Consider the following 126,668-nt stretch of genomic DNA (forward strand, 5'->3'; position numbering starts at 1 on the left):
ACCCCCGCTGCCGCTCAGTGGGGAGTCTGCTTCTTTCCCTCTGCCTCTGCCCTTCCCCTCCACTCGTGTTCTCTCTCTCTCTCAAATAAATAAATAAAATATTTTCAAAAAATTGTTAAAGTGGCTCTTTTTATGTTATGTGTATTTTTAAAATATCACCTAAGCCCAAGTTTCAGTAATTACCATTAACAAACCAACCAACCTTGTCATGTGTCAGGTGGAAAGGAAAAAGAAGAAGAAGTGGAAGGGTAGGATTTCAGGACATGAGCTTCACCTACCCCGTACCTAACATACATGGACGCTCCTACCATAGGGTTGGGATGCTAATACTGAAATAACTGCTATTTTTGGAGATGTCCATTTTTAGAGTTGTTTGACGGTTCACGTCCACTAATTCATTCTTATCCCAGAAGTATAATTTTGCAAACTAGATTGTCATCACAGAGGTATATGTAAAGTCCAGAAACACGAGAGTGGCCTTCTGACTCTCCAGTGTTGGTGGTATCACTTTCGAGGAATAGTAGAACCTCTCTGTCTCTGATTTAATCAAACTGGGAAAACCAACGGTGTGGAGGGATCATTTTAGAGGTAGGGGGCATTTTTGTTTCTGTTCATGAAATGTGTCTCCTTTTATAAGAGTTTTAAAATTGGGGTGCGTGGGTGGCTCAGTTGGTTAAGCAGCTGTATTTGGCTCAGGTCATGATCTCAGGGTCCTGGGATTGAGTCCCATGTTGGGTTCCCTGCTCAGTGGGAGCCTGCTTCTCCCTCTGCCCCTCCCCCCGCTTGTGCGCTCTCTCTCTCTCTCTCATGCTCTCTCTCAAATAAATTAAATTTAATTAAAAAAAAGAGTTTTAAAATTAATAATATCCCCTTTTTGCCTTGGCTACCAGTAGCACAGAGCTAAACTGGGGCTGATTCCAATGACCATCCCATAGCTTAGACTTTGTAATTCAGTGTTTTCCCATCCAGACCCTCGTCCTCTCATTTTTGTTTTGATGGGTCAGTTGGATTTTTGGCTTTTGTCATAAACCTCCTCGTTTTTGTTTAATAGATGAGGAATAAAAGATCGGTAAATGGAAGGAGACAGGAACGACTTGCCAGGCAGGCTGGAACAGAACGGTTATAGAAAACTCCTTCCTCGGTCACCTATCCAGTGTAGATACCTGCCTGGCTGCATTTGGCCCAAGTCATCTGCTTTTCCGGCTATCCACATGCAAGGTGTACATTCTCTCATCTAGGACTCGCTTGGTCCTGGCCAGCCAAAAGAAGCCAGTTGGCCATCACTTTGGCTTCTGTGGTTAATATTTTTATGCAGGGCTTGGAGAACCTCTCTTGGAGGGAAGTGCTGTGTGCACACGTCTGCTCTTCACGTAGTGTTGAAGAGAACCTACTGGAGCCTGGGTGGACAGGATTACTGAACTACTCCTATTGGAGACCCGAAGCCCCAGGACTTGAAGACTATAGCAGGGGCAAGAAGGGGAGGGGGGCACAGAGCTTGACCTGGAGGGTGAACCCGAGTCAGTGTGGTGTTCCTCTGAGACGCCACCTTCCAGGGGCGATGGTAGGTCTGCATATCCCTCTGTGCTTGAGTGCCATGTGAAATTTCTGCAGGTGTCCTTGTCCCTGAGCATCTGCCTTGTGTTTTAGGGCTGGTTGTCAGGAAGGGTTTTCTGTGTGAGATTTTGAAATGTGATGCTTGAGGAGAATGGAGGAGATTCTCTGACAATGTTGAAAGGAAGAGAAATGAGCTCCTTGGCTGGAGGCTGAGTGAGTGCAAGGTCTGTCTTTAGGGTGAGCTCATTCCCATAGTCTCTCTAACCCATCACCTACCCCTGTAGCTTCTGTCCTCCCCACGCCCCTGCCACTGGCCGCAATGGCAATAATCACAAGATCTAGAAGCTCACCAGGGGGTCTCCTGTGAGCACACATTTTGATTTGATGGAGTTAAAGTCTCTACAGAACCCTAGGCAGTTTGTATGGGGATTAAAGGAGCAGAGAAATCATGTTAAAATGACTTCTTAGCATTTTCTCCCTCTCTCATTTACTAGTCATTCTGGAACATCAAATATCAGGTCAAACATAATGAAAGTTCAAAATCTTGTTTCTATGATTAATTTTAATACCTCCTGAAGCAAAGCTGATTCTTCTCCTTCCGCAAAGTAGACAGCTCTGCTTCCCAGACGTTTCCTTTGCACGTGGCTGTTCTCTCTTTGCTTTCAGGGGCCACACAAATATGGCGACAATATTGGGGGCAGAGACTCATTTTTCACAACAAGGAGGAGGTTTCAGGGGAGTCAAAAAGATGGAGAGTCAGCAAGGAGCAGTGAAGCCAAATATTATAGTCCAAGTTCAGGCACTTTTTCATCCGATACTGTTTTTAGGGACTTAGGGCCGTATCATTCTAATTCCTTGTTACTCAAAGTGTAGTATGCAGACCAGAAGATTTGGCATCACTTGGGAATTTTTCAGGGAAGTCTTGGATGCTCTAGATTGATGCTCACAAAAAAAGAGATTGTGTGACCTGTTAAGTTTGTATCACGAGCACCCACTTTTCCTCTGCTTCATCAGCTGAATGGTCCCTGTGAGCTCTCCTTACCGGGAATAATTCAAGCTCACTAGCTCGGATTTCCCTGGCAGCGCCTAAGCCGGGATCTCAGTTCATCTTCAAAGTACGTTTAAGCTTTTCTTAGAATCCTCAGAAGGTCACCCATGGGCTACTCGGGGATCAGATTTTCTCCCCCACTGTTGCCTGTTGCTTACTGTCTGCTGGGGTGTTTCGTGGCAACCCCTGGTCCCCTCCAAGGGGCAGACGTATTCAAGGGCCATATTTCCTTCAGTATTCACCACATCGAGACTCCACTAGGGGGCGGGGGGACGGGCCAAATGGGTGAAGGGGAGTGGGAGACACAGACTTCCAGTTATGGCATGAATGAGTCATGGGAATACAAGGCACAGCATAGGGAACATAGTCAATGGTTTTATGATAATGTTGTATGGGGACGAGTGGTGACGACACTCGTGGTGAGCACAGCGTATATAAACTTGTCGAATCACTATGTTGTACACCTGAAACTAATGTAATATCGTGTGTCACCTATACCCCCCAAAAAAATTTAGACCCATTTTATTAAAAAAAATAATAAAGACTCTGCTAGGTCATGAGCAGAGATGGGGCGGTGCGACCTCCCCCAGTTGCTAACATAGTCTTGCCTGTACCCTAATATCATTCCCAGCCCTACTCTCCCCAGATCTATGACATCTCAAAGGCCACAGTTTTGGTAGACACCTGTCTTCACTTCCCATTTCCATCCCCAGGTGCTCTGGCACCAAGCCCTCCCTACAGGCTACTTCCTCCATGAAACTCACCTTTATGCAGAATGACCAATGCTGTGGGTCATTAGTAACCATCAGTACCAGTTTATCATCTACTCTCAGAGTCTGAATCCTGATTTAGGCTCAGCTGGAACCACAGCCATGAAAAGCAACAGTGTGATGTAGATGATTTAGTTTTTTATTATTTTTTTAAAGATTTATTTATTTATTTATTTGGGAGAGAAAGAGCAAGAGGGAGAGGGTGAGGGAGAAGCAGGCTCTCCGTGGAGCAGGGAGCCCGATGCGGGTCTGGATCCCAGGACCTTGGGATCATGACCTGAGCTGAAGGCAGACGCTTAACCGACTGAGCCACCCAGGCGCCCCCCCGCACAGATGCTTTAAACAAATAAAAAAAACAACCAGATCAACAGCCAGTGCTTGCTTTTATTTCATTACCAATAAAACCAAACTACTCGGAGAAGTATTTTTCCTAGATCACTGGAGACATGCTTTGAGCTCTGCTGAGATCACAGATAAGATATACAATTTAATTTGGGACACTACATTTTAAGATAGATGTTGGTAAAATGGAGAGGGGCCAGCCCTCAGCAAGGCGGATGTTAAGGTGTCTGGAAAGCATTTAAACAGAGTGAAAGGAAATGCAGAGGTTTCTCTTGGAAGACGGAGGCCGGGATAAGGTCTTCAAATTTTAAACCGCAGTCATGTGAGCAGATAAGGTCTGTTATTCTGGATTTTTCTGGTGCACAGACTAAGGTCGATGAGAGGAAATTACAGAGAGGCATGTTTTAAGACTGCAAATCGACTAACAAGGTGTGAATACCTTGGGAAGCGGAGTTCCCTATCACTCATGCGTCCCAGCTAAGAAGAGTCTATTTCCATTAGAGCACTTTAGGAGAAATTATTGAATTAAGGAGGGGGTGGACTAACCCTGATTGCCTACTATCTTGAAAAAGAAAAGCGAGAAGGAATCTTAGAGATTATTACCAAAGTTTAGGAGACTAAGATCCAGAGTGGGGATTTGACTTACCCCACTTCACACTCGCTATTGGAGGAGAGGGAAGGAGAGTCCAGATTTCTAATCCCTGTCTTAGTATATTTCTGGCTACATGCCATTCTTCCCTCTAAGATTCCATACACCTTCTCAACTTCTTTGAAGCTGTGTCTACCCCAAGGGGATCAGGTGAATGAATGGGAAAATGGAGAACCATCTGGTAGGACTTGAATGACTTACTCTCTGGAAACTACTGTGAAGTAAATTAATACTGTCGAGGGTAAATTAGCTACTTACTCTTTGACTTAGCCAGTTGAATTCTTTCATCTACAAATAGGTATATCTTTTTCAGAATATATTAATAGAGTTCTAAGCTATTCTCCACTTAAACTTTGACTTCATTTGAAAGCCATTCCAACTAAATATTCCCTAGTACATAGGTTAGAAATTCATTAATTCTTTGGGTCAAATGGAATGACACAATGACCCTTGAGACATCATATTTAATTGATAGAAAGAGCAGAGCCGTTTGTGAAAGAAAAAAAAGTTCTTTCAGACATATCCTGGGAACACACTGATCTAAAGAACACACTTTGACCCAGAGATGGTGAGGTTTCTGAATTGATTAGAGATCTCTGAGACCCGTGGGAGATAGTTCTGGTTCATGGTTCAAGTTGAGCTTGCTGCCGCTTCACTCTCTGGTGCCAACCAGCCAACCCTTGCAGAGCCAGTGTCCCCATCTGTGAAACGGGTTCTACCATCACTGTCACCCTTCAATCCCTCAGGTCTGTTAGGAGGATCATCAGCAGGAGGTTCAAGACTTAAAATATGAAATACCACTCTTAGAGCCATCAACTTTTAGCAAAAAGCCTGGGCTGTACCAGTAACCAAATGCAACTATGGCAAGAGAAGAGGTAAAGAAAAAAATGTAAACTATTTATGAAAACTGGGACTTCACATGCATTCCATTCATCATAAGGTTGCCCCATCCCTCTTTATTCCCCTTTCATTCCTCCTTTCCCTTTTCTTCTTCCTTCTCCCTTCCCATCACCCTCCACCCCCCATTTCTTTCTTTCTGGCCCCATCCCACTATCTTTTGCTCACTGGGAATTTGAAGATTAATTTAACAATATAGGTTCAGGAAAAGGTAAGATGTCAACCATCTAAGCTTGTCTTAAACCTTCATTAAAAATGCAAGGCATGTGCTAGACATTACAGGGGCTGCAAAGAGGTGAACAAATATGCCCTACAGGTGTGTATAGTCTAATGGGGGGGGAGGAAAAATATAGCCAAAACTTGGGAGAAACTGGTTAGTGCCTTAGGAGAAGGAACATGACTTGGGCAGGAGAAGGGAATGTCCACCTAATGGAGTTTGTCGATGTAGGTTCTTGGAGCAATGAGTATACAGCAGCTCATTTATTCATTATTCATTCAACAAACGTTTGTAGTGTGTTTCTGTGTGCCAGGTATTATGCTTGGAACTGGGGATATGATAATGAACAAAAGCAATATGGTCTCAGCCTTCACGGTGCTTCTACTCTGGTGTGAGAGACAGACTTTAAACAAATAAGCATACATATTCATATGTAAGTAACAAACAGATGGAAAGCATAGGGTCCCCAGAGACAGGGAACTTAATTTATATCAAGAAGGAGGCATTAACAAAGTACTGTGAAGTCTTATCAGTGAACAGGGTCAGTGTGGGGGAGAGCAGGGACAGTTTTCCAGGAAGTGGTAACAGCATGAGTTAAGGTCCTGGGGCAGTTTCCTGGTACCTCTAGAAACTGAAAGTAAACCTTGGTGGCCTATGCTCTGTAAGAGAGAGAGTGATTAGGTATCAGGTTGAGGAGTTGGCAGAGGCTAGATGATATGGGGCTTTTGAGGTCATGACCAGGATTTTGGGTTTTATTCTAATTGTACTTGGAAATTGTCATTTAAGCAAGGGGGTGACATGACTCAGTTCATGTCTTCAGAAGTACCCCCTGGCTGTCATTAGAAGGACTGAAGGAGGTAGAGCAAGAGTGAGCATGGTGAGTCTGGGGGATGGTGGCTGGGAGGAATGGGGGTGGCAGTGACATGGGGTCTGTGTTGGGATTAGAGAACAAGATGATTCTCTAATTAGTAATAATCTTATCTGGCCAAACTGCATCTTTGGTTCTTCTCTTGCCACTTGCTGAGTTTTGAAGAATCTGTGATTTGCTCTTCAGTAATTGTCTCTGATCCCATTTTCATGTTCGATCCCTATCAACATTAGCTGACTCCAAAGTGTCTTGTCCTGATTCTCACTTCTCAACTCCTGAGTGTCCCTGGGTTCTGTCTTCTGTCATGTCCTTCCTATCCCTGCCCCTTTCTGTGTTGCTTCCAGCGAGGGGGTTAGAAAGGAGGAAGTCATTGGAAACCTGTCAAAGGGGAAGGGAAAGGCTGTGGGATGGGAGCCAAAATGGAAGGCTTTGCTGACTTCTTCCAGTTTTTGCCACAACTTTTTCTGACTTCTGTCATCTGTGCTTAGAAAAAGAGAGGCTGTGGGCCGATGTCTTTTTACATCCTACCTCTCATGCCGTGGGAGTGGGAATGACCATGATGAGAAGGCCCATGTGAATGGGAATGACCCACTCTGACCAGCCCATGCTCCAGCTTCCCTTGGGGCCACCAGGAGAAGACCAGCCTCAGTCTGAGCTTTCAGCCTAACCGGAAACAGACTCTCTATTTATTGTGGTGATTCTCCTTCTAGGCAAAATTACCCTTTTTCATAAGGGGGGAAGTAAACTTCCCTCCAGCTCAGCCCCTTCCTGCTAGAAAGAGCCAACGTGCTCTGTAAGCCCTAGTGAGCCATTCTGAAATAACCCCTCTGCTCTGGCTCACTGCCTCCCCGCCCCCAACAGCCACTCTCACCATCGCCAACCCCACCCCCCACCCCGCTCCGCGCGCATGGCCTGGCTTCGGGGTCCAGCGAGGGGTCCAGCGAGCCCTGGAACCCCCCAGAGTCCTCCTCTGCCTTCCCTCTCTCAGTGCGATCTGGGACAAGGCCAGGGGTTTCAGCAGACGTCTCTATGTATGGTTTTAGTTGGGTTAATAAATTAACCAGGCGCATCAGATCCGCTACCCGCTATGTCTTCAACTCTGATCTCAGCCCACTTCGGCGCGATCATTATTCCTGCTATTTTCCTATGCTTTTCTTAATCCCCAGCGCTTTGCATCTCGTTCTAGAGCTCATTTAAATTTTCACAAAGATAGACAAGGCAAGCGTCATTCAGCTTTCACAGATGGAGAACCTGGGAGGCCGTGCAAACTCACATTTATTGAGCTCCTACTGTATGCCATCATGCGCTGCATGTTTTCACGTACCCCGTACCACTCAGAACCCACAACCTCCTCGTGAGACGCTTATGGCATGGGTGCCACCGTACCGCTTTTGCAAATGGGGAAACTGAGGCCCAGAGAATAGTTGTTGAGGTCTAACAACCAGCAGGCAACTGACACCGGAAGCGAGGTCCCACAGAATGTCAGAGCAGAAGGGGGGAGGTCGGTGGCTTCCTAGCCCCACCTCTCTACTTGCCAGTGGAGGGGACCAAGGCCCCCGGAGTGGATGTGAGCTCCTTAGAAGAAAAACTTAGAATTAGAACTCAGGTCTACATTTTCTGCCTCAATTTAGAAACCGAGACACTCCATATAGACACATATGGGGAAGCTGGAGTGTCTCACGCCCACGGGGTAGCTGGTGCCACGCGAGGCTGGCCTCGCAGTTTGTAAATCTGGCAGGAGCTGAATGCCGGCTTGTCTTGAACACTTAGCCACTTGCAGCCTGCCAGGCACTCGGGCAGCCCAGACAGAATCGGTGTTCCCTGTGCAATAATCATCTCACGTGCCGGGAGGCTCTGAAAGCAGGCGCAGAATCAATAACTGCATTGAAATGGAAAAAAACCCACGTCAAATAGAGCCCAGAGCGGCTGGGCTCCTGGGCCAGCTTATACAGCCCCCACCGTTAACATCCTGATTCCGTCTGATTGGGTTTGAGGGTGACGGGATTGGGGGGCTTGGCGGGGGGGCGGGGTCCAAAAGCCCAATTTCTTCACTGATCTGACATGTATCCCCTCCATGCAGGTAGCCTAAGCTTGCTGATCAGATAGCCTTTGGATAAGGCCGTGCGCGCCCCGGTGTTAAGACAGAGGGATTCCTACTTCTGAGCTGGCATTTATACTCCCTTCCCAATAAAGCTGGTAGCTAGGTCAGAGGTTCGTTCGCATGTTTAGTTGTTTGCATATATTCTAAAGTTGCTCAGTCCTCTAACACACGGGGCTCCTGTCATCGAAGGGGAACCATGCTGGATGAACTGTCCTGTGGGCGCCTGGCTTGTACCCTGGTGTGAATGGCATGGAACAAGCCCACTCTTGAACTTCATTTGGACTGCTAATTAGCCGAGGATGTGCCTCCCACTGAAGAGGGACAGTATTGATCTAGCCACAGTGCACCCTGGATTGGACTGCCGAGGTCCCACACATGATCTCAAGACAGAACGAGCCAGACTTTGGTAGAAGTACTGCTTTCAGACAATTGGAGGCTAAGTATTGTTGGGTCCTCTGGGGCCGGGGGTGGGATTTGCACAGAAGGAATGGATATTCTCACTGTCAGTCCTAGAGCAGGTTATTTATTCCCAGGCGAGGTGACCATGGAACTGAACATCCCAAACGAGGTCTGTTTGGGGACTGGAAGGGGGGACCTATTAATAATTACACCGGCGCATCAGGTGTGAACCAGGACTGATGGCCGTTCCTCTCTTAGGGTACTTGAGCAAAATAAGCGAAGACACTGCCTCCCGAGCTCTGAGTCAGGAGAGGCTTGGATCACTTCCCTGCCTCGATGGCAGCAGGCGCGGCATCAGGAGGGGAGGGACGGAAGCGACCCTGCGGGCGGATCTGGGTCCCGGCACTTCCTGGACTCTGTTCTCTGGATTGTACTTCCAGACCGTCACCTCTGAATGTTAGGTGCAGATTCCTGAAACGCTCCTGCCTGGACATCTGTGTGCGGAGAACGAAGGGAAGGGACGGTGAGCATAGAAAAGACGGGCGGGAAAGAAGTGTCCCCTCCCTTGAGGGCTGAGGGGTAGGAGCAGTGGGGGGGCGGCATGCGGGGTGTCTCCGGCAGAGCTCAGCTGCGCACACTGCTACAGCAGCGTCCCGAAGGCGGTGGCAGGACGCGCGACAGTAGGATGTAGTAATCACCAGGCAGGGCCGGAGAGCGGGGGCCGGGGGCGGGGAGGAGCCGGGGCGGGGGCGGAGCCGGGGCGGGGGCGGAGCCGGGGCGGGGGCGGATCCCAGCCGGCCTGCTAAAGCCCTCCTGCGGTCTGTGAATCCCGGGGCTTGACCCACCTCCGCAAGCCCACCTGCGCTCTTTGCTGCCTCAGTGATCTTAATGCGGTATTCACTTTGCAAGTCAAGATGCTTTTAGATTCTGCTGCTCTTCTGCGCCCTGTGTGGCTGCTCACGCCTGGGGCGACTCCGGATGGCTTTGGGACGCAGCCTGAGCTCCGGGCTCCCAGCGGGCATGTGGAGTTCTGAATTGGAATTGCCCGCCGCTTACCCGTCTCTCCCACTCCCTCTGCTAACAGCGACTTGACGTTGTCACATCCTCGGTGCCCAACACCGTGCCTGGCGTAAAGCAGGCCTCCAGGATGTCTTGGAATAAATGGTGGCAAGAGATGGCAGGGATCTGAGGTGCGAAACAGAGGTCAAGATAGAGCCTCCGTGTTCCTCAAGGTCTCAGATGTTCATGCCGGTTGTCCAAGATGATATAAAGCCTCTATTCTTGTTTGGGTGTTGTTTTTCTATTGCTTTCAACTCGATTTTATTGATCTGCTGCCTGGGTTACACGGAGAGAAAAAACGACCTTTACTATTGCGGCTTAAAGAAACGACTAGGGCGGGGCGCCTGGGTGGCTCAGTCGTCGAGCGTCTGCCTTCGGCTCAGGTCATGATCCCAGGGTCCTGGGATCGAGCCCCGCATCGGGCTCTCTGCTCGGCTGGGAGCCTGCTTCTCCCTCTCCCACTCCCCCTGCTTGTGTTCCCTCTCTAGCTGTCTCCCTCTCTCTCTGTCAAATAAATAAAATAAAATCGTTAAAAAAAAAAAAAAAAAGAAAGAAAGAAAGAAACGACTAGGGCAAACGGGATTTATTTTTAATAAATGCTTCCAGAAAAATTTCTGCCAGTGCATCTTTTTTCTTTGCAGTTCTTACAACTGATAGGATATAGGGGTGCTATTTGTGCCATCTCAGTATTTTCAGTTTCTCCACAGTACAGGAATCCACTGAAAAAAATTGCCATTATTGCTTTGGAGTTCTGAAGTTATTTCCTAGCAAGATCTAGAAGGAGAATTTCCCTCTTTTAATTTGGCTTGCAGTTTTACTCAGAAAACTTCCACTGTGTTAGGAGAAATTACATGATATATGTAGTCCTATGTCCGGCAAGTTATAATCATTCAAGAAATTTTGCTTAAAGGGAACATTTCCTATTTACAAAGGAAATTTATTTTTTTTAAAAAAGATTTTTATTTATTTATTTGACAGAGAGAGAGAGAGAACAAGTAGGCAGAGAGGCAGGCAGAGGGAGAGGGAGAAGCAGGCTCCCCGCTGAGCAGGGAGCCCCATGCGGGGCTTGATCCCAGGACGCTGGGATCATGACCTGAGCGGAAGGCAGACCCTAACTGAGCCACCCAGGCGCCCCCAAAGGAAATTTATTTTTAAAAAAAGATTAAAGTAGTTGTAGCAGATGTACGCACTTCGTCTTCTAGCCTTTACATATGAGCACAGTTTTTACAAATACCCTGGTAAGTAATAGACAGAGAGATTCAAAGGTTAGGATGAAAACTTTTAAATATTTTAAATTTTTTTCTTTTCACATTTTTTATTGGAAAAATGATAAGAGGCAAAAATGAAAGTAATAATCATTCCAACTTTGCCACATTTTTGAGAACTATAAACTCCCCCATTATCACCACCACCAAAATCTAGTCACTGTTATTAACACACTCACACACCCACACACTCACACACATTGTCACTCATACTCATATACTCATATACTCTCATCTGTACACACACATACAAACACACATGCACACTCACACACACACACTCCTTCACATCCACATTCACACAAGTGCACACATAGACATTCACATGCACGCACAAACTCACTCACATGTGTATCTACTTAAAAAAAAAACAAACCCAGAATTGGGGCACCTGGGTGGCTCAGTGGGTTGGGCCACTGACTCTTGATTTCGGCTCAGGTCATGGTCTCAGGGTTGTGAGATTGAGCCCCAACTCTGGTTTCCATGCTGGGTGTGGAGCCTGCTTAAGATTCTCTCTCTCCCTCTCCCTCTGCCACTCCCCCACCTCCTTCTCTAAAAAGAAAACAAAAAACAAAAAACCATAACCATCCTAATTATACTGTACTACCATTTTCCTTTTTCATGTAAAAATATTGTATAGACCTGTTTCATGCTCAGAATGAGAAGATATCTCATTCTCTTTTTATAATTTTGTTTTTGGCATTTAACCTTTTAATCCAAGATTTATTTCTTTGTATGCTATGAGACAGGGGTCTAACATTGATTTTCTTTTTCTTTTTTAAATTTTATTTATTTATTTATTTGAGAGAGAGAGAGAGCGAGAGAGAGAGAGCACGAGTTGGGGGGAGACAAAGGGAGAGGGAGAAGCAGGCTCCCCGCTGAGCAAGGAGCCTGATGCTGGGACTGGATACGGGCACTCTGGGATCATGACCTGAGCCAAAGGCAGAGGCTTAACCGACTGAGCCACCCAGGCGCCCCTAACATTGATTTTCTAAATGAATTGACAGGTGTCTCACCCAGTCATCAAAAACTATACTTCCCTACTGATTTAAAATGCTGCTTTTATCATGAACTGAATTCCCATATGAATGTGAATCCGTGTGGACTTTTCTTCTGTTTCATTGATCTATTTGTTTATTTCCATGCCAATTAATTATTATTTAACTTATATGATTTATGATGTAGTCAGCTGTTTGCCTATTCCTGCATAAAATAATTTATAATTTTAATTTCCATTTTAATTTTTATATCTGGTAGAAAAAGGTCCCTTTCATGGCTTCTATTTTCTGGTTTTATTTTTAACTTTTAATTTTAAATTTAAACAAAAGAATACATGCATATAATTTAAAAACTAAACAAACAAGGAGGCTTATAATTATAAACAACAGTTGTCCTGATGCTCTTCATCTCTTCATTTCTCCTCAGAGGTCATCACTTTTGCTTCTTTTAGCTGATAGTTCTGGCATTAACCTTTATATTTCTAAATAATGTGATTATACTGCTAATCACTTGATTTATCACGTTTACACATCATTTACTGACTTCTATTAATAAGTATTTCTTTCTCTTACATCTCATTCCACTCCCTCTTCCACAGAGTATATCCCAAATTTTGGCTAAATACATAATTCGTGTTTACATTAAGATGGGGCAAATACTTTTTAATTTCCTTATGTCTGATGTACATTCTCTAGGATATCCTTTAGTGCAAATCTATAGAAGGCAAACTTTCCATGCTTTTACTTGTCCAATAATTTCTTTATGTTGCCTTCATTTTTGAAGTATAATTTTGCTGAGTTTAGACTTCTAGGTAGGTGGTTATTTTCTTTCAGTATATTGAAAATAACATTCCCCTGTCTTCTGGCTTTTTATTTTATTTTCTGATACTGAGAAGTCAGCTGTCACTGTCACTCCCTTGAAAGCAATCTTTTTCTCTAGCTCCTTTTAAGACGTTCTCTTTCTCTTTGCTTTTCTTGCAAACCAAAGAAGTGTGAATTCCTTTCTATTTGTCCTAGGGATTTATTGGACTCCCAAATTTGTGAGTTGATTAACACCACGAGTTCTCACTCATTGAGAACTTACACTTGACCTTGTCTTTCATCAATTCCTGGACATTCTTAGTAATTTTTTTCTTCAGTTATTGCTTTTACCCTATTCCTCGATACTGTCCTCTAGGGTCTAATTGGAGACATATGTCTCCAAGATCTAACATACATATGTTAGATCTTTTTTATGCTATGACAAACCGTGGCCTCTGGGTATTTTTGTATTATTTTTGTAAACAAAGTTTTGAATATAGTCATGCTTATTTATTTGCTTCTTGTCTCTGGCTTTTTTTCTTTTTAAAGCTACAATGGCAGGTGCGAGGAGTTGCAACTGACACAGTGTGGCTTGCACGGCCTAAAGCATTTACCATCTGACCTTTCAAGCAAGTTTACCAAAGCTTACTTGATGTTTTTATCCTCTCTTCTGTTTTCTCTTTCATCCCTTTGGCCTTTCTCTAATGCATTCTGTATATTTTCTTCTGATTTATATTCCAAGTTTCCTGGTCAAATCTTTGGCTATCTCCACTCGACTGTTAAACTGTGCATTGGATTCTTCATCATGGTCATTATATTTTTTTTAGTTCCAGAATTTCTACTTCCTTCTCTTTCAAATCAAAGTCACTTTTTTTTGGTTTCCACTTCCCAGCTGGAATTTCCAAGCTCTACATTTTTTTTCTTTCAAGACAGGAAACATGGTTATGGAGTCTGTGCCCAATACTTTCACTATCTGAAGTCAGTATGTCTTTGTGGTTCTGTTTTCGTTATCATTTTCCGCCACCAGTCCTCACTCATAGAGAACTTACACTTGACATTGCATTTAAACATTTTTGGGGGGATATAAATAATTTGAGACCTAGGATGAAAATATATGCCTCCACAGAGAATGTTCACTCGTTTCTGACACTCTGGGACCACATGAACTGAAGTTGCAGAGTTGCGATTCCCAGAGTCACCCGTGTGAGAACAGTGTCTGATATGCTGTCTCACACACCGCTGGTTCCCAAACTCACCTGCACATTGGCATCACCTGGGGACCTTTCCAGTAGACTGACGCCCGTGTCCCACCCCCAGGTCCTGTGACTTCATTAGTCCATGGTGCAGCCTGCCCTTCGGAATTTTTAAAAGCTCCCCCGAGATTCTAATGTGCAGACTGCGCTAAGAGCAAAGCCCTTCAGGACCTCAACTTAATGTGCGGGTGTTTATCAGACTCTCTACTCGGCTGGCCCTTTTATCTCTTTCGTCCAGGGAGGCTGCCAAATACCACAGCCCCAGACTGCAGCTGTTTCTTCCCGAGCAGAACAAAAGCAGCTTTGAGAGCTTGCTTCTCGGATTCTCCAAAATGTTGGCGTAGTAATCCAGCGCTATCTGATCTTTTAAGAAGAATTAAAAAATAAATATGTATCATTTGTATTTACGAAATGCATTTAATTATATGTTTTAATATCGTATAGTAAAATAATGAAATAATATATTTAATATTTATAAATTAAAATATATTGACTATAAAATAATTACAGATATATATTTAAATAATTAAATTTACATATAAACATTATTGTATTGTATATATAAATTGTGTATATATAGTATATAATTAAATACATTTTGTAAATATAAATGATACATATTTATTTTTTAATTCTTCTTAAAAGCACCCAAAACATATATATATATATATATATATATATATATATATATATATATATATAGTTTCCATACAACTGTTTTAGTTGACCTCAATGGGAAGTTTGGTTGTAAATATAAATAATACATATTTATTTTTTAATTCTTCTTAAAAGCACCCAAAACATATATATGTGTGTACATATATGTGTGTACATGTGTACATATGTGTGTGCATGTGTGTACATGTGTCCACGTGTGTTTGCATATGTGTACGTGTGTGCATATATGTGTGCGCATATGTGTACGTGTGTGCGTGTGCATATATGTGTGCACATATATGTGCATATGTGCACGTGTGTGCATATATGTTTGTGCATGTGTGTGCATTGTGGGTGTACGTGTGTGCATGTGCATGTACATATATGTGTGCATGTGTGTGCATATGTGTGTGCGCGTATGTGTGTACGTGTGTGTGTACATATGTGTGTGTACATATGTGTGTGTGTGTACATATATATATATATAGTTTCCATACAACTGTTTTAGTTGACCTCATTGGGAAGGTTGGTTTAGCCTGCAATTAAGAGAACTGAAAGTCCTCCAGTTCCTTTTAGAAGGAACAAGGGGAGTATTTCACCATTCTGAAAATGTCTCTTTCATTTACTCCCTGAAGTTATAATTTGGCTAGGATTTGAAATCTAAGTTAAAACTTAATTTTCCTTTAAATATTTGAAGGCGCCGCCTTATTGATCTGTAACATTCACTGTAGCTGTGGATAATCCTATTTCTACCTCATATCTGTTTTCCTGGGAAATGACTTTTTTTTTTTTTTTTTTTTTTTTTGCTTTTTTGGGAACCGTTAGGATCTTCTGTTTTCCCCCAGAAATCTGGCATCTCGTAACTTATGCATTTTGGTATGGGTCTTATTTTATCCATTTTCTTGGGCATAGAAGAGACACTTGCAATCTGGAGATTTTTATTTTCAGTGCTAGAAATTGTATTGCCACAAAACTTTCATATTTCCCACCTTTGTATTTTCTCTTTTCTTTTTTTAAGAAATCATTTGGTTGAATGGTGAGCCTGTTGGATTCATCCTCTACATCACTTATCTTTTCTTTTTTTTTTTTTAAAGATTTTATTTATTTATTTGAGAGAGAGCACATGAGAAGGGGGAGGGGCAGAGGGAGAAGCAGACTCCCTGCTGAGCAGGGAGTCCAATGTGGGACTCGATCCCGGGACTCCAGGATCATGACCTGAACCGAAGGCAGACGCTTAACTAACTGAGCCACCCAGGTGCCCTTTCACTTATCTTTTCTTTCCTAATTTTTCATGTTATGTCTTTTTGTGCTCATTCTTGGAAGATTTCCTTAACTTTATTGTCTAACCTTCCTACTGAATATTGTATTTCAATTAAATTTTTATTTCTAGGAGAGATTTTTATTTCTTGTTCTTTGAGTTAGTTATCCTTTTGTATAACCTCTATTTCTGGGTATAAGGATACAATTTCTTCACTTTTTTCCCTAGTGTTATAGATTTTTAAATCTTACATCCTCTTCCATTTGTTTCCTCAAGATTTTTTTTTCCTTCATTCTCACGTTGGTCTTTCTCTTTCATGCTAGAGGTTCTCGTCCATTGTCTGGGAGAGTTGGCACCTGATCATATCTAAGAGTGAGCCTCTAAAATATTGTTTGGAGGCCCTGAGTGCATGGGCAGGACCTGTTGACCTGTGGCTCCATTTAGGGGTGATTGAGCAGAGAGTTCATAAGAAGAAGGAAAGTAAGAAAGAAAAGAAAGAAAGAAGAAAGAAGGAAGGAAGAAAGGAAGTGAGGGAGGGAGGAAACAGAAAACCAGAAGCTTTGTCTTTAGAGCCATTTAGTTTGTGAAAGAAAGAATCTTCTGAGATTCTTTATGCACCTGTCAGCATATGGAGGGCCATTTGGGGGAAGGTAACTGTGTAGTGCAACCATTTCTTTTGCAGAATTCCATGTGTCTCCCCTCTGCTGCCTCCATCTGGGTAAGCCTAAGTCTCAACCTTTTCCATTAAATTAAACAGAAAATAACTCTTGAATCACCAGTCTGGGAGATCAGTAGCCTGACTGCATGAGGTGAGGGAAAGATATGGCTACTCCATAGACAAGCTTCCAACAATGCCCGATTTTAGCTCCTGATGTCAACCCAGCCCTTCACTGAACTTGCTGTTGCCAAAGCTGAACATCTCAGGCTTTCCTTTGTGGTGACTTGGCTCACTAATTATTGGTCGTTCCTTTCCAGGTGACTTGGCTCACTGCTTCCTCCGCCGTGCTAAAATCACTCACCTCCCCTCATCTGGTTCTATCTTCCAAAGTTGCATGGAATTCTCTGGTCTGCTTCCATCTTTGTCTTTTACAGGTTCTACCTTCTTTTTGTCATTGTAGACAACTTGTAGACAGCTTGTTTATTAAAAACAGTAAAGACTTGTAGTAAAGACTTGTAGACTTTTTTTTATTAAAACCAGTAAAAACTTGTAGACGGCTTGTTTATTAAAAACAGTGTTCTTAAGGTTTTACCAGGATTGCTTTAGATTTCTAGGTGGAGAATTGTCAATTCTATGTTACTATTTCTTCCTATTCAAGAACATGGTGAGGCTGTCCATTTGTTTTGATTATTATGAGCTTCTGCAAGGTTTCACCGTTTTCTTCATGTTAGGTTTGTCACTAAAAGTATTCCTCTGAAGAAGATCACTAGTTACACAAAGGAAAAGCAAATTTGTGAGCTTGCATATTGACCTGAAAAATCGACCCAGAAAATAACACAAAAGGACAAAGGGAAAAAACATGAGGGGAAGGGCAAGGAGACGTGGAAAGCAGATCCAGCAATCCCAACAGCCTTCCTAGGAAGAGTTTCACAAAAAAAGAAGAGAGAGAATCGAGGGAAGAAGTCAAAGAGAGGAAAGCATACAATTTCCTACAGTTGCAGAGTGAAGAAAACACAAAGACACAAACCCTACCCCACATTGTGGACAACATTTCAGAAAGATAAAGAGGAAATTCTAAAGGATTCAAGAGAGCAAAGATGAGCCACATCAATTTATACCCCGAGGGCTTTCTCCGCTCAGCATAGACAAATTAGAATCACTGGCTACAGAGCCAGCAGATAAAAGCTGCAAGTATTTGTCTCTTGGGAGCAAGCATCATCTGTCCCCAGTACCCAGAGGCCCTTGGAAGTTGTACCAGCATTGCATTCCTACCTCTGTCGCTGGACCTGCCACCATGGAGGGACCACCAGTAAACAGCACATAGCCCAGGGTCCTTCTATCTTCCAGGCGGTGGTGAGGACTCCAGACTCCCCAGTCCTTCGTCAAACCTGCTCCATTTAGAGAAATACCCGCTCCTTCCTCCTTCCAACAGCTCAGAACCCCTCCAAAACTCTTTGGAACAGAGCAGGGGCTTGGACACTTAGCATTACAATCTCCCCTGCTTCGGAATAGGGGGGAATATCCTTTACATGAGGAAAAAGCCCAGAACAAGACTGAGCTGGCTTGGGTCCAAATCTTCTATTTCTTTATCTATGTCTGTCTTTCCTTCAAAGGTGCAAGAAGAAAAGAAGTGCATTCACAGGTTCTCTTGAGATTTTTAAGTACTCTGTCCAGATCTGTCTCTAATAAGATGTGGGGCAAATCACATGGTGTACTTGCTAAGCAAATGTATGTGTCTGTTTGTACGCACGCGTGCGCCCCCCCCCCACTCACACACACACAACTACTCTTATTCCTTATTTAAAAAGCAAATAGAGGACTTTCAGTTCCCTTAATTGCAGGCTAAACCAACCTTCCCATGGAGGTCAACTAAAATAGTTGTATGGAAACAACATGTATACACACACACACAATTTTAATTATTTAAATATATTATCTGTGAATAGGAGACATACCTCAAAACCACCCTATAAGGCAGGCTTTATCCCTTGTTTTGCACACAAGCAAGCGGGTTATAAATGGCAGCCTGAGAGGTGTGGATGGATAGTCTCACTTGTCATTAGGGTTATGAAGAGAAGGGACATAAGTATGCTGATGACATGTATGAGATACCCAATCTGTTCTGGCACAAACTGTTGAAACCTTTCTCTTTGCCCCCTTCCATGCCTCTGAGGGACTGCCCAGCTGCAGGTTTGGGACCCAAAGCATGAGCAGCCAAGTCATTGCCTGAGATCCTGGACTAGCCTGAGAACATGAGTCTATATTCAAGGTATAGCCCATTGGAGCCCATTCACTTAGTAAACATGAGCTTAGTGTGTGGTGCTGGAAAGACAAAGATAAACATGGCCTTGACTTTAAGGGGCTCAAATTCCAGCTCCATCACCTAGTGGGCAGTTAGGCTTGGGTAAGTCCTTTATGCTCCTGCATCTTTCTGTTGCTCATCTTTATTTATTTATATTTATATTTATTTATTTATTTATTTATGTCTTTGAGAGAGAGAGCGTACATGCACAAGAGAGCATAAGCAGGGGGAGCTACAGAGGGAGAGGGAGAAGCAGGCTCCCCGCTGAGCAGGGAGCCCGATGCGGGACTCGATCCCAGGACCCTGAGATCATGACCTGAGCCGAAGGCAGATGCTTAACTGACTGAGCCACCTAGGCTCTCTAGTTGCTCATCTTTAAATACAATGCTGGCTTTGCCTACCTGACTCATAGGGTTTTGTGGGTTTTTTTTTTTTTTTTTTTTTTTTGTATGGATAGATTCAGATAATACGCATGAACGTCGTTCTGGGGAAACCTGTAGGACATCATTATCATTTTCCTTATGATGTCTTTGTCCTCATCTAAATTTCTAAGTAAACAGTGAGTTCAACTAATGCTTTTAGTTCCCACCACAACAAGCAGTGTCTGTTTCTCCATGGTGAGCGCTAGTTCTGTCCCCTTCCTCTTTGTCTCCTGTCACTTCTCCTCCATTGGGCTCTGCAGGGTGTGCGTGAGTTACTTCTGCTCTGGGTGACTGGGAGGTTCTCTGCCCTTCTCTCGAAGCACTCAAGACAGATGTAATGCTGCTGGCTGGGAGGACCCTCACTGAGCATTCCTAGGTGATGCCACCCCCCACCCTTGAGCTTCCCAAGGCGGGTTTCAGCTGCTATACTGGAACTGCTCTAGGAGAGGAGGCTGATTTTCCTTTGCTGGAATTCTAATTTCTGTCCTTGGGTTTCATGTCAGGACACACCACCTATTTTATTTTATTTTATTTTATTTTATTTTGTTTTATTTTATGAGAGAGAGAGAAGGGGTAGGGAGGGGCACAGGGAGAGGTAGAGAGAGAGAATCCTAAGCAGGCTCCACGCCCGGTGTGGAACCTGATGCGGGGCTCGATCCCATGACCCTGAGATCATGACCTGAGTCAAAATCAAGAGTCTGACCCTCAACCGACTGAGCCACCCAGGCATCCCCCCCTCCACACCACCTATTTTAAATCAAGTTAATGACAGTCAACACTTCAGTGTTCTGAGAACTTTCCATATATTAACTTACTTAGTCGTCGTCATAGCAACCCTGTATTAGCCTATGTCCTGGAGGAGAAAACTGGCTCTCAGATTATCCAACAAACTTGCTCAAGGTCAAGAAGCTGGTGAGTAGCAGAGCTGGGGTTTGAGCTCAGGAAATCTCTCCCCAGACCACCTTGCTATCCTAGCTCTTAAATGAGCTTTGCTTAAGCAGCTCAGAGTTCTTCCAGCATGGAAAGGACTTAGCAGAGTGCTGGCATTCCTTGATTCTTTGATGATTTAAATAAAAGTCAAATCTGAGGTACCAACCCGAAAATTCCACCTTGTCTGTACCCAGGACTCCAGCCAGTTGGACTCTAATCTCCTCAATGCTTGAGTAGCAGGCTAATGGCACATTGAACCGTATGAAATTGTCAGTATTTGCCCATTTTTTTGGTCCTATTCCAATGGCCATTTCATACGGTTCAACCTCATGTTGGCTAAGTCCCTACTTAGATACAAGATTTGATTCCAGGCACTTCCCTCATGTTATCTTACTTAATCATCATGACAATACTTCAAAGTTTTTAACCGTCATTTTCATGTAAGGAAATAGGCTCTGTCTAGCTAGCAGGAGATCATGAGCAATTTTAAATGGTAGGTCCAAAGCTCCTATTCCAAGATGGGTCTTTTTCCACCACACGGTGTCCATAGGCTGAGCCCTAGGACCCAAGTGCATCTGGAGGTCACAGAGGCAAAAATGAAGGGTCACGCTCCACTGGTAGACTCAAGTTAAACTAGTTTTGAAGTGAAACATGAGTCAGAAAGGGAAAGTACTATGACCTCTGGAAAACAGGCAGATATGACTCAATCAGAAGCAAGTCAGCTTTGGAGAACTGAGTCAGACTTGCTTCACTTTTTTCAATATTGTCATGGCCACTGGAGTTCGCCAACTCAAGGGTGTGCTTGCTGTGGCTTTAAGAGGAATTTGGGGTTGAAGGGTGATTTGCCTAATTGGAGAACTCTGTTGTGGGCAGCAGTGCAAGGAGAGCCCAGATGGAGGGAGCCTAGGAGAGCCCCAGACTACTGGGATTCAGGTTGAGACAAGTCCAAGTAGAGAACTGAGGGGTGGTCCGTGGAGGAGGCGGGATGGGGAGGTCTTTCACAGTACAACCAAAGAAGAATGACAATGTGGGGCTCTCCAGATTCCCCAGTGCTGATGGAGCCTTCTGGAGCTTGGAAATCCAGTTTGACCACCTGCAAACATTTTGGGATGGCTCCAAGCTGTAAGTTATGGAACCCCAGGCTGGGAAAGGAAGAAGGAGTGTTAAATGGGCACAAACACATTGAGATGTGTTCCATTTGAGCGGAATATTATTCAGGGATAGATGCAGAAATAGTTGAAGTGGTTCCTAGGCATTCATTTTAATTCTTTGGTTCTCCTCGGTGGGGAACTACTTTCATCTGGTTCTTTTCAATATGGATTGAGTCATATTCTCTTTATTTGCCACAAGCATTTATTTGCCATAAGTATTTTTAAAAGCAACGAACAATTGCTGCCTCATTCTCAGGGGGTTGATTGAGACACCCTTGCTGAGCCCCTGTCTCGCCAAGTGTGGGAGTCTGAGATGAATTCCCAGCCACTGGAACAAAAACACCACAAGAAAGTATGAGCGGATATTGTCTCTGATCGACAGATTTTTGTGTTTGTTTTTTTTTTTTTTAACTCTTTTTGGGGCAACTTGCCCGGTGTGGGGAGTATGAAGGCTTGAAGGCTGCCTTCTAAGGGCTTATAATCTATTTAGGGGAAATAAAAGATGTACACAGAGCATGAGACATTGTTTTTTAAATGCCAAATGTCTGGTGAATAGACAATGAAAGTCATAGGAAGCAAAGAGGCTGACATTTGCAATTGAGCTAATAAGCTAATACTTAGAGCTCCAAGGATTCCTGGAGAGGGTATATTTGAGCTGAATGTTATGGAGTGAGTCTTCAGGAGTACAGAGAAGTGAGAGGAAGTCATTGCAGATAGATGGAATGACACACACATACACACACATATCCAGGAATGGGAGAGCCTATATTTGCCTAGAACCTAAGTAAGCCAGTTTGAACAGAGTGGAAATTTTGTTGGGGAACAAGTATGAAAGTCTCCTCCTTGAACAACATGGTCATTAGGGGTGCCACCCACCCCCGTGTAGTTGAAAAGTCATGTATAACTTTTGACTCCCCAAAACGTAACTACTAGCAGCCTACCGTTAACCAGAAGCCTTACTGATAACGTAATCAGTCGATGAACACATATTTTGTATGTTCTATGTATTGTATACTATATTCTTACACTCAAGTAAGCTAGAGAAAAGAAAATGTTATTAAGAGAATCCTAAGAAGAAGAAAATACATTCACAGTACTGTACTGTATTTATCCCCCCTGCCAATCCATCTGTAAGTAGACTTACACAGCTCAAACCCATGGTGTTCAAGGCTCAAACGTACACGCTCCAGAGTGATCTCATTTAGCCTTTCACATTTAAATAATGTCTGTGTGTTGATGATCCCTGCTTTTATAACTCAAGCGCAGACCTTTCTTCTATATTCCAGACCCATTCATCCAACCACCTACTCAGTATCTCCACTTGGTAATCCCACCGGAATTTCAAACTGAACACACCCACAATGGGCTTCTTGGTTTTTACTCTCGTGACTTGTCCCTGTCCTCCCACCTCCCATGCCTTTCCCGTCTTGGTAAATGGCATCATGATTCAGCCAGATGATCAAGCCCAAGCCCTGGGAATCATGCTTGACTTCTTCTTTCATTGATTCCCCTACCTCTACTCCATCAACAAGAAACATCACGTCTCCCACAAGAGCATCGCAGATCTGTTCACGTTTCTCTGACTCTTAGTGCTGTCACCCACATGCCCAAGTTCAAGGCACCAACCTCTGCAGCCTATCATTCTGTAAGAGCTCCCTGATCTCCATCCTTCCAGAGTTAGCTACTTGCAATCCTTTCTCTACTCAGGGGTCAAAGTAACCTTTTTGAAATGTTATCAGATCAAATGCCAGCAGATTGCCCCCCCTTAAAACCATTTGATGGCTTCCCAGTATACTTTAACATAAAATCCCAGCTCCTTACCATGGTATACACAGCCCTGCTTTGTGGATACCTCCCTCCCACCACCCATGGCTGCTCAGCATCCATGCACCTGCTTCTGATAGCTGCTTCTCCAGTTTTCTTTTCTTTTTTTTTTTAAAGATTTATTTATTCACTTGAGAGAGCGAGAATGAGAGAGAGAGAGAGTACATGAGAGGGGGGAGGGTTAGAGGGAGAAGCAGGCTCCTTGCTGAGCAGGGAGCCCAATGCGGGACTCGATCCAGGGACTCCAGGATCATGACCTGAGCCGAAGGCAGTTGCCTAACCAACTGAGCCACCCAGGCGCCCCTGCTTCTCCAGTTTTCTTTGGAGAATTATTCTTTCCCTGATTCTTACTGCAGGCGGTCTGGCCAGGCTGACTCCACCCCACTCTCTGTGTTGGGGGTTCAGCATATAACTCCAACATGGGCAATCAGCATATTCTTTCTCTATGTCACAATGATTGGCTCGGAGATGAATACATCTCCTGAGTTGATCCAATAAGACTGAAGCCCAGGTCTTTTGCTGGAACAGTGGGGATGGCTGGCTGCAAAGACGATGAACACCTGGAACTATGGGAACCCGTCTAGCTATAATGTCAGGTGCGCAAGTCCTGTTGACTCTTTTTGAACCCAGTTCAGTCCCATGCCATGCCTCTACTTTTCAGCTGAGCCAATAAATTCCCTGTTTAAGTTGGGTTTCCAGACCAGCTTCTCCTGCAGGATTGGATTCCTGCCTAGACTTAGCCTTACCACAAACCTTACTCGTCTCTATGCTCAGCCTTGGACCTGAGACACATGAAACTCTTTCTCACCTCAACGTCTTGGCCTTTGGTGTCCACGTTGCTTAGAATTCTCTTCCTTAGATTTTTAAGAGGCTAGCATACTCTCATTTCTTCCCCTTCTCCTTCTCTTCCTCCCCCTCCCCCTCTCTCCTCCTCCTCCTCTTCTTCTTCTTCTTCTTCTTCTTCTTCTTCCTCCTCCTCCTCCTCTTCTCTTTTTATTTTTGGGGACACAGAGAGAGTACAAGCGGGGGGAGGAGCAGAGGGAGAGGAAGAGAAACAGACTCCGCATTGAGCACAGACCACATCAATGTGTGGCTCAATCTCATGACCCTGAGATCATGACCTGAGCTGAAATCAAGAGCAAGATGCTCAACCGATGGAGCCACCCAGATGCCCCACATACTCTCATTTCTTAGGTCCAAGCTCAGATATCACCTCTTAAAGAGCCGATCCAAAACTATCCATCTAAGTAGAAGAGGCTCCTCCAGGTCCCTTTATGAGGTCCCCTGGTTCCATTTAGATCAATGATCAGAACCTGTATCTCACTCGTTTACCTCTTTCTGTGCTTGTTTAATATCTGGCTCCCTCCATTAAAATATTAGCTTTATGTGGTCAAAGTTTTGTCTGTCTTGCTCCGTGTGTACTCCAGGATCTAGCTCAGTATCTCATATGCCATAGATGCTTTGTAAGTGTTGCTTAAACGTGTGAATGAGTAAATGCATGCACGCTTGACTCTCCATACATTCATCTTGATGGGGGGGGGGGGCGGGAAGAAAGTGATAGAAAATATTGACCGTAAAGGACAACAGACACAGTTGGAAAGGATAGTCTTCCTTTTTCTTGAAGGCTCTCCCTGGAAACTCTTGTCCTACAAAGGAGGTGGTCACCGCCTGATGTGCTCCATGCAAGCATCTCGGGCGAGTCAGGGCTGCAGATGGGTGAAGCAGCAGGTGTTCTGTGCAAGGCTCCAGGCAAGAGCACAGCATTCACCCTTACCTGCAAGCCCCCTTCGGGAGCCCCAGCAGGTCATGGGCTGGTCTTGGCCAGGGGTGTTGTGCCAGGCTGAGGCACCAAGCTAGGATTCCAGCCTCTTCTTTCTGATATGAACTATCCCTTTGTTGGGAAAGGGTGTGGAGGGAGGGAGTCAGCTGTGAAAAGTCCTGCTTCCCTGAGCTTGCCAGCAAGGTTCTTGAATGTCCCACTAGGAATAAAGTCATAGCAGCAAGAGCAGATGTGGGTAGAGTGCTTGCTTCATACTGGGACTAGTCTAGGTGTTATGTACATATTAGCGCATTTCATTCCTGCAGCCACTGAGGTAGATTAATGATGGCCACAAATTCTTTGATACTCTTCCCACCGAGAATTGAGGTTAAGGCCCCTTCTGTTGAATCTGGACTGGGGTCTAGGACCCCCTTAACCAGCAGAATGTGGCAGAAGTGATGACCTGTCAGTTTGGAACTGGCTTTTGGAATGCTTGCTCTGGGGCACCCACTGTAGGGAAAGCCCGACCCCCAGTAAGAAGTTGAGTACTGTGCTGGGGAAATGACAGGGAGGGGCCCGAGGCCCCCTGAGGAGAGAGGGCCCAGTGGAATCACACCTTTGCTGTTGTGTCCCCTCGGCAACATGACTCCCTCCGCGTCCCCTTTGCGACTCTTACCTGTTGTTTGAAACTCAGGAGATCTCCTCTCCTCCAGGACTCCTTCCATGGCCTCTCTGCCCCTGGCATGAGTTGGGTGCCCCTTCTGTGCTCCATAATGCCTGGGGGTGGTCTTTCTGTGGTACAAATGGAGATGTTAACATGGCGGGTCTCTGCTGGTCTGTAGGCTCCATGAGGACAGAGACTGTGTCTTTTTTTTTTTTAAGATTTTATTTATTTATTTGACAGAGAGAGCACAAGCAGGGGGAGAGAGAGAAGCAGACTCACCACTGAGCTGGGAGCCCAATGCGGGACTCGATCCCAGGACCCTGAGATCATGACCTGAGCCGAAGGCAGACGCTTAACCCACTGAGCCACCCAGGTGCCCCAGGCAGAGACTGTGTCTTCTTTATCTTTGTAGCTTCAGAGTTCAACACAAGTCCTGGCTGGCTCAGTGTTGGTGCTCAGTAAATGCTTACTAAAACAGCAAATGAACAAAAGAATGGATGAAGTTGTCCACTGTGGCAGCCTGTGGAGCATGGGCTCTTGAGTCAGCTGAAGTGGGTTTGAATCCTCACTCTGCCACTTTCCAGCAGCCCAGGATTGGGAAAGTTACATCATCTCCTTGATTTTCCTCTATGAATTAGACACAGTTGAAATATCTACATCATAGGACGTTGTAAGGAGGAAAGGAGACCTACTCTACAAATTGCTTCGCGTACTGCTCACCAGGTGGTAAATGCTCAGGAAATGGTGCCTTTTACAAAACCAGGGAATTTTATAATTGCAGATGTCCTCCCTCTTCACATTTCTTATTCCTTGGTCCCTGCGTCCTGCAAGCAGAGTTTGTTGGCACAGACACTGGTAGTTTCTTATTTCCTTTTCCTCAAGAATTCCTTACTGTTGATTGAACTTTTTCCTACTCAGCCCTCTGTTCAAGTCCGTGCAGTTTTCTCAGCATTGTCACCAGGGCCACCCCACCCCTGTGTCCTCTGATGGACCCAGAGAGCAAGGGACAGGTCATCTGAAGCCTGGAGGGAACCCACAACTTGACACTGCAGAGGAGTCAGGCTCAGGTGATCAGACATCTGCTCTTTATCCTCAGCGTCTGAGGGCTGAACTGGGAGCCAGAGAAGGAGAGCTGGCCAGGAGAGCCAGGGGAAATGGGGAGACTGTGGACAGACTATGGATAGCTGTATGGTAGCAGGGCATACTTACCGCCCTTCCCTCCATTTCTGGGGAACATTGCTGGCAATGAGCATAGTGGCATTTCATGTACAAATACTTATGGCAGAACGCATCAGAGCTTGAACAATAAGGGGATTTAGATCTCATTTGATATGAAATCTGGCAGAAAGACATCTCCAGGATTGGTTAATTTAGCTGCTCAACAGTATCATCAAAAACCAGGTTCTTTCCATCCACAGTGTGTTGGTTTGTCTGGCCCCCATGGTGCCAAGATGGCTGCCATAGCTCCAGGCTTCACACATGGTCAACAATGTGCAGAGACAGAAAAGAAGGTACTCTTGATCTCTCTCACATCTTTTTAAGAGCTGAAGAAAACACTTCCGGAAGCCTTCTGGAAGCCTTCCTCTGTGTCTCATTGGCCAGCATTGGTTCATTTGTCCATCCTAAACCAATCCCTGAAGAGCATGGATCCTTTAGGGAGAGTGAACAAAACTTGGGTTCTCTTTCTGTTAGAAAGGGGGCAACCAGGTGAATAATTATTGTTAGTTTTTTTAAAAAAGACTTATTTACTTATTTTGGAGAGAGAGAGCACGTGGGGGGCAGGGGCAGAGGGAGAGGAAGAGTCTTAAGCAGACTCCATGCTGAGAGTGGAGCCTGAGGCAGGGCTTGATCTCACGACCCTGAGATCACAACCTGAGCCGAAACCAAGAGTCAGACACTTAACCAACTATGCCACCTAGGCACCCTGATTGTTGTTAGGTTTTAACAGTGTCTGCTCTATAAGGTTATTCTTCCCCTCCTTTTTTTTGGAGGGTTTACCATGTGCCATAAACATGAAAGGGTCCTGAAACCATGAATAAGGGAAACAGCTAAGAATATAACTGGGTAGCAGGTTGTCAGGGTCTGTGGCTTTGGACCTCTGACAGTCTAGGATTTTGGTGGGACACCCCTCTCCTTTTCTGGTCTTAGTGTCCATCTGTTTGGCAGGAGGAATTCAGAGGTTTCTCAGATGACCCTTATGGAGCTCCAGCTAATCACAATTCATATGGACAGCACAGAACTGCTCAGAAAAACAGATTTTAAAAGGGGTTTCTCTCTTCACAAAGCCAGGAGCTTTTTGAGGATTTATTGATCACTTTATCATAGACAAGCTGTGTAGCCTCAGGCAAATTAATTAGCCTCTCTGAGCCTTGATTTCTTCATCTGTAAAATGGGAATAAAAATATACCTTCCCTCCAGGGGTTGTTGGGATAATTAAATGGCATAGAGGAAAACACGGAAGCTGGAGTATAGTACTTAGTCAACATTGTTGTTATTGTTATTGTCGTATCATTACATCATCAGCATCATTACGAGCATCCCTGGGAGATGCCGTGGGTTCGGTTCCAGACCACTGCAATAAAGCGAGTAACAATGAATGTTTTTGTTTCCCAGTGCATGTAAAAGTTTATACAATGCTGTAGTCTGTGAAGTGTGTGATAGCATTATGTCTAAAAAAGCCTCATGTACATGCCTCCATTACAAAATATTTTATTGCTAAAAAATGCTGACCACCATCTGAGCTTTCAGCGAACCAAAATCACAGATCACAGATGGCCGTAACAAATATAATAATCATGAAAACGTTTCAAATACTGCAAGAATGACCAAAATATGATACAGGGACACGAAGCGTACAAATGCTGTTGGAAAAATGGTGTCGATAGGCTCACTTGACGCGGGATTGCCACAAAACTTCCATTTGTGAAAAATGTGCTATCTGCAAAGTGCCAATAAAATGAGGCAGGCCTGGGGCGCCTGGGTGGCTCAGTCGGTTAAGCGTCTGCCTTTGGCTCAGGTCGTGATCCCAGAGTCCTGGGATCTAGTCCTGTGTACAGACTCCTTGCTCCTTGCTTGGCAGGGAGTCTGCTTCTCCCTCTTCCTTTGCCCCTGCCCCCTGCTCATGTGCTCTCTCTCTCTCAAAGAAATAAATAGTAAGTAAATAAAATCTTTTAAAAAAATGAGGTATCCCTGTATTATTATTTTTTCCTTTTTTCTTATCAAAGTGTAGCTGGCATACAATGCTCTATTAGTTTCAGGTGTACAACAACATTCTATACATTATTCATTGCTCACCTCTATATTATTATTATTATTATTGTTTTCATTATTATTGCTGGAGCTTCATCACTTCATCGAGGTACATATTATATGCCCAATGTGTACATATTATATGCTCAACGTGTGTTTGTTGAATGAAAATCAGTGTGGGAATGAATGAACAGGGAAAGAAGATGTAAAAAGTTAAATAATGATGAACACATTTTTTTAAAGATTTATTTACTTCAGAGAGAGCATGTGTGCAGGGGAAGGGATTGGGGGAGGGGCAGGGGGAGAGAAGCAGACTCCCCGCTGAGTGTAGAGCCAGATGCAGGGCTCCATCTCACAACCCTGAGATCTTGATCTGAGCTGAAATCAAGAGTTGGATGCTTAATTGACTGAGCCACCCAGGCATCCCATGAAATGCATTTTTTTTCTTTTTTTCAAAAGATTTTATTTATTTGACAGAGAAAGAGAGCACAAGCAGAGGGAGAGGGAGAAGCAGGCTTCCCGCGGAGCAGGGAGCCTGATGCGGGGCTCCATCCCAGGACCCTGGGATCATGACCTGAGCCGAAGGCAGACGCTTAACCGACTGAGCCACCCAGGCGTCCCCCACGAAATGCATTTCTAAAAGCAGGCCAGCAGCGCAGGGAGACATGACAAGGTGGCAAGGTGTGCAATTAATTCCCTGCAGGCAGGTGGCTACCAGCCGTTCCCTGACTGCAGAATGAAGCTTCCTGGTGAGATGGGGCAGTGGGGGAAGCCTTCCCCAGGGGGCTGTGGGGTCTGAGATGCTGTGTCTAGGATGGACTAGAGCCCAGGAAGCATGGAGGAAAGGGGGCAGGTTCAGGGCCAGCTCCATACGGTGTGTGTGGAGGACGTCCCCTCGGGGAAGTGTAATTCAGCCTTTGGTTCTGGCGCTGACTTCTTAAGGGCCCAGCCCCGGGCCAGTGTGGGTTCGATTCTTGCCAGAGAGGGGGAGGTGGCTGTGGGGCTGAGCCACACAGCTGCGGGGACACTGTCTTTGTGAACCAGCTCTCTATGACAACCGTTCCATGTGTTCTGGGGTAGGGGCCAGCTGACTCAGGAATTCATCAAACCCTTTTCTGCCAGTTCTCAGCAGCTTTCAAAGGGGCTTTACACAGAACACTGAAAGGAGTAGTGAATGAATATTCATGGATGCATTTTCCCCATGGATCTGATCCGATCCGGAAGGGCTGGGTGCACAGAGCTGGGCGCCGGTGCTTTGGTAGAAGAGAGGGGGAGCTGGTGTTGGTCTCTGCGCTTATTGCCGAGAAGAGGCAAATGAGTCAGCCTCTGCCACGGAAAGAACCAGAATGTCCTCCTCCGAACCGTGCTGAGCTTCTCAAAGGCCGAGGGCTGGGGAAGGAGTCAGGGAGGTCTGCACCGGGGACCACAAGCTAGCACCTGTATTCTACCCCAGACGGCTCAGGTTACCCCCGAGGGACGCACATCCCCGGGGTTCTCATTCATTCGCCTTGCCTGATCCAAAGTTCCCTGCATGCTGATTGGACTGGATGCTGCCTTTCAGTGACAATAACTGGGATGTTTGAAGAGTACTTTATAGTTTGTGAGGGGCTTCCCAGCCCCATGATCTGATTCCCTGCACGAGCCTGAGAGAAATACAGGGCACGGAGCATGGAGCCCATCGCTCAGGTGAGGGGCCTGAATGAAGCTCAGAGAGCTAGTTAAGTCACAGAAGGGTTGGGGGGGACACACAAGATCGCCACCCTCCTGCCATGCACCAGGGTCTGAGCCACAGACATGGAAAGCCTCATGAGCTCAAAAACTGGTCTCGAGAGCATCAAATCATCTCTGAGTTCTACCTCCAAGGGTCTATGCGTTTGTTCAATTTCTGTTCTGAAAGAGGCCTCCCCAAGGGCGATCATGCCTTAGAGCCCCTTCTAAAACCCAGAGTAGCTCAAGTGGATTTGGCATCTCGGAGGCGACGCGTTCCCGTCTTCTGGAGACTGCTCCGGACAGCATGGAAGAGTCTGCTGCCTTTCACCCCTCTCTCACTTGGTGTCTGCGGGGCGACCCCTGGCCCACGGGACCGTCTCTCCTCAAACATCTCGCCTGCCCAGCAAGCACTGCCCTCCGACGCTTACGAGGAGCAAACAGGCCAGCGACATGGAAGACAGTGGGGTTGTATCCCTCCCAGTTACAAACGCGCAGACTCTCGGATCCAGTTATCTGACTTCTGGACGTTTCCCTTCTCGTGTATTATCAGATGAGTGTGCAAGGTTTTCCACTGCGGCCTGTTTTGTAGTAGCAAAGACGGAACCCGCTCTAAGGGACCAGGTCTAGAGGACCAGTAAGTGAGCTGTGATGGAACCACACGGACTCCCTAGTTACAAAAATGAGTGAGAAAGTTCTCAGTCACCTGATGGAAGATGATTGCCAGCATCCTGCAAACCAGTGTATACAGCTTGCTACATTTGGTGTAAGGAATGGGGAATGAGTATGTATTTGCTTGTGTTTGCTCGAAGGAACACTGGAGAGGTACTTGAGGAACTGACAAAATGGTTACTGTTGGGGGACGGAGAATGGGACGGGTGGGGTGTACTGAGGAAGTGGGGGTCAGACTTTTTTCTTTTTTTTTTTTTTTGAGAGAGAGCACACGTGGGGTGAGGGGCAGAGGGAGAAGCAGGCTCTCCACTGAGCAGGGAGCCCGATGCAGGGCTCGATCCCAGGACCCTGGGATCATGACCTGAGCCAAAGGCAGATGCTTAACCGACTGAGCCACCCAGACGCCCAGGGGGTCAGACATTTTGCTGGGCATTTTTTATATCCTCTTGAGTTTCGAAGCATGTTAGTGGAGTCTTTATTCAGAGCAACTAGCCCCCTACCAGCCAGCCAAGGTGGAGGCTCCTAGAGACACATGCACTTGAACAGACTTCAAATCCTTGACCCTTGCACGATCGCCAGGAATTCATCCAGTCATTGGGGCATTCCGTTACCTAATGGGAGCCAGTCGGAGAGAATGTGTCACCCCAAATGTAGACATGGCGAGGAGGATGGAGTGTCCTGAGCTGGGCAGAGGTAGAATGATTGCTTAGAGGACTGAGCAGCCGCCCGGGGCTCTTCTCACCACGTTGGGGTTTTTGCGGAACTCAGGGCCGCACCATTTGGAGCTCAGATGAATCCCAGGTCACCGTCCTGCCACGCTCTGGCTTGACCGAGTCCTGGGGCACCGGGATACACCATTCTAAGAATTAGTAGGTATTCTGATGCCAGTTCTGTTGCTGGTCTGGCCTCGCCTGGAATGGGGCCTGGCTTCTAGGAGCGAGGTCTTGGCACCAACCGCTCCGTTCCGCTATCAGGGTGACGTTGGAGAACTTAAACCAGCCCCAGGGGCATAGAGTTTCCCCCACTCAGCAGCAACCAAGAACCTGCTGCTCTGGCCCTGCCTGGGGGCCTACACAATCCCACCGCCCCTTCCCTCCCCTCACTCCTAACACGAACCTTGCGCTCCCTAGATGTGCCCCCTCTCCTCTTGCTCTTGGTATGGATTCCGTTCAGAAAGCCCCATAGGCCTCCATTCCACTAGACCAAATTTCAGTGAGCCCAACCTTCACCAGCAGGGCTGGCAGGAGCCCCTGAGGGTCACTGGTGGTCCTGGACCGCCTCCACTCACCAGGGGCGGGGACACGTGGTGGGAGTGACTTTGTCAGTCTTACTGTTTTCCTAGAGCAGTGAAAATAAGGCAGAAAAGAGCAGATTTCCCCGACCAAGCAGTAGCCTTGCATGCCACACACACAGCTCAGACCGTCTCGAGGTCAGCTGCATTTGTTGGGAATTTTGACCCATGAGCTGAGCACCCTCTTAATTACCCCATGAGCCCTGGGTAAGTGCTTGGGGACCGAATGAGCCTCTGGACTATTCCTACAGGTGGCATAGAAGCACACCAAGAAAGTGGGGGTTCTGCTGAGCAAAGTGGCTTAATTTGGCCAACCTTAATTTGGCCACTCATTTGTCTCCACCATGAAGGACAGAAAAAAAATTGTGTGTTTTTTTTCAATTGGAGTATAGTTGACACACAATGTTATGTTAGTTTCCGGTGTGTAACAGTGATCTGACAAGTCTGTACGTTGTGCCGCGCTCACCACCGGCGTGGCCACCATCTGTCCCCACACAACACTATCACAATACCAATGACTCGATTCCACATGCTGTGCCTTTCATCCTCGTGCCTTATTCGTCCCCTAACTGGAAGCCCGTATCTCCCACTCCCCTTCTCCCGGTTTGCCCATCTCCCTTCCCACCTTTCCTCTGACCCCCATCATTTTGTCCTTTGTATTTATAGGTCTGTTTCTGCTTTTGTTTGTTTGCTCATTTGTTTCATTTTTTACATTCCACTTATATGTGAGAGCATATGGTATGTCTTTCTCAGTCTGGCTTATTTCATTTAGCATAATACCCTCTAGGTCCATCCATGTTGTTGCCAATGGCAAGGTCTCATTCTTTCATATGGCTGAGTAATATTCCATATTCCATATTTTTTTTCCACCAGTCATTAATGCGAGTCTTTATTTGGCTGTATATACAATTTAAGCTATTAAATTTGTACAATATTTACAAATGAAATAATCATCTGAAACTGTCTCCAGCAACTCTTGTAACACAGAACCGAGGAAAAAAAGACAGGGGCAGGCGGGCCTCAGTGCCTGTGGTCCCTACCTGGCCCAGTGCCTTTTCTAAACTGGAAAGACCAGGAGCCTGACTCTCCTGCTCCTCTTTCCTAGGGTCAAGCATTCAAGTTCAAAGACAAAATTCCACTATATATATGTGTGTGTGTGTGTGTATATATATATATATATATATATATATATATAAAATCTCACATCTTCGTTATCCACTCATCTATTATGGACCCTTCGGCTGCTTGCATGTCTTGGCTCTTGTAAATAATGCTACAATAAATGTAGGGGTGCATATATCTTTTCAAATTAATATTTCTGTTTTCTTTGGGTAAGCCAGTAGTGGAATGACTAGATTGTATGGTGTTTCTACTTTTAATGTTGTGAGGACCCTCCATACTGTTGTCCACAGTGGCTGCACCAGCTTGCACAGTGACAGCCCCCCCAACAGTGCATGAGGGTCCCTTTTTCTCCACATCCTCACCAACACTTGTTATTTCTTGTCTTTTCATTACTAGTGATTCTGAGTGGTGTGATATAATATCTCACGTGGGTTTGATATGAATTTCCTTGATGATGAGTGATGTTGAGCTTCTTTCCATGTGTCTGTTGGCCATCGGTGTGTCTTCTTTGGGGCAAATGTCTATTCGGGTCCTCTGCCCATTTTTACATCAGATTGTTTGTTTTTGTGTGTGTTGATTTGTTTAACTTCTTGGCATATTTTGGACATTAACCCCTTATCAGATACATCATTTGCAAATATCTTCTCCCATTCAGTAGATTGCCTTGGTGTTTTGTTGATAGTTTCCTTCACTGTGCAAACGCTTTTTATTTTGGTGCAGTCCCAATCGTTTGTTTTTGCTTTTGTTTCCCTTGCTGAGAGGAGACCTATCTAGAAAAATGTTGCTAAGGCCGATGTCCCAGAGATAACTGCCCTGGGTGGACCTGGAGGGCATTACGTGAAGTGAAATAAGTCAGATTGAGAAAGAAAATACCATATGATTCCACTCACACATGGAATGTTAAAAAAAAAACAACAACGAATAAACAAACAGCAGAATCAGACCTATAAATACAGAGAACTAACTGATGGTTGCCAGAGGCAAGGAGGGTGGGGGTTTAGGCAAAATGGGTGAAGGGGAATGGGAGATACAGGCTTCCAGTTATAAAATGAGTAAGAACCAGAAGCAGAGCATACGGAATACAGTCAATGGTATATACCAGTGAGGCCCCAGGGCAGGTGGTGAGCACAGCGGAAGGTATAAACTTGTCACATCGCTTAAGTTGTACACCTGAAACTAATGTGACATTGTATATCAACTACACTCAAAAAATAAAAAGAGATTACTGCCTATGTTTTCCTTCAGGAGCTTTATGGTTTCAGGTCTCACATTTAGGTCTTTAATCCATTCTGAGTTTATTTTTGTGTGTGGCGTAAGACAGTGGTCCAGTTTCATTCTTCTGCATGTGGCCGTCCAGTTTTCCCAGCACCATGTGTTGAAGGGACTGTCTTTTCCCCATTTGTATATTCTTGCCTTCTTTGTCATCGATTAATTGGCCATATAAGTGTCGGTTTATTTGTGCGGCTCTCTGCAGAAACGGGAGTTTTAATTGGTGTCTTGCATTGCTATCTTTCTTTTCTTCCTTTATCCAGATAGAAAAAATATATTTTTTTCTATATATTCATATATAGAAAAAAAAATATATATATATATATTCATCTTGCTTCTAGGTAAATGTCTAGAGAGGCCAAAGGAAGACAAGACAACTTAACAGAAGGAGCTCTGAGTTGAACCTCTAGGCTCTGACCCGGCCCTCCTCACAAATAACCTGTGGTTGATTTCATCACGGTCTGTGGGCCTCAGTGTTCTACCTGTAGAATGGGTGGAATGGCTCTCTTTTGCACGCCTTGGAGGACATTATGAAAATTAATGGACTGGTCCTTCACCACTGGTTTCCTCCCTTCCCACCCACCCCATCTTCTTCGTGGTACTGTTACCTCGCCCCCCGCCCTGTGAAAATACCTGAAGTCCACGTTTCTAAGGAGCTCACTGTTTCCAGCAGGAGTGTGCAAGGTGCCCACTGTTGGAAAAGGCCGAGGAGAAGCTTATGCTCTACGGTCAACAAGGGTGAAGTCATTTGGTAGGACAGGGAGCCCCTAGCCCACAAGCCAGGACCTTGGAGCTACCAAAACGCTTCACTGGATGAACAGGCAGGATGCAGCTCCGTGGCCACCAGTTTGGGAAACTCTGGGCTGTTGGGACCTCAACACACGCAGAGGGGCAGGGAAGGAGAAATGGCAGGAGCTCCGACTTCCCAGCCAGAAAGAACAGAGGGCACATAGTGAATGTTGGGAGGGGGTGCCTTGGGAGACAGCGGTCCCGGTCCGAGTGCTGAGCAACCCCCCACTAAGCTTAGCCCTTAGCTCATCTGTCTGAAGCTAGGAGCCCCCGCTGAGAAGTACCCTCGGCAGCTCAGAGGCCCGGAACTGTACAGGCTCAGATGATTTTTTTTTTTTTTTATTGTCAATACAGTGACCCAGGGACTACATGTGGGAGCAGGAACTTTGTCTAGGGTGATTGGAGCCCGCCCACACCCCCCCCCCCGCCCCAGGGCCCTGGCTCCCAGCCACAGAGAAGGTCCTGCACACAGGAGCTGGAGGACCAATGAATTAAATCATTGACCCTGAGCTCCTCCACCGCCCGCTCAGCTGTACGGCTCCAAGTGCCTCCTAACCCACTCGTCCAAGAACTGTGTTGGGTACATTTCCAGTCACGGAGGAGGCTAAGGACATAGGTTTCACCAGAAAAGCCCCTGCTTCTTTGGAGTTGCCCCTGGAAGGGTGACAGCATCTTGCCCCTTGTTTGCATTAAAAACAACCTAGGAAACGCGCTCCTGGGGCATTGTGTTGTGTTTCTCAAAAGTCCTGGAAGAAGAAAAGCAGCGTCAAAGCTTAACCAATGTATGTGCTATTGTAATATATATATGTGTGTGTGTGTGTGTGTGTGTGTATATATATACATACACACATATATATAACATTATTATATATGTATATATATCTCTCAATTAATTTTTATAAAATGATAAATTTTAACCCTATACATTAAATATTCATTTTCATAAAGTAATATGAATTCAATAAACTCCGTATGTATGTATATGAATTTTCTCTCAGGAAAGCCTGGCTGTGGGGATTGACTCCGATTACAGTATAAACCTGAGGAATTTGATGACACCTGAACTGAGCACAAACTTCCCCTTGAAGAAACGCCCTGTTTTCACTTCTCCTCTGAGCTGGGGCCCCACCCCAGCAATTTCCATGTCAAATTCATCATTAGCATTTCTACTAGGTTAATGGAGTCAAGGGAGTGCGGTCTATTTCCAGACCATTCTGTCTTGTTCAGCTTACAGAGGCCAAGTCTATAGTCCATGAGGTAACTGGATGGCAAGGGATAGATTCAATTCGTCATCTGGAAGATTCCTGGAAGTCCCCAAATACCTGCTTTATAACTCAGATATCCCGAGGGCTCTGGAATGTCCACCCTTGATCTGAAAATGCTTCTGGACCCAGTAGTGCTGACTCCTTGCTTAACTTGGGACTTTCCCTTGGCTTCCCCACCATGTGTGATCGCAGAGGCCACTAGGCTGGGCCAAACTGTCACCAGCCTTTGTTCTGGGAAGATACTCACACTGTAGATGGGTTGGGGAGGATGAAAGCTTGTTTTTGTGTAGGGTCTTGGCTTGCTTTCCCTTGAAGCAGAGGAGAAAGGCAGAAGGAAACAGAATAAGGTCACCGATGGTAATTGGCACGGGGCTGGTTCCACGGGTCCCCCAGGAAGGGGGCCTTCATTTGTTAGTCTGGAGAGGGATGTCGGCATGAACTTTGGAATACTCATTAGCATGTGGTCATAGGAAGAACCTGACCCATGTGTGGGCCACAAAAAGAAGTTATGGTCCCAAATGGCTTAGATCAGGGAGGGGATTCCTGAGTCTATGGGGACCAGGCTGCTAACCTTAAAAAGGGTGAGAAGGAATTGCGGCAAAGTGGAGTGTCTGGGCCCTAGAGCAAGGAGGTATTTGAATAAGCTCCAGCCAATGGTTATCCAGTGGGACTAGGGGTCCAATCTTGCTAAATGTCATTGTTTTTCAAGAGAAGGTAGATATCCAGGTTTCTGTGTGCAATCTTTAGATTGATTAAAGGTTTTGTTATTTACTTCTTTATTAAAGCAATTGAATTTAAATAATTGAAAAATATTTAAAACCTTAGGAGGATTATCAAAATATATTTGCAATCGGTATATAGCCCTGCAATCAGTTGAGATTGTTTTGGCAGTGGGGGGAGGGCAATACTTTCCAGGTCTTTTGAAGTCTACAAGTCCCTCACGTGACAGAGGTTTCCTGAGATCTCTGTGTCCCACACTACCCTGGGCTTGGAGCAGGAGAGGGAATGGGAGAGGAGAAGGCCAAGTCCTCACCCTCACTTTATATTCTGGAGGAGATGCAAGGTGAACACCCATTAATTACTTCCTTCCACAAATATCTACAAAGCGCCTTCCATGAGCAACACTTTTTAGCGGCGGATATAGCCGATTTGCCCTTCCAGATCGTAAACTCTTTACCTCTTCAGGGGCTTCCAAGACAAATTAAGGCCATAATAGAAACTCAGAGGAGCACACATCACTACAAGGCAATCTGGTAAAATGCCAAGATGGCAGAACGAAGTCCGTGGATTCAAGGGTAACCTTCGGAAAGAGGGGTGCAAAGGAAAGAGCCCAAACAAAAGCAGGGAGAATGAGAAGCCCAGGTGTGCTCAGGAATATCAGGGGGCTCCGTTGTGGCAGAGTGAGGACAGTCAGGTAGTGACAAGGAGGCCACCAGGATGGTGGCTGTGAGAATAGAAACGTGAGAGACTGTGAGACACGTATCGATGGGATAAACAGTGTTTGGAAGTGAGGTGGTTGTGGGGGGCAGGGCAAGACAATGGTCAGAAACTACCACTCAACTTCAGGTTGAAACCCAGGTACTTGGAAATTATGGTGCATTCGTAGAGAAGTCAGTACGAGGAACACACACACACACACACACACACACAGAGCTTTTTTGGCAAGGAAATAGACAGTGACTTTTGGACATAATACAATTTAGGTACCAGAGGGTACCACTAGGAGGAGAGGTCCTGAATACAGGGGAAAAATACGAGTCTAGAGCTTACGAGAGAATCTGGAGCTAGACATATACACATGTATGGAATCTTCTCTATCAAGATGATGAATTTTGAAGGTAGACGAGATTGTTAAGGAGATGGTGGCGGGGAAGAGAACCCAGCCGAAGGAACACTTTGGGGAATAGTGTACTCAGAATGTCAGATGGAGGGGATTCCCCTGCAAATAGAGGATCACAAAAAGAACCCAAAGGGAAGACGCAGTAAGAGCCCGCAAAGGCAGTGGAAGGCCAAAGACAGTGTGGACCCAAGAGAGTCTGATCATTAATGAGTCTTCGAGAAACCTCCAAGGAGCAGCTTCACTTAGGTGCGGGTGGGGAGCAGAAGTCCAGATGCATAAATGTTTCGGAGGAAGTGGGTGATGAAGAATTCACAACAAGAGTGAAGGGAACTTTCTGTCCTTGGGGAGGAAAAAAGGAGTCTCAACTCCAACAGCTCTGAGGAACACAGATAGAATGTAATGGCGGCAGGTGATACTTTGAAATACTCCTTGAAGATGTGGTTTCCCGTATGTCTTGCCCCCCAGGCCTTTCCCCGCACTTGAGCAGCCCGGCCTTCCTGTATGTACAGTCCCAGGGAGGGGCACTGCTGCAGGCAAAAGGGCTCTCAGGATATCATCAATAATTTTGGAGGAATATAAGGCTCCCTGGTCTTGTGACTACCTAAAGAGCCCCCTGGTTGAGGAAGGATGAGCGTTGAAGGGGAAGCAAAGGAGGTGCTAACATTGTGCTTCTTTTTTTTTTTTTTTTTTAATATTTTATTTATTTATTTGACAGAGAGAGAGAGAGGCAGCTAGAGAGGGAACACAAGCAGGGGGAGTGGGAGAGGGAGAAGCAGGCTCCTGGCCGAGCAGGGAGCCCGATGTGGGGCTCGATCCCAGGACCCTGGGATCATGACCTGAGCTGAAGGCAGACGCTTAATGACTGAGCCACCCAGGCGCCCCTAACATTGTGCTTCTTGAGAACCCAGCCCTGCTGCCTGTAGCTCTGTTGATGGTTAATTTTCTATGCCAAACTGGCTAGGCTATGGCGCCCAAATATCTGGTCCGACAGTGGTCTAGGTGTGGCTTTGAATGTATTTTTCAAAGATGTAAATAACATGTACAATCAATAGACTTCAAATAAAGCAGATGGTACCCCATTGTGTAGGTGGGCCTTGTCTAATCAGTTGAAGATTCTTAGAACAAAGATGGAGGTTTCCCCCCAAAAGAAGGAATTCTGCCCCCAGACTGAACTATAGAAACTCTGCCTGAGTGTCCAGGCTTTGGACTCAAGATTGCAAGATCAACTCACCTGAATTTCCAGCCTGTCGGCCTGCCCTACAAATTTGGGGCTTGACAGTCCCTATAATCACATGAGCCAATTCTTTAAAATCTCTCTCTGGGTATGTGTCTGTGTATATATGTATATATGGGATATCTATCTATCTATCTCTACCTCTCCTATAGGGTTTTGTGTGTCTGAAAAGCCATGACAAATTCAAGCTCCCTAAAACTCCCAGAAGGGTTCAGGGAACCTGAGAACAATGGGGACTTCCCTGGGTGATAAGAAGTAATTGTCACTGATGTCAGTCAAGTGGAAATGGCAGGGACAATGCTGAACTGGGAGACCAAACTCCTTTTAAAAGGGGTGCCTTCTACTCAATCCCAGGCAAGGGTTGCCATGGGAAATGGAGTCTGGTGTTATCAGACAATGTGATTAAGACAAGCCAAAATCCAGCTGATTACGGAAATCGATATAGGAAAGGTTTTGTAGAAGAAGCAGGTTTTGAACATTCCCAGGGACGCAAAATCTACCCTGAAGTGTAGGAAATGCTGGTATGAAGCCATATAAAATGAGCATAAGCCCCCCTTCCCACCCAGGAGCTTCTCTACACAAACTAGAAAATATATCCCATGGGTTTGAGCCTCTCTGAAGAAAATTAATGATGCGAACTATGGTTAACCAAGACACTTGCTTTTATTTAATCGCTACAATGTTTGCTTGTTTTAACCTTAGAGGGAAAGAGAGGAATGAAGAGGGCTCCTCTTTTCATTGGCTTAATTTATGTCCTGTTTTTTTTTTTTTTTAGATTTTATTTATTTATTTGTCAGAGAGAGAGAGAGAGCACAAGCAGGGGGAGCGGCAGGCAGAGGGAGAAGCAGGCTCCCCGCTGAGCAGGGAGCCCGATGCGGGGCTCGGTCCCAGGACCCTGAGATCACCACCTGAGCCAAAGGCAGACCCTTAACCGACTGAGCCACTCAGGGGTCCCCATATCCTGTATTTTAATCCCATCCCATATGTGTTTAAAAAGGCTTGCAATGAATGGAGCTTCAGGAGGACAAGGTAACTTCCTGAAACTTCAAGCCAAGTTATTTCTGTCTTGTTACTTTGAAAGGGTATCAGAGCTCACAGAGCAGGGACAAGAAGGAACAAACAACAGAGGTGAAGAACAAGCCCTCACTCGCTCGTAGGAGGCAGGCTCGCACAGAACACGCGATTATGTGGCAGGAGGTATGGATGTGAATCACGAAATTGTATAGCCGTTTCATTCCCCAGGGGGAAAAAAAGGTTCAGTGAAAGAGACCAACCTATCATTGAAAGTGACATAAATGCTGGTTAGTATGATTGGACCATAGAAAGCTCAACTGATTATGATTTCTTTTTCTCTTTTAAAAAGCAGCTAATTGCTGGCGATATATTTCCTCCTGCTTTTCAATGCATTCTGATCTTAGAGCAAATCTGGCGATTCACATAATTGAACAGAAATATGCGTTATTACATAAGAGAAGGGAAACGATTGCATTATCGCTTGGGCGCCACCCGTTTCTAGCTCGTTCTGCAACGTGGGGAGCACCTTGAAGTTTTCTATCCTCTTAAGAGTGAAAAATATTTTTTCAGCTGAAATGGTTTCAGCCAAACCATTTGTCCTAAGAATTCAGTGCCCAAAACAATAACACCCTAATTCTGGAAACCTGCCCTTGGAATATGCTGAGTGCCAGATGGCACTAGGGAGCATCGATAAAAGACAATAATTTCTAATGCAGCAAGTGGACTGCACAGGGCAGACGCCCCTAGCTGCAGGGCCACGTTGGCTGCTGACAGGGTCCCTGGGGGGTGTGCTCTGCCAGGGCTCTCTTTTCACCCCGTTCTGCTTGCTCTTCAAGAAGATTACAGAATAAGGAAATAGGATAGTGCTTCTCACTCTCCGCGGAAACTCAGAATCACCGGGGGAGATTTAAAATATATATTGATGCCTGAGCCTTATCACCAGAAATTCTCATGTAATTGATCTGGGTTGTGGCCCAGGTGTCAGGGTTATTTTTAAAGCTCTCAAAACTGTCTCCATGTGCAAGCCAGGGCTGGCAGCCCCCGCTTTGTGACAGAACTCAGTGCAGAATGCCCGAGCTTGACAAGAACGAATTCCTAGCTTTGTAGAGGAAGTAGCTGATGCTCAGTGACACCAAAGGATTTGCTGGAAATCACATATCTTATTAATAGCACCGTGGGGACTAGAACCCACCCCAGTGTTTTTTCTTTAACACCCTACTGCACAGGGTTTGGTTGATTGGCTGGGGAGAAATTAGGGACTTCCCAGTGCTTGAGAAGTTGTCAAAATATTATGGAAGTAGCTACCCGTGCCCCCTAGATACGGGACCAGCCGCAAGTTCAGCACTCAAAAATATGGCGCTGGGTTGCTGGGTACCTAGATCTAGCTGGAGCCGTGTCTCCCAGCCTGTGCCTCTTTGGGCTAGGCAAGTGTCTACAGAGACTCATTAATAACCTGAATGAGTAAATTCTGCACTTTGGCGGGGTCCTTTGTCTTTGCAGACTGCCACGCATGGCCTTTGCACTGAGGAAACCCCCTGGTGTTTTCATTGTTCTGTGCTAGTCAATCAACTGATCAACTAGTAGAGATGAGCACCTACTAGCGATGAGGATCAGCACTAGCTGCCCTGAGCATTAAAGACGCCTGACATGGTTGCTGCTTCTAATTAATGTGGTTGGAAGTGGGGCTCGGGAGCCAAGGGTCAAGAAAGAATTCTTGAGACGTTTATGGTGCAAAAAAGGGTGTTTTTAGCACAGGGACAGGACCCGTGGGCAGAAAGAGCTGCATTGTAAGTGTGAGGAATGACTGATTATATATGATTTTCTATCCTAGGGAGAGGAAGGTGACGTTAGGGCTCCGAGAAATTGAGTCTATAGTTTTCTGGCGGTCTGGCTATTGATAAGATTGCTTTTTTTCTTGGAAATCCTTGATACATTTGCAAACTGATGGAGACTCTTGTCCCACGTGACCGTGATCTCTATCAGTTGACCATTTGTTTTTCCTTTTCCTTTGTCCTTCGGGTGGAGGAGCGCCCGAGGGATGTCATACATATCTTACCCTGGGGGTTGGGGGGAGGGCAGTATTGTGGGGTGTTAGCTTGTGCTTTGCCCTCAGCTTGCATTTTGCTCCCTCATCATAATCAACATGGACGAGCCATCAGATTGGACATCTTGCTTGCCCAGCATCTTCTGTTTGGGGAACCACGCTTCTCACTCCCAGTTCATATGTATGTGGGCAGCCCCCCTCCAGGTTTATGGGCCATGCCGAAACCCCAGCCTTGGCCAAAATAACCCGAGACTAAGGAATGGGCGAGTACTCCCAGTTAAGCCGAACAGGGACAGCCCTAAGACTTGCTGGAGCTGTAAAGAGGGGCTCCAGTCTGTGGAATGACCCCAATTTTGCAGGCAACCAGAGCTGAGGGTGGAGAGACAGGGGCATTATCCTGATGGCACTGCTTGAGCCCCTGGATTCAGCCTTGCCTGAAGTCCTCTGGACTTTCTTAAAGACCCAGGGCTTCCCAGGTACATAAAACATAACCTCCTCACCTCCCTTTTTTTTTTCTTGAGCTGGCTGGAGTTGGGTTTTTCTCCTTGTCAACCGAAAGAGCCCTAAGTCATGGAGCTTTATCTCCGACCACTTGAATTGTTTGGACAGTCTGTTCCCATTCATCTTCCGGATGTCAAACCCAGCTGAGGTTTTTGGCCAGCGTGAGTGGTGATAAATTAGCTGGGCTGCCAGACCTGTCTAGTGGTGACTTTAAGGTCAATTTATTTTCAGGGGCCCATGGAGAAACTGCTGGGGACATTTGTCTGGTGATGTGTAGATTAATTCAATTTTTTATGGGGTTCTGGCAACACAGAAGCCATTCTTGATGTGACTTGCCACTTTCCTGTGAAATAAATACCACCTGTCTGAATACTAACCAGAGGACCACATTTGGGGTGCCTTTAATTCTTTGGCTATTAGCATATACGTGGGGGTGACTTGGGACTTCAGCTGGCTTTGCAGTGCATAATCCTGTCCTGCAAAGTGATCCATAACCACGGATGTGCCACGGATGAGGTTACTGAATAAGCAAACCCAGTCTATGCTTACGGTACCAGAAAAGACAATAAGTATTTTTTGGAATATATTTGACATTTCCAAAGAAGCACCAAAAACATTCATCATAGGAAATATTAGAACTTTGTGGGGTTTTTTCCCCCTACTCATTTGGTGATTTAGAATTGTGCTGATTTTCAATTACACATCAGTAGGGCAATGGGAAACGTGCGGTAATGTAGCCTCCGAAGATTTTAATCTGTCTCTAAATGCCAAGTAGCAAGCCAGCAAGAAGCGAAGAAGAACAGGGGAAGCTCATGTGGGAAATGAGGGTCCAAAGAATGGGAAAGCAGGGAAGGACCTTAAATTCTTTGATCATTGGGATACAAAACACTTCTTAGTAGAGAATGTTCTAGAAATGTGCTAAAGGTTTGCATTATTTTATGCAGAAAGAGGAGTCTCAGTTCTTTTGTAAACGGTTTGAGGTTTCAAAGACTCTTTGGCTTTCTAATTTATTTAAAACACCCACTGCTTTATGAATTGGCCTCGAGCACTCCGTGGTAAGTTGTTTCTGTTGATAGCTATTGCAGGTTTGCATCAAGCCCCAGCTGTATAAACAAAGACTATTAACCTCTTGGTTGGATTTAGCCGACACTTTGGTCTGCACACATCCATTGGAATTTGCAGTTACTTCATCTTCAGATTCTTTGTGGGACAACCACTGAAGGCGACAAATTTCTAAATAGCCCTCATGACAAACAGTATGTGTGTTCTAAAGAATGACTGCCGGGGAAATGGGAACTGGCATTCTATTTCCACTCAAAGTCATGAGGAAAATTTTCAAAGGGGGAAGGGGGTCAAGATGGCTCAGAAAGGAAGGAGGTCCAGACTGTCTTCATGTTAGTGAGGCAAACTCGTATTTTCTCCAAAGAGCACATGAGTCATAGTAGTATTTTAGTGGCCCGTTGTGAAATTGGGTTCCCCCCGTCTATATTCTTTCTTAGATAAGCTTTTAGAGGACCGTGTGCATTTGGGTTCACGCAAGCAGACCCAGAGGCGAGGCTGAGCTTAGCTAGTTATGCAGAAGTGGATTCCAGAAAGCAACCTCGACGAATGCATATGGTAAGGCAGGAAGGGAAGAAAGCCAATAACCAGTGGATCACCATCACAGGCACCTGCTGTTTCATCCTACCAGGAATCCTCCAGTAAAGGAGTAGCACGAGCTTCAGAACGTTCCCAGGGAAGGCCAAGGAACTTGGGGTATATATCCACCAACTCCCCCTGTCATTGGTCGAGGATTGCTTCTTGAGTCTTTGAATCCCAGAGAAAACCCCAGGCAGAGAAGGAGAACGGCTTGGGGCTTTGATGAGAAGCTGTCAGGGGACCAAGAAAGGGTCTTACCGTGGCTGCAGCTGAAAAGATAAAGGGAAACACAGGGTGGGTTGGGGCATCAATGGGATCGGCCCACTGGCCATTTTTATATGGTGGAAAAATGTAGGTTTGTCATGAGAAATTGTGTTTATTTTCTCCAGCAGGAAGAGGGTCTTTTTGACTGTTTCCTTAAAAAGATTTCAGCAGAATGATTTGGGTTACATTTCCCAGTCGCGCCCTCCAGTAGCCATAACGTAACGTGTGAACGACATAGTAAGAAAAAAACGTGGTTGCATTATCAGAGTACCTCTGTGATGGTCAATATTATGAAGCTGTTAACATCATGCTTTTGGAATTTTTAAGAACAGGAAAAACGCCCAGCGAAATGGTTTTGTTAAGTGAAAAACAGCAGGTTCTCAAACTACAATTTCAGTTACGTGAGACAAATATTTTTTACACAGAGAAAAAAAAGACTAGAAAGAAATATCCCAGCATGTTAAACGGTGTCTATCTTTGGGTGGTGATATAATGGATAATTTGATGTCCTTTTGTACTTTTCTTCTTTTCCCGAATGTTCTGTGGTTGAACATTTTTGTCTTTTTTTTCTTTAACAAGTAAACATGTTTTTGGTTTTCTCTGTATGATCAGATTAAATGTGAAGCTTGCTGGGTGGACAGGTGGGCTTATGTCTTGAGCTCGTTGGTTTGGACATGGAGGGCAGGCTGTTTCTAGGCTCGATTACTGGGCCGGGAACTCAGCCCAGTTCCCCAGGGCAATCTGACAATCTGTGGGTGCTCATTTCAAGGTTAGCTCATGAGTCTGTTTCTGCATGAACTTGCAAGGCCAAGGGGGTAGTTCCCAGACTGTATGTGCTCAGCCAGACTCCTGCAAGGGCTGTGGGGGGGCAGTTGGCTGTTCCTTGCTTGTGAGGAGGAGGAGGAGGCCTCCGGGGAGGTGGTACCTGGACTGATTTCCCTTGTTTTTTTGAATCAAGCTGAGGAGCACATCTTGGTTCACGTTTGTATTAGCTTACTGTCCTCAGCAGCCCTTCAGACTGGTGTTGGTCCGTTCTCAGCCCCATCTGAGACCAGGCGTGGTGCTAGGAGTCCAGAGTTTCCTTAGGGAGGAAATGTTCCAGAGGGAAGGTCATATAATCCATTAATAATGACTGATCATATCAAGAGGATGTGTTAAAGACCAAGATAACATACAGATAAAATGTGTTAACGCCAGTCAGAATGGCTAAAATTAACAAGTCAGGAAACGACAGATGTTGGCGAGGATGCGGAGAAAGGGGAACCCTCCTACACTGTTGGTGGGAATGCAAGCTGGTGCAGCCACTCTGGAAAACAGTATGGAGGTTCCTCAAAAAGTTGAAAATAGACCTACCATACGATCCAGCAATTGCACTACTGGGTATTTACCCCAAAGATACAAATGTAGTGATCCAAAGGGGTACGTGCACCCCAATGTTTATAGCAACAATGTCCTCGATAGCCAAACTATGGAAAGAGCCAAGATGTCCATCGACAGATGAATGGTTAAAGAAGATGTGATATATATAATGGAATATTATGCAGCCATCAAAAAACCCCAAGTCTTGCCATTTGCAACAACGTGGATGGAACTAGAGGGTATTATGCTAAGTGAAATAAGTCAATCAGAGAAAGACATGTATCATATAATCTCACTGATACGAAGGATTCTTAATCTCAGGAAACAAACTGAGGGTTGCTGGAGTGTTGGGGGGTGGGAGGGATGGGGTGGCTGAGTGATGGACACTGGGCAGGGTATGTGCTATGGTGAGCACTATGAATTGTGTAAGACTGATGAATCACAGACCTGTACCTCTGAAACAAATAATACATTATATGTTAAAAAAAAAAAAAAAGAGAAGATAGTAAGAAGGGAAAAATGAAGGGGGGGAATCAGAGGGGGAGATGAACCATGAGAGACTATGGACTCCGGGAAACAAACTGAGGGTTTTAGAGGGCAGGGGGTGGGGGGATGGGTTAGCCCAGTGATGGGTATAAAGGAGGGCACGTATTGAATGGAGCACTGGGTGTTATGCACAAACAATGAATCATGGAACACTACATCAAAAACTAATGATGTAATGTATGGTGATTAACATAACATAAAATAAAATTTTTAAAAATGTGTTAGGAGTTTGGGAGGTGGTTGAGGTGGCTGGGGCTCTGGGAAAGAGTCACCACAGACTGGAGTGGTTGAGGAAGGCTTTCTAAAGAAGGTAGTACTTTGAAGAATGGGCCCGTTGGAAAATGATGAAAAGCCACCTAACTCAGTAGCATTTATCGTCTTGGGTCATGTATGGCCCTGAGTATCTAGAGTCCTGAACAGAGTTTGTCTCACATTCCCTGTGTGTCATCAAGAGTGTATTTCCTGACCCCTAAAATGCCAGGGGTAACAGCCCCCAGCCCTACAGGTGCACTCTGATGAGTAACTGATGGTAAACATCTTGGGCTAAATGTGGGGGTGCTGTTGCCAAAGGCAGAGGGAGAGGTACCAGTGGTTTCTTGAGCTACAAAACGATGATCATGCGAGAAAACTCAAGGGTGTCAAGGACGCTTGAAATGGTGTCCAGAATCAGCAAGCTGATTCAGGAGGAATTCTCTTCTTGGGCATGCGAGTTGCAGGCTGAATGAAGAGAGGTGGAATCCACTGAGGACTGTTTATTCAGTTCATCATGTGTGTTTAGCACTAGGCTGGTTAACATTAGGGGAATTAAAAACATCATCAGCCAGAGTGTTAGGCTGGCAAGTTTATGGCATCCCAGCCTGAACCCGAGGATGTAAATCCTCAGGAACACAGACATGCAGCTGGATTTGTATCACAGAGTTCACAGAACCTTCGGGAAGAAGCCTAAGAAAGGCTCAGCCTTCCCCCCAAAGATCTGTTTCATTACCGAATCTAATTCCTTCACGTCTTTGAGCGCAAGACCCCCTCATGCCTTTGCTTGTTCCATCAATGTGACACGGACTCCCGTGAATCACGACGCCATGCCCCCAAAACCAGCCAACAGGCAAAAATAACAGAATGCTGACCCCGACTCAGACATTTCTTATGCTGGACTATTTGCAATATGGCCGGACCGCCCCCTGCTCACTGAGCTGGTCAATACTTACAGTGGGAGCTCTCCTGTCCTTTGGGGGCGATCCCGCGAACTAAAGGAACAAGAAGAGGTTAGGGTTTACTCCGTCACTTCTGGACATCAGGAGGAGCTAGATGGCTGTTTTTCCACAGAATACCGTTTTACACCTGGCTGCAAACTATCTGATAAGAGACGTTGTAATGACTCTAGAGTAAAAACAAACAAACAAAAAAAACCAATACACAGACCATGAAAATGAGGCCACAGGACTACACTCATAACATTTCCTTGAGGCAATATTTGCAGCTCTTTTGCAAATACTGACTCACGAAGTAGGAAGCTGGAAAAGAAACGTGGTTTATGGCTGGGCCAACTCAATCGAGTGCTTTGGTACACCCCGAGGGACTTCTTCACTGGCCCTGGGATCGTGCCCAGAAACGAGCACTTCTCTATGCAGCCTATAATCCTCCTTGGGAGCATCTTCTCTGCCCCGTCTAAATTCATAAAGGGCTTTCTTCTCTGGTTTGTAATAGCCTTTTCTTCCAGCAGTTGGAAAAATGAGGAGGCAAGACGAGTTGCATGTGATGACATGTGGCCCTATAGAGACAATCATTCTATTTTATTTTATTTTATTTTATTTTATTTTATTTTATTATTTATTTTATTTTATTTTACAGATTTTGTTTATTTGAGAGAGAGAGAGTGAGCACAAGCGGAGGGAGAGAGAGAAGCAGACTCCCCACTGAGCAGGGAGCCCCATACAGGGCTCCATCCCAGGACCCCAGGATCATGACCTGAGCCGAAAGCAGATGCTTAACTGACTGAGCCACCCAGGCGTCCTAGAAATAGTCATTTTATTTTCATATGGAAATGTGCTGTTTTCTTTCCCCCTCTCCCTTCTGTGTCCGCACTCAAGGGACTTAATGCAAAGTCTCCTTTCTTCCTGGGGAAGTTTGCCCATCAAAGACAAACTAACATCTGCTCTATTAATCATCACACTGTGGGGAGAGTAGGCCGAAAGAGTTATTGTAAAAGAACAGGAAAGACAAGAGGCTTGTGTCTTGGAGGAAGCGGCTTAGTAAAGAGGAGGTTCTCTTGGAGCAGAAGAGGGAAGAAGTCTGTGGGTCCCTGGAGAGGGCAACGTGCCTGTCATTTAGTTCAGGTTCCTAAGGAAGTGGCCAGTCCTCAAGGGAGATGGTTCAATGATGTGCCTGAGGACACAGGCTCTGGGGTTCTGGGTCCCAGCAGGAATGCTGTGTGCAACCATCCTCAGAGTAGAGAGTGTGTGTGTGTGTGTGTGTGTGTGTGTGTGTGTGGGCCAGTAGGGTGGGGCTTCCAAGGGGAAATCAGGTTGATTCACATAAAATAGAGAGAGAGAGAGAGAGAGAGAGAGATGTGGTCCTTCCTGCACACCTAAGGAAAAACAGCAGCTCTAGCCATTTTCCTCCATGACCCACATCAGCTCACAATTCTATAACTCAGAATCTCTACGTGGCACATTCAGGGGCTACTCCAGATTTTAGGCGACTGAAATTTATTCAGTCTTAGGGAAGGGGGCTTCTTCAAGAAAAGGAAAACAGCTTAGAAATAGAAAATTAGCTAGGGAGCCTTGGAAGGAGTCTAAGCAATCAAGGAACCCTGAGCATAAGCTTCATTAGTTATGTGGCAAATCTTCCTTTGCTGGCCTTATTACATTTTGTCCTGGTTAAGCTGGTAGAAAATGAGCCCCAAAGAACTCTCCCCCCACCATCCACGGACATCCTTCCTTCCCTTGAAGATATTTCCCACTTCCTGATTTCTCCAGCTTTCCGCCCATCCCAGCACAGAAGACTCTGAAAATGGGTCATTTACACAAATCATTTGTTTGGAGGCTTACTGTCTCCCTTGACGGGGTTGCTCAACCAGGTGTTTACCTTGAAGTTTTAAATGTTTTACTGCAGAGCGAAAGCCTTCACTACTCTAGTCACCTCTCTCCCCCACTAAGACTCAGGCTTCTCCTTCTTTGTGCAACCATCTTTAAAAGAAAATAGCTAGCTATTTGTTTCTTTTAGCTTTAAAAGAAAACTGATAGCATCAGCAAACAGTCCCAAAGACTGGGAGGAGGAGGAGGAAGGGGACTTGCCACCAAACCCCATGGAGTCATTGATCTGGCCTTGAAGGGAGAATGATTCACTCTCTTGATGGTGAGACCAAGCACAGGTCTGATGTCTCTCCATCTGAGACTCAGGAGGTTTTCCAAGATCGAGTGATTTCGTCATGGTGGAAATACTCAAGTTCACACGAATGGTCAACGTCTTGTGAATCACCCCCACGAAGAGGTGAACAACAATGGACTCCTTTTTTGTAGGCTTTTCTTTCTTTCTTTCTTTCTTTCTTTTTAAGATTTTATTTATTTATTTGACAGAGAGACACAGCGAGAGAGGGAACACAAGCAGGGGGAGTGGGAGAGGGAGAAGCAGGCTTCCCGCTGAGCAGGGAGCCCGATGCAGGGCTCGATCCCAGGACCCCGGGACCATGACCTGAGCTGAAGGCAGACGCTTAACCGACTGAGCCACCCAGGCGCCCCTTTCGTAGACTTTTCTAGAGAAGCCACTCGGAGTCCAATTTCACCAAGACAGAGAATCATTTCACTGATGACCTGCAAAAGGATGTGCCATAGATGCTAAAGAAAATCCTCAAGAATTACAGAACCTGCTGCACTGAGCACTGTGTTCATGCTACTCATTCGGACATTTGGTCTCATTTGGGAAAGGAAATCTCATTGTTTAGGAATTAGACCTCACATATAGTTGAAGAAAAATGCCTCCGCATGGTTAAAGGTGGAGAGCTTTATGTATAAAACATTATTTACCCTAGCTGGCATTTTCTAGTGTTTGCATTGTGCATGATGAATAAAGAAACAGCAGGATCTTATCATAGAAAAAGAAGAGGTTTTATTTGTTTTCCAACATTTGGATTTATGACTTTGCCTGCCGCCTTCTTTTTTTTCCTGATCTTCACCTTCTTTAAAAAAAACAACTGAAAATCCTAAGTCTTCAGTAGAGGACCAGGAGCCTAAGTGAAAGAGCTTTGCCTAAAGGGAAAGAGCAAGGAGAAGACCCGGGGTCCTGTCCTCCTTCAGCCACTGGCCAACCAGTCTGGGGATTTGGTCCGCGTCCCTCAAGCCATCTGCCTCGCCTTTCTCATTAGTGCAGGGAGGGCTGGGTAGTTCCTTGGGTTTTTTTTTTTTTCCAGCTCTGGTGCTCGTTTAATGATTTTCCTCTCAGAATTCCAGGACTACCTCACTGCACGCCTTAGAGTCCATTCAGGAGACGCTCTCCCTTGGTCATTGAAATAGTCAAGTTCAGAAAGATGTTCTGACCCAAGGCAGGATGTTCAGACATGGGGCAGGGAGAGCTAATAGAATTCATCACCCTGACGATGCAGGCGTTGGCATGGGGCGGCTGTCTAGCTGGGAACCTACAAGGAATCCTAATGGGATGAAAAGATATGCTGGGGGAGACATAAAAGCAAGGGGGGGCACCTGGGTGGCTCAGTCATTAAGTGTCTGCCTTCGGCTCAGGTCATGATCCCAGGGTCCTGGGATCGAGCCCCACATTGGGCTCCCTGCTCAGCGGGAAGCCTGCTTCTCCCTCTCCCACTCCCCCTGCTTGTGTTCCGGCTCTCGCTATCTCTCTCTGTCAAATAAATAAATAAAATCTTTAAAAAAAAAAAAAAAAGCAAGGGGGGTTGCACAGCTCTGCCACAAACATCGTTTGAACTTTGGCTAAGTCACTGGCCTCTCTGGGACACTTTTTCTTCTTCTTTTTTTTTTTAAAATATTTTATTTATTTATTTATTTAGAGAGAGCACAAACGGGGGGAGGGGCAGAGGGAGAAAGAATCTCAAGCAGACTTTGCACTGAGCATGGAACCCAATGCCGGCCTTGATCTCAGGACCCCAAAATCATGACCTGAGCCGAAATCAAGAGTTGGACGCTTAGCCGACTGAGCCACCCAGGCATCCCAACACCATTTCTTTCTAGGTGTGAGGTGAGGGTAATGAGATCAGCCCTGCATGGCTCAGGGGCTTCTAATAAGGCCCAAACATGTATGGAAGTAAGAAGGTTTGAGAATTATACAATGACACGTAACAAGAAGGACTGTGATGCCCTTAGAAAGGTGTTTCTGCCCCTGTGCCTGGCCTCAGGAAGAAGTAGGGCTAGGGAATTGCAGTGCAGGGGTGAAGGGGGGAGAGTCTGGGCTGAGGGAGGAGGAGAGGTGAGGTCAGATAAAGAGCAGAGCTGGAGGCCCCAGTGAGCACCGGGGAAGGCTCCCACCCAGCAGCCAACTCCCGCTGGGGTATCTGGAAGCTCTGAGCCGAAACTGTCCACTTCCAAGGGCCATCATTTATGGATGGCGTGATCTTACTGCTGGAAATCCCTGTTGCACTATTTCTTCTAAACAGAAGATGCGCAGCTCTGGGACCACAACCCATACCCTGATGTCCCTCCCTAGGATGCTCCTGCCTTGTGAGACCTGTGACAGCCCTGTTTGGCGGCTCTTGGTATGCTGCCCAAGAAACAGACTATTTGGGCAGACCTCATTTGACTGGTGAGGCCGTCATGGTGCCGAGATCGGAACTGGACCAAGTGACAGCAAGAAGGATAGTCATAGTTACTGTTTATGCTCCTCGTATGTGGTGAGGAAAATAAAATAAAATAAAATAAAATAAAATAAAATAAAACAAAATAACAAAACTATAGTAAAATAAACACAGGAGTTCTGCTCTGGTCTAGGAAAAGTAAGACGCCAGGGACGGAGATGACTTGCCGCTGGCCATTCCAGCCGGCGGCGTGCTCATGCTGGCTTGCACTGGCTCACACCTACCTTCAGGAGCCAACTGTGGGAGCCTCTTCCCAACCCCGCACTCGATGACATTAGGTGGGCAGCTTGAACTTGGCCAAGGAGGAGCATTAACCCCACAGACTGCAGCCGACACCACAAAGCAGAGCTTTATTTCAGCCCGTTATTAACTGTGTGTCTGCCCTGATTCCGACCCTCTGGGTCCATTTATTTTTCCCTCAATGAATTGTAGGTTCCGATGAAGAGTCGTTGCTGAACAGTGGTGTGTAAAAGGATGTCTTAGTTCTCTAGGCGGAGATAGTGCGTGTGATTTAAGGAGCAGGTGAAGGCGTCCACTGGATGGCTCGCGTGCTCACGACAGCCGAGGCAGAGGGACGGGACCCTGGTGGCAGTTTCGGGGAGCTTCTTGCTCTCAGAGCTGCCATCTGGGCCTGCAGGGCGAGGAATCTGTGGCCAGAGTTCCCCTTGGCAAGGGTTGGCGGCTGGGCCTGGGACAGCGGGGCTGCAGGTCTGTGTGAATGACCTTCTCCTTTCTGACATTTTAGCACAACCTACCGAAGGGGTCACGGCCACGTGGATCGGAGCGCAGAGCCGCCGGCGCTCATCGGTGGAAAAGACTCGTCCGATCACCTAACGTTTCAACCACATCCGCATTCACTGGATACGACACTCAAGATGTCACCTCTCGGCAGTATGGTCTTTCTCGGTTTTCCACGACAACGGGAGCTAGGAATGGGATCTCCCAGGTTTTGCTGTTCTTTCCAGAGTTTTGTATTAAGCCTTTTGTCTGAAGGGGAGAAGAAATGTGTGCATTTGGAGCTGTTCTCCAAATTCCTCCCTTCCTCTCTCCATGTATGTGCTCCCGGGGAGGGGGTGGGGGGCAGAAATGTCTATGGGACACTTACCCCAACGTCCTGCGACTGGAGTCAAGAGACGGTAGCACTGGACAGTCTCTCTTACTAAGGCCTCTGGTTCAAAGATTTGGTGACTCGGTGTCTACCATCCGTGGGGCGTGTAACACGCTCAGCTCTGGAAGCGCGCTATTCCCAACGGGTTGAGGGAGGACAGGGTTTCGGTCTTGGTCCTCTGGCAGGTTCAAGACCTTTGTTCTTCCCCCCAAGGGTACTTGTTTTCCTGCTCGGGACTTAGCAGGTGGAAGGATACCTTCCTTTAGATTCCCTAGCTCAATAGCAGCCAGAGCTGCGGTAAAAATAACGGGAGATTAAATGACCCACTGGGCCCCACTCTGGAGCTCACATGTGGGGAGCACAGAGCCCCGGGACAGCTGGGAGGCCCTCCTGCACATTCCTGCTTCTGCTGCCTCGTATAAGACTCGGCGGCTGCAGCCCGTCCCTTCCTGCAGGGACAGCTCACAGGACCCGGGATTAGCGGGCGGGAGCCAGGGTCTATTTCTGGAAGGCAGAAAGTTCAGCTGAAGGGTAGCCACCGGGAAGATACTCACGGACTCCCCTGAAGGGAGCAGAGATGAGACGCCCGGGGAGAATGTTATTTTGGGAGACTCTTGTACAGATGCGCCAAGCACATTGGAGATCAGAGCAGGGGAAGAAAGCAGAGGGAGCACACGCTTGAACAGTAACCCTTCCTCCTGTCCCCATGCCCTCCTTTGGCTACTGCACAGACAAACCCCGGGATTTAAAAATATATGTATCATTTATCCAGTCAGCCTGAGGAGACAAGACTGTGGTTTTTGTCTTCGCCACCAACCCACACTTAGATCTGACTGTAGATTATGCATCAATAGGTATGGGATCGTGGGACCCTGGGATCATGACCTGAGCTGAAGGCAGATGCTTAACGACTGAGCCACCCAGGCGCCCCTGGTTTTTAATAATATGCAGAGTCTTACTGCTGATTGGCGCAGGTGACGTGTGTGACTAAATAAAGCACTACCTACCGTCATCTATCAAAAAGCAAAGTGCATAGAGTCATTGACTCAGCAATTTCAACCAGGACTTCAAACTGTAGATATGCATCAAGAAACAGTATTGTTTGCAAGAGCAAATGCCGTTAAAAATAAAAAACAACAAACCCTCAGCATCCACACGTGGGGACTAGTTACAGAAACGAGCCTTCAGTGGGAGATCAGGCAGCCTGCTAGAGAGTGAGACAGGCCTGTTTGTGTTTCTATAAAAGAGCCTCGGGTCTTATTAATAATTGAAAACAAGGAACTTATAAAAAAAAAAAAAAGCATGTGTAGTTTGATCTCTTCTGTGAAATACATATAAAAATATATGCATATATTTCCTAGAAGGAAAGACAAACCAACTGAAGGGAGAGGGCCAGGGGGTCGGCGTGGAGAGAGGCTTTTACTTTGTCACTGAATATACTTTTGTACAGAATGAATTTTCTATCTTTCTCTACACTAATAAAAAAAAAATTCCTTCTTGTAGCACACATTTGCTTAAAGCCTAATTCCTGAAATTAATAGCACGAAAGTTTCTAGTCCTTACATTTTCTTCGCCATCGCTATCTTCCTATCTAAGGTACAGTCTGATTTGCGGTCTGAACTAATGGAAATGGTCCCAGCAAAGGTACTTTCGTCCCCTTCCCCCATCTCCCTGTCCTTCTCTCCCTCCCATTCCTCCTCTCCCCTTTCCATTCATGTCTGATGATATGGATTCTCCAAAGACCCTGTCTTCCCAGAGCCCAGGCCGAGGAGCAGGGAGAGCAGAGCCCAGGAAAGCAGCTTGCAGGAATGCTGGGCTAGCAAGGGATTCTGTCCGTCCGCCCTGGGGCAGATGGTGATACTCTGCCTGAACGCAGGGTCCTGGTAACCCTCAGTGGCCTCCACGGACACTCAGGTGTGCTGGCCCCAAATCACGCAGGCTCTCCTATGCTCTGCCATGGGTGGGTAGGAAGAACAGCAAAGGATATTGGTGCCGCCTTCCAGAAATGGGATGCTTGAAAAGAAATCCTTGTAAGACTGAGCAGCGCTGTCTTTCAGAATACACAGACTGAGTGGAGTCTACAGAGACTTGGAAAAGGCTGGATCTGAAAGCAAATTATGTGATCGGATCAAGCAAGCAGAGAGAAATGCAGTATCACCAGCCCTCTGCACCATTTCTGAAAACGAGAAGTGTGTGAAGACAAGCAGCTCACCTTAGAACCTGACAACCGCCAGTTCTTTTCCTTACTGGTGAGAGAATATTCTGGAACTCGTCCTACAGGTGTGGCCATCAGGCAGCGACCTATCCCCAAGCAAGAGTGAGTAGAGGAGGAGTGAGAGAATATTCTGGAACTCATCCTACAAGAGTGGCCATCAGGCAGCGACCTATCTCCAAGCAAGAGTGAGTAAAGGAGGAGGAGTATCATTTGTAAATGTGAAGAAAAAAAAGAGTCCATCTTGACCACACAAGACGCTTGGGTGATGGCCCATATTCATCTCTGCTCTGAAACCCTGATAGAAAAGCAATCAGCAGAGAAGATGCACCATAGTTCCTGTCAGATGTCAGGCGACCCCCCCCCGAAGCATGCTGGGAAGTTTTCACAGGGCATCTGATGACTGCCGCCTCCTTTTACTTATAGGAAGGATTAGAAAGTTCAGGGAAGGCAGGTCTTCTCAGGTCCTCCCTTCTCCGTTCAAGAATGTGATCCAAAGAGGAGCCCAAATCTGGAAGTGTCAACAGCGGTCACCTACAACTTCTAGAAAGGGCCTTCCAACCCACCATGGGATTGGACCAGCGATGGCGCTAAGCAAGCCAGCAGCCATTGAAATTACTCTCCAGGGATTCTGAACTCAGAGATGTGGATAGAATTTGCCAATACGGTTGAGGAACAGAAGGAAATAGATACGTGGAACATAAGCTGAGGCACCGGGGCACCATGGCTGGAAGCCAGCCGCCCACAGGACGGATCTGAAGCACAATATGTTTTGCTTGGCCCGCAGGGTTTGAAATTCGAAGTGATTGCCAACACTTGAAAACGCCACGCTTTCACATTTTACAATGGGTGGGCTTCCAGAGCACACGGCAGGGAAATTGTGACTTTCTAAGAATAGTCACTTGAGGTGCATTTGGGACTTTGCAGACTTTGGGGACCTGCATTCAAAGGGGTCCCTCTAGGAGCACCACTGGCCAGGCTCCAGATTCTGGAGCTGTCTGTGGGGTTCTACTTAGGATAACTGAGCTTTCAGCAAACTCAACGGGGGACAGGACGAATGAAGAATTTTCTGTAAGTGGCCCAGAGTCCCCACCACTCCCTTTGTTCCCCAAACCCGGAGCCCAAGTGACTCAAGCGATCCTCTGTGTTAGACCCACTGTTGCATGTGTGAACACCCACAAGAGGGGAGGCTGTGAGCCTGCACTAAGCGAAAGAGCCTGGTTCTGGCTGTGGAGGCTTCTGATGAACCCTGCTTCCTGCCCTATGGAGGTGTGGTTCATTAGCAATTCCTGAATCCCCAAGAGTTCCCTACAGAGAGTGAGCTTTCTCCCTTCTCCCTGCTACCCCCACACAACACACAACTTATTTGAGCAAATTTGAGTGGGTTTCAGACCTCGCTGCCAAAATAGCTCTCAGCTAAGATGATTTCTGAGGGTTAACCTAGCAAAGGAAAGACGCCACAGGGAAGGGCCCTTGACCGTGGGGCACTTCATTTCCATGACGTCACCTGAAGCCATTGGCCCCTGCAGTAAGTCTCTCCATGCACCTTCTTGGTGGCCTCAGGACCCTGCCGATATGGACCCCTTTAGGCTTCTTCCCACCCACAGCATCTGGGCAGAGCTAACTATATCAGAGAAGACATCGAGCTAGAAATGACTTGACTTTTTTTTTCTTTTCTTTCTTTTTTTTTTTTGGCCCCCACATGTTTGCTCAAGTACTCAACTTGTATGTTTGGGAGATATTTTTAAATGTTTGCTTGTCTCTTGCTGAATTTTGATGACCTCACTCATTGGGTCTGTTCACAAATGCCAGAAGGGCATGGGTACTCAGAGACCAGAGTTTTCTTTTGGAGTCTTGCCCAAGGGAGTGGGTGTGCGGCATGTTTTCAAGCCATCATGCAGTTCTTTGCTCTTTTGTGTGAGTCAGAGTCATGTGCTGTCTAAAATAGGTGGAGAGTGTGGGCAGGGTAGTGCAAACACCATAGCAAGTCATGGAGTTGATTCCTAGGGAGAGGTGGCCCCTCATCCAGAGCCTCAGCAAGGCTCCATATGACCTGCGTAAGGATCAGATGGAGCATGCAAACCCGCTGAGTTGACTGGCTCCACTCTGCCCTGGGGATCCACATATGCACCTTCCTGCTGCATCTTCAGGGAGGTGGGAGCAAGTGGATTTTACCAGATGTCTGAACACGAAGCAGACACATACTTAGGGCTGGGCTTCCCTAATACACTGTACAGAACGTGGGGTTAGCGAGGAAGGCACAGAACGTGGGGTTAGCAAGGAAGGCACACGCTCATTCATGCAGCTCAAGACTGAGGCATGTCTGGGCTGTTTACACTTTTAAATGTAAGTTTGGAAATAAAGTACCCTCCCCCCGCTCCCCGACACACACGCACACACACACTTGTGCGAACATGTTCTCGAGACGTCCCCGTGAACGTTTACCCAATAGCTCGTGCTAATCGTGGCACCAAGAGCTGGGTTCTGAAGCCACCTGTGGCTTATAATGCTTAGCGGGCGGTTCAGCTGTCGATCATGGAAAGAGTGATCGCAGGACTATCTGCAAATGCCCTTGACCTGTCACGGAGGAAGTGACGCGCTAACTCCCCGCCCACCCCCGGCTGTAGTGCATCAGAGCCCGGAAATGGACGTTCTTTCCTGGAAGAAAAGCGCGAGGAGGAAGGAAGTAGTTGTTTAGAAGAACGGCAAAACACCGGCGCAGCAAAAGCTTAATCATCGCTAAGGGTTCCGTGAGGCAAGTACCTGTTGTGTCGGAGAAAACTTTTCCCAATCGCTCTGCAGGGGGTGAGGAGGAAGGTTTTGCTGAACCAACGAGAACATCTGATCACCACCCGGCCTTGCCCGAGGCGGAAGGTTATCCAGCAACCTCTCTTTCTGGAACATTTTCTTGCCCTCCCTCCTGGCTCGCCCACATCCCACCTCACCGCCATCCATGCCAGAGACGGCCGTTACCCCCTCTGCCCTCTTAAATCTCCGTTTTTATCCTATGATTATCAGTCACTGTGTTAAAGTCTTCTGAGATGACTCTAAGCCTTATTGTTAACTGTGACTAGAAGAATGTGTCCCCTTTGGGTGACTATTACCAGAAGAGGAAGGGCCTGTGGGCAATAGGAGAGCTTTTTAAAAATTTATTTATTGGAATTCAGTTAGCCAACATACAGTACATCATTAGTTTCAGATGTAGAGTCAGTAATTCATTAGTTGTGTGTAACACCCAGTGCTCATGACATCACCTGCCCTCCTTAATGCCCATCACCTGGTTCCCCATCCACCCACCCCTCCCCTCCAGCAACCCCCAGTTTGTTTTCTAGAGTTCAGCGTCTCTTACGGTTTGCCTCTCTCTCTATTTTCATCTTGTTTTATTTTTCCTTCCCTTCCCCTATGATCCTCTGTGGTATTTCTTATATTCCACATATGACTGAAACCATATGATAATTATCTTTCTCTGATAGACTTATTTTGCTCAGCATAATACCCTCCAGTTCCATCCACATTGATATAAATGGTAAGATTTCATCCTTTCTGATGGCTGCATAATATTTCATTATATACATGAACCACATCTTTATCCGTTCATCTGTCTATGGACATCTCAGCTCTTTCCACAGTTTGGCTATTGTGGACATTGCTGCTATGAACATGGGGTGTAGGTGCCCCTTCGTTTCACTATATCTGTATCTTTGGGGTGAATACCCAGTAGTGCAATTTCTGGGTTGTAGGGTAGGTCTATTTTTAACTGCTTGAGGAATCTCCATACTGTTTTCCAGAGCGGCTGCACCAGCTTGCATTCCCACCAACAGTGTAAGAGGGTTCCCCTTTCTTCACACCCTCGCCAACATCTGTTTCTTGTCTTGTTAATTTTAGCCATTCTGACTGGTGTGAGGTGGTATCTCATTGTGGTTTTGATTTGTATTTCCCTGATGCCAAGGGATGTGGAACATTTTTTCATGTATCTGTTGGCTGTTTGGATGTCTTCTTTGGAGAAATGTCTGTTCATGTCTTCTGCCCATTTCTTGACTGGATTGTTTTTGGGGTGTGGAGTTTGATAAGTTCTTTACAGATCTTGGATACTAGCCCTTTATCTGATATGTCATTTGCAAATATCTTTTCCCATTCCGTAGGTTGCCTTTTAGTTTTGTTGACTGTTTCCTTTGCTGTGAAGATTTCTATCTTCATGAAGTCCCAATAGTTCGTTTTTGCTTTTGTTTCCCTTGCCTTTGGAGACATGTCTAACAAGAAGTTGCTGCAGCTGATGTCAAAGAGATTGCAGCCTGTGTTCTAATAGGAGGGCTTTTTTACTTCCCTGAACCTGCAAATCATGGTTTAAGGCAAAGAAAATAGCAAACAGCATATCCAATGGGGACCAGGAGCTTAAAGCCATCCACATAGAAGGACAGTGTCCCCAAAAGGGACTTGTATTGTTCTTACGTGTTGCTGCTTTTCTTGTTGTTAGAGTTGTTTTAGTTTAAGTTTTATTTTGTTGTGTTTTTGAGAACTTGACATTTCCCTTCCCCCAGGGCCACAAATGCAGAAGCAGCATTGACCAGTGCTTGACATCTTTCTGAGGCCCAGCAGTCCCTACAGCTTCCTGGTAAGATTTCATCTCCTGACGGTTCCTGGCTACCACATTTCGCAAGGGCATTTTAAGTGACAAGAAAGCTAACAAACTCCTTTACTGCTTAAATTTGTTAACCTTTGAGAGCGCTCTTCTGGAGACTAAGAAAAGGAAGGTTCTGGGACTGTTGAATTTGCTAAAGATTTTCACGGGTTCTCCGGGGATTTCTGAAATGATCACCATTGAAGACATATGGCATGTGATGTTCCCACCTTTGAGGGCCCCATGAAATAGCTATTCCAAATGGTGATGACTCCAGGAAGCAAGTCCTATTCTTGCTAGATGGAAACCCCATTAAGACTTCATTTGCTTCAGAGTAATGTACCTGGACCTCTCTTCATTTACCAAAGTTAATGGTTCTTATCAATGTCCCAGTGCTCAAGGGATATAGTTGGAGTGGTTTTTCATAAGAAGAAATAAGAACATTGAGAAAGGAGAACTAGAACTCATGACCACTAAGCATGGGTCTGTTGTTTTACTCTTATTGCAATTCTATCCATTGTCTTTTCAATCTCTTCTCATTTCTTTCTTGGTTCTAGAGATTTCCTTCTAATCTATTGTACCCTCAAATCCCATGTCCTTCAAATAAGCAATTGCCCATTCTCTTCTGAGTCTTTCTAGTCAACATCTAACCTTAACTTCCTCTTTGTTTCTCCCACTCGGTGGCTTCTGCCCTTACCCATGGAATCATGACTGGGTGGGTGTTTGGTCAATTCTCAAAGCCTTCCACTTTGACCCTCACCACATTTGGTATCCGTGTGGCCGGACGTCCATCCACTTCATTAAACACACATTCTGATTACCTACAGAAAATCCCAGCCTCTTGGGAGTACCCCGCAACAACCAATAATTTTGAATATGTTTTCCAGTCTCTCAATATTACGCAGATTTTGTCAGCTTGCTGAAGGGAGGGTGGTGCCACTGTGTCGTATTCAAAGTCCTCTTCCATGTGTCCTCAATGTTCAAACTCAGCGTTTATTCTGGATACTCAGAGTTTCCCTGCCCTTTGCTGGAGAAGGCACTACTGTAAGCTTGTCTAGATGGTCAGCCACCAAAAGTGTGCAAGGACCTGACAAGACCAGCAGCCTCGACCTCGATCGTGGGCCAAACTGGAGAATAAGAATATCCTACAGTTGCCTATAAACATGTTCCCATTTCAGCTGATCTAAGTGTATGTTAGTTACTAATATAAAACGTAGCTGTTTTCAGAGAAACAAATTGTGTTTTAGGGCTACTTCATCTTTAGAGTCCACTTATTGGCTTTTTTTCCCCCAGGTTTTTAGTTAGAACTGAACCAAACCCGTTTTGAAGATTAGACAACATCAAACCCATGTATCATGATTCCGCTGCAAGTTGGCTTCACAACCCGTGCACTGGAAAATGAGCATCATTAGCTGAGTTGAAATGCCACAGAAGCATCAGAGAACTTGACCAACTAGCCACCCAGAAAAGGTGTTTAAGTAAGCCAGAAAACCCAGTTAACTAGGGTGGCATTTGATCAGCAACACAGATAAAGTAAAAAATGAAAAAATGTTAGCTGTGGTGATGACTCATGATAGAATAATGATAAAATATCCATTGCTTAAATATCCATGTGTGGGGGAGAAAAGTGACAAGGGGCACAGAGCCTTTTGTGATGCAAGTTCCAGCTGGTGAGAGGGCCAGGTGGTTCTGAGTCTCTGCTGAACACTGATGTATAGGCCAGTGCTTTCAGTTAATCAACTTGGTACTTTAGGATAGTGACTTATAAAAGCTAGGGAGCTCTTAAAATACAGCAACCATAGCAGTGACCATGATTCTGCTCCCCACCCCACTACACCTGATAATTCAATCACAATATCGGGGGTATCGGTGTTCTCTTAAAGCTCCCCAGATGATTCTAATGTGCAGCCAGAGTTGAAAGCTGCAGCTCGAGGCTTGGTGACGTATAGATTTTGAGGCTGGACAAGGAAATCTGGTTCCATTTCAGGGTGGTGGACTAAGGACCCTACTGAGTCCTACAGATTCTTCTCTGCGGTAGCACTTCACTTTCAGTGAACCAGAAACCAGGACAGATCCTGAAATGTGGCATGTAGAGTTGACGCAACAACAGAAAACCCAATCTAAAATGCACACAGAAGACTGTCATTGGAAAGGTGCAGGGAGCACCACGCCTGCTCCATCCCCAAAGCTGGCAGGCACCAGAAGCAGAAGGGTATCAAGGACAATCGACATGTTGGTCCTTGGGCCATTGCTGCAGGAGGGGCCGACGATTCATCCTCCACCGATGCCCTTCTGTCTGCTCTTGACCTGAATAGCAGTGACAAAATGTCGGCCTTCAGGTAGGAGTCATGGACAGGGAGCCAAATTAGGTGGGCATGGCCATGTGTCTTGAGGCTGTCCATTGCCAGGGGAATGGCGTAGACCTGAACACCCCAGAGAGATCTCACTCAGTAGCTTATCCTTCTTCTGTCCCTGAGAATAGTCTCAATTCAGACCAGCAATCTCCCCAAGTGGACTACACCCACTGGCAGGGGATACAGACTGATGGAGAATCTCAGCCATATAGAAGATCACAGAGTCAGGATCACCACACATTCGAGGAACACCCAATACTACAAAACACAACAAACTGAACAAAATAGGCAAATTAACACCCAAGCAAGATAAAGAATAGAGCAAGCAGAAGAGGAAGTAAGAATAAGCCAGACAAAGACAAATCCCTTATGATTTCACATAGATACCATATGACTTCACTTATATGTGGAAGCTAAAAAAATACAACAAATGAACAAAGAGAAACAAACAGACTCATAAATACAGGGAACAAACTGGTGACTGCCAGAGGGGAGGGAGGGTGAGGGGATGGGCAAAATGGGGAAAGCAGATGAAGAGGCACAAACTTCCAGTTATAAAATAGGTAAGTCACAGAAATGAAAAGTACAGCATAGTGAATATAGTCAGTAAGACCATAATAACATAGTGACTTACACTTACTGTGGTGAGCACTGCGTTAATATATTGAATTGTCAGATCGCTGTGTTGTATACCTGAAACTATTCTATGTCAACAAGGCTTCAAGTAGAAAAATAAGCATCAGTAAATTTCTCTGCTGTGTGAGGATAAAGCAGTCACAAACAAATCAACTAGAGGTCATGGAGATTAAAATTTGATCCTTAAAATAACCTGAATAAGCAGATGAAGCTATTTTTTTCTGAAGTGTAATTTTATTGTAACGAAGACTAACGTGTGTCTTATAACCTAGTGACTCGTGATAGCTCATAAGTTGAGTAGTTCACTTTTCTAGAAAGCACATAATATCCAAGTAGGTCATTCTAGAAAGCATTTTGAAGGATGAAATGTTTTCTGTAACCCTTTTAAAAAGACTTGGTCCATTTTGAAAAACTGACAATGAATGAAAAATATGATTGAAAGAAAGAAAAGTGGGTTTTTCTCCCAAATATATGAGACATTTGCTGGGTTTTGTATTTTAAGTGCCCGGAGTGAAATGGGCCACATTTTCAAAGGCAGTTAATAACAGCATGTACAAGAACTTGTTTCCTTTGATTTAGCACCAACTGAAATAAGAGTAAATATGTCATTGAAGATATAGTGTTCTCCTCCACCTCTCTCCCCAACTCCTACCAGGCCATGGTAAGTAAGCATGTGTCCTCCCAACCCCACGAAGGAATCTAAAATAAGGATTTAAAAACGGCTGGTCAGATTACACACACTGGCAGGACTTCTCCCCATAAGAGAGGATGTCAGTGAACGCTCCCAGGTATCACCTTCTTCCATCAGGAATAAAGAACTCCGCCTTCAGCAGACTCACTTTCCTGGTCCTTTTTACCTCTCATAGAAAGCTTTTTTATTGCTACACCTGTTTATTAATTATGACTGCGGTATTTGTCAAAGAAATTTCCCACCGTGTATGCCAGATCTATTTCTATCTCCTAATGACAAAGTATGTGTATTTTATGTAGCGTCTCTCGAGTTTTTCTTCTTTGTTTAAAAAAAAAAGACTTTGTTACTCTTCTAGGCATAATGAGCAAAAAGAACTGGCAAGTAGATCCTAAAGCACACATTTCTTAACCCCTGTAACCTCTGAAAATGTTCAGATGTCAATTACATTTTCTCTTAAAGAACATCCATTCAACTTTGGTGCTTATCCAAGAGCTTATATCATAATGTCAATTTCTAACATCAGTTATATTCCTCAGAAGAAAACAAGTCACATCAAAGTAGTATTTTCCTAAATGTTATTTGATACATTTTTATAGCAACTTGAAAATTCCAAGTAAACTGAAAGTGTGTTTAACAACAAAATAAATGTAGCTTAAGCCAGCCACCTGACAGGTTTCTTAGTTTAAAGGCAGCAGTGAATTTGCATGCTGCCCAGAATCTGTAAATCCAGTTATTTTTATCTGGAATTTTATAGATACAGCCTCTCACAAAACCATGCCCCATGTGCTAGAAATGCCTTTTTTGGCTTCTGGCTACACAAAAGCCTCTGATGAGATATTGTCTCCAAATTAGTATAATGTAACTTTTTTTTTTACTTTTCCAGAAAAACATGACACCAATCACTTTTCCCTCCTGAGCAAAAGTCAGGTTATTACCCATTGCTCTTTTCATTTTGCTCTAAAAGAATTTTTTGAAGCTTGGACATCTCTGATGTTTTTGAGTCGCAAACCCGTAGCTGGATAAAACACACTACGCAATTTCCAAAGACAAATCTCAGCATGGAGACTCATTTGGCATTATCCCTAGTATCCAAAATAAAATTCCTAGAAACGAAACTAATACAAGTCTCAAGGAATTCATACACCGTGGAGCCTTAGAACAAGGAACTTCTAAAAGAAAGGAGAAAGAGATTCTGCTCATCTTGCTAATAATTACAAGCATTCGCCCTCATGGAGTCACCGATGCTTTCTGGTCTATTTGTGGAACTTTTGTTTGCAGGAAAGCATGCACAGAGGGCCAGATCTTGTCGGTTTCTGTTCCGGAGAAGGTTTCCAACACCCCCTTTCCCCGGTAATATTCCAGGACGGGTTTGGTTTGGTCTTCGTAAGCCTTCAGCCTCTTGGTAAGTGTCTCCGGTCTGTCATCCTCACGCCGAACCAGAGGCTCGCCAGTCTGATCGTCCAAGCCGACCGCTTTGGGAGGGTTAAATTCGAGGTTGTAGACGCGCCCGCTGCTCGGATGGATCCAGCGAGCGGAGAGGCGTTGCCTGATGACCTCAGCGGGCACGTTCAGGTTCATCACCAGGTGTATCTGATAAACTCTCTCCAGGGCCTCAGCTTGCCGCAGCGTCCTGGGGAAACCGCACAGCAGCCGGCTCTCCTGGGTGAAGTTTTTCAGCTCGTGAAGGGTCAGCCGGGTCATGATGTCATCCGGGATGAGCTTCCCCTGGTCCATGAAAACCTTGGCCAGGACGCCGAACTCTGTGCCCCTCAGCATGTTGTCTCGGAGCAGGTCCCCGCTGGAGAACTTCTGCAGCTGGAAGTGTTTGGTGATGCGCAACGCCAGGGTGCGCTTGCCGGAGCCCGGGGCGCCCAGGAGCACCGCATGCAGGAGCCGCCCCGACGTGCCCATGGCTGCTGGGCCAGGCGGGGGCTGCCGACGGTTGGGCCCCCGCGCTCAGGGCGCTGCGGGCAGCGGGGGCGGTGCAGCGAGGACCCTCCCCCCCCGCCCAGTGCCAGCAGGTGCCAGCAGGTATTGGACAGCGCCAGAGAGCTTCGTGACTTGGAAGACTGAGCCACGATTTCCTCCCACCACGCAGTGGAAAAGGTAAGTAGAAAAGGAAACTGCGATCACATGAGCTGTAGATTCAGAGTTCCACCCTTCACACGTAGAAAATGGAGAGGGTGGAGAGAGACAGTCTTTAAAGAAATAATTCAAGAACACCCGAGAATTTCCCCGAATGAAAGACTGATGCGGAGTCACAGGCATAGACAGGCAGTCCAGAAACGTGGAGAAGCAAACACTGGCAAAGGTGTGAGGAAGTAGGGCTTTCGCACTCCATGGGTGGGGTGTCCTCACAGCTAGTTTGGAAGGCAGCTTGGCAGTGACTATGGGGGTTTTATAAAATTACTTCTCAGGCTCTTCCTTAAGACAAACTCTTGAAGTAAAACAAGAAGGCACATATAGGATGTTCGCATGGGCCGTATTTGGAACAGTGCAAAATTGCTAATTACCTAAACGCTAACTAATAAGAGAATAGCTAAACGAACCTTAGACCCACTGGCCCTTTGTCGCAGCTACATAGAGACAGATCTCTGTGTGCTAACATGACAAGATTTCTAAGACACTGTAAATGCAAAGAGTTGCAGCATCGTGTAATTTATATTCAGCTTATGCTAAAATATGGTACAATTTATATTTAAGTATACCCATGAAGTGAACTGGGAAGCCAGGTTGCAAGCAGTGGAAAGGCAACTTGATTTTTGTGTTTAAAAGATTACTCTGTCTGCAACAATGGAATGAGGGGTTGCTATTAGGAGACTGGTTCAGCAGACCAGCAATTTTCACTTTACTTCCCTCAATCGGAGTGAGAGTGAGCACCTTTTCATTTGTCTATGGGCCATTTCTACTTTATTTCTGTGTAGAATTTTTTTTTAAGATTGGATTTATTTATTTGAGAGTGAGAGCTCGTGAGAGAGAGAGAGAGAGAGAGTGCATGAGCAGGGGGGAGGGGCAGAGGGAGAGGGAGAAGCCGACTCCCTGCTGAGCAGGGAGCCCAATGCGGGACTTTTTTTTTTATTGTTTCTGTTATTTTGGGTCTTTAAGTTAGTCATATAATCTCTCTTATTGTTGCCATATTCAAAAGAGTTACACTGAATACATAAGCAGATTCAGAAGGCATATGGATATTTCACAGAAATGTGGCCCATATCCTCCAGCAAAGGAAAAAAGAAATGATGTTGTAATTGCTTTGTGTAATAAAGCAGCACACTCTTACTGTCTTTTAATTATATACACAAAAAGCGATCCCACCGAGGTCTTTCTATCCTCCTGGATAGATTTAGACTTGTAGTATATTCAACCTTTAATTGAGACACCTAATTTGGTACCCGAATGTGATCCCAGAATATCCCAGATCGTATCTTCGGAGAGAAGGTGGCATTTGCTCAGCCGCAGGTGTGAGGGGGCGAGGATGTGCTTCTCAGCAGCTTAGAGCAGGCTCAGAGGACGTTGGGCTGCAGGTACACGGCGGATTCCTAAAGCACAAGGTCATTTCCGGCTCCCGAGACCACCTCGGTCCTTCTGCCTTTCCCAGGCTGATGGCACGTGAGCCACTTGGGACATTGGTTATAAAACCTCACAGTGTCTGGTTCAGAGATTCTCTGACCAAATACATAAAGGCCAGTGGCCTAGTAATATCACGGAATACCTTTGGCCGCATTTAGCAGACAATGTCTGGTGCCCACCAAATGTGATTGTGGACAGTTATTGAAACTTCCTAGATGTTTTCCACGGTAACAGATGCCAAATGGTGTGGCCGTAAAGGAAAAACAGCAGGAGCTCCTCACACAAGGCTTAGCTTTGCAGTGCTTGTCATGTTGGGGTACAAATTTCCAAGTTAATTTATTGCCCGCTCTCTGGGGAGAGTTAGCAGGACAGGGCATCTCGGAGACGGAGCCAGAAGCCACAAGGCAGATAAGAGGCTTGATAATCATTCACTCATTGGTTTGGCAGACTTTACTGGGGCGTTTATCTCTGTGACTAGTTGTTCTAAGCACAGGGGATGCAGCCCGTGTGAAAGAATGAAGCCTGAGCGTCTGTCCCCGTGACTCAGACCTTCTAGTAGGTATTATGGGCTCACGTTTCCCATTGGGGAATGGGACGTGGTTTTAGGTCTCTGTGAAAGAACATTCGCCTCCCCGCCTCTAGGTTTGATAACTGTGTTTTATTTTTTTTAAATGATTTTATTATGAAAATTTCAAAGACACGGAAAATTAGAGAAGGCTACAGCCCCTGGGCACTCAGCATCTGGTTTCACAATAATCGCTGTTTTGCCAATACTGTTCTACCTTATTTCTTTCCGGAGTATTTTCCAACCTTGTCCTATCTTTTTTTTTCTGGGATATTTTATTTTTTTATTTATTTTTATTTTATATTTTTTTAAGATTTTATTTATTTATTTGACAGAGAGAGACACAGCGAGAGAGGGAACGCAAGCAGGGGGAGTAGGAGAGGGAGAAGCAGGCTCCCTGCAGAACAGGGAGCCCAATGTGGGGCTTGATCCCAGAACCCTGGGATCATGACCTGAGCCGAAGGCAGATGCTTAACGACTGAGCCACCCAGGCGACCCTGGGATATTTTAAATAATAACATTTTCCATTTTAATGGTAGATGTGTATGTTTTAATGTGTATAATGAAAAATATAACTAGCACTCAAACCTAATATCTGGTAGTGTTCTTGCTTAGGACAAAACTAAACCAGAAATTTAAGCTTTAAAAATGGTACTCATGGGGGGGCGCGTGGTGCCTGGCTGGCTCAGTCGGTAGAGCATGCGAATCTTGACCTCGGGGTTGTGAGTTCGAGCCCCAGGCTGGGGGTAGAGTTTGCTTTAAAAAACAGTGAAAACTGGTACAGAGATATGGCAGAGTCCAACAAGGGGGGTACGTAAAGGACAAAAGTTTGGGAACTGTTGGCAGAGGCAACAAGAAATGGAGAGGAAGTCGCAGATTTCCCCCTTGATCTTCCCTCCCTCAGTGAGGTTAGCCTGGTCCGAAGAGATTCCTCCTCCTGTGGGAAAGCTTTAGCACGCCTGGCGCTTAGTCAGCACCTCCAGAAGAGAAGCTAGTACTGTTTTGGGAAGGCATCTTTGATTTCAGAGAACTGATGCTGGCTAATATTTATTAAGCACTTACTGTGTACAGACACTGTCGTTGGGAGATTAAAATATCTCATTTCCTCTTCAGAGCCCCACTATGAGTAGATGGTAGGATCCCCATTTTTGGAGTTAAAAAATCGTCTTGGAGAAATTAAGTAACTCAAGGTTACCAAGCTGTTCAGTGGCTGGACTCGGGCTTGAATTGAAAGCCTATGTGCCTCCAAAGGCCGGGTTTGGTTTCCTACCGGCTCCCGAGACGAGCAGAGGCAGCTGGGGAAGGACCGAGTTTGGAGGCCTGGTGTCAACCTGACTCTTCCATTTGCTCACGTGGTGACCTTGAACATCTCACTGAGCTTTTTCCGAGCCTCTGTTTCTTATGCATAAAATGGGGACAATAGTGCTAATGACCCGACCTGCAAGCACAGGATGAAATCCTGGGGTATGGATACCTGATGCCGGAGGCACTAACTCTATGTACTGTGTTCACCAGCACCAGCAGGACATGTGGTTCCGAGCAGTCCCCTTCCCTCTTTGGGTCTTGGTGTCCTCAGCTGTCAAGATGATGGGGTTGACCCTTAAAGTCCCGCTAGGGAGAACGTTCCAGAATTGGATTCCGATTGGGCCACAGTAAATACTCCTGACTCTGAAGTTAATGGAAGGAACTAGATCAGCTTCCATCCAGTGTGATTTTGTTGGTAATTACTTATAATTATTGTAGTCTGCATTCCTTGGAAAGCTGAACCTGACAACAGCAGGGTGCTGCCGCCTTGTTAGGAGCACAACTTCCCCAGGAGTGGAAGCAAGAGAACAGGAATGAGACAGAGAAGGAGGAGGGGCATCTGAGCAGACCTGGCTGGGCTGGTTGCCCCTAAGTACCGTCTGATGGCTTTATTTTACAGCACTGCCCCCAAAAAGCTGCATCTCAGGACAGTCTGGAGTAAAAAAGAAAAGAGAATGAATTTATCTGCCAGTCCCCATCTTCCATTACACAATATTTGAACCATGAGGTGTTAATTCCTTTGCAATTATAGGTTGTGCAGTTCTGGGCTCTGAAGCAAGATCCCTTATTGTCCCACATCTTGGTGTTCCCAGGGAAGCCAAGACGGGAGATGAGAGGTGTGTGCATGGGTGTGAGGCTGGGCTCCGGGAGGGGGCACCTGGAAGAAGTTACTGGAGCTGGTCGCTATGGTGGCAGTTGAAACGAGAGACAGGTGAGGCTGGGGTCCGAAGTGGTCTCCGTGTGCGATACAGTAACTCTGCCCAGCCAGCTGCCAGACAGAATCGGAGGGGGCTTCCTTGTAAAATAAGGACAGTGACGAAAGAGGAAATAATTCATAAAAACATCCGAAAAAGGAACTCAGTATTTTATCCTGAAAGGGAGAATAATAATAGTACATACCTATAGGTAATTAAGAAGTTCTAGGAATTCAAGGAGTAAATATTTGTAAAGCATTTAAAATATAGGTGCATACAAAAGCCACGATGTAGATGTCTGTCTAAAAAAATGAAACACTAGCCCTGTGAGCTTAGGTGATGTCTGCAACCGTGCATTTATTTTACTTGTGAGCTTTCTAGCTGTGAAGGAAGAAAAGAAAATATGGCAGGCTTCATAATTTACATAATCCGATCGAAATGAGCCTGCTAGTTCTGCAAGAGAGCCAAGAATTTACATGGCATGAAAACCTAGAGGGAATCGATCCCAAGGGACATTAAAAAGCAAAATAAATAAGGGGCGCCTGGGTGGCTCAGTCGGTGGAACATCTGACTCTTGATTTCTGCTCAGGTCGTGATCTCTGGGTTGTGAGATCGAGTCCCGTGTCAGGCTGGGTGTAGAGTCTGCTTGAGAGTCTCTCCCTCTCCCCCTGCTTGCACAATCAATCAATCAATCAATCAATAAAATCCTTTAAAAAGAAAAGCAAAATAAATAATGTTTTCAAAATGTGTAAGTAAGATGTGCAGAAGAGTTTCTCATGTGGCTAAATTCTTTGGCTGATGCTTTACCAGATAGATTCAGATGACCTCTGAGGGCGAAGAGAGAGACATTGGAACTGGAGGCCTTCTTTGGGTTATCATGAATCATTGACTCTGCAGAGGCAGTTTTGCCCCCCAGGGGATATTTGTCAATGTCTGGTGATATTTTTAGTTGCCGGAACTGCAGGCCAGGGTGGGTCTGGTCAGTGGCATCCAGTGGCGGGAGACCAGGGGTGCTACAAATACTGCATGGGATGTACCTATACTAAAAAAATATGTATATATGACTTGCCATTTATCCGAAATTCACATTTAACGGAGACCTTTGTATTCTGATTTTCTAACTCTAGCCACCCCAGCAGCTTCCCTATTTCTGCAGTGCACAGGACAGCCCTTCACAGGGTAGGCTTATCAGGCCCCAGGTTTGAATCGTAATGAAGCTGCACAACCCTGCCCTCAATGAAGAAGAGATCTTTGCCTGCTTTCCTGGGGGAAGGGGGACCCAGGATGGGTGTAAAGATCTCTTCTCCTCAGTCAGACTTTTGCTTCAGATGAGTTAGCTGACAATTTCAGGTCAAAACCTCTGGTCTTGTTTATTGGTGTCGGTGGTGCTGGTCTCCAGCCAACAGCTGACCAAGTGAACGTTGTATAGGAAACTTCTTGAAGACTCTCATTGCTCTTTAAATATCTCCTGTGTCCCCAAATCTTTATTCTAGAAAGAGCTTTCTCTCTTGCTTATAGGGTGAGAACAACCCATTACGTCATTTTTATGGCCCTTTTTGAGGGAAGTCAAGGGAAAGAGACTTCAGGAAAGTGCCCTCAATGCTGTCTTCGTGGGAGATTAAGTCCAGGTTGGGGGGCTGGCTATGCGAAAAGCTGGGGCAGAGAGCAGGGTGAAGTCCATTTTCCAGAGGAGGGGCCCATCTCTCTCTCTCTCTCTTTTTTTTTTTTTTTAAAGATTTTATTTATTTATTTGAGAGAGAGAATGAGATAGAGCATGAGAGGGTCAGAGGGAGAAGCAGACTCCCTGCCGAGCAGGGAGCCCGATGTGGGACTCGATCCCAGGACTCCAGGATCATGACCTGAGCCGAAGGCAGTCGCTTAACCAACTGAGCCACCCAGGCGCCCTCTCTCTCTCTTTTTTAAGATTTTATTTATTTGAGAGGAGAGAATGCACACGAGCTAGGGGAGGGGCAAAGAAGCAGACTCCCCAATGAGCAGGGAGACCAAGGTGGGGCTCGATCCCAGGACCCTTGGGCCTTTTCTGAGCCACTTCTTAGCTGTGGTGGATGGTGTCTGCAATCCCAGCTCCCTCCCACGGTGAAGAGAACCAAAGGCAGACCCATTCTTGGCTGGGCATCAGGTAATAGCAGATGTTCTCACCAGTGACCCTGATTCACCAAGAAAGTATTCCATTACACCTACTGTCCTCTGTTCAAAGGGCAGGAGATTTTATCATCCGCTTTTGAACCCTTGCCATCAAAAAAGAACTGAAAAAGTAAGCTGGTGTGTGTGTGTGTGTGTGTGTGACGGAAGGTTTAGTTTCAGTTTTCTGAAAAACTGAGGTCCACAGCTCCCTTCCTTCTTCATCTGCACCGGGAAGCGAGGGACCCCTGTATTTTCATCATGTGTCGTGATTCCCTAAGGCGCAGTGACCCCTTGCCGGTTTCCATTTGAATTGGAGGGTTCTTGACGGCATACAGTCCTTTTTTTAAAAAAAATAAACTTTTCTGGGGTGCCTGGGTGGCTCTGTTGGTTAAGCATCTGCCTTCAGCTCAGGTCATGATCTTGGGGTCCTGGGATTGAGCCCCACATCTGGCTCCCTGCTCAGTGGGGAGCCTGCTTCTCCCTCTCCCCCTCCGCTTGCTCATGCTCTCTCTCTCAAATGAATAAATAAAATCTTAAAAATAAACTTTTCTGATGGAATAATGTCAGAGGTACAGAAAAGTTGCATTGACAGGACAGAGAGTTTTCATATGTCCCCTTCGTCCAGTTTTCCCTCTGGTTAATGTCTTCCGTAACAACCAAGGTACATCTGTCCCAACTGAGAAACTAACATGCATATGTTGCTATTAACTAAACTCCAGACTAAATTTGGATTTCACCCCCTTTTATATTCATGTCCTCTCTCTGTTCCAGATTCCAGTCCACGCGACCACATTGCATCCAGTGGCCACGTCTCCCTCGTGTCCTCCTGGTCTGTGACAGTCTCTCACTGTTTCCTTCTTTTTAATGATGGACAGTCTGGAGGGGTACTGGCCAGGTGTCCTGTAGGATGGGGCTGCCTCTTGTTTTCTCATGATTAACGGGGGTTATGGGTTTGGCGGAAGGATGCCACAGAAGCGACGTGTCCTTCTGGTCACATCATGTCAGGGGTATGTGTTACCCCACGACATCTCTGGTGAGGTTAAGCTTTATCATCTGCTGAAGGTGGTACCCACCAGGTTTCTTCACTGAATGGTTATCGCTTATTTCTTTCCCCACTCTGTCAAGTCTCTGGAAGTGGGTCACAAAGTCCCACCCACTCTTGGGAAGGATGGGGTTTAGCGCCACCTCCTGGAGGGGTGGGCGGTGGCTACTTAATTTGGAAATCTTATGAGGGGAAAATTTTAAATAAATACATCTGCCAAGCTCCCGGATTTAACAAATGTTAACATTTTGCCAAAGATGCATCAGCTCTTTATTTTTATTTATTTATTTTAGAGATTTATTTATTTGAGAGAGAGAGGGAGAGTGCGAGCAGGGGGAAGGGCAAAGGGAGACAGGGAGAGAGAATCTCAAGCTGACTCCCAGCTGAGCACAGAGCCCAACACGGGGCTCGATCTCACGACCCTGAGGTCATGACCTGAGCCGAAACCAAGAGTCGGACGCTCAACTGAGTGAGCCACCCAGGCGCTCCAGCTCTTTGTTTTAAATAAACTTTAACAAATTATTACAGATATGGTTGAGGTATCCTTCCTATTTCTCCATTATCCCATTCTCCTCTCTCCTTCCCTGCAGGTCAACAACTAGCTATCTCCATATTATCTCTGTAAGAGGACTTTCATTATTTTTGTTGCATTATGCAACTTGCTTTCTTCACGCAACTTTATGCTTCTACCCAGGTTGAAGAATGTATATGGGAAGGCATCTTAATCTTCCCCGTAAAATGCCTCCAAATCACTTTATGAGTTGGGTTTTTTGTAGAAAGTTGTCCTATAGGCTATCTTATTTATTTAATTTATTTAATTATTCATTTAATTACATTTATTTAATTTATTTACTTAAATTTGGGGGGCACCTGGGTGGCTCAGCTAGTTAAGCGTCTGCCTTCAGCTCAGGTCATGATCCCAGGGTCCTGGGATCGAGCCCCACATCAGGCTCCAGGGAGCCTGCTTCTCTCTCCCTCTGCCTGCCACTCTCCCTGCTTGTGCTCTGTCAAATAAATAAATAAAATACTTTTTAAAATAATGTGGTTTTTTTTAGAGAGGGAGGTGGTAGGGAGGGGCAGAGGGGAAGGGAGAGAAAGAATCTGAAGCAGGCTCTGCACCCAGTGCAGAACCCCATGTGGGGCTTGATCGCATGACCCTGAGATCATGACCTGAGCCGAAATCAAGAGTCGGACGCTTAACTGACTGAACTGCCCAGGTGCCCCGTTTCCTATAGGCTATTAATCGTACCTTTGGTGTGTGAATTGGGAAGTGCATGATATCTCCTGGACTTTGTTCTTAGAAGCGGGACTGGGGAGGCTTCTAGAAAGAGAAGAGGGAAAAGAGGAACTGCTTATCCTTTTTGATGCTGCCCCTTCCACTATTCTTTCTGTCCTGGCTACCCACCTCCCCTGGTGTAGGTGAGCCCTCAGAACAAGTCCCAGATAATCAGCAAGGCATGACGGGAGGCCACCATGTCAGCCCTCAAGAGACAATGCAAGGCACCATCAGAACTGAAGAGAACAGGCGTTCAATGCCTGAGCTCCCAACTTGAACGTCTGAAAACTCAGACTCAGTGTGTGTCAAGCCAATCATCGTCTTCCCCTGCAAGCTGTTCTTCCAGCAATGTTGCTAACTTTAATATCTCTCCAGTGGACAAAGTCTGCTTCCTGGGAGTTGTTCTTGACTTTCTCTCTCCTGTCACTAAATCCTGCCACTAAATCAAGTGCTACTATTCCTTTAAAAAAAAAAAGATTTTATTTATTTGAGAGGGAGAAAGAGAGAGAGAGCACAAGCAGGGGGAGCAACAGAGAGAGGGAGAAGCAGGCTCCCTGCCGAGCAGGGAGCCCGATGCGGGGCTCGATCCCAGGACCCTGGGATCATGACCTGAGCCGAAGGCAGACGCTCCACCAACTGACCCCAGGCGCCCCTCAAGTGCTACTGTTCCTAATTGCAAAATGTCTTAATCTTTCCATTTCTCTCCAGCCCCAGGCTGTCACCCTCATGCACTTGTATGAACTCATACCGTTTCTGTGGCCCACCTCCAGTCTTGCCTCCCTGCCTCTGGCCTTGCCTCTCCACCCTGTCTGGCAGCCTGGAGGCTGGAGAAATCAAACTCGTAGTCCCCCAGGGAAACCTTCCCCGCTGGGCCTTAGGACATATCTGATCTTCTGATACGGTTTGCGAAGGCTGCAAAATCTCTCTCGCTTATTGTCTCTAGTCTGACTTCCGATCCTCTTTGCCCCAGACTTCGCCCGCCAACATAACCGGCTTTGTCCTCTTTGCCAAATATGCGGGGCTCCCCTCCCGTCTGGGGAGTTCACACTCGCCCTTCTCTCTGCTTGGAAACCTGCCCCCCCGCCGTGCAACTTCTGTCAGCCTTCAGCCTAAATATGCCTTTTCTGCAGGAAGCAGTCTGACCAAGTCTCTCTTCTGACCAAAGCCTCCCGTGAGCCCTCATGTTGACTAGGCCCCGACCTTGGGCCCTGTCCTTGGCCTGCTGAGGTGCAGTTTTAGCAAGACTCTTGCTCAGTCTGTTTAGTGAGACCTCCCCGCCCCCCACTTGGTATCTGATCACCCTCCTTGTCCCCCGCCCCCCCGCCCCTTGACACCCAACTCCCTGGCCTGCCTCCAGCAAAATTCCTATTTGGCCAGTTCAGCAAGAATCCCCAACCCTGGATGTCTCCTCTTAGTGACTTTCTATCCGCTGACCGCCTCGCTCCGCTTACCGGCACCTGATCCCCAGCTGTCGCTGCTGTATTCAGAATTGAGCTCAGTCCATCTTGAGATCTCTTTCCCCAACTCCAGTCGTTACTGAGTAACATCTGCCTTGACCACCTTGACCCAGTGTAGGCTTGGTTTCTCTTTAACAATGCCCCAACCCCCCTCCCCCCAGACGAGTCACTTCGGTTTCCCCCATTGTGATTCTCATGCTTTCCTGTAACGCCTTCTATACCTGTGCTGTTTTCCTACTGAACTGCAGGTCTCCTGAGAGCAAGGATTAGGTCTTGGTCCCCTGTGCCTCCCCAGCAAAGCCCGAGTCAATATTTGTGGCATCGTGGAACGAATTCTCTGGGTTGCTCACTTGCCTATAGACACGTCCCACTGTGACAGGCAGTTTTCGGTGGTGGGACACCCTCAGAAGGTGGTGTGGCAGGCCTGCGCCGTGGACGCAATGAATGTGTCTGCACTTTTAGACTGTTGAGCAATGCTCAGCCAGAAACCCTTCCTGGGTCTGGTCCACCCTCGAGCCGAAACACTGAGCTGATTTTCTCCAGCAATGCCCCTGTCTCATTCATTCACTTACTCAGGCTGGCTCTCTTCCTTTATGGGTGCCTAAAATTCACCATCTCACCTTCTATCCACCTGTCCACCTGATCCACTTGTCTTTCTCCCCACTTTCTGGCTAGCATGAAAAGTAGACGAGGCCTCAGTTAATGAAATGCGGGACTCGGGCACAAAAAGGTGATTGCTAAGTAGTTTGTTTAAGGTAACCATTACTCATCTTCCCTCTGTCTCTGCTCATTCATTTCACTGATGCATGGAAGTAATCGACTGGTTTTGCTACCTTTTGGCATATTGGTAAAGACTGTCGGGTACATCTTAGGTTTGAATGGGGGGTTTCTGAATCTTGAAACAGAGAAGTGGCCAATAATTTTCGAACCAAAATATCTTGATTTTTTTTTAATGCATTTCGATGAAGTTTGGAATGTGGGCAGGGGCAAACAAGAAAGTGATTATGTCAAAATTACCTTTTTTTTTTTTTTTTAAAGATTTTATTTATTTATTTGACAGCAAGAGAGGGAACACAAGCATGGGGGAGTGGGAGAGGGAGAAGCAGGCTCCCCACCGAGCAGGGAGCCCGAGGCGGAGCTTGATCCCAGGACTCTGGGATTATGACCTGAGCCGAAGGCAGATGCTTAACCGACTAAGCCACCCAGGCGCCCCAAATTAAGTTTTGTTAAACAAATAGAAGCAGAAGAGTGTCACCAATATTGATATTAAGAGACCAGAGACCTGTTAAGTCCTTCCCAGACCACCAGGATTACACTCCAGCCTCTCTGAGTAACGAGGCTGTCATCGTTTTAAAGGTTTACAAAAAGGAGGATTCCATAACCTCTCTGGCAAGGCCTTTTGGCTGTTAGGAATGCTGACTCTGGGAAACTTGAGTCTATTTAGATTTTTTTTTTTTTACTTAAATTTTTCATGCTGCAGGTAAAATGGAATTCCTTTCATCTTTTTGCTGTAGAAGGAAACCAGAGGCTTACAGAGGTTAAATTGTCCATAATCACACCGAGTAAGTGGTAGGCTTGAGATTTGAACCTTGGCCTGTCCGATTCTCTTTTGTTCTTTGACCCATGGGTTTCGCCTAGTCAGCGAAATTGTTCAGTCCATGAGATAATTCAGTTCCTTAGCAAGCTTGGGTTAGAGGTCATGCCCACCATTGGCCACAAACCCATGTGTCACTAGCTCTGTGTCCTGGGCACCATGTCATTGTGAGGCAGGCTCCAGACAAGCTGCTTTGGGAACCACTGGCCAAGGGAAGCAAGACTGCGGTGGGTCAGGGTCCAGCATAGTTCGTGCGCAAGCCAGAAAGTTCCTGAGCGTGGGTTTCCACCTCACATCAGCCCAGAAAACTCTGACACTGGAAAAGTAGTAAACGCGGACCCGAGCTTAAGACTAGGAACCCCGTCTCAGACTCCTTGTCTGTACGGTGAGGGTCGTAATCGTTGTATGAAGGATCCAGGCCACATTATATGCCAAGGGTTGAAACAGAGCCTTGTGGACCATGAGCTCTCGATAAAGCTTCCATATGAATAATATATATAAGTTGTTACTATTATCTGTGTTATTGCCATGCCTATAACTTGAGAACAAAGTGATGAAACAGACCCACAGCCAATTAAGTGGTGACAAGGCCCTGGGTATCGAGGTGCCTGACCAGCTGGTGACTCAAAACCAATAGGAGAAGCTGGTGGCTCCAGCCGCTGTGGCTAAAACACACACATCTGGGGCGCCAGGCAGGGGGCCCTCCATCGGTTGAGCGTCTACCTTCAGCTCAGGTCAGGATCCCAGGGTCCTGGGATCGAGTCCCATGTCGGGCTCCCTGCTCAGCGGGGAGTCTGCTTCTCCCTCTGCCTCTGCCTCTCCCCCACTGCTGATTTTCTCCCCACCCCACAATAAATAAAATCTTTAAAAATAAAAAATAAAATAATATACACACACCCATACAGATGCTGAGACACCCCAAGAACTTGCGTCTTCAATTCAGCTTTTCCCAGAACTACATCCCCTGTCTGAGAAAGTGTTCGTATTTACTAACTAAATATTGCATTTAACTTGTGTCCCCAAAGCCTTACTTTCCAGGCCTGTTTATACCAGGTGGTTCTTGGGTTTCTCTCTTTCGTTACGGCTAATTGATTTATTCACATCCAGAGATTATTTGTGTTAGTCTGTATCTACTCTTCAGATTTTTTAACTTTCTTCTTACTGAATTCTTCTTACTTTTTCTCTCTTCATTTGTAGCATTTTATTCGTTTCATATTCTATGTGACCTTTTCCCTAATGTTGCATTAACATTTCCTACTTACAGCTCATCTGTTTGGTTGTTTTATGTATATATATATTTCTTAAACTTAAAAACCTTTGAGTACATAAATGCTCAAACTGCACAAGAAAGTATCCTTACTGTAAACACAGAGAAATGCATGTAATTCTTACAAATACTTAACATATTTATTAGCTTCAAAATATTGAACACCTGTTTAAAAGTTATAATGGTAGAAACTCAAGGTTTTATTTTAAAAATCTGCAACCAGGGGTGCCGGGGTGGCTCAGTCAGTTAAGTGTCCGACTCTTGGTTTTGGCTCAGGTCATGACCTCAGGGTCATGAGATCGAGCCCCTCGTTGGGCTCCACACTCAGCATGGAGTCTGCTTGAGGTTCTCTTGCCCTCTGCCCCTCCCCCCATGCTCTCACTCTCAACACACGCTGTCTCCCTCGAATAAATAAATAAATCTTTAAAAATGTGTGTATATATGTGTATATATATATATATACACACACACAAATAAAAAAAATTCTCCCACCAGCAAAGCTGAGAAATGCATAACATGATAATGTGTCCCCTGACGTTGTCAACAGTTCGTTAATTAACAGGTACAGTTCTTATGTGATCCCTGGGTGCTTGTACATTCATTAGCTGGAGGGGTCCCAGGAAGAACTCTTTTCAGATGAGTCAGGAGAACACCTGTCTGCACTCCCTACTGTTGCATTAGCCCACGGGTAGAGCCCAAGGGGTTCATCGTCCTCCTTAGACGCCTACATCCCCATATGCCTTGAGCTACCCTTTTGAGACTTTCTCCTTTAAAGACCACACTTGATGTTCATCTTGATCAGATTTTATCTCTGCGTAAGGGAAGGGAGAGGGAATGTGTCCCAGGAGTAGACTAGTGTGCCCACGCCTTTACCCTCTGCCACCGCCACCCTCCACCGTGATGACCCTACACTTGCAAATGAACATACTTGCTTGAGCTGGGTCGGATAGGAAATACCTCCAAGGAGTTTGTTAAGAAGAAGAATGGCATGTTTCAGAAGTTCCTCGCCATCTAGATGCTGGTGGATGGCAGGGGCTGCCACTCTCGTTCGTGTCTTGTCTTTCTCTGAGTGCAAATCCTGTCCTGTCAGATGGCATTGTAACCTTGCCGAGGGACTCATGCAAATATAAGGAAGTTATTGAGAGGTCGAGGCTCTAGTTTAAGAAGATTTAATGGGACCTGCTAACAGGACCTTCTGAGTACCTTGCTAAAGCATGCACGCTAATTATATATTCTGCCGAGGGCCAGATGCCCACGTGGAAGGTTCTTTGTGGCCACACGGTGAGTCAGTAGGTGAATACCACCCCAGAGGCTTGTAAACACTCTGCCTATTGCAGCTTCTTCCAGCTGCAGGGTAGCAGGAAGTAACCCAATTAAGGCAGGTGCATCCTAAGCATCGAGGGTGGAGAAATGAGAAGTATCGGGAAGTCAAAGGGGTTTTTAAGAGGTTCAAAAGCCTGTGTGAACCGATGTTGAATTTGCAGGAAATTTCGCGTTGGAGATTGAAGTGAAGGCGTCTGACTTCTGAAGTCGAACTATGACTCAGCAAGCCACCACCCCAGGCGCTAGATTATCAGAGGAATGCACACCTGGCTCGGAGTCAAAGTGGCCGGTGGAAACAGTTGCTCTGGGCAAATCGATCTGGAGGAGCACAACAGCAGAAAAGGAACCAGGTTTATGTCAGGACCTGGGGCAGGGACCGGGGAGACTTTTTTTTTTTTCCCCTAGGAAATGGCCACCAGGCCAACCACCTTTTTGCACCAAATACTGGAACAAGTATTAGGGTTAAGCTCTGAAATAATTTTATTTTAAAAAGCCAAAGACTGTTTATTCTGTTCCTGGACAAATAGAGGTTTTCTTTTTTCATTTGTTGTATTCCGTGGCAGGCAAGGGGAGAGTGCGGGGTTCCTAAAGGTTCTCTAATTTCCTGTTGTAGTTCTCCACTCTGTGGCCATAGGACAGAGAAGGGAACAGCAGGTCACATGGGGACTTTCAAAGGTCACGGTTCTCACACTCCCAACTTAACCACAGATTTTTTTCTATATACTTGCCTGGAAGTTCATTTCTTGGACTAAGCCGTTTTGTCTTGAGCCGTTTTTCAAATTGCAATTTTAACTCTACCTATAGAGAGTATTTTCTGTATTCCTTGCCCTCTACTTAATATCCTTGACTCGGATCTTAATAGGTTTTTGTAAATGGACCAATTTGCCCCCAAATGCAGTCTTCAGAATCAGTCTTGGAAATAACCACTCTTATTTCAGCAGACAGTGTTTGCTGCATAATCGACTACCCCAAAACTTGTGGGTTCCAACAGAAGCTATTTCTGTAGCTGACAATTTTGTGGCTGAGCTTTTCTGGGAAGTTCTGGTCTTGGCTGGGCTCAGCCGTGAGTCGGCTAGGTTGGCTGGGAGCTGTGGGGTGGTCTCAGCTTGTTATATAGCCTCCTCACCTCCCTGGGGGCTTACCCAGGCTTTTCCACGTAGTTGGCTGCATAAGGTTCCGAGAGAGAGAGAGCAGAAGTGTTCAAGGCCTACCTTGGAACTGGCATGACATCATTTCCATCACGTTCCATTTGCCAAGGCAAGACACAAGGCCATCCCTGATTCAAGGTTTAGCTTATGTCTTGATTGGAAGTGTTACAAAGGGTCACATTGCTAAAGGCAACAGACGCAGGAAGAATTGGAGCCATTTTTTTTTGCAATCCGTTATGCCTACCAAATAAAGGGGAAGTGTATCCAAATAATTTGATTGCAGGGGAATTTTCCATGGAAGAGAAATGGGCTGATGAATAAACTGTATAGATTTATACCTTATTTGAAGTAGTTGGAAGCAGTCATTCTTGTTAATACTGACACCGTGAAAACAGGAAACACGGGGGCAAATTCTCAGCTAACTTTAGTCTGGCTTCCTAGATTTTATACCCAATGAGTGTAAGACCCTTCCCCTTAATGCTACAATCATTTCTGTTTTACAGATGTTTGTGTGGATGCTTGTTGCAGGCTGAGGTTTCTGGGAGGTCGCCTCTGAGATGGAATGTTGGGTAAAGGGTTTGTGTCAAGGCACATGCCTGGGATCAACACCTGTGGCGGAGAGAGGGCGGAGCAGAGAGCAGTTGAGGGGACATGCAGGTCCATGGCCTCAGACAGCCCGTGGAGAGCTCTCTCCTTGTCAGGAGCCTGTCAGAGGGCTGTCCCAGAGTGGGCCAACATGGCTGGGCCCTTGTGAACAACCCATCTGTGGGAGTCTTTTGGGAAGGACATGACCTTGGGCACAGTTGAGACAATCCCCGATGGTGCCAACACGTGAAGGCTGTCTGCTGACTACAGTCCTGGGGCTGAAGGCCCTTCCTTCTGGATCCAACAGAATGTTCAGGGAATTACAGGGAGATTCTAGCTACTGACATACAGCTGACCTCGTCTGCAGGAGAAGCTGCACGGACATGTTATGCAAGACATTTGTTGACTCTGTTTTCCTCAGAAGATTTCAAATAGCTTCATGAAGGGTATCTGACTCAAAGCACTGCTACCTTCCTTTTGCTGCTGGAGCTGAGCAGTAAGTGGTGGGCTAACTGAGGAATTCACTTAGCCATCCGTGCAAATCTGCTTCATGCATATTTTATGCCTCCTCCTCTTCCTCCTTCTCTTCCTCCCAAAGGAGCGCCGATTCCTGCCACCCTAGCCTTCAGCCAGCAATTCCTGGCATGGCAGATGGGGAGGTGGGCTTTCTCTCTCTTCTGTCCGCATCACAAGGTATCCTCAGTGCCAGCAGGGAGTGAATTTGGGCTCAGGGGAGGGTCAGGGCTCAGCACTCCAACCCAACTCTAAGGTAGTCATAGATATTAAAAAAAATCTAACTTTATCAAATAGATCTACTGGAACAAATTGTGTTGCCATCCTATTTTTCTTTGCTTGGTGAAGGAATGAAACAATCTTCCCTGGTGGATTTAGAATAGGATTTCAGGGGCGCCTGGGTGGCTCAGTTGGTTAAGCGACTGCCTTCGGCTCAGGTCATGATCCTGGAGTCCCTGGATCGAGTCCCGCATCGGGCTCCCTGCTCGGCGGGGAGCCTGCTTCTCCCTCTGACCCTCCCCCCTCTCATGTGCTCTCTCTCTCTCTCTCTCTCATTCTCTCTGTCTCAAATAAATAAATAAAAAAATCTTTAAAAAAAAAAAAAAATAGAATAGGATTTCATTTCCAAGAGTTTGATTTACATACAACTCTTTGATCATCTGCATTTACAGCAGGTTAGGGAAGCCATGGTTGGATTTTCCATCTCAATATGGAATTGCCCTTTTAAGGGCCTTAAGTGGTCTTTGCAAGAGTTCGGCCAGCCCCCAGGGGAGGTGGTATTGCTTAGCGTTGAAGAGCCCAGTTTCCAGAGTCAGACCGTTCTGACTCTGGTGCTTGTAGGTGTGTGTTCTTAGAGAAGTCATATCCTTCTGAGGCTCTTAAAGCCTCAGCTTTCTCATCTGTGCAATGGAGATTACAATAGCTGCTCCTTCCAGGAACTACTTATAAGGAGACTTGGCGAGGTGATGCCCATGAAAAGCCTGGCATAGGCCCTGGCACCAAAAGTATGAGCTTTTCTTCTTTAGGATGATGGTGGTGGTGGTGATGGTGGTGGTGATGGTGGTGGTGGTGATGATGATGGTGATGATGGTAATGATGGGGATGATGATAGTGACAATGATGATGGTGATGCTGATGGTGACCATGGTGATCATGATGGTGATGACGGTAATGATGGTGACAATGATGATGGTGACCATGGTGATGATAATGGTGATGATGGTGATGATGATGGTGATGGTGACCATAGTGATGGTGATGATGGTGATGGTGATGATGATGATGATAATGGTGATGATAGTGATGGTGATGGTGGTAATGATGATGGTGACAATGATAATGGTGACGGTGATGATGGTGGTGACTGTGGTGATGATGATGGTGATGATGGTGATAAAAGCAGTGAGGCATTTAGCCTTTGCCTTCTGTCACATCCCCACACTCTCTCTTCTTTATGGTTGACTTAATCTGCCAATTCTTCTGCTGCAAGATACTCAAAGCGACAGGTGGTGGGTAGATATAAATGAATGCAGGAGAACAATGTATTTTTGACAAATATCTAAAATACAGATTCAACTTCAAGATAGCAAGATAGCATAACATGAGTAAGTTCTAAAAGAATTACGTAAGAATAAGTAGCTATGGCTGATTCAGTGGTGCCTGAGAGCAGGCACCTAAGGGACCAGAGGAGGGGTGCGCTCAGGGGGTGGTGGCCACCATGGGAGTGAACCACTCGGGTGCAGGATCAGGGGTCAGGGGTGGAGAGCAACAGGCAGAGCGAAGGGGCCACGGTTTGTGGGCACGTGGGAAGCACACAAAGCCACAAGCTTCTCATTGTTGGGTCCGCCCGTGGCTAGCCAGCAGTGACTGACAGGGCAGACGAGGCACAAAGCAAACTGAGTAAGATTTCTAAATATATGGATTTTGACATCGGCTGTGAAACCCCAGCTGTCCTATAATAAGCTTTAACCTTTGTCCACTCTAGAACAAAATTTCATAAGAGGGTGGTTTACTCTTGCTTGGCCTCAGGTCACCACAGTTGTTTGCAAAGAGGGACACTGCTGAATTTGCAAACTATTAATATAAAGACATTTATTTTCCAAGTGTGGTTTAGGTATGAGCCTAATAGTCTACAGTGGAAGAGATGATCTCTGTCTTTAGCGGATGATTTATTAATGCACTTCTTGATTTGGAAGACTTCCTTCATTGGCATCATAGGCATCTGGTGTGTTCTAATTAATCGCTGTGTCTTACTGAGCCATCCGTTGTGGTCATACTCAGGTTATCAGCTTTCAAAGAACCAGAATTCAATGAAATGCACGAACACTGATGCCGTTTAAATTAGTTGACCCTTTCACCGGCCATTTAGAAGAGCTTTAGAATCTTCGAGGACCTTGTTGCTGGCATTATCACTGTGCAGTTCCACGGGCTTGAAAAATGTAGGCAACGGGGCCCAACATAGTCCCTGAAGCCATCTTGTGACTATGTCCCTAGCATCTGATTCTGGACTTCCACTACTTTCTCATAAAGGTAGCGAGAAAGTGCGAACGTTGGTCATCTCTGAGGAAGGGAGCTGAGGGGTTGGGAGTCGGGGAAGGGAAGGTTTTTCCCTGTTTATCCTTCTGTCTATATAAACTTTCGAATTTTAAACTGAGTGATTATTATAGCCATTTAAAAAAACAAAACAAGATCCATTTTTAAATAGTAAGTCTTCCAAAAGGGGGTGAGGGAGTGTCATGATATGAGGACGTGCCGTCCCTACTGATGAGCAAACAGATGAGAGGAGTATGCAAGTACAGACGTAGAAAGCGAGTCCCTCAGGAAATCACAAGAGTAGGAAGAAGACTCAACTGTGCAGAATTAGGGTTGGGTTTCTTTGTTGGTGGTAATTTTTTATTTTTCTGAGATATATATTAAGCTATGCCTCGTGAATATGTATGTGTGTATGTGTTGGTCTCCTCTGGCCCGTGACTGGGAAGCAGACAGGCGGGCCCATGGCGGGCCAATGGGAGATGCTGGAGGTCAACATCTAGAAAGCCTCGTGAGTCGGAGCGCTCTGTCCAGCAGAGCCTGCCAGTTGTGTCCAACTCCGCATAAATGCGTGTGTGTGTTTCCGTGAGGGCCTACCACTGATTAGGGCTTCGAAAACACACCAAGTATTTAATTTTGTGAGGCTGGTTTACATTCTAGGCAGGAAGGTGCTGGGTTTTGATGATTCCCTGTCACAGCGTCTCCTTCAATGAACCTCCGTTCTCCTCAAAACAGAATAAATTTGCGTTCCCTGGCGTAAACAATAAATAATGTATACAGAGAGTGCTTTCCAATATTGGTTCAGGCTGTTTCTGTAATCCGCTGTGTGCACACCCATCGCTTTTTCTTGGTGACAGGTGAGCTTAATACAGTGATGAAGTCACAGCAGAGCCCTCCCTGCGCAGCCCCCAGAGGGGAAGTTACTGTTCACCAGGAACCTAGTTGGTTTTCAAATTTGCAGATCAACTGCAACAGGCTGTCCTCTCGAAAACTCTTCAGAGCAATTCACAAATGGTAAAAATTAGAATGTACTTAATAAGCATACTGAATGAGGATATTATAATAGCTTCTCGGCACAGTCTTTAAACTGCAGGGGGATTTTTTGTTTTTTTGGGCTTTGGGGGTTTTTGGGGGGTTTTGTTAGTTTGTTTAGAAAAGGGAGACATGCACAAGATTTGTTCCATTGGTTGTATTTGATGGTCATTTAAAAAGTTCATACCAAAATATTCATATTGCCACCCTAAGCCATGAGAAATTGGAAAATAGGCGAATGCCTGAGGTGGGCAGAATTCTCTCCTGAACTAGAATCACATGAGCTACCCCTTCTAGGACCACAGAATAGTGTGAGAGACCAGAGTCCTTCCTTTTGTTTCTCTCCTTCCAATCAGATTGAGTGTCTTGGTTTCACAGCTTAAACAGTGTGCATGGATTATTTCGTGAAATCTTCTCAACTACCAGTTGGGCTGTAATTATTGTGTTTTATGGATGAAGAAGCTGGGACACAGAGAGGCTGAGTCATTTTCCCCACATCACACAGCTAGCTAGTCAGGAGTCTAACCCAAGCAGTCTGACTCTCGAACCAGCATGCTAACCACCACTTTGCACTCTAAAGAAAAGTACTTGGGCTCAGTGGGCTCTTGTTGTATAAGCTACATTTAATGGAAAATCATTAACTTTATACTTAAATATTAGAACTAAAGAAAACTGTCATAAACGTGGGCTGCCATGTGCAGTTGTGCAGGTGAGCACTGCCCAACCCTAGAAGGGGGTGTGTTTATGTTACAGCCCCTGTAGGACTGGGCAGTACACAGTATCCACATGCAGGTGCCATGGCCCTGAGTAACCTGAAAGACTGATGAACTTTGGGTAAATGCTTCTTTACCATAAGAGATATTATTTCCTAAATGATCCTAGTAAAGTGAGGGAAGTTGATTATGGAAAAAGCAAAGCAGGGGCGCCTAGTTGGCTCAGTCAGTAGAGCATGTGACTCTTGATCTCACGGTTGTGAGTTCACCCTCAGGTTGTGAGTTTTTTTAAGTAGGCTTAAAAAAAAAAAAAAGAAAAAGAAAAGCAAGGGAAGGAAAGAGATTATGTAAATCATTAAGTAGTTGGCAAATATATTTTTTAACTATATGCTTCAGACTGACAGACTGAGTAACTCAATTTGCTATGAGAGATGTGGTTATTAGAATTATCACCTATCAGGGAGCCTGGGTGGCTCAGTCAGCTAAGCATCTGCCTTCGGCTCAGGTCATGATCTCAGGGTCCTGGGATCGAGTCCCACCTCGGGCTCCCTGCTCAGCCCAGAGTCTACCTCTCCCTCTCCCAATGACCCTCCCCCCTGCTCCTGCCCTCACTCACTCTCTCTCTCTCAAATGAATAAATAAAAAAATCTTAAAAAAAAAAAGAATTATCATCTATCATCCCACATCTCTTCTATCTTCTGGTTATTATTCGTCATATTAGTATTTTTACGTTGTCAAGATTTATAATAGAAATTATAGTTTATAATCTATTGGGGATTATAATTCCCACAGTTTTTTTTTATTATGTTAGTCGCCATACAGTACATCATTAGTTTTTGATGTAGTTTGATTCATTGTTTGCATATAATACCCAGTGGTCCCTGCAATATGTGCCCTTCTTAATACCCATCACCGGGCTAACCCATCCCCCCATCCCCCCATCCCCCTCCCCTCTAAAATCCTCAGTTTGTTTCTCGGAGTCCATAGTCTCTCATGGTTAGTCTCCCCCTCCAATTTCTCCCCCTTCATTTTTCCCTTCCTTCTCCTAATGTCCTCCATGCTATTCCTTATGTTCCACAAAGGGGTAAAACCACATGATAATTGACTTTCTCTGCTTGACTTATTTCACTTAGCATAATCTCTTCCAGTCCCTTCCATGTTGATGCAGAAGTTGGGTATTTATCCTTTCTGATGGCTGAGTAATACTCCATTGTATATATGGACCACATCTTCTTTATCCATTCATCTGTTGAAGGGCATCTCGGCTCTTTCCACAGTTTGGCTATTGTGGACATTGCTGCTATGAACATTGGGGTGCATATGGCCCTTCTTTCCACTACATCTGTGTCTTCAGGGTAAATACCTAGTAGTGCAATTGCTGGGTCATAGGGTAGCTCTATTTTTAATTTTTTGAGGAACCTCCACACTATTTTCTAAAGTGGCTGTACCAACTTGCATTCCCACCATCAGTGTAAGAGGGTTCCCCTTTCTCCACAACCTCTCCGACATTTGTTGTTTCTTGCCTTGTCAATTTTTGCCATTCTAACTGGTGTAAGGTGGTATCTCAATGTAGTTTTGATTTGAATTTCCCTGATGGCTAATGATGATGAACACTTTTTCATGTGTCTGTTAGCCATTTGTATGTCTTCTTTTGAGAAGTGTCTGTTTATGTCCTCTGCCCATTTTTTGACTTATTTGTTTTTTGGGTGTTAAGTTTGAGAAATTCTTTATAGATCTTAGATACCAGCCCTTTCTCTGTAGTGTCATTTGCAAATACCTTCTCCCATTCTGTGGGTTGCCTCTTTGTTTTGTTGACTGTTTCCTTTGCTGTGCAGAAGCTTTTTATCTTGATGAAGTCCCAAAAGTTCATTTTCGCTTTTGTTTCCCTTGCCTTTGGAGACATGTCTTGAAAGAAGTTGCTGTGGTTAATGTTGATGAGGTTACTGCCTATGTTCTCCTCTAGGATTTTGATGGATTCCTTTCTCACATTGAGGTCTTTCATCCATTTTGAGTTTATCTTTGTGTATGGTATAAGAGAATGGTTGAGTTTCATTCTTCTGTATATAGCTGTCCAATTTTCCCAGCACCATTTATTGAAGAGACTGTCTTTTTTTCCATTGGATATTTTTTCCTATTTTGTCGAAGATTAGTTGACCGTAGAGTTGAGGGTCCATATCTGGGCTCTCTATTCTGTTCCATTGGTCTATGTGTCTGTTTTTGTGCCAGTACCATGCTGTCTTGGTGATCACAGCTTTGTAATATAGTTTGAAATCAGGCAACTTGATGCACCCAGCTTTGTTTTTCTTTTTCAACATTTCCTTGGTGATTTGGGGTCTTTTCTGATTCCATACAAATTTTAGGATTATTTGTTCTAGCACTTTGAAAAATGCTGTTGGTATTTTGATCGGGATGGCATTGATAGTGTAGATTGTTCTGGGTAGCATAGACATTTTAACAATGTTTATTCTTCTGATCCATGAGCATGGAATGCTTTTCCATCTTTTTATGTCTTATTCAATTTCTTTCATGAGTGTTCTATAGTTCCTAGAGTATAGGTCCTTTACCTCTTTGGTTAGTTTATTCCAAGCTATCTTATGGTTTTTGGTGCTATTGTAAATGGAATCGTTTCTCTAATTTCTCTTTCTACAGTTGCATTGTTAGTGTATAAGAAAGCAACTGATTTCTGTGCATTGATTTTGTATCCTGCCACATTACTGAATTGCTGTATGAGTTCTAGTAATTTGGGGGTGGAGTCTTTTGGGTTTTCCACATAAAGTATCATATCATCTGCGAAGGGAGAGAGAATTTGACTTCTTCTTTGCCAATTCAGATGCCTTTTATTCTTTTTGTTGTCTGATTGCTGATGCTAGAACTTCTAGTACTATGTTGAACAATAGTGGTGAGAGTGGGCATCCATGTCATGTTCCTGATCTTAAGGGAAAAGTTCTCAGCTTTTCCCCATTGAGAATGATATTCACTGTGGGGTTTTCATAGATGGATTTTATGAAATTGAGGAATATTCCCTCTGTCCCTACACTCTGAAGAGTTTTAATCAGGAAAGGATGCTGTATTTTGTTAAATGCCTTTTCTGCCTCAATTGAGAGGACCATATGGTTCTTCTCTCTCCTCTTATTAATGTGTTCTATCACATTGATTGATTTGCAAATGTTGAACCACCCTTGCATCCCGGGGATAAATCCCACCTGGTCGTGGTGGATGATCTGTTTAATGTACTGTTGGATCCTATTAGCTAGGATCTTGTTGAGAATTTTGGCATCCGTATTCATCAGGGATATTGGCCTGAAATTCTCCTTTTTGATGGGGTCTTTGCCTAGTTTGGGGATCAAGGTAATGCTGGCCTCATAGAATGAGTCTGAAAATTTCCTTCTGTTTCTATTTTTTGAAACAGCTTCAGGGGAATAGGTATTATTTCTTTGAATGTTTGGTAGAATTCCCCAGGGAATCCATCAGGCCCTGCACTCTTGTTTTTTGGGAGGTTTGTGATCCCTGTTTCAATCTCGTTCCTGGTTATTGGTCTGTTCAGGTTGTCAATTTCTTCCTGTTTCAGTCTTGGTAGTTGATGGGTTTCCAGGAAGTCATCCAATTCTTCCAGATTGCTTAATTTGTTAGCATTGTAATTCCCACAGTTGCTTAGCCTTAATCCCACATTAAATGGACCACCAGACCTTATATCATGGCCTCTCCATTATTCATTGGTTAACTTTTTAGTTGTGTCCCAAATTGTTATTGGATACCTGTAATGTTATGACTTGGTTCAAGTGTCTTTGTGGGGTAGATTCTCAAAAGTGAGAATTGTTTGGTAACAGGGTACAAGGATTTTAAAATGTTGTAGGCATTGTCAAATTGGCCTCTAAAGTGGCTGGACCAGTTTACACAATCACCTATGGTCTATAAGACTATCTTTATTTTTATGCCCTCACCCACCCTGAATATTACCACCCAGATTTTGCTTGTATGAAGTATTGAAAATAGTATACGACCCTGGAACCCAGGTCAGAGATAGTGACTATTAACAGTGCATTGTATATTATCCACAACATTTTGCTGATATGCAAGCATGAAATGTACACACAGACTGTCTTTTTTAACATAAAAGCGTCTTCCATCTTGCTTTTTTCCCCATTACAGAAAATTCCATATCGACACATATCCATCTAATTTTTAGGAGTGGTGCAATATATAGCTGTCCCAACAGATCGATGACTATTATAGAGACATTCCAATATTTACTTAATGTTCTATTGATGGTCTCTTAGGTAGTTCCAGACTCTTACTTTGAAAAATGCCACTGTTAATATCTTATGCCCACATCTTTGAACACATGGATGAATATAGATTCCTAGAAGTGAAATTTCTGAGTGGAAAGGTATGTGCGTTTAGTATTTTGATCGATTTTGCCAAAGTGGCCTCTGAAGAGGTTGCACCATTGGGAACCCCACCAACAGTGCGTGGACCTGCCCAGTTGCCCACAGCCTTTGCAGAGTAGCCTGGCATTAGACTTTTGGAACACTGCCTAGAAATCTGGAAAGTGAAAAATGATATCACAGTTTAATTTTAATGTCTGCCTGCCTTATTTGTGGTAACAGTTGACAAACTTTTTAGTATGTCTATGAGGCATTTGTATTTCTGTGTGTCTTTTTCTGTGAACTCTTTTCATGTCCTTTGCCCATTTTTTGGTTGGGTTTTTGGTAAGGGCTATTTCTTTTTGATTTGTAAACTTATTTATATATTGAGTAAATTAGCCTTAGCCATATGTCTCGTTAATAGTAATTTCCATTTGTAGTTTGTCCTTTGTTGTTCTTTGAAGTATTTTTGGCCAGGAAGAAAAACTTTTTTTTTACTTTTATACAGGCAGATTTATTAATAGTTTATGGTTCTAGGTTTTGTGTCTTCCTTAGAAAGATCTTCTTCATGCCAAGATTGAATTTTAAAAGTATTTTGTATTTTCTTCCAGGGCTCTCATGGTTCCTTTTTACTTTTTTAAGTTTTTATTTATTTACATAATCTCTACACCCAACGTGAGGCTTGAACTCACGACCCTGAGATCAAGAATCCCATGCTCTTCCTACTGAGCCAGCCGGGCGCCCCTCGTGGTTTCATTTTTTTATATTTAAAGATTTGACTCACCTGCTACTTACTTCAGAGTAAGGTAGGCATTGTTTCCCTTTTGTCCTGATTGTTAGCCTGTTGAACATCAAAGATCCTTCTTCTCCCCACTTAGAAACACTGCTCTCAAGAAAATCCCAGAGTTACCAGTGGGAAGGTACCCAGGGAGGCGTCTCTCTTTGTGGTTCATGCATGTTGGCTTGCAGATTGGTGTTATACTGGGCATTTCACCACCTCATGAGGGGCTCACTAAAAATACAGGTCCCTGCCGCTGGCCCTTCCGGTTCTGAGGGTCTCAAGCGGGGTTTAGATTATTGTCTTTTTTTCCCTGTTTATTTGAAAATTTTCAACTGCGTATAAACATTTCATGAGTAGTTCAATAATCTCTGTGCATGCTTCACCTAGGTTCACCATTATTAATATTTTCCCATGTTTATTTTATCTTTCTAGATATTAATGTACACACACACACGTTTATGCTTTGAGCCCTTTGAGAGTTCGTTGCAAACATCATTTCTCTTCACCTTTTTATATTTCCACATTTTTATCCTGAAAACAGAGATGTTCACCTCCATAGCCCCTATATAATGATCATCCTCAGGAGGTTTACCGTTGCTAAGAATACTCTTATCTAACCGTCTGTATGCACACTTCCCATTGTCCCATATGATGTCCTTCATTGTTTGTTTATTTGTTTTCTATCCCTGATCCTATCAAGAATCCTCAATGCCTTTGGCTTTTGTATCCCTTAAATCTCCTCAGGACGGTTTCCAACTTTTTCTTTAATTACCTTGACATTTTCACTGTTTTGCAGAATGGCCTTCAGTGAGAATGTCTTTGTTTCCTCATGGTTAGAGTCACTTTGAGCGTTTTTGGCAGGAACGCTGCGTTGATGATGCGCATCACATTAGCAGACACACGATGTCAGTTTGTCTCATCATCCCTGATGTTAGGTTTAACTACTTGGTTGATGTGGTATCCACCAGATTTCTAGCTCTCTGATATTTTCAGATGCTCCACGTGTGATTCTGATGCAGAGCCACGTTTGGGATTCACCGGTCAAATACACTGCTCAGAGATGGGGGTCTCTTCCGGGGGGGGGGGGGGCATCTTTGAAGGCGGGGCATTTGGAGGAATTTTATTGGCTCCAGTAAAGGGGAACTTAGAGTCTTCAGTGGCAGACAGATCCTTCATCTAGTTTAGCTCATTACAATATATTTTTAATACCAAAAAGAAAAAAATTAAAAGCAGGGACTCAAGGGGCGCCTGGGTGGCTCCGTTGCTTAAGCGTCTGACTCTTGATTTCAGCTCAGGTCATGATCTCAGGGTCTTGGGATCCAGCCCCCACATTGGGCATGAGGTCTGCTTGAGATTCTCTCTCTCCCTCTGCCCCTCCCCCTGCTCGTTCTCCCTCTCTCTCTCCAAAAAAAAAAATAAATAAATAAATCTTAAAAAAAAAAAAAAGCAGGGACTCAGATACTTGACCACTCATATTCATAGCAGCATTTTTCACAGTTGCCCAAATTTGGAAACAACCCACATGCCCATTGACAGATGAAGGGATAGACAGGATGTGGTCCATACGTACATACAATGGAATATTATTCAGCTTTAAAAAGGAATGAAATTCTGACACACGCTGCACCGTGGACACAAAGCATCGTAATCTTTGATGTTCCTGAGTGAAGGAAGCCAGGCACAGAGGGTCACGTACTGTATGATTCCCGTTGTTCGAGGTGCCCAAACGCTCGGATTCTTAGGGACAGAAAGCAGAGTGGTGGTTGCCAGGGGTCACGGAGGAAGGGAGTGCGGAGTCAGTACCGAGTCACTGTTTAGGAAGATGAGAAGGTTCTGGAGGGGGGGGTGGTGATGGTTGTGCCGCAGTGCGAATGTGGTTAATGCACTTAAAAGAGGTTAAGATGGTAAATTGTCTTTCATGTATATTTTACTGCAATAAAAAAAAATTTTTTTTAATTTATTTATACTAAGACAAAATGACCTCCTATGTAACTTCCCTTCCTTAGTTTTGGCTTCTGGAACAACACAAGATGCACCTTTCTCTCTTCTATATAATATCCTTTCAAGAAGTTTCCAACCTGGGGCGCCTGGGTGGCTCAGTTGGTTAAGCGACTGCCTTCGACTCAGGTCATGGTCCTGGAGTCCCAGGATCGAGTCCCGCATCAGGCTCCCTGCTCCGCGGGGAGTCTGCTTCTCCCTCTGACCCTCCCCCCTCTCAGCTCTCTCTCTCTATATCTCATTCTCTCTCTCAAATAAAAAAATAAAATCTTCAAAAAAAAAAAAAAGTTTCCAGCCTATTACCATGCTGCCCATCCCTGCTTCCCATGTGTCCCTAACCATGGTGGGAGCAGTCTAAAGTCTAGTGGAAATTTTACTTCTTACAAATTGGATATTAAAACAGTCTAGGACTGCCTTAGGGGACTATATATATATATATATAATATCAATCATCTTTTTTATATATTTAGAACTTTTTATATATATAAAACTATATATATCTTTTTTAAAAGAAAATTAAAATTAAACATTTTTTTAAAGATTTTATTTATTTGACAGAGAGAGAGAGCACAAGCAGGGGGAGTGGCAGGCAGAGGGAGAAGCAGGCTCCCGGCTGAGCAGGGAGCCCGATGCGGAGCTCGATCCCAGGACCCTGGGATCATGCCTGAGCCGAAGGCAGACGCTTAACGACTGAGCCACCCAGGCGCCCCCAAATTAAACATTTTAATAGTAAGCAGTCCACCCATTTAGACACGGCACAGTATCTGCGGTCCTTGCCTAGAGCTCCCCGTCTCTGTTCGGAGCCGACACTCCAGTCCTGTGCCTGCAGAGAATCTTGTAGCTGCTACTTGAAAGCAGGTTGCACGTAATGATTTATGTCAAATAAGCTGTAGAAAATGCTGGGGTCTCTTATCTCCTTTCAGGTTTCGGGGCAGACAGAGGAAAACTTGGTCAACAGCAAACGGCCTGACATTTCTTGCTAGGTTCATATAACAATTCGTAGACCTTTTAAAAAGACAGTTCACCTTCGCCATAGCAACAAATCCATTGCCTCTGGTGAGGCGGGCCCTGGCGTGGTTATCAGCGGCCCTCCCAACTCAGGGTGCACTTGGCCTTCGGGCTGCAAGCTCTGGGTCAGGTGCCCCTTGCAACTCCAAATGCAGGTCCAACCAGCTCCTTGGTGTCCTCTGGGCTCCAGGCTGATCAGATGGACCCGAGGCCCATTCCTGTCCCAAGGAAGTCACTGAGTAGGTGGAGGGTCTCTCCCTGCCCCTCATGGAGGATGCTCAGTTTTGGGGGGCTGTCTGGGGAGGCTGGAAGCATCAGTACTCCTTGGAGGAGATTTGTGTCTTTCGTGGAACAAGGAAGGGCAAAAGTAGCCAAAACAGGGGCAGGAAAGAAAGGAGTCCGAAGTGAGTAGAGAAAGATTGGAGCATCAGGGGCCTTGGCAGGGAGCCCAGTGTCCCTGCTTCTCCAGAGCACGGGCCCCCTGTGCCACTGCCCTGCACGACAGGCTGGGGGAAGGAAACCGCTCTCGCTGCCTGTAGCCTGACCCCAGGCTCCCACCTCCTTCTCTAGGCTCTTGAGCTTGTATGCTCCAGTGTCCCCCAAAGGTAGAGTGGCCTGTCAGGTCTTGTGTAAAGGGATGGCGGCTGTTCCTGGGGAGAAAGAGCCACTGAACATCTCTAAGGACTCAGTGGCCCTCAGCCCAGGCATGAAGAGGATGGGGTGGGCCTTCCAGCATGCTTTGGGTCCAGCCTGATCCTCCCAAGGCCCAGGAGAACAACAGCCCAGTTAAGGGGGAAGTCAGCCCTTCAACAAGAGCCCCAGGCAGGAGGCTGAGGCTGCGGGTCCCAGATCCTGAAAGCAAGGTCTTCTCCTCCCAACAGCCCACCCCCCTCTTTCCCGCCACCATCCTAGGCTGAGGCCATACCTACTGAGTTGGCAGGTTCAGGCTCTTTGCAAGGGGAGGAGGGGACACGGAACAGAAGGTTTTTACATGCCTCTTGACTGCCTTCTCTCATTTCACTCACCCCCTCCTCTCTGGCAGCCACTAGTCTGGTCTCTGCATCTGTGAGTTCTGTTTTATTTTGTTGGTTTTTTAGATTCCACATATAAGCGCCATCATGCGGTATTCGTTGTTCTCTGTCTGACTTATGTCCCTTAGCGTGACACACTCTAGGTCCATCCATGTTGTCGCAAATGACCCGATTTCACTGTCAGTTAGACCTCAGTAAAGAAAAAAAGAATAGAAAAAGGAAGAAGACATTGAGGAGACAATGAATGCCCTTGGACCCAGAGACCATCTAAATGGTCCAGTCCATCTAAAATGACAAGGGCTTCCCTGCCTCATTCTCTCTGCTTGCAGATCGACTCCTGCTCTGCAGGATAGTATTTTCCTTGTGACAAGCCTCCCACACATCACTCCATCCAGGCAACCGTCACCCACTCATCTGGACGACACTATTTTTGTGCCCCGTTGGCTTGCTGGGAACTACGCTGTTTCCATGTCTGCAGTGCCGATGGAAAGAAAAACAACAACAACAAGAAGAAGATCCAGTCCTCTGCCTTGGTGTTAAGAGCAGAAAATTGAGAGCAACAGTAAAAGCAGCGAAGAAGCATTTCATGTTGGAGGAAGAGGTGAGGGGGGAAGCAGGGGAGGGCCGAAGGTCACGGCCAAGATGCATTTCCTCTACTCAGTCTTTGGCCTGACCATCTCTCTGTACACCCAATTCTGTCCTCCAGAAAGAGGTGTAGCGACCCACAAATGAAAAAAAAAAAACACTCTGAGCAAGAGGGGTGCTTCTAGAAACCTTTGATGATTTGTCAGATTATCTTTGCAGGTCAATTACAGTCAGAGCAATCCCTAGAGAAACTACATATATATATTTTTAAAGGATGAGAATTAACACCGTGACATAAAATTGATACATTGACAGAAAGTATTCTGGAATTTCATAAAATAAAAATAACAACAGAAATACTAGCCCATTTATTGTTGAGGAAATGGCCTTGGAGAGGGAAGTGTCGACTCTCCAAGTACTCCCTGAGAAACATGAAATACTGTGCCTAATTGTACGAGAATGTGGCTGTGAGAGTCTCCGCACAGAAATACTTTCTTGGCATGCAAAGCACATGCAGTCAACAGACAGCCACAGGGACCTCTCCCAGTTTCCACTGTTCTAGTAAATACTGTGAGATCCCATTCCAAGCTTAAACATTCTCCCTCCATGGACACTGCCCACCATCTTGGAACATTTAGAGCAGCGCCTGTGGGGAAGTTAGAATGAGCTGGAAAGTCACCTTCCAAATGGGAGCAACCCCACCGCCCTGAGCTGAGTGCTGTCCAGTGCACACCGCTGAGGCAAGGAAGAGGACAGAGAGGACAGCGGTGACAGGCAGCCCTGAAAGAAACTCCGCTTTCAGCCCTTGGGTATCTATGCAGCCCGCCTGAATGGTCATCAGTGGAGGAAACCAAACAAAACGTCGATGGGAGGTTTCACGGAGAAAGGATCAAGATGGCCCCACTTGAACCCATCAGGCCCTACGTGAGGAAGCTCAGCATTTTTTAGAGCAGGACGGTTGGACTTGTGTCTCCTGGTGTGGTGCACCAGGCAATCCATAGCATCACTTGGCAGGTGTTCTTGCCCCCCAAATATTTTAAAGATTTTATTTATTTGAGAGAGAGATTATGAGCAGGGGGCGGGGCAGAGGCAGAGGGAGAAGCAGGCTCCCTACTGAGCAAGGGAGCCTGATGCAGGACTCAATCCCAGGACCCTGGGATCATGACCTGAACTCATGAAGAGTACCAGGCACTTCACCCACCAACTGAGTCACCCAGCCCCTCTTGCCCCCAAATTTTAACCTAAGTTGAATCAGTCCTAAGAGTCTGATTTCCACTTTATAGAAAATACATAGGTAGAGGAACAGAGTTAGATGATCCTACCAGGAAGCAGGTACTGGATCGTTCTTTGAGACACTTGGCCTTGTTTTTTTTTTTTTTTTTCAATGCATCACTGGGATTTAAAAGTGAGAAAAAGAAGGAAGAGAAGGAGAAGAAGAAAAATATGAGGGAGAAGGATCTGCTCCATATCAAAAGATGCTTCAGGGACATAATAAGCAAATGCAATATATGGCCCTTATTTGGATCCTAATTACAACAGTGTGTGTGTGTGTGTGTGTGTGTGTGTGTGTTGGGGGCAGGAATTGAGGTAATTAGGAAATCGTGTATATGGACTGCACAATACCAAGGAATTATCCTTAATTTTGTTGGTTATGATATTGGCACTGCAGTAAGAAAATGTCCATAGTTTTTGAAGATGTATGCTGAAGTTTATGGGGTGAAATGATAAGATGCCTGATACTTTCGTTAAAATATTTGAAGGGCACCTGCGTGGCTCAGTCGGTAAGCATCTGACTCTTGATTTTGGCTCAGGTCATGATCTCAGGGTCCTGAGATAGAGCCCCACGTCAGGCTCCCTGCTCTGCGGGGTGCTTGAGAGTCTTTCTCTCTCCCTCTGCCCCTCCCCCTGCTCATGTGTGCACTCTCGCTCTTTCTCTGTCTCTCTCAAATAAATCTTAAAAAAAATAAAATACTGGGGCGTCTGGGTGGCTCAGTCATTAAGCGTCTGCCTTCGGCTCAGGTCATGATCCCAGGGTCCTGGCATCAGGCTCCCTGCACCGCGGGAAGCCTGCTTCTCCCTCTCCCACTCCCCCTGCTTGTGTTCCTTCTCTTGCTATGTCTCTGTCAAATAAGTAAATAAAATCTTAAAAAAAATAAAATAAAATACTTGAGGAAAAAAAGGATAAAGCAAAAGTACTTTTTAGAGTTCTTATGAGATGCTTTTATTCGTGATTTTATATACACAAATATCAGTGTGCACCAGTATAACAATTTGCTCTGTGAAATACATACAATTGAAAACATGTTAAACCTATTAGCACACACTTCATAAAAAGGGTTTTTTTGAGTCTCCGGAAATAGATTTGTTCTTTCTCCCTCTGTCGAAATAATCAAAACCAAAAGAACTTTAGGGCAAAGACGGCTCGCATTCAAAGAAATATGGATGACGTTTGAAAAATATAATTTCTTTGAAAAATCCCCTGATTTCTAAGAAGTTTAAAAAAATAATAACATTGCAGTTGCCACTTGGAACAAAATGAGGCTGGATTCTTCCTGGCGCCCAGGCTTTCTCTAGGACAATAGTCTTCAGAGCATCACCTGGGAACTTTTAGAAATGCAAATTCTCCAGGTGTACCCCAGACCCACAGACACAAATGTCCACAGATCACCCCAAGATTGTGGGGGTGGGGCCACGATCTTGTTTTAACAAGCCCTCGGGGTGATCACCATGAGAACTGCAGCTCTAAGAGCCACCAAGTTAGGTGTTGAGAAGGTGTATCAATTCTGAGGCTTGTTCAGTGAAGAAGTAATGCACTGAATGATTCATCACTCCTATTTGCTAAGTGGTGGGGTTTATCCAGTGGTAACTTCCCACATCCCCTCCTATGAACATCTCTGCTTATAGCTATTGCTAGGAAGTATAGGTTAACCGTTCTCTTGAAGTGCAGACCTGGCCGGGAGATTAATGTTCTCAAAGGATTCGGAATCTGGTTGCCAGCTTGTGTCTTTTTCACCTCTCATTCTTGATTGGATGAACTGCATCCTTGGAGTTTTATCAGCTGCACAGTATTTGGCTGCATGGTATTTGGCGGAATTCATTGCCCTGGGAGATGGAACTTCATCCACTCCGTGGCAGGTCCCCAGGTCAGGCATTTTCAGTTCTTCAGCGGGTTGGATTTATGCAAAAGTTAGAAACAGGAGAAGAAATTAGCAGACATCTGTGTTACATTGGAAACATTTTCTCTCCCTTTGATCTCTGTGAGAAGTGAGAAATCTTTGTTCTGCAAGGGAAAATATCATACTGTGCAAAAAGAAAACTCCCCTTGGAAAATATCCTTGTACTTCTAAATCCATCACCTGAGTGCTAGCTCCGGAATGAGAGCAGGAAAAAAGGAAAGTCACCTGCCAGTTTCATGGACTTCTGGAGGCAGCTCGGAACAGCTGAGGCTGCATTGCTAGTGGATCCAAGGACCCAAGTCTCCATCTTGGGGAAAAATCAACTTGAACAATCTTTAGTTTGAAAGACACTGCTGACTGTTCAAATCCAGTCTCCCAAGGGTCATGACTGCTTACCAACTTGGAGATCTAGGTCTAAATTCTGAAAGGGGAAGCTGTTCTATGGATTTAATGCAATCCTGATCAAAATGCCAATAACAGTTTTCACCAAAGTAGAACAAAAAATCCTAAAATTCATATGGAACCACAAAAGACCCTGAATAGCCAAGGCAATTTTGAAAAAGAAAACCAAAACCATCACAATTCTGGACTTCAAGTTATATCACAAAACTGTGGTCATCAAAACAGTATGGTACCGGTACAAAAATAGACACACAGATCAATGGAACATAATAGAAAACCCGGAAATAAACCCACCATTATATGGTCAATTAATCTTTGACAAAGGAGGAAAGAATATCCAATGGAAGAAAGTCTTTTCAACAAATGATGTTGGGAAAACTGGACAGCTACATGCAAAAGAAGGAAACTGGACCGCTTTCTTGCATCAGACACAAAAATAAATTCAAAATGGATTAAGGACCTAAATGTGAGGCCTGAAATCATAAAAATCCTAGAAGAAAGCACAGGCAGTAATTTCTTTAACATCAACCATAGCAACATTTTTCTAGGTATGTCTCCTGAGGCAAGGGAAATAAAAGCAAAAATAAACTATTGGGACTATGTCTAAACAAAAAGCTTCTGCACAGTGAAGGAAACAATCTACAAAACTAACAGGCAGCCTACTGAATGGGAGAAGACATTTGCAAAAGATATATCTGATAAAGGGTTAATATCCAAAATATATAAAGAACTGAAACAACACCTCCAAAAAACATTGAATCCAATTAAAAATGGGCAGAAGACATGAACAGACATTTCCCCAAAGAAGACATCCAGATGGCCAATGGTCACATGAAAAGATGACCAACATCACTTACCATCAGGGAAATGCAAATCAAAACTACAATGAGATATCACCTCACACCTGTCAGAATGGCTAAAATTAACAATACAAGAAACAATGGGTGTTGGTGAGGATGTGGAGAAAAAGGAACCCTCATGCACCATTGGTGGGAATGCAAACTGGTGCAGCTACTGTGGGAAACAGTATGGAGGTTCCTCAAAAAGTTAACAAGATCCAGTAATTGCACTACTGGGTATTTACCCACAAAATACAAAAACACTAATTCAAATGCACCCCTATGCTTATAGCAACATTATTTACAATAGCCAAATTATGGAAGCAGCCCAAGTGTCCATCAGCTGACGAATGGATAGAGAAGAGGTGGTATGTATATACAACAGAATATTATTCAGCCATAAGAAAGAATGAAATCTTGCCATTTGCAACAACATGGATGGAGCTAGAGGGTATAATGCTAAGTGAAATAATCCAGTCAGAGAAAGACAAATGCCATATGATTTCTCTCATATGTGGCCTTTAAGAAACAAAATGAGCAAGGAAAAAAAAAAAAAAGAGAGCCAAACCAAGGAATAGACTCTTAAGTATAGAGAACAAATTGGTGGTTACCAAAGGGGAGGCCGGTGGGGGATGGGTGAAACAGATGATGGGGATTAAGAGCACACTTAGGATGGTGAGCACTGAGTAATGTATAGAAATGTTGAATCACTATACTACACACCAGAACCTCATATAACACTGTCAGTTAACTCTATTGGAATTTAAAATACTAATAAAATAAAGGCAGAAGCTGGTTTCCTCGTAAATGTAAAGAGCATTGATCTGAAAACCTAACAGTACAAGTTTCAAATCTCAGCTGAACACTTACATCTGTTTGAACTAGATCAGACTTGTTATTCTGTGAGCCTCCATGTCTTCGTTTATGAAATGAGAATAACACCTAGCTTACAAAGGTTATCCGAACTGATACATGCATGTGCACACATACATGCACACACATGCACAGAACATTCTGTTCTGCTGCACTCATGCTTCTGTAAGCATGACTTAGCTCATACGTGATTGTCAAATCGTGGAATAATGGCAGTATTACATGGAGGTCCTGATGAGCTTCCCCAGCCTGCTAATGCTTCCCCCTTGAGTAGCAGCAGCTGACCACGGGGTACGTCTATGCAGCTTGAATATGGCAAGTGTAAGGAGCACAGTACTGCCTGTTATTTTTTTTTTTTGGCTCAGTTCAACCCACTGCTCTCGGAAAGTATTCACGGCATGGTTTCCCCCAATCTTGGGGTGTGTTGCTGTTACCACCATAACTCAGCAACCCCACTTTCCTTTTTACACCCCTCCAATCAAGATGCATTCACTTCCTAATTTTTTTAAGTAAAAATTTAAGGTTTAGTGTAGCATCTCTTTGTTAGGAATGTGATTTTTTTTTTTACTGTACTCATGTTTTTATTAAGATGATTATTTTGTTGATGCCCTGGCTACAAATTTTTATAGATTTTAAGAGGTACGCTCCTACTATTATTTTCCCAGAAGCCCTGCTGGTTTAAGGGTGAATGCTCATTTTAGTGTGAATTGTGTAGAATGCTAGGTTGATCAGAAAGACAAATATTGTAGTGAAGCAGAAATTGCATGATGCAAAAAAATACATATGTATGTATGTGTATACACACGTGCACAATATACACATATGTATACACACATACATATAATGCATTCACACATATACACATATGGATACATATGCATATATGTACACACATACACATAATGCATTCACACATATACACATGTATACACATACCTGTATACACACATACACGTGAAGCGTTCACACATATACACAGATATATGCATATATATACATACATATATACACACACATACGCACATGTACACATATACACACATGCATACATATGTATACCCCCCCATACGCATATTTTGATTCTTGGTAGCAGTGGTAGACTCACCTTGATCTCCCAGCTTCTAAACTTCTGTCCTTGGAGGACTCATCGTCGCCCTTAGAACTTCCATGGGGACAAAGATTACCTCTCAATACAGAGTCTGGAAATGCTGGATACCCATTTGCCCACCCCCACCCCTTGCAGCAAGGGCAGAGGTCTGTGCATCTGCTCTGCCCCCCAGGGCCACCCATGCCAAGACTCAGCCATGGGAGCTAGTGACACTAAATCTGAGGGCCAGGAACCGTCTGTCATTTCTGTGGTACTGGTGTCCATGCTTTCCTCCCCAGCGTGGTTTCAGGCCATAGCTCTGCTGTGCTTCCTTCCTGCCTCGCCTGGATCTAGCATCTGTCGGTCTTCCTATGATTCACGAGTTACCCACTCTCCTTCCCAAAAGCTTGTTTGCTTAACTCTACTGGAATGAGCTTCTGCGGCTTGTTATAAAGAACTCCTGGGGCGCCTGGGTGGCTCAGTCGTTAAGTGTCTGCCTTCGGCTCAGGTCATGATCCCAGGGTCCTGGGTTTGAGCCACACATTGGGCTCCCTGTTCAGCAGGAAGCCTGCTTCTCCCTCTCCCACTCCCCCTGCTTGTGTTCCCTCTCTCACTGTGTCTCTCTCTGGCAAATAAATAAATAAGATCTTTAAAAAAAAAAAAAGAACTCCAGCTGATATGGGAGTCGTTATCATAAATTCGTTCTTTTTTTTCATTTCATTTCATTTTTTTTTAAGTCTGACCTCATCCACTCCACTTTAAGGGATCCCTGGATCGGAAAATTACCTGTCTATCCCAGATATCTATGGCTGCATCTACCAAGCCACCCCCAAATATTAGTAGCTTAGAACAGCAATTTTTTATTATCCTGGTTCCGGGGGTTGACAGGTGTCTTACGCAGTTGCCGTTCGGTAGTGGCTGGCTGGAATCATCTGGAAGCTGGTCACCTGGCATGGTTCCTTCCCTGACCTGTCTGGCTCCTTGTCTTCTCTCTCTTCTCTCTCTTTCCTCATGATGTCCCAACCTCCAGGCCCAGCCATGTGGCTCGGGGCCTTTCACAACACACAGGCCACAGATTGGGCACAGATAGTAGCTGGGTTCCAAGAGGCAGGAAGGGGGCACTTAAGGACCACAGGGTCCACTTCAGTGTGCCATGGGTCAGAGAGGTCACAGGGCCTGCCCCAGCGCAAGGGCAGTGGGGGAAAGGAGGCATGACCTCTAGTCCTTGAAGTGGGAGAGCTAACGTCCGGTTGCCACCGCCAGAGACATTTTTGTGGTCATCTCTGGAAAATGCAGTCGGCCGCACCCTCCTTCAGGGGATAGGTACTATCCAGAGGATAACAGAAAACATTCAAGCAGTCTGGTTTTTAAAGAGCAGAGTGCCCATCCTTAAGGGACAAGATCTGTTGCCCCTGGAATCATACACAGAATATGCAGCCGAGTGGTTTCTAAAGGGAGGCATCAGCTTCTCATGGGAGAGGCTCCGTCGCCCCCTTGACCCAGGGTCCTCATCTCTGCTTTGTGGCGAATAATGCAGTGCAATTTGGGACTTCTCTGAGAGTTTTAGAATCCAAAGGAAAAGTTCTTTCCCAGGGAGTGACTTTTCTTTCTTTCTTTCTTTCTTTTTTTAAATTCTTGTGAAAATCTACCAAGCCGAGAAAATGATTAGCAGCATCCTAGCTAGCAAAGCTTTGGAATCAAATGTTTAAAAAAATAAATAAATAAACAAAAAAGATAATAAATGCACTGCTGAGCTGCGGGCCTTTCCCTGAGATGCACAAGACGAGACAAGAGAACACCATAAAGGACTGGGACAGTGTTCCTCAATTTGATTTTGGCGGTTAAAACTAACGATGTCTAAACACAACTTGATTTAACACAGTGGTTGCCCAAATAGGAGTCTGTTTACCTTCCCACAAAGCAATCCTTTCTTGTGGCTGTCCTTCAGGGAGGCAGAAAAGTGTACTTTGTCTCTGCTCTCCCAGACCTCGGACTCTGAAAGACCATTTTTCTTATTTATCATTTGGACCTTATTGCTTAGGGCTGCCTGCGCTCTTGATAGCAAGTACCTGACAGAAGGACCTCTCTTGGTTTCACAAAGTTTCCGGCTCTAGCTTTTTAAAAAAAAAAAAAATCTGTTGTGGGGCGCCTGGGTGGCTCAGTGGATTAAGCGTCTGCCTTCAGCTCAGGTGGTGATCTCAGGGTCCTGGGATCGAGCCCCAGGTCGGTTGGGCCCCCTGCTTGGCAGGGAGTCTGCTTCTCCCTCCATCTCTGCCCCTCCCCACCATTTGTGCTTCTCTCAAATAAATAAAATCTTTAAAAATTAATTAATTAAAAATTTTAAAAATCTATTCTTGCTGGAGCTCTTCCATACTTGACCAGGAAAGTGTCTTGTTCTTCTGGAGCCTCAGGGGTCTGGGGTCTAGGGTATTGTGGATCCTTTTTGGTTCCTGTACCGCCCCCCCTCCCCACCAGGAGGCCAAAGTGAATCCCATTTGGCTGAGCGAGTGAGCCAAAAGCTCTACATGCATGACAAGCAAAAGCTCTGAGTGGCGAACAACTATGAGGGTTCTTATTACCATCCTAATTATTTTTAAGCTGCCGTTATTTATATGAAGCCATTTAACCTATAGCGCTTGGCACATGGTAGCTGCATAATGCATGTTGAAGCAAGGAGCTTTTTACTGAGGGTGAGCATTAGTTCCGTCCGCCCAACTGCCAGGCCCGGCTGCCAAGAGTCCGGGGCATAAAACACGGAAAACGTCACTCCGTTGAAGCATTAATAATACATCGGCGTTTAAAGCCGTTCTTCGGATCTTTATTATTCGATTGTTTTGACTGCACAGACAGTGTTTGCTCCTGTTATCAAGTGAAGTATGTTTTATGTTGCCGTATAAATGGATGGTTTTAAGTCTCTCCCTAGGCGAGCCAGCGAATCTGACATACTTTACTCTTAGCCCGACTGGAATGCTTCCAGAATGCACTTTCAGATGTTACAGATGCCCCTCCATGCTGGTGCCTTACTGTCTGAGTGGAGAGTCTTCCCACAGCCCCCCCCCGGGGGTTGGGGGTGTTAGGGGAAGAACGTGCCAAGACAACTCCAGCAGTGCAGAGGGGACGTATTCTTTCTGTTGCCTCTTTCCCACCCTGCTGTCCACTTCCACTCTCTAAGCAGGGAAGAAGCAGCTCATCCCTCTCCAGGGCCCAGTCTTTTGGGAGAGGACAGGAACGGGTGGTGCTCAGAGTGGCACGGACCATTCCAGATGCGTAGACCAGATAAGCCATCACTAGCACCGGGGTGTATGCACAGAGCAGAGTTCATTCATTGCATATGATGCACGTCTTAGGGTGGTAAGGAGTAATTCTCCCAACAGAATTACAGTTGCGAGGGGCTGAGCTGGATCTTGATGTATCATCGTCTTGTTTGATTTGGTTACCCTACTGTCTGTTGAAGAAAAGAAGGTTAAGCACATGTCTGACCGTGGACAGGAATGCAAATCAAGGTCTTCTGAATACACACACGGATGCACGTGTCTGTATGTGTAGAAGATATATATTGTACAATACGTATTGTGTTTAATATATGTAACATCTCTGTTCAATGTCCAATATAGACTATATATTTCAATATGTATGTGTGTGCATGTACGTATGGTGTGTAGACACACACATTTTTTTTTTTTAACTTTGGGAAGGAAGAAATGCGGAAGGAAGTGCAACCTCTTGTGTGCAAAGATGAGAAAACCCTCCCTCAGTCCTCATGACTCCCCCTTGGAAATGTCAGGCATTGTGCTGGGAAGCATCCTAGCCCAGTGTGAACAGAAATTGGCATTATAAGCAGCTTCACGCTTGGGCCCTGACCCCATCATTGGGCTCTTTAGGTCTTCACTGGGAGGGGCAGGTGTTTTCCCCATCGACAGCATCTTGGGGGTGCCCTGTGCCTTGGTGGCTGTGGTGGGTTCCCCACACCTCAGGGAGGAGAACCAGGTGACTCTCATGGAGAAGCACCCTACCTGCCGCCTTCTTCCTGACCAAGATGGCGGCCCTTGGAGCAGGGAAGAGGCTCCCTCCATTCTGCACGAGGTTAAATATGAGTAATGGCTTTGTCACTGCTTACTATATTGTCATTTGGCCATGAAAAGATTCCTTCCATGTATCTACCTTCAGTGCCTGGAATAAGAGCTCTGGAGAAACATATAGACAGACCCGTGAGTCTTCTGACGAAGTTACAGGTATCAGAGCTACTGGACAGAGCTAGATGGCGCCTTCCGTGCACTTGGCCGTGGCTGCAAGCAGCCGAGAGCCCAGAGACTATGTGACAGGGCAGCCATCCCCCCGCCCCCAGTCAGCTATGTGGGCGGGGTAGGTAGGGTTAGGAGGCTCCTCTTCTCTTGTCTGTGAAGCCTACAGAATAACCCTCCTTCTCCCTGAGGCACAGACCAGAGATGAGCTGGACACCTTGAGTTTACATAATGCTTTTCATCCGGACACCTCAAAACACTTCCTCAGAGAGAATGTCTGAAAAGAAATCTCCAAAAAGAGACCAGAGGAAAATCAAAGCATCATTGTTACAGCCTCACTCTGGTTCTAGAACATGCTGAAAAGAAAGGGTCTGTCCTGTCAGTTAATATTCCTGTGCCTATTTTCCTCCCTCACTTCTCCCCCCTGACCAATTCCCAGAGGTAACTTAGCAAATAGCCAGCATTCAAGGGGCTTCATCAATCAGGGTACATTATGAGATTTTGACACGCCAAAGGCAGTTTGGTGAGCCATGTTTCAGACTTGATTTTTCATTAGAAAGGAAATGGGAAGTTGGGAATTAAGTGGGAACAAAACAAACTGGCAAGGGTATGTATTCCAACTGCTAAATCAAACAAACACTGAATCATCAGGCTTCGCCAAGCCCTTCTCTGTGAAAGCCACCCATGGACTTCACCGCCTACTTGTATTTGTCCGCTGCAAATAGGTTCAAAGACATTATTCTGATAAAGGGTGGATTGACTTCATTCTTGTCCCCCCTCAAGGGCTGACCTAAGAGGTAAACTTGGGAATGGATTTTATTATTTTTTATTTTTTTAAAGATTTTACTTTTAAGTAATCTCTACACCTAAACGTGGGGCTCGTACTCATGACCCCGAGATCAAGAGTTGCGTGCTCCTCGGACGGAACCAGCCGGGCGCCCCAGGAGTAGACTGTACTCATAAAAACTGTTCAGAGACTTCACGATTGGAATATTTATTTCATTCGTCTTCATTTCTTTTTTTTTTTTAAAGATTTTATTTATTTATTTGCCAGAGAGAGAGACAGCGAGAGAGGGAACACAAGCAGGGGGAGTGGGAGAGGGAGAAGCAGGCTTCCCGCCGAGCAGGGAGCCCGATGCGGGGCTCGATCTCAGGACCCTGGGGATCATGACCTGAGCCGAAGGCAGACACTTAACAACTGAGCCACCCAGGCGCCCCATTCGTCTTCATTTCTAATGTAAAATAAACTGACCTATTTCACATAGCCCAGCCTCATAAAAGATAAAGTTTACCTTCTATTCTCAGTGGCATGAGTAGGAACTGTTAGCTCCGTCACAAAATAAACTCAGAGAGCAGTTTCAAATCAGGTCAGATAAAATCAGCAGTCAGGTTGGGTAACAGGTCTTTTCCTCTACCTTTGCCTCCTTTCCCACCAGCCTTAAATATTCCATCAGGGGGAAAAAAATGTAGCCACAGGGGAAAAAGAACGAAAGAGGAAAATAATAAGAAAAGCATAAGAACAGCAGAATATGATGAAAATATAAAACAGGCCTTGGCGAAATTGCTGTTGGTGGCGAGTGTATGTGTGTGGAAAATGCAGCATTTTTGCCTTCCGTTGGCTTATGAGATATTTATAAAGTACCCAGTGGGTAACTACTAAGCAGGAGACACATGCGAGGTGATTTGAGGAGGTCACGCATCACAAACTCAGATGGCTCCAGGACCAACGCAGGTCACACAAATGTGTGGCTGTGACCAAGGCAGGAGGGATGAGCAGGCAAACAGGAGGATGCTTGCTCTGTCTAAAACATCCACGTTTAATTGGAAAAAAAAAATCACCCATGGCCTGCTGTGGGCTTCCATTTTTCCATCCCTGCAACATGAGGAGGAAGTCAACTCTTCTGGAAAAGCTTTTGTTTGAAGTAAACCTTGAAGAGTGTGTAAGATTTCCAAAACAGAAGAATAATTTTAAAAAAAAGAGTAAGAGCAGGAAAAGACATTGTCACCTGAACATTTTCGCCAACAGAAGCCCAGGTTGCTGTGGGAGAGGCCTCTGTGAGTAGGATGAGGTCTTGAGTACCAGTGAGAGTCATGTAGACTTCACCGAGTATGTCCAGAATAACATTCTAGATCCCCTCCTAACTGTTCTTTTCCCAGGGTCCTGTGGCTCACAAATGACCCTCCCATCCCTCCTGTCACTCTGGCCCAAACCTAGGAGCCAGCACCTTTCATTTTGTTTTTCTCTCAGACCCCAGGGACAGGTCTGGTTTTGTGGGAATGAATCTCACGCATTGGTGGACAGGGAGGGTTCTCTTAAAGAAAAAGACTATAGAACTAATTGCACAAGTGAATATTTATTTTGGATGGGCTGGTGCCAGGGGCAGGGAGTCCACCTCTGCAGACCCTCTACCAAAGCCGTCCTTGGCGTCCATGGCGTCTGTCTTCAAAAATATGTCCCAAGTTCAACTGCTCCTCCTGACATCCACCACTCCCTCTCCAGACCAAGCCACCACCAGCTATGGTGCAGATGCTTACACTTCTGTCCCCTAACTCTCCCGCTAGTGACTCTCCTCCCTTGCTCGGCTACTTCTGTCTGTTCCAAACACGTCAGGCACAATGATCCTTTTAAATCGAAATCCAATTACGTCAGCCCTTTCCCCCAAACCCTCCACGGCTATCCATCCCACACAGAATAAAATCCAGTCCTTCCTCTAGGCTCCGGGGTCTTGTATACAGCCCCTGCTCACGTCTGCCACTGTCCCCACTCATCACTCCATGGTAGCCATTCCTTTACCAAGTCAAACACTTCACTGCCTTAGGGCCTTTGTGTTTGTTTTTCTCTCTGCCTGGACCACCTTTTCCCTAAATATTTCCATGTCTCTCTCCCTCACTTTTATTCAGCCTTAGCTCAAACATTGCCTCTGATGATTCTATCTAAATGCACCACCCTTTAACCTCTACCCCCTTACTTGATTTACTTGATATCCATTATCACTGTTTGCTTTATTATTTATTCATTTGTTGTCGTGTAGTGCCCGCACTGGATGTAAACTCCATGAAGACAGGGATTTTATCTGCTTCATTCACTTTTGTTTTCCCAAAGCCTAACCTACTACCCGCCGTAGAGAATACTGTAAATCTTTCTCTGGAGGAATATGATGTCTTCCAAAGCCTCCACGATTTTTTAGACCCAATGCCCAGCATTTAATTTAAAAAATTATTCCAAGTGTATCAAGTAACAAGACCAAAAGGAGAAAAAACAGACAACAGAAAGAGACCCACGGATGACCCAGTTATTGAAATTATGAGGCACAAACTCTGTGTTAAGTGTAATTAATATGTTTAAGAAAATCAACTGAACACATGGCACATGATGAAGGTACAGATGCAGTATGGGGAAAAGGCCTAATGTGAGTGCGGTTGGACCCGTAAGATGAGCGCAAGGCAGAGAAGAAATGGGGTGTTTGCAGAGATAATGGCTAGGAATTTTCCAAAAGTAATAAAATACATTCAGCCACAAATTCAATAGGCTCTCCAATCCCCAGATGGGATACCTACAAAGGAAACCACAGTTGGGCCCATTATAGTCGTGCTGCTTAAAATGACAAAGGGGAATCTTTAAAAACAGAAGGAGGAGAAAGAAAGAAGGAAAAGGGGAGAAAAGGAAGCTAGAAAAATAGGCACTACCTTCAGAAGAACAAGAAGAAGAATGACAAATTGGTTCCCAAGAGATACGTTGGAAGTCGGAAGATGCGTCTTTAAAGTACTACAAGAAAACAGTTGCCAGGGGCGCCTGGGTGGCTCAGTTGGTTAAGCGACTGCCTTCGGCTCAGGTCATGATCCTGGAGTCCCGGGATCGAGTCCCGCATCGGGCTCCCTGCTCGGCAGGGAGTCTGCTTCTCCCTCTGACCCTCCCCCATCTCATGTGCTCTCTCTCTCTCATTCTCTCTCTCTGAAATAAATAAATAAAAATCTTAAAAAAAGAAAACAGTTGCCAACCTAGAAATCTATACAGGCGAGCATATTCTTCAACAATGAGGGCAAAATTGTAATTTCCAGATAAATCAACTCAGAAAAATCTGTCACCCACAGACCTGAACTAAGAAATGCTAAACGAAGTTTTTCAGGCAAAGGGAAAATTATCTCAGACAGACGCCCAGAAATGTAGGTATTGAGCTTCCTGCCTCTCAATATGGAAACGAGCCCCTCCAGGGCCTCCTGCCCACACTGGCACCCTAACTCGCTCTGCAGACCTCCCAACCCCAGCTCACCCTCGGGCTGGAGGGCTGCCATCGAGGTCTCACTCTCTCTGCGCACCCACACCACCAGTTGCTGATCCCCTGCCACCACTGGAACTCCAAAGAGTTGCTTCCTGCTTACCCAGTGACTACAAGCCGGCTCCAGCTGGGGCAAACCAGTGAGCTTCTCTCCTATCAACTGGGCTGAACTACACCTTCTCCAATGAGGTCCAAACTCCTCTCATGTTTGTCTTTACCCCTCTGAGAACTCTCTCAGCTGTAGGATACCATATAGAGCTTCTTTACACTTTATAATCACTCTTAGGTTGAGGCCCAGAAACTTCCACATAGACTGCATTTATCATGCCAACAGACATCCCGTTGTAGGTGTGAACTACTATATCACTGCTTCCGCCACAGCTCAGACTTTGGAAATATGCTCTTGTGTCTGAAGGTTAGGTCTAATGAGTCCCAGAGGGGAACAGACTCCTGTAGGTAGTCCTATAGGTAGTGAGTGGAACATTCTTTTTTTTTTTAAGATTTTTATTTATTTATTATAGAGAGAGCACACACAGGGGGAGCAGCAGAGGGAGAGGGAGAAGCAGGCTCCCTGCTGAGTAAGGAGCCCGATGCGGGGCTCTACCCCAGGACCCTGGGATCATGACCTGAGCCGAAGGCAGACGCTTAACAGCTGAGCCACCCAGGCGCCCTGAGTGGAATATTCTTAAAGTAGGGTGGAATATTTATAAAGGGTGTTCTCTCCCACGAATGAGAGCAGGGTGGACCTTGAGGCAGGCAGAAAGGCTGGGAAGCTAGACACACCTGCAAAGGGTTTAACTTTTTTGCCTTAGGTTCCAGAAAGAGTTATATTCAAAGTACAGGTTGAAAGTAGTGGTGGACATCGTTGTATTCTAAAATGTGGAGATGGTCAGTAAACTCGGATACATAACTTTGTTAGCGGTGCCTTGGAGGGTTTGTTAATGGCCAGCATGAGGCAGTGTTTCTTGGGAAGGGTCTCTGTCTGTCACAGGTGAGAGAGTGAAACAGAAATTAAGAATTCAGTGGAAGGAAATAATTGAACCATTGATGGCCGGAGATGTGTCAGCTTTTGAGAAGCCTTGGAAATATCTGGGGAAGCCTGGGATGGTCATTCCAAGCATGCTGTTTGAAAATTAAAGGAGCGGTAATTCCAAACGTTCAAATATTTAGGCATACCCAAGAGATACCTGCATATCACCTGCATTTATGAACTGACCTTATTCTCCGAGTGGTAAAATGGTCAGGAAGGAAAGAATTTACCCATCACTTCACTTTCCAGAGTTGTATCTCTAATTATACCACAGCCAGTCATTTTTATTTTCCTGTAACATATAAAAAGCAAATCTAAGTTGGTAAACTTCAATAGCCAAGGTTTTTCTCATTTTGAAAGCAAACTTTTACTTGATGTCACCTACCAAAAAAAATGAACAATTTGTTTTTTAAAGGCATATAGATTAGATTACCAGAAAACACTGTCAGAGGCCATTAATTAAACTCGATGCAAATGTATAGTCTTCATTCACATGGATTCCTGATTGGGCAAAGAAATATGAAGAGCTCTAGTTTTTTCTTTTTCCTGGAACAGTGGTTACTTTTTGGACTTTGGCATGACCGTGAGATGAAAAAGAAGCAAATTCTCCCTGTGCAGGCATCTAGGACGTGTTATGATAAAGTGGACATGCTGATGACAGTGTTCAAAATACTCCGGGGATGAATCCAGAACTTGCTCCTGTGTAGCTCTCAAGATGGCGATAATGAGAGAGGCCTTTCCTGGAACGGGTTTCTGGTCATCTGGTTTGACTTCAGCTGTCAGATGAAGAAAATAATAACTAGTCAGCTCCAAACATCAGATATATTTTAATATATTTTCCTCTCTCTATGATGGTATTGTTGTTAAGCTAGATGTTTCTCGTAGGGGTGGGGAGAACTCTCAGTGAGAGACAGGAAGGTAACAGTGTCCGCTCTGTTTTTCTGGGAGTTCTTAGTCTCAGTGGCTAAAATTTGAACATGGCCTTTATGGTTTTGCAAATAACTTTTTCATGTGCATTTGATCCTTAGGAGCACCATGGTGCAGCGGAAAGAGCAGGGGGCATTGAAGCCAGAGGGACCTGACTTTCAATTCTAGTGTGGGCGTTCACACGCTCTGAGTTCCTGGACTAGTTACTTCATGCTTCAGAGGATGCTTCTGACTGCAGGTAACTGAGATCCAAACCCAAGCTAGCTTCCACGGACAGGGAATGTGTAGTCTACTCATCGAGAAAAGTCTCGAGGGAGGGCGGCTTTCGGGGTCCTCTCGGTCCGATGGCTGTCTTGCCATCCCTCTGTGATATACCGCTTATTAGCATAGTAAAATACTTCGGTACCAGTTGATAAGTAGCTATTGCTCTGAGCCCACTGAGTGCTCCCAGTATCAGCTGCTATAGCTCTCCATCCCCCAGGACTTCCCCACGGTCCAGCACTAACAGGGCGATCTACAGCACCACAGGGAACTCCAGACCCTGCTTTGGTTATATCCGGTGTCCATCATGATAAATATGCATCAATTCAACACACATTAACATTTGGAGGAGGAGAGCCTGTCTTTCACTATGGCCTTATTATCTTTTTAAAAGATTTTATTTTATTTATTTGTCAGAGAGAGAGAGCACAAGCAGGGGGAGCAGCAGAGGGAGAGGGAGAAGCATGCTCCCCGCTGAGCAGGGAGCCCGATGCAGGACTCCATCCCAGGACCCTGGGATCATGACCTGAGCCAAAGGCAGACGCTTCACCAACTGAGCCACCCAGGCGCCCCACAGCCTCTTTAGTTTAGAATAAAGTTCAAAAGCTGATCATCCGCAAAGGGGATAGGCTCACCCCTAAGGTGAGTGGGAGGGAGGACTTCCTTGCTGGGTCAGAGAGGGGTGGATATTAGAACAAAAGTCAGAATATGCTCGTTGTCAGTGTTCTCTCGGAAACAACAATCTGGTGAGAACCTGATGAAATCACATGGTCCGTTACTAGAAGAGAGTCTGGTGCGCTCACACTAGGTGCTTGACAGATGGCGGTTAGCAACGTTCAAAACAGTCATAGTGCCCTTACTGTTGTCAAGAACTGTGAAGGGTCTGAGATTTCACACCACTTGCAAGCTTAACAAGTTAGCCTGCCATCGTTTAACGGATCTTGGCAAAGGACACCACGTTCGTGGGGCAGAGACCCAGAACCTCACTACTGGCAGCATTTTCCTGTGTCAGGTCCTTGAGGCCCAAGCCCCACAGGACGATTCCAAGAAGGCCCGATGACCCCTCTGTGTGCAGTGAGTTGCATTACAAGAGAGGAACCCCGAGCTTAAGAAAGCCCAATGCTTTATACACAGCACGAGAAACACGCCTGCCCTTTGCTCTGGAGGGAGACAGGATCTCTGTTCTCCAAGGCTGTTCTCTGTACAAACATCCTTGAAAAGCTATTTCTAGAACAAAGGCAGCTGGTGCCTCTTTTCACAAGGCATGCAGCATTTTGAGAGACCCCAGGGAGAATTATCTCCCAGTAGATGTCGTTGGGCTATAAGTGAGTAGAAAAGTTAAACTATTTCTCTGTAGCAGGAAAATTTAATGTTTCTTACTTGGAGCATTTGACTAGTTCTCTGTTAGAGTAAGAATTGCCCTGTGTATGGTATGTTGGTGGGGGACCAAATGTTCCTGGGCCCATATAGCAGAAGTCTTTTTTTTTTTTTTTAAAGATTTTATTTATTTATTTGAGAGAGAGAAAGAGAGAGAGCATGAGCAGGGCAAGGGGCAGAGGGAGAAGCAGGCTCCCCACTCAGCAGGGAGCCCGACGCAGGACTCGATTCCAGGACCCTGGGATCATGATCTGAGCCAAAGGCAGACGCTTAACCGACTGAGCCACCCAGGCGCCCCTCAGAAGTCTTAATAGATGAGTTGAACTTATTATGTATAATCAATATCCATGTACACAACTCTCACTGGCATGTCTTACAAATGACACAGGCTAGTAGAAACTCTAGCATATACGTGGAAAACCCAACACAACACTCATCCACAACCAGATAATGTCTCCTCCCCTTAAATTAAATGGACACTGAAGAGGCTGGATACATCTGGAGAGAGGAGGATTGGCTTGTCTGGGAAAAGAGCAAGACAGAGAATGTTCAACAGGAGAGATCCATAGCTACGCAAAACTATTATTTAACAATAAACAAAGAGACAGAAGGTTTTCTGTAAACATACAACAGCACCGGACCTCTACTCGAGTAGCACAGTGGAAGCTGAACTTTGCTGCATTGACCCTAGTTCTTAGGGCTGCAGTGGACTTTGGAGCCCAACAGATGCCCCAGCCTCGGCAGCATGCTAGCCATGTGGGCGTACGCGGGTCTCGCACTGAGGAACGTTTCTGTTCCTTCACTAAAACATAGAACTAATAGCATCCACCACATAGGCCATTTTGAAGAGTAAATTCTGAAACTGAGCGGAGCATAAAGCCCAGCGCACATTGTCAGTAAATGGTGGGTGAGATGCTTGCTTAAAAAACTTTACTGATGAGGGTGCCTGGGTGGCACCGTCAGTTGGGCATCCGACTCTTGGTTTCGGCTCAGGTCATGATCTCAGGGTCCTGAGATCGAGACCTACGTCCAGCTCCGTGCTCAGTGGGGAATCAGCTTGAGGATTCTCTCTCCCTCTCCCTCACTCGTGCTGTCTTTCTCTCTCTCTCTCTCAAATAAATAAATAAATCTTTAAAAAAAACTGATGACAGTCTTAATAATATGTTCCCCAAAATGTGCCGTGTCTTCCATCTGTGTTTCTCATCAGACACATGTAGGACAAAAAGGCCATTTCATAAAGCACCTACCCACGGGGAGCTTAGACTGGTCATCAAAATGATGAGGCATCCCAGAGACTCAGCGCCCCCTGTGCGCCACCATAAGGTCTCTTCGGGTCATGCATCTCTCCATTTCCCGGACTGTGCGTCCGCAGAGCCAGCTCCCAGCTCTGGGAGTGATCAAATTCTAGAACGTTGGGCATGCATCCTGGCTCCGCATGTTTTTGACTGTAAATGGATCACCTCAACAAGGATTTGTAGTGCTTAAATAAAACACACTTGTTTTCTTTTTATAAAAAGATTTTATGTATTTGAGAGACAGAGAGCACGTGCATGTGCACATGTTGGTGGTGGGAAAGGGAGAGAATCTTAAGCAGACTCCCCACTGAGCGCAGAGCCTGAAGAGGGACTCGGTCTCATGACCCTGAAATCCCGACCTGAGCCAAAACCAGGAGTCTGACACTCAACTGAGGGCACCACCCAGGCGCCCTGAAAACACATTTATTTTTAACTAGCGCTGTTTCTGGCACATTTTACGCACTCAATAATTACTTATGCCTTTCTTCCCATCCCTATTAAAATAGAACAGATGTTTTTTTCCAAGAGCTTGTCAAGCTGTCACTTTGGGTGGCTAGAAAGGACCAACCATTTCAGTGAATCTTAACTCTTTAAATGTTAGCAGCAGAATCACTTGGGAAGCTAGTTAAAAATGCATTTCCCCAGGCCCCATGCACAGAGATGTTGCACGAATAAATCTGGGGCGGTGCCCAGCAGTCTGCATTTTTAGCAAACTCTCCAGGGGATCCTTTGGGTGTCGGGGATGTGTGGACCACACTTGGAGAAACGCTGTCTCTGATGTACCAGACTGTGCTGGGCTCAGCGATCTATCTAGTATGGCTAGTGTCTTTTTTTTTTTTTTTAACCATATTACACAATGAAAATTAGCTTTTCAAAGTGAAATGTAGAGCAGTGGCAGAGGGGATCCACCAGGGTCCGGGAAGGCAGCTCCGCATTTCTATTTGAGAATCTTTGTTTGCTCCTCGGGGACCTAGAGGTGACCCTGTAGATAAAAAGTGAATTTTCCCATGATTAGGAGACTCCATCATGGTTGGAGAGAAGAGCCGTGGAGGAGTGTTCTCACTGTAAGAGCACCGAAACACACAAAAGTAAGGGCTTGTCCAAGAATAACAGAAAGGACTTTATGAAACAAGAAAAACACAATCTGGGGGCGCCTGGGCAGCTCAGTCAGTTAAGCATTGGACTCTTGATCTTGCTTAGGTCTGGATCTCAGGGTCGTGAGTTCAAGCCCTGCATTGGGTCTGTTGCTGGGCGTGAAGCCTACTTTAAAAAAAAAGAAGGAGAAGAAGAGGAAGGGGAAGAAGAAGAAGAAAAGAAGAAGAAGAAGAACACAATCCACTAATGTGGTCAATGAGTATTCAGGTTATTATACAGATGAATTCAGAAGTGGTGTTTATAATTTTTCGGGAATTAGAGCCTCAGCTTCTTACTCTGTTCATCTACAACGCTGATATTTCCTGTACTTGAGAAAACTCGTATGCAGATAAAATTGGTAAGAAATGCCCCGCCCTCTTTCAAGATATAATATTGCACGTGAAGTGCCTGGTGGGGAATGGCTGTCACTCCTTCCCTACAACACGGGCCTTGGGATAAATGGGGTATCGTGGTCTAGTCCCAGCTGGCTATTTCTAAGCAATGAAGTATTTCTGTGACAGAGACTCCGTTCCTAAGGGAAGCTCCCTATTCATTATTCAAATCCATACACCTCCCTGGAATGGGTTCAGCAACAGAAGATCCTTGCTTTAGGATGGTGAGGTATAAATAGTTCTGTAGGATTGAGTGCCCGTATTATCTCATAATATTGAAGGCACTGGAATGTAGCTGTGAAGCAGGTTTCAAGCCGTTGTACTGTTTCTTGGGGGAAAAAATGACTTTAATTCATCCCTCCAAGGTCTAATGAATTTAATTGCTCCTATTTTGAGCCTAGCTTCCACCAGTCCGCCCAGTTAACCTGGCTGTATTTAAAGGAGGCGGGGGAGGATCATCAAGTCAACGAAGAAGGCAACACTCAGAAACACAAAACGGAAAAACAATGTTGATGAAGTCGGCTTTGGACAGGAGCGGCGGACCTGGGGAGAAGTGTGACATCTCCGGGCCATCCTAAATTTGCGAGCGAACGTGGACACGGTGATGTGGAGGGACTGCTTTCCTTCACAGCGCCAAGGGGAGAAGCACCTTGCTCCTCAGTCTCTGAAGTAGACAATCTCACACCCCCCTGCCGTCCGAGCGGAGAAACGCCTTCCTCCAGCACCTTCCCAAATTCCATCGCAGAGGACAGACAGTGTGTGCGCGGTGCTGGAAACAGAACGCTATCTGCCAGGCATTTTTGATCTCTGGAACAACCCTGACTTTCCCTACATACTACTTTGCCCTCGTCCTTACTTAGATGCAGCTGTCCAGCTGTCCGTCCATCTCCTCCTCCAGCCCACTCAGCCTCGCTGTCCCGAGATCTCGCTCCCCGCCCTTTCCCCAGGGTCACTAACAGGTCTAGCTTCCTGTTCCCTCTGTCCAAAATTTACCAAAGGAGAGTGAGGAAGCCCAGGGAGCTTGTGGGCACCTGCATCTCTGTGTGTGTTTGTGAAAAGCCCCGGTGTTGGGAAATCAAGCGATTATCACCAGTTGATAAGTTAGGAATGCTTGTCATGTGCCCCCCTTGTCCTAATGTATTTAATCTTCGCATCAGGCCTGCGTTTCTTTCTTTCTTTTTTTTTTCATTAAAGATTTTTATTTATTTTTTATTGGTCAGAGAGAGAGAGAGAGAGAGAGAGAGCACAAGCAGGGGGAGCAGCAGGGGGACAGGGAGAAGCAGGCTACCTGCTGAGCAAGGAGCCCGATGTGGGACTCGATCCCAGGACCCTGGGATCATGACCTGAGCCGAAGGCAGACGCTGAACCGACTGAGCCACCCAGGCGCCCCAGGCCTGTGTTTCTTAGATCCATTTTCTAGAGAAGTAAAGCAAGGAAGGGAGAGGGGACGTCGCTTGCCCAGGGCCCCAGTTTGCAAGGCTCGGAGCCCGGCCTGGATTCTAGGCAGTGTGGTGATAGAGTCTGAGCCTTTAACCGCTTTCGAAACGAGATGAACCGACAAGGCTCGCTCAGCCCGTGTTCTCCTGGCCAGACCTGACGTGGACCGTGTGACTTGAAAAAAGAAAAAAAAAAAAAAAAAGTAGGGGAAAGAGAGCACTGTGGCTGCTTCTTAGAGGCAGGAGGACTGGCTTGGCTCCCACCTGAGAACCCCCACCAAGGAAGCGGACCTGGGGGTCTGGCAAATAGACGTCCTTCTTTCCAGAACACACAAGGCTCTTAGAAGAGCAATTTTCACTGCACTGAGCAGACCTGCCTCTACGGGGAAGGTTCCGTTTCCCTTGGAAGGAAGGGTCAGGACCCCCATCACGTGTTGGGGGGAGGAAGGTCACCATCTTATGTCCTGCACCTGCTCAGCTTCATTCCCCAAAGCAGAGGTGCTGGAAATCCGCCCCCCCCCCCAGCGCCCCTCTGGCTGGGCAGTGGTCCAGAGCAGGGAGGAGGAGCTGCAGGGGGGGAATTTTCCTCCTGTGAGCACACGCGCCGCCCCCAGGCCCAGTGTGGCAGTGGGAGGGGCTCCCCACGCTCAGGGCGCACCTCCTGGCCCCCAGGTTCCCCTTTGTTAATATGTCCCGGGATCAGATTCCAAGTGCAGAGGAACACACAGGCTCGAAGTTACTTCAGATAGAGATAAACGCTCAGGAAAAAAAATCACTACTTGGTGGTTGCCTGTCTCTGTCTTTTCTTCTCCCGGACAAGCAAAGCGCTGGGCGCCTTCCGCCGTGTGCTGTCGCAGTTCACCCCCTCCACGGCGTTTGTCACCATAGCGCTTCCAGTAGTTTCCAAACTGAAACACAAGGCAAAGCTTGCTTATTTGGGACAAGGAGAAAAGGCAGTTTTGCAGAAACAGAACCGAAGATAAAGTGCCTGTTTATGTTTTTTAGTATGTTTGCATTAATGTGGAGGAGCGGGGTGACAAGAAAACACCAGGTGACGAACCATGGTTACCTGGGGGGGGGGTGAAAACAGAGAAGCAGCAGAGGTGAAGGGTGCATGCATATTATTTAGGTTTTCTGTATGCTTCTTTTTATCGTTTCACTTGTCAGGGTAAACAGGTATTATTTTGTAAATTAAATCCAAATCAAGAACTTTTTTTTAAAGATTTTATTCATTTATTTGAGAGACAGAGAGCAGGGGAGAGGGGCAGAGGGAGAGGGAGAAGCAGGCTCCCTGCTGAGCTGGGAGCCCGACGTGGGGCTCGGTCCCAGGACCCTGGGATCATGACCTGAGCCGAAGGCAGACGCTTAACTGATGGAGCCACCCAGGCGCCCCAAAATAGAGAACATTTTAAAAGGAATAAGTGGACTTCCACGTCTAGGAAGCTGGAACAGATATGCTTTTCCCTATCCTTCCCACTAAATACAACTAAAAACTCTAGACATTATATATAAAACAAAGATAAAAGACTCTGAAAGGTGGCGAGAGAAGGCGGATGGATGGTCTCTGAGCAGCAGGGATCCCCGGAACAACTTGGCATTGGATTTCCTGGGTTTTTTCCCCGCCCTCCTGTATCCCTCCCTCGGAGCTGAAGATGCCATCCCGCCAGGAAAACTCGCAGGGACAGACACACAGAGGCCCAAGCAAAGCCTGCTCTCTGTAGCCAGAGGACGGGGAAAAGGGCAGCCTAGCAAGGCAGAGAACTTTGACAGAACTTTACCATTTTACCCCAGCCACACACCACGGAGAAAACTGGGGCCCCAGCCCAGCAAAGGTTGAGTGAGGGCTTTTGCCTTCCCCAGGCTATAAGAAGGTGATGGAGACTCCCCTCCATGATGTTTGTAATCATAGTGCTTCCAGTGATTTCCAAACTGAAATGGTGAGTTTTCACTCTTTTTTTATGGCTAAGTAATATTCCATTGTAGATACACACCACCTCTTCTTTACCCATTCATCAACTGATGGACACTTGGGCTGCTTCCGTAATTTGTCTACTGTAGGTAATGCTGCAATCAACATGGGGGGATGTATCCCTTTGAATTAGTATTTTTGTGTTTTGGGGATAAAGACGCAGTAGTGCAATTACTGGATTGTAGGGTACTTCTATTTTTAAGTTTCTGAGGAAACTCCATACTATTAAAAACTTTAATTTAAAAAAAAATTTGCACAATACATGAGTGTATTCTAATCTGTTTTAAAAGTTCAAACTTGGGGCGCCTGGGTGGCTCAGTGGGTTAAGCGTCTGCCTTCGGCTCAGGTCATGATTCCGCAGTCCCGGGATTGAGCCCCATATTGGGCTCCCTGCTCAGTGGGGAGCCTGCTTCTCCCTCTCCCTCTGCCGCTACCCCTGCTTGTGCTCTCTCTCTCTCTCTGTCCAATAAATAAATAAAATCTTAAAAAAAAATAAAAATAAAAGTTCAAAATCTATAGAAATATGTAGAAGAAGGCAATCATGGCTAACATCCTTTTAGTTTGATATACATCCTTCCAGACAATTTTATGTCAATTTATATAAATACATACATACTTATAGATCTACATTTAGAAAACTAGCCATTGAAATTTTTTAAATATAAATGGCATCAGCTTCTATGGATGGTTCTACTACCTTTTTTTTAAAGATTTGATTGATTGATTGATTTGAGAGAAAGAGCACGAGTACAAGCAGGGGTAACAGCAGAGGGAGAGGGAGAAGCAGGCTCCCCGCTGAGCAGACAGCCCAACGCAGGACTTGATCCCAAGACCCTGGGACCATGACCTGAGCAGAAGGCAGACGCTCAACCGACTGAGCCACCCAGACACTCCTTAAAGCTTTTTAAAAACACATTATCATGCTTCTACATGCTCATACATGATATTTACAGTCAGTACAGTTTTTTTCCCCACTGTTATGAATATGTCACACAATTATATCATAAATCAATCACTCTCTTAAGGGACATATTGTTCTTACTCTTTTTTTTTTTTAAAGATTTTATTTATTTATTTGATAGAGCGAGAGAGCACAAGCAGGGGGAACAGCAGAGGGAGAGGGAGAAGCAGGCTCCCCACCAAGCAGGGAGCCCGATGCGGGGCTCGATCCCAGGACCCTGGGATCATGACCTGAGCCGAAGGCAGACGCTTAACCGACTGAGCCTCCCAGGTGCCCCTGTTCATACTCTTTATACATGTGTACAACTATTTTTCTGGGGACAATATCTAGAATGGGAATTTCCTGATTGAAAATCATGCACCTTTAAAGTGTTGATCCCGGGGGTGCTGTGTGCCTCAGTAGATTAAGCGTCAGCCTTCAGCTCTGGGCGTGCTCCTGAGGTCCTGGGATCGAGTCCCGCATCGGGCTTCCTGCTCAGCAGGAAGTCTGCTTCTCCTCTGCCCCTCCCCCTGCTCATGCTCTTTCTCTCTCAAATAAATAAATCTTTAAAAAAAAATAAAGTGTCGATCTGTTCTGCCACATGATTGTCAGTGGAGCGTGGACTGATGTATCCTCCCAGTTGTGTGTGTCCCTGTCCCCACATGGGGAATCCAGCATCTCTGAGCTGAGAGCACTGGCCAGAACAGCTCCCACCCACCCCTGCAGCAACCCTCTCCAGCAATGTCCTCTGTCAGTCCAGTCCTGTCTTCTTTCTGCCTTCTGGGCAGTCTGCAACACGTCCTCCACGTCATGGTAACTCTTGTCTTCTAGCATTGCTGTATTACTTATTTTTTTTAAAGATTTTATTTATTTATTTATTTGAGAGAGAGACTGAGAGAGAGAGAGAGAGAGAGAGAGAGAGAGAGAGAGCATGAGGGGGGGAGGGGCAGAGGGAGAAGCAGACTCCCCGCTGAGCAGGGAGCCCGATGCGGGACTCGATCCCGGGACTCCAGGATCATGACCTGAGCCAAAGGCAGTCGCTCAACCAACTGAGCCACCCAGGCGCCCCAAGTATTACATATTTTTAAAATCTATATCATCCTGTTCATTGAAAGGGTTTGGGGAGGTGGGCACGTGGGCTCGGTCTGACATCACGTTCTCATCCTGCACCTCTCCCAAACGGAAGGTGAGTGGTTCAGAATCGTCAAAACAGAGGCACTGGCTCTGAATCTGTACCTACAAACTCTCTAGGAGATTCTCCTCTTCTGGAAATCTCTGACCCTGAAATCCGCCCGTGGGCTCTGTGAAACACCATCTGTACTGTTAGCTTTTCTGGCGAGTGCCTCCAGCTGTGGGTCATGGAGCAGAGGATGGAGATTTTTATATCACCCTAATGGATTAATGGCTCGAAATCAAATCCGGGCCGAGTATCAAAGACTCACATCAGAAACGCAAGGGTAAAAGTTCTCTCTCTTGAAAGTGTAGAATTTTGAGCTTGTTTGTTTTTTTTAAAAACACTGAGTATATTTATCATATTCTTTTAACCTAAGAACCCAAAAGAAAACCCCACGGTGCCAAGGAAAAAAAGCCTCCAAAGAATAAAAAATCATTTTGGAAGCAATAAAATATCCCTTGGAAGTTCTGCTTGTTTTAAAGAGCAGCTAAATGACCTCATGTTCCATACAAAATTCTCAAATCTGGACACAGGCATTCTGTTTTCTATTTAAAGTCCTGTACAAGATTCCCAGCAAATGCTTTGTCCTGCTACTGTTATACCTTGAGCTACCACAGGATTTCATCTGCTCAAATCAGCAGGAGGTTTCTGGCCACAAACCCCACCCTCAAGGTTGGATCTCAGCAAGCCTGTGAAGCAGAGAGATTTTTTTTTTTTTTTTTTAGCACCCTGGTTTCCCAGTTTGGGCAATCTTTTTCTTCTTTGTGTTTTCTTCTGTCTCCCAGCCCTTAAAAACGTTCAGATTCTTTATTAATAAAGATTTAGGTGCAAATGACTGGCATTAGCTTCAACTTTTTACTGCTTGGAAAATACCTGCTTGTTAACATACATGCTATAATTTTGGAAGCCTGGGGTGAGTGAGCAGGTGTGGAGCAGGTGGGGCAGGACTATGGGCACCAGAACATTCCAAGTGGGCAAGCAGGTGAGGAGTGCCTCCTTCATCTGCACCCCTGGGTGCCACTTCCAGTGTCTCACCAGGACTTTCATCCAGTTGTGGCCAAAACAGGGTGATACTTTTGTACCTCTTAGGTTCAGAGACGAGGTAGGAGTCAGCTGGGCTTTGAGCAGTAACTGCTCAGAGATGAGCCTCTCAGATGCCTCCAGGGAAGGAAAGTGGTGAGAACAGGTGGGACCTTGACCCCTCCTCTTCCTTCTTTTTAAAAAATATTTATTTATTTATTTAAGAGACAGCGAGAGAGGGAACACAAGCAGGGGGAATGGGAGAGGGAGAAGCAGGCTCCCCGCTGAAAGGGAGCCTGATGCGGGACTCGATCCCAGGACCCTGAGATCATGACCTGAGCTGAAGGCAGACACTCAATCGACTGAGCCACCCAGGTGCCCCTCTCCTCTACCTTCTTCTTCAGCCAAAACAATCCCTTGTTTGTCCTTTTTTTTTTTTTTTCCAGTGTGAAATGTTGAAGCAGGGAGTTGTGTGTCCCAAATAAAGATGGAAAGCAATAGTGAAGGTGATCCCGTTCTCTTCCTGCTTTCTGGAGCTCAGGTGAGTTCAGTATACAGTGGCCAAGATGAAATAAGTCTCGGTCAAAGAAGACTTTGGGGGGCCTGGGTGGCTCACATGGTTAAGCATCTGCCTTCGGCTCCAGTCATGATCCTGGGGTCCTGGGATCGAGCCTCCCGTTGGGCTCCCTGCTCAGTGGGGAGTCTGCTTCTCCTTCTCCCCCTGCCATTCCCTCTGCTTGTGCTCTCTGGCTCTATCTCTCTGTCAAATAAATAAATAAAATCTTCAAAAAAAATTAAAAATTAAAAAAAAAAAAAGACTTTGGCCAAAAGTCACATCAGGCCGAAGGAGATTGTGGCCTACAGCCGTCCCCCAGCTCAGGCTGCACATTTGTAGGGAGGGGGCCTCGGGGGCAGGAAAGATAACGTAGATGAGAGACATTTTCAGTGACCATGGAAAATCAGACTGTGGCAAAGGACATGTTGGATTTTAA

The 126,668-nt window shown here is 45.5% G+C and overlaps 3 long non-coding RNA genes and 1 pseudogene across 4 annotated transcripts; 1 reads left to right on the plus strand and 3 right to left on the minus strand.

The window, feature by feature from the left end:
• Positions 1-8,435: 8,435 nt before the first annotated feature.
• On the minus strand, positions 8,436-14,352 carry LOC118527259 (uncharacterized). The gene is made up of 3 exons (XR_004913035.2): positions 14,225-14,352; positions 9,705-10,180; positions 8,436-9,339 (listed from the first exon to the last, which is right to left on the minus strand). It is a non-coding gene; the product is annotated as an uncharacterized LOC118527259 (long non-coding RNA).
• A 51,959-nt stretch (positions 14,353-66,311) lies between these two features.
• LOC118527257 (GTP:AMP phosphotransferase AK3, mitochondrial pseudogene) lies at positions 66,312-67,081 on the minus strand (annotated as a pseudogene).
• A 16,440-nt stretch (positions 67,082-83,521) lies between these two features.
• On the plus strand, positions 83,522-121,643 carry LOC118541488 (uncharacterized). 2 transcript variants are annotated; one of them, XR_013445864.1, is made up of 5 exons: positions 83,522-83,965; positions 92,337-92,446; positions 93,035-93,229; positions 114,780-114,916; positions 119,539-121,643. It is a non-coding gene; the product is annotated as an uncharacterized LOC118541488 (long non-coding RNA). The 2 variants fall into 2 exon arrangements; XR_013445865.1 differs by having other exon boundaries at positions 83,522-83,931.
• Positions 100,023-105,292, minus strand: LOC118527260 (uncharacterized). Its single transcript, XR_004913036.2, has 2 exons — positions 105,101-105,292; positions 100,023-100,986 (listed from the first exon to the last, which is right to left on the minus strand). It is a non-coding gene; the product is annotated as an uncharacterized LOC118527260 (long non-coding RNA).
• Positions 121,644-126,668: the final 5,025 nt, after the last annotated feature.

This window comes from Halichoerus grypus, chromosome 2 (assembly GCF_964656455.1).
Source record: "Halichoerus grypus chromosome 2, mHalGry1.hap1.1, whole genome shotgun sequence".
In the NCBI taxonomy this organism is placed as follows: Eukaryota; Metazoa; Chordata; class Mammalia; order Carnivora; family Phocidae; genus Halichoerus; species Halichoerus grypus.